The sequence below is a fragment of the Stegodyphus dumicola genome, chromosome 2 (assembly GCF_044657685.1).
Source record: "Stegodyphus dumicola isolate Sdum_Otavi_A_Nest chromosome 2, ASM4465768v1".
In the NCBI taxonomy this organism is placed as follows: domain Eukaryota; kingdom Metazoa; phylum Arthropoda; class Arachnida; order Araneae; family Eresidae; genus Stegodyphus; species Stegodyphus dumicola.
The window spans coordinates 253721583-253835970 of NC_140769.1; the positions used below are offsets into that span (position 1 = coordinate 253721583).

The 114388-nt window shown below is 31.5% G+C and overlaps 3 protein-coding genes and 1 long non-coding RNA gene across 6 annotated transcripts; 2 read left to right on the forward strand and 2 right to left on the reverse strand.

Annotated features, from left to right (window-relative positions):
* Positions 1-5854: 5854 nt before the first annotated feature.
* On the reverse strand, positions 5855-45916 carry Rad51D (Rad51 recombinase D). Of its 3 annotated transcripts, none has more exons than XM_035356294.2 (9): positions 45777-45916; positions 31656-31802; positions 28994-29112; positions 20592-20673; positions 19518-19646; positions 18570-18671; positions 14187-14348; positions 9755-9904; positions 5855-6218 (listed from the first exon to the last, which is right to left on the reverse strand). In XM_035356294.2, the coding sequence occupies exons 2-9, from the start codon at positions 31797-31799 to the stop codon at positions 6165-6167; spliced, it is 942 nt and encodes a 313-aa protein (XP_035212185.1). In that variant the 5' UTR covers positions 31800-31802; positions 45777-45916; the 3' UTR covers positions 5855-6164. The 3 variants fall into 3 exon arrangements, with proteins under 3 accessions (XP_035212185.1, XP_035212183.1, XP_035212186.1); XM_035356292.2 differs by having other exon boundaries at positions 45685-45824; XM_035356295.2 differs by lacking the exon at positions 31656-31802 and having other exon boundaries at positions 45685-45823.
* On the reverse strand, positions 42370-46440 carry LOC146998945 (golgin subfamily A member 7). Its single transcript, XM_085812048.1, has one exon. It carries the CDS (start codon positions 46359-46361, stop codon positions 45936-45938), a length of 426 nt encoding a protein of 141 aa, XP_085668174.1. The 5' UTR covers positions 46362-46440; the 3' UTR covers positions 42370-45935.
* Positions 46441-46792: 352 nt separating this feature from the next.
* Positions 46793-99516, forward strand: LOC118186219 (RUS family member 1). Its single transcript, XM_085810275.1, has 12 exons — positions 46793-47112; positions 60022-60099; positions 67305-67419; positions 70180-70225; positions 76106-76138; positions 76230-76335; positions 79477-79649; positions 80941-81204; positions 81298-81380; positions 96892-96995; positions 98830-99006; positions 99484-99516. The coding sequence occupies exons 1-12, from the start codon at positions 46945-46947 to the stop codon at positions 99514-99516; spliced, it is 1380 nt and encodes a 459-aa protein (XP_085666401.1). The 5' UTR covers positions 46793-46944.
* Positions 99517-107644: 8128 nt separating this feature from the next.
* LOC118186507 (uncharacterized) lies at positions 107645-114151 on the forward strand. Its single transcript, XR_004757784.2, has 2 exons — positions 107645-109061; positions 113914-114151. It is a non-coding gene; the product is annotated as an uncharacterized LOC118186507 (long non-coding RNA).
* The last annotated feature ends 237 nt before the right edge of the window (positions 114152-114388 follow it).

Sequence of the window (114388 nt, forward strand, 5' to 3'; positions counted from 1 at the left end):
GTGATAGGCTCACAACCCTTTCATACCTCTGCACGCAGTACAGGTATAAAGTCGCGATCACGGAGCAAGAGAGACCGGGAGGTCCCAATGAACAGAGATTATTGGCTCCAAAAACAGATAGGGATTTATTGTCAAAGAAGGAGCGCAAAAGACTGGATGGTCCTGATGTACTAAGCTCATCGACAGTTGCACACACAGATGAGGCTTCGGACAAAAGAAAAGAGCGAAAGAGACCGCAATGTCCCGATGAACAAAGATCATCGGCAGCTCAATGCACAGACGAGGACACTACACTCAGCGCACAAGAAAAGGAAGAGACAGCAGAGAGTTGTTATATTCAAAATGCACGAGTGTTTGATCAATTTAGATGGAATATTGTCAAGCAATGATATTCCTAAAAAGATCTCAAAAAGCATTAAAATAGAGTTTGTTAATCTGTTAACTATAATGATTAAAAGGAACTTAAAGATAGCAAACTTGGACAATTAGAAAATACCCAACAGATCGAAGATTACGTCAGAAGGGTAATTCAAGAAAAGCCAAACTACGCCAACGTAGCAAAGGAAAACAGAAATAGATAACAGTCAAGGAATAGGTCACAGACTCGTAACAAAGATCCGGAACACGTGACCTCATATATCCCAAAAAGGACTCGTCAGAAAAAGTGAGAGAAAAGTTAGTTAAATACATAGACCCAGGGAAACTTAAAGTTGGGATCAAGGCAGTAAAAAGAATAAATAAGGGTGGAGTTCTAATTGAAGTTACCAAAAAGAAAGAATTAGATATCCTAGAGGAGGTCATACGAGAAAATAAAAGACTCGCAGAAACCCTAGAAACGAAGCGACCAACACTAATTAACCCTAAGATCATAGTGCAGAACGTTGATGAGGACATAGAACCGGACGAATTAAAGGATATCATAAAGTCGCAAAATCAAGAAATAGAAAACTCAGAAATAGAAGTTCTCTTTCCAATGAAAGCAAAATACGCTCGACACTGGGTTATCTCAGCAGATCCCAAACACATTCAAAGCAATATTAAAGAAAAGAAAACTAAAAATAGACGAGGAACAATATATGTGAATTCCTATCAATAACCCAATGCCACAAATGTCCAGGGTTTAATCCCTCAGCTAAAAATTGTAAAGAGAATCAAAAATGCACAGGATGCGGCTCGGAGGAGCATAAAAAGGTTAACTGCAAAGAAAACCGGACAAAATGTTTAAATTGCCAAAAAGTAAATGAAAAATTTCACACAGGTTTAGATACCAATCACGACACCAGAGATAAGAACTGTGCTTGCTATGTAAGAGAATTATAAAAACTAAAAAGAAGAATAAATTATGGACAATCAGATCGCAATTCAAATAAATTTACAGCACTCCAGGAGTGCTACGATGAATCTAAGAGACAAAATAGAACAAGATAACACTATAAAAATAGCAAGTATTCAGGAGCCATATTTCAAAAACGGGAAATTGTATGGTTTTCCTACAGTTCATAGAACTGTAGTAAACAAAATGCCAAAATGGCAATAATCCTAACAGATAGAGCCATCCCGGGTTTAGCAATAAAAAGTGACGAGGACATAACAGCGATAAAGATTGGGGGTCCCAATCCCTTCATCATAGCATCGGTCTACTGCCCACCTTCGCAGGATATAACCACCACCCTAGTCCAAATAGAAGACATGTTAAAACTACACCAAGATATCCCCCATCATAATATCGGGAGATTTTAATCCGAAGCATCCAATATGGGGACCAATACGCCTATAAAATAGACCATCTTGATCATGTCGGGCATGCTAGCCCTTGTAAATATTGTATCGTGTTTATGTATTTTATATTAAGTGTTAAATAAAGGACAAATGTCCACAAGCTGTCGATTGCTGGCGCAACAACCAGAGTGATTCGAACAGACCTGTACCAAGGGTGAGACAGGTAAAAGATAATTGCTAATTACATCCACCTTTTATTTAATTAATTAATTTTAAATAAAAGCTTATTTTTTTTATAAAAACTCCTTTTGTTGTTGTTTAATAACAAATTTTAAGAAACATTCTTTTCAGACTCAATCTCACATTCCCTTTATGCATTAACTTTCAGAAGTACATATGAGTGAATAAATGAAAATGGAACAGTAGTCAAATTAAAAGGCATTATTTATTTTCAAATGTAATCACCATAATTACACAAGCACTTGTCTCACTATAGCACTAAGTGGTGAATACCTCATTTGTAGCAAGAGTTGGCCGAGATTGAAACCATTTTTGAACTGTGCCCATAACTTCACTGCCTCGGTGAAAACATCAATCTCAAGTGCCTTTTTTAGTGGACCAAAGACATGAAAGTCACATGAAAGATCAGGCTGCATGATAAGTATTCCAACACACTCCATTTGAGAAATTGTCCTTAGCACAATATAGAAGAATATGCTGCAAGATTCTGTGGCACCCACTGTGCACTCTTTCCTCTAATGCAGTTTCTCCATAATGATGGCACAAACAGAACCAAAACTCACACCTACCTCATCGTTGATGGTCCTTTATTGTGCGTCGTCTGCTTGCATGGATGATCTGGTCATCTTCATTCACTAAAGCATCAGTGAAGATGAGGTGACTTTTACCAGGTCACGAATTATCTTTCAAAGATTTTGGTCCCTCGCACAAAGGCTTGTGCCAGTCCTGCACATGAGTCAGTGACAGTGAATTGTTTTTCCTACACTGTTTCATTTACAGATGCACTACACGAACTCCAGCACCTCCTGCCACTAAAAAATGAATAACACCACACTGTTCTTTTTTGGTCACAAACATTATGCAGATGTGAATGAAATGACAAATAGTTACCTGCCAGATGACACTATAACCAATGCATATCATGTGATTCTGCATGATTACCTAGGGCAAAACCATTCTCAATAAAGGTTGTGTTTCTTCACTTCTTTTAAACACAGTTTTCCGGACAGTCACACAAAAATATCAAATTACGTCCACTGTTCCATTTTCGTTTGATCCACCCTTGCAATGTCATGGACACAGTTCAAAACTGACTCTTTCTATAAAGACAAACTCTCAGACAAACTCTTTCTATAAACGAGAATTCACGGCTTGGTGCAACAGTGGGACAAGTGCTTGACTCGCCAAAATTATTTTGTGATAACATTTGAAAACAAATAATATCTTTTCATTTTGTGGCTATTCCATTTTCATTTTATCCACCCTTATATTTTCTTACCACAGCTTTGCTTTTAGTTCAAAAAATATTTATTTAGTCTTATAGGTTATAAGTATTATTATCAGGTTTGAAGTTCTGAATTGGACAAACATTCGACACAGATTAACTAAATATGCATTCAAAACATTTCTGCAAATTCCTAACTTCATAATTCTTCATGAAAAATTAATTATCAGATGAGATTTAAAAGCTTCAATAAAACATCTAATGAAATTTAGCCACTTTAAAGAAAACTATTTCAATTTCTCCTTAATTTGCTGAATTTAGCAAAAACAATTTTTCCTTTTTTAATTATTTCAATTTTATATTTAATGAATATCTTTTCAATAAAAATAAATAAGTCGCCATACGGCAATAGATATGACCAACAGCTTAGTTTAGCAGTTTATAGTTTAAAAGTGTACTGATGACCCATAAAGAGACAATAAAATGCCTCTTTCCTTATCGCACTACCTAAAAGACTAAATTAACTAATTAACTCGGAGGTTTTATAACTAACTCTTTGGAATTTATTTAGCTGTTTACTCTTTTCAATGACAAACTGGAAATGCTTAAATCAATGTCAAAGAAGGTAAAATTCTGAATTACACAAGTTACAAAAATTAAAACAATTCATTATTTGCTAACATTACCTACTGTGATTAAATATTAAACAAAGAGGCTGTTCATAATTTTTTGAAACCATAATCTACAGGAAAAAAAAAAAAAGGGAATAATTCTGCAAAAGCTTTTTTCTTAAATACAATTTTTGAGTACTTATGTTTTGTTCAGTTTGAAAGTAGTCTGATGATTCATAAAGTGACAAAAAAATACCTCTTTCCTATTTAGCTACCAAAAACTATTTGTGATCAATACACCTGTCAATTACACTGAAGAAAAAAATCTCAACACCAAGGATGAGTTGTGCTAGATAAATAAAATTTGATAGTCATGTTTATACATATGAAAGGTTATGTCTATTCATATTTAAAGCTAGGCACATAAGTGTGGCACGAGTAGTGCCACTATGAAGATTGCAAACCAGGCTTGCTTTAAATACACACTGTAAAGTTTGTAAGCATTATTTATTACTGAGATTTGACATAGTGAGTTGATGTTAGTCGAATGCTTTTAAGGAAATGAAAAAGCAATTGTCAACAGCTCATTGAGTTTAAACAAGGTTGTGTGATAGGGTTAAGTTAAAAATTTACTTTATGTTATACTACAGAAAGACTTGGCAGGAATGCAGCCACTGTGCATGATTACCGACAGCAGTTGGTCAAGGGTAAGTACTGGGTTAAGAAGACCAGGTTCCAATAACCATGTAGCACTACTGAGAGGGAAGACCGCCCTGTTCGGAGTATGGCTGTGGCACATCATACTGAGTCTGCAGCAGAAATTCAAGCTGCATTTGGCATCACAGTGACACAACAAACTGTTACAAAATGATAGCTCTGAGCCAGATGCCCTGTAGCATGCATCCCACTGACTCCAAACCACTGCTGTTTGCGACGTCAGTGGTGTCAAGGTAGAACTAGCTCACTGGAGGATGGAGTCGAAATCTGTTGTTTTCTGATGAAAGCTGGTTCTGCCTTGGTGCCAGTGTTGGTCAGAAGGAGACCAGGTGAGCATCTGCAGCCCAGACACACTGGATTTATACCTGGAGTCATGGTCAAAGGAACATGGTGATTCATCCTGTTCTACTGCCGTTCATGAACAGCATTCAAGGAGGTGTTTTCCAACAGGGTAACGATTGGCTTTATATCACTGTTATAACAAAATCCTTCACAGAATATCGACATGTTGCCTTGCCCTGCTAGATCACCAGATCTTTCTAAAATCGAGTACGTATGGGACATCACCGGGAGAAAACTCCAGCAGCATTCACAATCAGCATTAACAATGCCTATAATGACCAAACAGTGTAACACGCATGGAACTCTATCCCACAAATTGACATCTGGCACATGAATGACACAATGCATTCATGTTTGCATTCAAAATCCTGGTGGTAACACCAGTTATTAATATACCAGCAATTCACATTTGAAATGGCTTTTCTTGTGCTTGCATTGACCTGTGATCTTGAAAATTTAATCAATTAAATAGATTACCTCGATAAATGTATTGCCAAAATTTCATTACTCTACAATAATTTTTTTCTTGGTGTTGGAATTTTTTTCGTCACTGTATTTATAAATATTCAAAATTGAGATTTTGCAATTATCTCACAGTTTTGATTAAAAATCCATGTTTCGGAACTTAGTTATGTACAAACTCTGTTAATGAATGCCTAAAAGAATGTCAAAATGTTAAAATTCAAAAGAGTACCAAATAGAGCAACAATGTATTTGTTGCTGTTAATCACAAAGTCATGTATTAAATATTAAGGGGAAAAGTATTTTAATTTTTTAAACTATAATCAAAAAGAAATAATGTTCCAAAAATTTTTCTGTTAAGAACAATTTTTGTTATTTTATAATTTTAAATATTTACTCTCAGCAGCAGAAGAATTGAACCACTGTTATAATTTGCAAAATACCTTTATTTAAAATCTTTATGAAGAAACATTTTCATCCATAAATGGTATTAATGGCAATTCACAATGTTTTTTTTTACAAATTAAATAAACAAAACTCTTCTATGAATGTTTACAATTTTTATTATATACATGAAGAGAACAAAAGAAATTTCAGTACATAAAAATGGCCAGCGTTATATCTGATTTTAACAAATAATCATAAAAAAATAATTAATATATACATGAATGAAATTAAAAACTATGTTACTATCATTACAAAATTAATCTCATACAGAGGCTGTGCCTTCACAAAAATTTTAATATTTAAAATGTTTCAAAATGCATCACAAAAATATTTAATTTGCATTAAAAAGCAATTAAAAGTGAATGAGAAGAATTCATTGAAAATTATCTTAATAAAGTGATTTAATCACATACTCCAGCTTCAGAAATATTGAACATAACTTCTTCCCCAAGATCCTACAATAAAATACTTTAATTTAGATTTACAAAAGCAAAGATTTAAAATTATTCATTACTTCTCATACAATCAATATCGTCATTAATATCTCATACAATTTTGAAATCTCAGAACATAATTAAAAATCTCCAAGCAGTGCAGATTTTTAGTATCTGTACAACATTAAGTAACTAAATTTATATAATTACTTGCTTTACATTTTGTTTTCATAACCTTTCATTAGGATCAGTGCTTTGCCCCCTGAGAGAATGCATGGTTACGTGTATCCCTAAACATTTTGTAAATTTAATAGGAGAGAGGAAAAATTTTAAAATATAATTCCCACCAAACCAATTCTAAAAATATTTATAAATATATTTCTTATTACTATACTGGTGCTACAGAATACACACCCTTCTTGATCAGGAATATAAGAAAACCCAAAAGGAAGTTCCCCTGGAGAGGAAGAGGAAAACAGCTACTGCAACCATTAAGGACTTTCTGAAGATGCATAAATGGCATCAGGCCACTTCTATGTATTGATATCGCAAGCAATATGACAATGTAACATATTACTTTAGGACAGTGCTGAAGGAAAGAGAGAAACTAACACCAAAGGATAACTTCTTAACCTTGTCCTCCTATCAAAACTCAAAGACATGCATGTAAGAAAACATGGATAACTCAGATATTACCTTCACTCCAATCAAAGACTAAGATGACTCATATTACAATTAACTGAAAAGCTGTGAGAAATATCAAAACCAGACCAACATCATAAAAAAGCAATTTTTTATGATATTGAACCAGGTTCAGAAATATTTCTCTTAATGAATGCTATCTGAAACAAATTGTGTAATATAGCAGAAAGTCTGAAATCCAAATCGCCAAGTAAACAGCAATTTTTTTAAGGACTTTTTTTGTGAAAAAGAACAAAGAATTATAGTCTGAGAGCAAGCATCATATGCTTAATTCTTCATGCATGAGAGTAGGTATTTATTCATAATAAAGTAACTGGAAGGTCTTGATTCTTAATTTCAGTTAAAAACATTTCCATGCTGATGAAACACAATCATTAGCATAAATCCGTCTGACCAATAATTTAGCTCTGTACCTGCCTTTTTGCTTGGCATTCATCTCAAATTGAAACATTCTACCAAAGTTAATCGCTGATTTTATGCATACCAAATAACATATAACCCTAATACCAACCTGGTAAATTTTATTATTATTTTTTGTTTTCATTACCAGATGACTACCAGCTGATGGCAGCTTGAGAAATGACTCACACAATAATATCTAAAATATTTTTTTAAACTTATTAGTAACTGAATACTAAATAGTGTGGTAACCTTCCACGTTGACATTACGTTTAGCAAAGATTACAAGTTTTAGCCAATTGCTTTGCTAAGAGATGAGCATGTTAATGAGAAGAAATTTATCAGAAACTTCTTTCCATATGCAAAAAATAGATTTTGTAAATGATATTCATAAAACCAAAAGATTATTAGTGGTGTATGAATTAAGAATAACTGATTTATTGTCCACATAAGCCTTAGGAATGTATAACAATGTATTTATTTTCAGGAATTTGTACACACATAAGCCAAAAGCTAGATGCAAGTACAGTAAATAACTAAGCTAGCTTCAGTATGTGACAGAAACAAGACAAAATTCAGCAGATCAACATGTCTCTAATCACCAATCTCATGATACATCGGGAATAATGTATAGCTAAGCTTTATGATGACAGCCACGAACATCGCAAACAAAAAGGAAAATTCTGGAATTTGTGGAGAAGTGATAATACACAAAGATGGTATAATAGATGATTTCCTTTGTAATGACAATGCTCTAATTATCATTCATCTAATGAATGGTGAAATCTGCAGTATGGTTCTAAATCCAGAAAATATTACTATCACTAACAGATTGCTGAAAACAAAAAAAATTTTGATTGACAATTTTGTGGGAATTCTCAACTTGGCAATTACAGAACTTGAACAATGGAACTTTGTAACTGAACTAGAAATGATGCCTTTTCTAAGATTAAAGAGAAAGTATTAGCACAGAAAATGAAGCAACTTAAACAACTTACACCGAGAGAAATTTTTTATAAGGCAAACAAAAAATACTGATAATTTTTTGGCAGATTTTGATTCCGTGAAGGTCATAAGCGTTTCATTATTTCATATTTTTACAATTTCTATACATCATCTTACTAGATTTAAATTCATTACCTAAAATTCAGAAACTGCAAAGTCCTGATGAGTCTGGAACTTAGACTCTGTACTGTATTAACTCACATAATACTATTTAGAACTTTTAAGCTTAGAAGAGAATAAAAAAAAAAAATAAAAATAAAAATAAAAAAAAACCCTGAAAGGTAAGGTTATAGATTTTAAATTACATCCAAAGGAGCATTTTTTTAACATCTTGTATGTTACCTTTATTTATTAAATATCATGTCCTTTGGACTTAAACCATAAAATTCAGTTCAACAGCAATGTCACAAAATAATTTTAAAATGAGCGTATCTTTAGAATTTCCGATACACAGTTTTTCGCCCTGGAGACAAAAAAATTCCCCCTCCCCGGGCAGAGTGTTGGCATTGCTCGCTTTTAAAATGCTTAGTTTTTTAATCAAAAATTCGTTAAAGTTTTACAAAATATGAAATCGATAACAAAACAAATTCCAAATTTAAAATTTGGGCTTTCAGATGCCTATATTCGCAGTAAGATTACATCATTCAAAATTGGATGGCTCTAGGTACCATTGTTTAACCCCTTAACTGCCGCGGGCGTATATATACGCCTTGCTCAGCCGATGCGTTAACTGCCCCAGGCGTATATATACGTCCTTCCAAACTGCTATCATTTGCTTTGTGCTGCTACACCTAAAATTATTCGCAAAGTTAACGCATCGGCTGCGCATCTGGGGGGCAGTTAACGCATCGGCTGAGCAAGGCGTATATATACGCCCGCGGCAGTTAAGGGGTTAATTACAATGCGAGAAACAGACAGATTTTTTATGCAAATTCATTATTCTATTTCTTCAAATATAATACAAGGTGATAGTATTTGGTGGCAATAATTTGAAAAGTGATACATTGTTTATAGGGTTCTGATGCAAAATCTCAAAATGAGAACAATAGTCCTTTAGGAACAAAGCCCCAGTGGACTAAAAAAAAAAAAAAAATTCTTAAAGTAATCTTATTTCGATGATGTTTAAAATTTACTTTATATATTATTGTATATGGAAGAACCATATCCTGTATTTATTCTGCAAAGGAATATACACTCCTATTATTGAACAGATCCTATTTCCCATCATGCAATTAGTCTCTGACAATAAGAAAAATACATCCTTGCATCAAAGCTAAAAAAGGATCATTTGCAGCATTGGCTGTTGGAAGAATTGCAACATGGTATAGGATATCTTATTCTACCTTAAGTTTCAGGCCAGTTTGCATTTTGTAATTTTTATTAAATTTATTAAATAATTATTTCATTAAATTAATTTTTTTATTCATTAAAAACACATTTGAAAAACTTACCCTTCGGCAACTTTTTACAGCGGTCATTCTTCTCAGATTGGTAGCATTCACTTTATGCAAACATAGTGACACTGATGGCACATATTTCCAATTTGGCCCTAAAGCAGGTTTTATACTACAGTTTTTATCCTTAACAGTATTATTGCAAACCTGAAATATACATATACCATTTTATCAAACACAATTTATGGTAGAACTGCAGTTCACAATTCCTCTCAATAAATATTTCATTATTTTTGTTTTAAACTGTGATACATAAAATAATTGCTATGCTAATAAAAACATAACTTTAGACATTTAATTTTCAGTATACTAATAATTCATAAAAATCTTAATCTCATAGAAATGTACATTCATACGAAACACCTGAATATTTAAAGACTGTGTCAGATAACAGATCTACATATTTCTACATCAGTGGTTCCCTTAGTTATTCTTACAAACCTTCAGGGTGCCTTATGACTGTTGAGGGGTCTGTGGCAAATTAAAATTAAATTTAGGCTGTGCAGACAATATTGGAGGGGGTTCGCAAATTGTTTAGTATAAAATAAGTGACTTTTTTCATTATTATGAAAGTTAAAATAAATAGCAATAAATAAAAATGAAGCAATTTTATATTCTGAGTAAAATAAAACAAATCATGTTCTTTTTTTATGCATGAGTCAGCTGAAGAAAAAACACAGACAATATAGTGCTGAATATTTAAAACATTGTTTTATTCTATTACCAGGATATAGTATTTTACCTAACCTATGTTCCTTATTCAACAAAACTTTGCCAAACGAATCAATGATGATTAAGCAACATTTGAAACAAGCCTAGTAACAAAAAGATTTAACTTCTTTCAAAAGATACTTTCTTTAAAGATTAAATTTTTTTACAAACAGTTAAAGAAAAACACTTGACAACAACATTAATTGCAACAACATTTAAGTGAGATGATGAAGGACCGTGTGGTTCTTATAACATTTCTTTATTGACTGCAAAACTGGAAAGTCACTTTTCTATTCAACAACCAATCAGCTATTAGCATTAAATCCCTGGTTGTCAATCATCATATATTGATTATGATGGAGAACTAGTATTCTCTTTACATGGTAACCCCCCAAGTAATATGCGGTGATTGGATGCATCTGGCAAAAAAGAAAAATTGTCCCACATTATTGTTTTTCCAAAATGTTTTGAATCTGTGATGACCTTAAAAATAACTCCACTAGATAATAGTACAAAGAAGGATTGATGAAATAGTTTGGTGTACAGAAAATTCTCTATGTGAATTCTTAAAAACATCCGAAATCAGCTTAATAAGCCAACTTTGCCAGGAAACAAATCTCACATAAATTAACTTATGCTAGATTTGTAAAAGGACAGATTTCCCAAGAATTGTTACTTGTCAAACGCTTGGAAACTGATATAAAAGGTGATGCAATATTTAATGAATTCAGAAGATTTTTGGGTGTGAAAGAAAATTTTTGGGTGCAAAACCCTTGAGAATATCCTCCCTCTTGTTACTGATGGTGCTTCAGCAATGAGAGAATGACAAAACAAGGCCACCTGCCATATTTAACACTTCACCGACCACTACCGGTTCAACAGCATACACACATCCGATTGGCTGCAGACTCTCGCTGCCAACACTTAACCTTCCTGAATAACTGTCAAATCACTCTGATAAATTGTCTTATAAAACTCTCCAGAACCATTTTCTCATCATGAACGGTAAATTTTTTAAAAACGGTGTGAAAACGTGGGAGTTTACGAAGTACCGCATTTAACGCAAGTGAGCAATGTACCTCAATACTAATAATGAAATGCAGCCAATATAGCAAATGGCAATTGTTTATTGCCATGTCTAGCAATTGATAGGCTATTTTTAGGTAGACCCCCCCAAAAAAAGCAATTAATAGGCTATCGGTCGGCAGGCGTTCGTGAAAAAAAGGCGATTAACAGGCTAAGTCATTCATCAACAACATTTAGTTCAAAGAAAGCTTAGCAAACCCTTGCATGGCTTACTAGATTATATCATTACAGCAGTTTACTAAATCGAAAGGAATGCCTTAAATGACAGATTATTTTTCAACTTTGGAAAATCATGAAGATTAGAAATGTTTATTACATAACATGGAAATTCATTGGGTATCTAAAAGTGCATATTTGGATTGATTTTATGCGCTCTTTGATTCAGTATTAGAATTCCCAAAAATTGAAGACAATGATTTGCGGGTCAATTTAATTAATTAAAAATTACTTAGATTATATAACTAACTTATTTTATTATATTAACTTATTTGCCAAATTTAGCAAAATCAGTTAGAAGCTATAAGTTGATCAATTAACTTTAATCAAAACTAAAATATCCGTGTTTATAGCAAAACTTCTTCTGTACAAATAGAACTTGCACAGAAGAGAATGCTAAGTTTCCAAATTTTTCAAAATTCAAAAATGAAATGAAGATTTCTTTGTTTATTGTCAATACTTAATGGCTGTAACATTCTGACCTCAGACAAAAATTTGAAGACATTCTTCACTTGGTTATTCCTGATTGGGTGCAAGTAGACCCACAAACTCAGATGAAACTATACAATCACAGGAACAATGTATTGAATTATGGATACATAAGGAGCTGAAGCCAATGTTGAACAAGGATACCACAAATTCCGTTTACAAAAACTGATACAAATTTTATCGTCTGTATTACAGATCACTGTAGTAAAGCTGTTGATTGCTTTTTTGTAACTTCCTGTAGAAAGTGGATTTAGTGCAGTTACGAGTCTTAACAAAAAGACTGGAAATTAGTGCTCATGGAGACATACGAATGTTACTTAAAAACACACATACTCTTATGTATAACAGACTTGACTCATATGTGAACACCCAAAAATGTAGTGAACAAACTTTTTGGTCTCATCTAAATCGGTATACATTTACTGTTATTTTATACAGCTATAATGATCCTCCAACTGTATAGTGCTCATGGAGACATACGAATGTTACTTAAAAACACACAGCTGAATATAAATAATATCCAAAGGGTATATAAATAATACCCAAAGGGTATAAATAATATCCAAACTTTTTGGTCTCATCTAAATCGGTATACATTTACTGTTATTTTATACAGCTATAATGATCCTCCAACTGTATAGTGCTCATGGAGACATACGAATGTTACTTAAAAACACACATACTCTTACGTATAACAGACTTGACTCATATATGAACACCCAAAAATGTAGTGAACAAACTTTTTGGTCTCATCTAAATCGGTATACATTTACTGTTATTTTATACAGCTATAATGATCCTCCAACTGTATACAAATCAGATATAAGCTTATCCATGTATTTCATGGAAGAATGGTTGGACTTCCACTTTCCACTCCAATTTTTAGGGAGATTACCCCGGGAGGGGGGGGAAGGTTTGAAGGTTTCCTACCCCTCTTCCCTACCTCCAAGCCACACAAAAAAACTTTTGGCTCGCCATATATTTAGGGTGCCCCCATGCTGCAAAGACACTATACATTTACAAACATCCATGATTTCTCCTGAACCTGGGCTTTTTGGTACTGCAGTAGGCTCCCCTAACCTCTATCACGTCTGAGGGGTATCAGATACAATGAACTTTAAGTATATCTTTGGCTTAAACTTTTTTTATATTTTTTCCACAATTTTTGCAAGTTATGATTTAAAAATTACTTATCCTTGATAATTTATGCTAGGAGATTGCTTTTACATACCACTCAGCAACATTCTACACCATTCCAATGCATTGTACCATTTTGGCCCATGCGTTCCATTACAAAATCTCTTTTTCATTCCCTCTATCTGCTTTTAAACTGTGACAGATACTTTTGAATCATCCTGTATCAATACAACTAAGAAAATGATAAAATAACATAAACAGAAGTCTCTGCTACTCCTTAAGCCTCAAATCATCTATAAATATTTAGAGAAGGTAAATATGTAACTGAGCAAAAATGTAAACTGAATGTCAATCTGTGTTTGCTTCACTGTGATCACAGTTCTTGTATTGGGCTGGCATAAAGTTGAACAGTCAGAAAGGAAATATTTGCCTCATTCTTGGAATGCATCGACAAAAAGGGATATTACTGGAATATTTTTAAAATTTTCAGAACATGGTATTAGAAAGGTAGGGATAAAAATATGTAAGGAAATATGCTAATATATAAACACATCAAAATAAATCAGACTACTCCATACACATAATCAATAAAAAAATCCAGCTTTTTAATATCAGAACAAAATAAATTCAATTCTTAGAAACTTTAAGCTGCTTTAAGAGCTCTAAACTGTTTTAGAAATGTTGAGATAATATATGTTATAAAAATATAACTCAAAATGTAAAATTTTCTCAAAATGGCTGTAAAAAAAATTAAAATATACAAGCAAAAAATAAATATGGATTATCTTACTATAATAGACAACATATGTTCACAACATAAAGTTCTAAATTGTTGGGCAACATTGTTCATCAATCCTGGACCATCTAAAATTTTCCCTCCAAAACAAGGAGCAAGTAATGGAGTTATGGAATCAATAATTAGTACTTTCAGATATTTATAGAAATGGTCTTCCTGCAACAGAAATCATTATTTAAATAAACTCCATTAAAAAATCATATAAGAAATAAACACACACATTACTAAGCTAAAATATAAACATTCTTTCAAACAGTTAATCAGCTTTATAATCAGGAAGCTTAAATCATATTTGAGGTATTAAAGTACTCAAAAGTGGAATAGTAAATTCAATAATCATATTGACAATCCAATATCATATTGGTCTTTTAAATGCATTATTATTATTTTATTATAAGTTTTTCATTAACCATACATTTACAATATTTTCTAAAAAAATGTTATAAATCTAAATTTGGAGTGCTTTAAAATTTCTTGATAACTGTATTTTTACACATGTAGATAATAATATTTCCACTCAACACAGGTTTGTAGCTATGTCTTATAAAAAGAATACTCCTACATTGAAAAAGTTCACAGAGAAGTCTTGCATGAAAACTGTAAAATCTTAATCGCACTGTCGGAAAACTTTAGTGTACTCTCTATATTGTATATGAAGTGACAGCATCTGGACCAACATAGTTTGGACTCTCATGCAATTGCTTTCAACAAATCAGAGTGATGTTGCAATTTGAACAAAGAGGTTTAGACTTCTTTGATCCGATTCTTTATTTGCCATATTTTTTACCTTCTAGTCTCAATGTTCTCTCTTATTAGGATGGTTCTGTAAAGTTAACTTTTAATTCAAGCTATCCAAAATGGTGAGAACACCAAGTGAATGATAATAAATAAAAGAGTCATTCTTCCACTGATTCTATGAATGACAAGTGAGTAAGTTCCAATGTATGCCAACAACAATTAAAGAATATTTTTTTTACACACACATACACACCAAAAAATAAATAAATAAATAAATAATAAAAATAAATAAATACATAAACTGCTATACTTGTCTTTCTTTTGAAATTTTTGAACATAGCAACATTACACAAATCTTATACATCAACATAGAATGTTTCCTAAAAAACATATACTAATGTGCTTGTAAAACAGAGTATTCTGTTTACGACTACCTTGTAGTCATATATTCCTTCAGAAGCAGTTTCTATTCTTGGCTATAAATTTATTTTTTAAGTAAAAAATTAACTACTTTTATTATCTGAAATTGAACATACTCTAGTATGATAAAAAATGTAAGTGCAATTGATTTTAATGTACATAAACAAATAAATTCCCATGAAAAAGTAGCTCCCAGTGGTTGAGTAGATCATCATTGCACATCAATATTTCATTCATCTTCAATTCTTGGTTTATAAGGTTCTTTCCAAGTGTAAAAATGAATCTGAACCAATTTCTCCAGAAAATCCTTCATAGAAGAACTTCTTTTATTAAAGCAATATTATGCAGTAACAGTTTAATGTATGTATTACTGTATGAAAATAAAAAAATCTGCATAGGTAAAATGTTGATACTTCATCATATATTCCCTAAATACTGTAAAGATTATTTTTGAATAATATATGGTGTTTGGCATTTTTAGGAATAAACTAGAATGCCTGCTTGATTATAATAACATAATTTTTCTAATTAATGAAACTACAGTCCAACTTCAACATAATAGCAAACTTTTCGGTCCTATCCAATTTTCTAAAAACTATATTCTAAAAACTATGCCATAACATACTCCAAAAGTATGAAAATCAGATATAATAAATTGCAAAAATATTTTCAACTGAATTTTTTAAAATATTTTTTTCAGAATTTTGGCAAGTTTTAACTCTCTAAGCGGCAAGGCCATATATATATGGCTTAGAATATTTTTTGTGATATCTGTAAGAACGTATATATACATGCATATTAAAATATTAATTAAAAATTAAGGCAATATATCAAAAGTACAGAAATCCAGGTATGAAATACCAGGAGAGTTTTTACATTAAAATCAAAAAAATAATTCGTTCTCATAGCAGTTTTGGGAAATTTGTGCTTTCTTAGCGAAAAACCTCGTCACTCAGAGGGTTAAAGAAAAAATTAGTAACCTTTAAAATCATCCATGTTTGGACATTAAGGAAAAACCTTTATAATACTTTATTTTATTTTCATCCCACTTTTCTCTGTGTTCTAAACAAAGCTCTAACAGAACATGTGAGTTTAATTCTATGAGAAAGAGGACATGATAAGCATATTTTAAGATATCATATAGTGTGTATGGCTACTGAACAATGGTATGTGAACAGATTCTCTGATTCACTCAAATGTTTTGATTGAATTCTCTGTTCAAGACTGATGCTATGATAAAAATTTTAAATTCTTATATTTAGGGGAAGAGGAAGAAGTGAATTTTGGAGCTTGGAGTATATACTTGATGTGCCTCTCAGAAATGAAATTTTGATCATTATTGTTTTGTCAGAGCACAAATGCTCTTTAAGTTTTGTCCTCTGAAAGGGTTTCACATTCTTTAGGTCTTCTGCAAGAAAAGCACATTCTTTATAAAGATAAACATGTCTTAGGGAAAATGATTGCTTTCTCATTGGATATTGGATAAGATACATGGAGTTTTCAAACTATACCATGATATCATCACATAAGAAGATATTTTGACAGAAATTAAAATGGAAAATGCTAACACCAAGGATGCTTCGTCTGATGATAATGAAAATGTTGAGGAAACGCAACACATGGAAAGCAAACTCTCTACCACATCAGATATGTTTCATTAATAAGCTTTTAATCACACAAATTGTTGGGCTTAAAAGTGATGGAATCTATTCAATTTTTGATGAAAATATGGATAAAATTTTCCTGCAACCTGCATAATGGGAGCAGAAAATTATATATTATTTTGGTATTCAGATTCAGTGAAAATTTAGGGTCAATTCATTAATATTTTTTACTATTTTTTAAAAATTTTCTACACTTTTATGCATAAAATAAGTATTTACAGTCATAAATGTGTAATTCGAGGGAATGATCAGAATCATGATAGTTATACTAAGTAATTTATCATGTAAAATTATTAATGTATAGTGAAAGTGGAAAAGAACAGCAGCAAATTTAATAACTGTAAGTAAATCTTAATGTTATTTTTAAAAATTTAGATTTATTATTTAATTCTTTACGTGGATGTAACAATGTTAATCAGTTTTTTTCTTTTTAAATTTTACCTATTTTTGTTAGATAATCTATTTTACTTATATCATTGGATAGAGTGAACCAAACTTCTGGTTCCCTGAAGACTGTTAAAGTCGATTTTGACTGTATATCAGTAATTGCTAATCATAAGCAATTCAGTAATTTGACTGTACATCAGTAATTACTAATCATACTTTTAAATGATTGTTACAAATTCTAAACCATACTCTTAGTAATAATTAAAATAACAAAACTTTTATGAATTAAATATATCTTTCCAGGAAGTATTCAGATACTTTGAATATCATGGAACCATTCATATGGTCTTGCAATTTGTCTCTGAAAAAGGAAAATTAGGAGCGATACACAGGAATGGTCATTTTAACACAGAATTACAGGCAATGACTGCGCCTGAGTAATCCACCTGCAACATATAATTGGTGTATACATTTTAAGAACTAGTAGATTAGTAAACTGATTTTTTTTAAACATTGATATTTATTTGCGGAAAACACTTGAAGGATTAAAAAGGAAGTAATGAGTAGGTCTATATAAAACTGTAGGTACCACTCAATTTGCAGTTCACTAATCTACTTGTTCAGTCATGCATTGGATATGACAATAATATAATACACGTGCTTATCCAACAAAGTCTTGTGCACAACCAAACCGAGGACATAAAAATGACTATTCACATGATATCACTAAATTATGGCATATCAAGTTACCAATATCAAGACTTTGAAAGTGGCGCATACTTTTAAAATCATATGATTACATATAAACTGAACTACAACTTTCAACTATTAACTTACACACCATATTTTTATGTTATATGATATTTTATTTAGTAAGGACTTTCATGGTATCATTATTATTTTTAGTCAAAAAATTAAGCAGCTGTGAAATAGAAAGCAAATCTATCTCTTATGATTGTAGGAATGAATATTTCTTTTATTCTTTCCTTTCTTTTAGATTGTAGGAATGAATATTTCTTCCTTTCTTTTAGAGAAACATTAAAAAAATTATACTTAATTGTGTAAAGAACTGATATTATTTGACAAGAAAATGAAATAAGTGTTTCATATTAAATTAGGATTTAAAAAAAAATCAAATGGCTAAATTACACAAAGATTTTAAAATTACCTTTTCAGATAATTTGCGCTTTATATCATCCAAGCAATCGAAAAGATTATAAATATCATAGACATTTACAATTCTCACATTTTTCAGCTTATCAGGAACAGTCTAATAAAGCAAAAATAACAATGAGTACAAATAAATGAATATAATACAATTGTACAATAATAGATTATTTTTGACATTCTACACAAAAGTTTTTAAAACACAGCCATGGTTTTACTACATATTATGATTTTTTTTCCGGGGGGGGGGGGAGAAGAACTAAAATATTTTACACATTTCATAATTTCAATAAAATTCAAGATAAATTGATGTATTCAATTAATTAATACTCAGCACACCCTAAAATAATGAACGAGATTGCAAAATAACAATGTGATAGTTTTCATATACTTGTATTTAAGCTTTATAACATGATTTAAGAATTTTAGAACGCATAACTATTATATATAATTTTTTGAAAAGTATGTCCCTATGTCATAGCCTCCATTTTTACCCTTTTAAGAAGTGACTGTCATTATCACCTAATTTTGTAACTCAAGACAGAAATCAGATTAACAAAGATGGGATAAATCAGCTCAGTATAAATAATAAATAATCAGCTGAGCATACTTAATTTAATATTCACAAAATTTGAAATTCTTCAGTTTGAAAAACTTATAATAAAATCAAAGCTTTATTTCCTAATACAAAATCTAAAAAAATTTGTGTAAACATAAAATAAAAAATCTTTGTTATTATTACCCTAATTTGTATTTTAAAAATAATTAACAGGATATACCTCATTATGATTTATCTCATATGGATTATTAGTTTATTTTAAATAAGATCAGATGCATAATACCCTAACAATTAATTAAAACTATAACTAAAATTTTTCTCTTTAAAAAGTAATATATTTTCCATAAGAAATTTTGATGCATTCCTTACTAGAAGATACAATACTTTTACCTCAGCTTCATTCAATTTCTTCATTAAAATCTGCTCAATCCGTTTAGCATTAAAATTAGAACCAGAATCCAAATACAGTACAGTATTTTTGGTCTTGCAAATCAAATTAGACAGAATACTGAAACAGAACTGAAAGATAAAAAACATATGTGAATACGAAGACACATACACATTTATATGTATACACATACATACTTCATATACATAGATTTATAGGCAGGGCAGTAAATTTATCACAGTGTAAATTTTTATGTATTTTAGATGATTTTTGTAAATTTTACAAAAACCAGTTTCCTATTATATTTAAATTTGTAATTGTTAGGTTTTTTTCCCCCATTAATTACATTCTATGCATTCTGAGATAAAAATGAATGAGCTGAAAGAAAAAAAAGTATTTTATTTCAGGCAACACACTGCTTTTAAATAGCTGAGTTTATAGATTAAAACTGAAAGATATTACATTTTGCCAAATGGGAACAGCCTGGTGTGCTGGAGATAAGAATGTTTTATTTTGAACAATGCTGCTGCTTATTTTTAAATCACCAAGATTTTTAATTAAAAAAATTATCAAATTTATACAAAATATGAAAAATAATAAACAAATTCAAAATTTGGTGCCTCTAGGTGATGGTGATTTCCCACAATGCAAGGAACATACATATAGATTTTTTATTATTTAATCATAAAGATTAATAAATTCAGTTTTTCCTTGAAAGAGATAATTCCTTTACAACAAAGTAATTTTTAAAACAAAATACATAAAAAAAGTCTCATGACTTTTTTTTTTTCCATCACCTCCCAAATTTTAGCCTTTCCTTTTTACAATAAAATTACTGCCCTATTTATGTACACAAACATACAATTAATTCCAAAAACAGACCATAATGACCAGATGTTCCTCTCATTTTCATTATAAGAATCATTTTATAAAAAAATGAAAATATAGTATGTAGCATTAGGTATGCAACTTCCTTAATTTTTGCTTTTTGCCAGAACCTTCAAATATATAAATAACATATGTATATTTTTATAAATATATAAGCACTTGTATAAAAAAAGTAATTTTTATAATACCTGAGATTTCCCAGAGCCTGGTGGGCCATGAGCTTCAGTAACTTCACCAGAATAAATTCCCCCCAACAAAAATTTATCTACTCTGTAATAAAAATTTCGGAAAACTTAAATATATCATTTTACAATTTAATATATAATTGCAAAATAGGCATACATTAAAACAATATAAATATGCAATGGCTAACTTACAGTTATTTTCAATACTTTACTATTCCAATGATACTAATTTTTTCATATGATTTTTAATAGGACTTTGGAAGAGCACAGAATATTGCATATATGTTACACTAGCAGTACACTTATTCTTCACACAAGAAAAAATACATTTTTTCATAGACATAAAAAGTAATAATACATATAAATACTTTTTATCTTCCACTGTTTTAAAAGAATGCACTAAAACAATGTATTGTCTGTCGATACAATTAAAATTATAGAGCTGCTAATAAAAATTAATATTAAATGAAGAACAGTCAGTTAGACATATAAGAAAAATTAATGTAGTAATCCTTCTTTGTGTGATTTCAGTGCTATAACTTCTGTTGTTCCTTGAAATTTGGTTAATGTTCTAATAAAATTCTTATATTTGGATTTCATTACTTTATATTTATTTTAAAATAAGAATATTGTGAAGTTTTTTTTAAATATTTTTAATTACTTTTTTATTTTTTAGTGCAATGTGTAACTTAAAAAGTTATATATGTTATTTTATGTATTTTAGTCCCTTGAATGGAATGAAGGGGATAACAAAAAATTTTTTTCTAGTTAGAGGGACAATGAAGTAATGTGACATGCCATTTCTTTCAAGGCTTATCACTCTCTCCAGTGGCACAAGATTACATTCAACAATTAATTTTCTGTTTAATTTCAAAATCTGATCTCTTAAGTTAAAATTACACAGCTGTTAAAAAAGAAAAAGATTACCATCTTTTGATTTAAAAATTCATCTTTGCTAACAGCCATATTATAGCTATAAACATGAAATATATTCTGAAATGCCAGATGTACATAAAATGGCAAAAATTGAATACATTCCAAAATATCACATAGAAAATTATTTTTCAATTTATCTAATATGCAAAGATTAAAATTCTGTGAGGAATAGTTTAAACATTATGAAAACAAAAATTCAACAGTAAATAAACACTTGCATGAGATTAATTTTTTTTTTTTTTTTTTTTTTTTTTTTGCAACATTCAATTTTTATTGCAAAAATGTATATGCACAAAATTTTAAGTACCTTGTTTCTATAGAAAGAGCAATCAAAAACGATTGCAAAATTTCACCCAACAAGCAAAAAAACTTAGCTAAATAAAACCGTGTTAAAAAAATTAAGCATAGAAACAAAATATACACTTTTGTATAGCATTGTGATTTAAAACATTAAATCTGAAAGAACTGACAAAAATACATTTCTTTGTCACTAAATTATATTTGCAGCTTCTCTTCTAATTTTTTAAAATCCTATTTTTACTGCAATTTAATGAAATATACGTACTATAACAGGAAAAAATAATAAATCAAATTCTGTAATTAATTCTTTATGAAAATTTATGTATTTTCTAATAAGAGTCTACCGGATATATCCACTAAACTTAAGGTAAAAAGGGTACTTTAAAGTAATCCACAAACCTCCTTATAAAAACATTGGCAACCATGGGGACTAATTTTTCAATAAGCTAATAGAAGAAAGATAACAGCTATTTTCAAAATGGTGCCACACTAAGAATTCTATGAAAAAGAAAGAAATCAATCAATAAAATTAAAAGAAAAAAAAAAAAAAAAAAAAAAAGAGAAGCACCTGTAATAATGCAGTTATTTTCTGCAAGAAATTCTCATTTAATTTTTTTTTTTTTTTTTTTTTTTTTTTTTTTTTTTTTAACTATAGTTCTCTCCATATATACAGTGAGCTGTTTCTACTTAAGAAAATATCATAGAACTTCACAAATGTGGCATCGCAGATACTGTTGTTCTCCCATATGCATGGCAATACGTTTCCTTAAAAAACAAATTTGCTTCCTGTATAAACTTGGTAATGCATACAATCACCCAAGAATTGCTGATATACTCTCGAGTTGCAAGGTTACCATAACGCATAATTCCAGTTTTTATTCACAAAATTTCACTGGGGTATATTCTTTTGACCAATAATAAATGAAACCAATAGCTATTATAAACAAGATATGGCTATCTTCAAACTAATTTCCAGCCTATAATCTAACACACTGCTTGCAATTTTTCACACTACTTTTCTATAAAGTTTGATCATTTACGAAGTACAACCTCATGGAATGCGAATTTCTACATTTTCTACTGTTGGCTAAAAAAACCACATTTCTAAAGAAATGCAATACTTTCTTTTTCATCAGCTAGCAAACTCTACGATATCATTAAAATTTCTTGTAAGAAGGAATTGCAAAGATTAATACTAATCAGAAAAAGTAACATCAAACTTGGAAAGCAGTTTTATTTCATTAATATGATGAATATTTAGGTTGGCATATAAACACATTTTGGCAACAGGGGGTGTAGACAATCAGAATGAACTGTAAAAAGTAGTGTGGAAAAATGAGATTGGGGCGAGGGGATAAACACTAAACGCAGGAGAAAAAAGGCATATTCTGTTTTATGTAATAAAAAAAACAAAGAATTATCTAATTTCTAAATTACTCGAATTACCTTAAATAAATGCCTTTCTAAAATTTAACATTTTTCAGTCAATACATTTGAATTGCAAAGCATAATAGAAATTTTTTTCTTTAGACTTCAGATTGAAAATAAATATGAATCTGAATTTTATTGTTTATGCTATGTTTTGACAAATAAAAAGTAGTCTGGCCTATCAGTTGCCTTTAGACTGAGCATTCGGTTTGTATAAAATCTGAATTTCAGATCGCTAAACTATGCAGTACATACATGTACAAACAAACTCTGTCTTAGGATAACATTTAAAGTTTGAGTGCCCATTATATTTTTTAAACGCTAATATGATATAAATGAGGTGAAACATAAAATACTTTTAAGAAGTGCATGCAATTTTTTAAATGGCTCCACTTTCCCAGTGATAAGTTGCGTACTGTTACAGTTTTGAAGAAGTAAGATCTTATAGAGCATGGATTTGCGAAATCCTGGTGATGATGAATTATCGCCCACCATCTTTTAGTTTGAGTGCCACTTGCTGATTCTTTTAGAATTTTTCAGTCACGGAATTGAAGAAATCTGCATTACTTTTGATGGGTTTTGAATTCTGGACCTCCCGAATACTCTTTGAAGGCATGCAAAAAAAAAAAAAAAAAGGGAGAAAATACCTTATACAGTAATGCAGGTATGTTAAAAAAAAAAGACACAGATCCTATCAAATCTTCCTTTAACACAAAATAGATGGAAGTTAATAAATCTTTTTATTTCTCATTTGTACAATATGATATTCTTCACAAATTTCTTTGTATGTGGGGAAAGGAGAGTCACTAACGAAACAAAAAAGCAGTACCGCTTTACTTTTCAGAGATGACTAGCAAAATCACCTATAATATTTACACCATTACTGAATGCTTCCACTGACTGATTTCCAGAGAAATTCACTCTATAATAAGCTAGTCTTCTCTGTGGTAATACTATATTTGTCCTACATAAAGCAAATATATGAATCAATAGCAACTATTGAAAATGACTGTTTCAGATGTATTTTTTATGAAAGTTAGAACATTTGGTATGGTTAGTTGTTTCTCTGTAAGGGCTGCTCAAAATTCCTATGTTCTTTTATTATTAGTAATTTCTTACAGCTTCTGATCCTTGATCTCTTAGCTGCAGTTTGCTCATTAATATATTGAGTTAATAAATAATATCTTGAACATTTAGAGTAAGTCAGTGAATTCTTCAATACAACTCGTTACACAATGCAGATGTTTCAAATATATTAACGATTCTCTCTGTCTAATATTCCAATAATAAGTATCTTTGGCAGCTGTCTATACAGGCTAAAGGTTTTCAACTAAGCATCACTATTTTGTTTGAGAAGATGTGGAGCTTCTGCAGTATTTAATATCTAGAAAGTATTTTCTTTCCCCTTTATGTATGTCTTTGTGGTGTAACTGGCAGGGCTTAATTTCTAAGATGAGAAGTGCCGGAGCCCTATGGAAGACCGTCAGCAAAGAGGAACAAGAGTAAATAAATAAAATGACTATTAAACTCATCAATAATTTAAAAATTAAATAGTTAATTATGAGAGTAACTAATGTTTATAAATTATTATTTAATCAATAATTATAATTTAATTTATAATTATTAGCTAATGAAATAATTAAAGATTGAAGTAATTAAATAATTAAAATTGAATAAAATGTAAAGAGATAAATTTAAATTTAATACACAATTTTTAATATAATTTTACTGTTAAAATAAAATTTTCGAGATAAAATTTCCACTGAAATTATTATTCAATTACATAAGAGAAGTGCCACAGCCTTCTTATTCAGGGCTCCGGTGCGTTCCGGCTAGAATTATGATTTATTACAAAAATTAAGAAGCATCGGAGCCGAAATCCGGTGGGCTCCGGCCCAATTTAAGCTCTGATCGTAGGCGGGGGAGTTGTTTTATCATCACAAAAATTAAATATACTTAAAATATAATAAAATTTCCACTGAAATTATTATTCAATTACATAAGAGAAGTGCCACAGCCTTCTTATTCAGGGCTCCGGTGCGTTCCGGCTAGAATTATGACTTATTACAAAAATTAAGAAGCATCGGAGCCAAAATCCGGCCCAATTTAAGCTCTGATCGTAGGCGGGGGAGTTGTTTCATCATCACAAAAATTAAATATACTTAAAGTATAGCTGATGAAAATTTCGGGGCAAAACAGAATGAGGATATGAGTGGGTGGACACAAATTCGTGAGAGTGAACGTTCTCTTTGACCGCGGCTCTCTGCTGATATAATTATAGCGGTATGTCAGGGGTAAAATGAGTCCTGAATTTGACTCCTAAGGATGAATGTAAAGTTGCTGGTTACGCCTCCCCCCATTAGTGGATACTGTGGGAAGACGATGTATAGGACACGCTTGAGCAGTTTATCTCAGTATTTCACTCTTATTGTACTCGCTGTCACTTAACGCACATTTACGAACACAAATTTTCCTTCCTGCGTGGATAAATAACTGTAAGCATCAATAACAATATACTAGATACGATGGCATGGTGAGAAATTTACGCATTCCAAAGCAAATTCCCCGAATTTATTGCCCTTCTTAAAGGGAAAGTTTTCCCGCATGTGAGTGAGGGGACTTTAATTGAACGTCTCATGTTCATGAGTCTTGTATTTCTAGGGAAATAGAGTATTGGAAGGTCTGCTTATTGTTAAACTAAAATGTTTCTAAATTTTTTCCCCCTTTAAATTGTGGTTCAGTTTTATAAAAAGAAGTACCGGAGCTCATCTTATTTAGGGCTCCGGTGCGCTCTGGCTAAAATTGTAATTTATCTTAAAAATCGAGAAGCACCGGAGCCGGGCTCCGGCGCAATTTAAGCACTGGTAACTGGAAGTATACTTGATGCATAACTGGTGAGGTCCGGTGTTCAAAGCCGGAAAGGGTAGTGCATATTTTTCACGTTCCAGCATTGATATAACCTAATTATAATGATATATTTAATTGCAGAATGCACAGCACTGCATTATAAGAGTACATAATTTTGATATACTGAATAATAAAATAATATTATTAATGAGTGTATGCTTTGTTATAAAGGCGAAATAGCAGGCAGTCTGATGGTTTTCTGTTAGAAAAATAAAGTTATGAAGTTTAAAAGACAAAAGAAAGCTTAAACACTGAAAAATTTATTTTGACCAAGGATGGAATATTTTATTATATTCTACTGGACAACTGGAGATTTTGATCTAATTTTTCTTTGTGGGTGAGTCATTAATTCTTAAAGGTAAAACTTCCAGATAAGTTAGAATTTAGCCAAATTTGCAATTAAATGCTAGTTCTTTCATTTAGCATTCAAAATTTCTATTTCCATTAATGTACAATGAAAATGTCATATATAGAGACAACAAATTATATAAACTATTCATTTATAAAAAATTGAAATTCTAGTTTCTACTCACTGCTTACTGACTACATGTACGATTTTTAGAACCTTAGATGCAATTAATGTATGGGAAAAGTCTTGCTTCATGAGAATTCTTTATGCACAATAATCAACCAGCCTGACAGAGCGAAGTAATACTATTTCCAACCTGAATAATTATTTATTCTTCCCTTAACATTATGCAAAATTTTCTGTTGCTACTGTCAATAATAACTTTGTTTTAAATTATGAATTACTGATAAGAAATTAATATTCATGATATACAAAGAGTGATTTTTCAATAAAAGATTAACATATTATTCATCTTGAATGACAGATTAATTTTAGGTATTAATATGTTTCTTTAGTAAAATCTGTTAGATGTTTATATCAAAATGACAAATTCTCCCATTCCTCTTTATTTTCCACAAATTTCAATAAAAATGGAAAAAAAAAAAAAAAAGCATGAATTATAAAAATGAAAATAAATACACAGAAAGAAAACACAGCATCTATTCTAAAAAAACTACTTTCAAGTTCACTTTTTGATTTAATTTCAAATCAAATTAAATTACAGACTAAGATATTAATAGCAAAAGACATTAAACTAAATTTCACTATGCTAAGGAAATTTTGATGCTGATGTGAGGCTTAAGCCAGGGCCGTTCCCAGCTGTGGTGCAGCGGGTAAAAGTATGCGGGCAGCAAAAATCAGGGGTGGCTGGACTCTCGCAATACGGTGACTAAATATTTTAATTCATTATAAGTTGTAAGGATTATGTTAATTTTATTACCAATTAAATTTTAAGTTAAAGTTGCTTTCCTGTCAAATTCTTAACTTCAACTTACTACTTCCGGCAGAACGTAGTTTTGGAATTTGCTGAATATTTAATGAGAAGGAGTGGTATTTAAACCACGAAGTTACTTACTGAGTCAGAGAGAATCAGAGTTTCTGATTTACGCGCGTCTGCTTTTTTGGCCACTCTCTCTCTCTCAAAGCTGTTATTACGCTCGGTCGTACTCAGGCCCTTGCTAAGCTTCGTAGTAAAATAAGTTAAGGGGCCAACTCAAATTGAACCTTGATAGCTTCGGCTATACTTCTTTAGTTAATCTTAGTTTTAGTTTAATTCTTAGTCTTTTTAGTTCAAGTCCAAGTGTGGGCTTTGCTTGTACACTCCCAGGCGGAGTTTTGTTAAATCTTATTGGATTAATAAAGGGTTAGTTACCCTTCTATCTTGTTGTTTCTTGTCACCGAACGCAAGCGATTTGAACTTATCAGTTCTTAGATTCCTCACTTCCAACATTAACTTAGAATTCCAAAGTGAGGTACTCTACAAAGTACTTGTCATATTACTTTTATACAATATGACAAGTACTTTTTATATAATTTGTACAATTTTATACAATTTGTACATTTTATACAATTTGTCATACGTAAATACTTAGTTAGTATATGAAATAAAAAAATTTGGGTTAATCTTCGGATTATGGTAACTTGGCGACTTTTTGGCGAAAATTTGGTGACCAACCCTGCTACAGCAACCTGCTAGATTTTTTTTTTTTTGGATGCCATTTTGTTTTTATGAAGTAAAGGATTTTTTTTTTTTTTTTTTTAACTATACATTTTTTTCCAACAATCTGCTAGCCGAATTACGCTTATGCTAGAACTTTTATGGAACAAAAGTGCTTAAACATGACGAAGATTAGGTGTGAAATTGGGAGAAAGGGCAGAATCGCCCACTGCTTGCCTCATTTTTAAGAATTGCACATACATGGTATCCATGTACACATCAACATATTTTCACTTAAAAAAACATCTCAGAATTGCACAAAAATGGCATTGCACACACTCTTAACTTTATGCATGTACACTGCTAAAGTCCTAGCTAGTAACCTTTATCGCCTTACCGAAATGTCGCCAAACTACCTGTTACCATATTCCAAAGATTAGCCAAAATTTGATTAATCATTGAAATTTTTTTTTTTAATTTGATGGCAGCAATCCTAGGAAAGTACATGGCCAGCCAATCCTTAAGAACAGCCCTGGCTTAAGTTGGCCAAAATTATAAATTAGATGACAAGATGAAAAATCCAGATATATTAAATCTTTATTTAATATTGTAACAAAGTAACCTCCAAAAATGTTTAAATATTAAATTTAATTTTTATTAACATTAAATGCTTTACAGCCTACATTAGCTTATAACTTCCCCCTTTAAATTTACATACACCAATAGATTAATAGTAATAGTTTTATTGTTAATTATACTTGATTAACATAATTTCATTCAGAGCACATTAATCATATTGAATGATATTTTCTTGTGTGGAATAGTTACCTTTTTGATCCAGTACTGAGAAGTGACATAGTTTCAATATATTCATTATACAGACTATCAGCACTTTGTGGAAACGAAGCATAATCAATCATTAAAAGACGCTGAATGCCTATGATATCCTATTGAAATAGAAAATATATATATATATATATATGGGTATTTCAAAACAGTTCGAATATCAATCAAGATTGCTGTTAAAGTTCACAAACATATTAACAATATCACAAAATGTACATTTTTCGCAAAAATAAATTTAAAGATTTTGAGTTCAAGATATTTGCAAAAATAATTATACTCGCATAACCTTTCATTCACTTTCTTTAAATATTTTAATGATGAATACAAATATGCATATTTTAATATCTTTTTTTAAATATTGTTTTGTATATAAATATATACATAGAGCAGTAGTCTCCAAAGTGGCGGTATGCGAAGTAATACTTGGAGGTACGCCAAAACATAGGCTCACAATCACCTGCAAGTGTACGATTGTGTATCATGTTAAGGCAAGGTTCTCTCATTGATTGCTATGTCTGGTTTCATTGGCATCTGGGAGCTCAACATCATAAATGCACTGCTTTAAAACACATGCACACAGAAATACAGGAAGAAAAGCACCCTGCCTTATGGAGGGAAGCTACTTCTGAATGTTCAAGAAGAAATTCCTCTCTTTGTCTGTGATATAACATAATTTCACATTATGTATATACATTATGTTATCTTATATGGAGTACAACTTATAACTATTTTCATCTTAAGGGTACACAATCAAAAAAGTTAAGAGATCTCTGACATAGGGAATGGACAAAATTAGAGGGAACTTTCATAAAAAATGTTCGTATACATACGTGGATACACTTCCCCCTCCCCCAAAAGAACACATAACAAATATCAGTCAGTAAATAGTTTTTTCTGTGTGATATATCATTCACTGGAGATAGGAATGTTACTTGTCAGAAAATATCAGTTTTTATTCAGTTTGAGAAAAAATAAAAGATTAAATCATTTACTGTGGAAGACTATTAACTTTAGAAGAAACCCCAGAACTGCTAACCTGTCAAATGCAAACAACAGCATTTTTTCAGCAATAAAATATATAAGAATGAATTTTTAAATAACAAACCATTAATGCTATATAATTAATATTGATGTGCAATAATTAACTTTTAAATGCAATTTGCACATAAACAGAAAAAAGTACTTTTAATATTTGAAACATCAAAGATTCAAAAGCTAAAAAATATATAATTTCTTATACAGATTTATTCATATATGAAACAGTACTAGTCCAAAAGATTTATTTCATAAACTGTGTTTTATATATGAAAGAGAACATGATCAATCAAAATATACCTTGTTAAAAGTTATTATTACTTTTTAAAAATAAATATTATGGAATGGATGTAGCTTCCGTATAAGTAAAACTTAAAACCTGTCATATAGATTAAATTCTTTGGAAGAACAAACCTATGAAAAGATGATAAATTCTAAAATTTTGGTACCTTTGCCAAATAAATATAAATATTTCATTAATGATTGTGAATTAATGCCAAATTCTAACAAAACATTAACAAATTTAACTGCCAGATTAATCGCAAAAGAAGCTAGAATTCAGGCAGCTGATGTCAAAACAAATTCAGTTTCATTTAATGTTTAATTGTAAAAAGCTGGCTATATTACCGATTTTTGTTATTAAAAAAAAGTCAATTGAGAAGAGGTGTTTCAAATATAATAAGACTGGAAATTTAGTTAATTCATACAGAAAAGGGTACTTTTCTGTTTCACCAGCACAGATCTTACCAAGCAGACTTTCTTGGCGACAACATATAGCATACACATAAAAAATTTTAACAAATGTTAATTCTAAGAATTTTTTTATTTTGAAAGCATAAACATTTTAATATGGTTTAAATTTTTGCAAAAAGACAATAAATTTATAAAAGATACTAATTTAAGAATTTACTATGCTTTTATAGTTCAACATCCTGATTTGCCGGTTCGTATCACGTGACCCCAAGTGATCTCATCTCACGTAAACAACGCTACAAAAATCTAATTCTCTCAGTAATTATCTACATTAATTTCAAGTTAAATCTTAATTTGGAAAACAAGTTTAAATGCAAGAATTATTTCAATTCGTACGAATAGCTTACTCAGAAATTATGTAAAACCGCAGTGCTTTACTTCGCTAGTGCATTCTCATTCGAATTGATGAATTTAACCCTTGATTTTGCCTTTTCTATATTTTTGCCTTTGGGTAAGCGGTGTAATTGCATTCTAATTGACTTAATTACCACGAATGGTCTTAGGGCATAAAATTTAACTATCTTGTAAAAATTCTATGCAATTGTATGCCAGTATTGAAAGAAACAATCAATCTGATAAGAAATGGTTGTGACTACTTTTGAAAATGAGGTGTAAAAAGTTACCAGCAAAGATAATCCGTTTGGCATCAGTTGTACCATTATTGGCGACTTTATCGTTTGCGCCGGCAAAACGGAAAAGTACCCAGAAAAGAATTCCCTCAAAACAAACAGTTTTGCAAAATATTTAAGAAAAATAATCACAATAAAAGGATTTTTTTTATTAACAATTTACTTTCAGCAAATATAAGTTTTTACTTCACAAAAAGAATTTTAAAAATTACATTTAAAAGATTTACTTTATAAGGGACTTTAATTTTCATTGCCAAGTCTTCTGGGTCATTTAAAACAAAATCTGCAACAGTACGAATTCCAATAGCTTTACATTGCTCAAGCATAGAATAGGTAAACTGAGGACATATGCCTTCAGCTAACAGTGGCATAATCTGTAATGGAAAGTAATATAATCAGTGAGAAAAGTGATAAAAATATTAAACTTTTAATGGAATTACTGTTAGAAATCTATTTAAAATTTAAATCACTTATATTAATTAATTACATTATTTGTTGTTTCATTTAAGTCACTAATATTTAATATAAACAACGGATCTATATGTTAACTAGAAAACTGTTGAATTTTGGAGTTTGTGACATTAAAAAATGTAATGATTAAAAGCCTGAAAAGCAGAATGCCAATTAGCGTCTAAAGTCACCAAGCAGCTGACTCATATTGATCTCTCAGATCTATCTCATATGGTGAAAAATTCCTTATGGAACTTACATACGTGAAGCACCTCATGGGATACTTTGAAAGAACTACAGTCAAAAGTCTTTAATCCGGACATCAAAACTACAAACTTTCTGTGCATGCGTAAATGCATAATGCGTTTACGTTTAATGTATAATGGACAGTATAAGCTAAGCTAAAATTATCTAATTATCTATTTCAGTTAATGTTGCAGATTGCGTTGTTCCTTGATCTTCTAATTGGATCTGCTTTATTATTTTTTGCAGAATGTTAGAGCAATTTTATAAAAGTAAGCTTGAACTTTCGATTATGTCAAAAGGAATTTTCGATTCTGGAGCTGCTAAAGGATCTACAAAGCGAAAGCATGTTTCAACGTCCCCCAAACAAAAAGTGGAATTGCTGCAAAAAATGGATAAAGGCATATCCTTTGTTTCTCTAACCATTCCAAAATCTGTTTATCAATTTCACGCTGCTCTGCAGGGGGGGGGGGAAAGACGTTGCGGCGGACAATGAACTAGAAGTTGATCTATCAGCACTATCCTCATCTTCAGGGCAGATATTTTCATTTTATTTGGCTTATAATTCCTTACTAAATGTAGTATTTCATCTCTATGCACTCTGTCTTTAATATGATTTAAATCAAATTCCTTATCGTTATAAATATCACGAATACACATTAAATAGTTTTCTGGTTGCAATTTTCTAATTTCGACTATGCGTAATGTATGCTTTACCCATGCGCGTGTTGAAAGAAATGTTTAATAAAGTAAACAAATAAATATTAAGCTTTTTTTTGTAAATTTTGATACCCTTTAGATCATAATTGCTCCTGATTTCATAAATTACAGTTTCATATTTTTAATTTTAGATTTCATGCATGCCATCTAACCAGATTTAAACTGATGATTTATAATCCAGAAAAACCAATAATCCGGAATCGCCCGACAAGTCCGGATTAAAGACTTTTGACTGTAGTAGGAGGAAGGAATATACAGTCAAAAGTCGTTAATCCGGACTTCGGCGATTCCGGATTATAGATTATCAGTTTAAATCTGGTAAGATGGCATGCAGAAATTATAAAATTAAAAATATGAAACCGTAATTTATGAAATAAAGAAAAATTATGATATAAAGGGTATCAAAATTTACAAAAAAAAAAAAAAAAAAAAAAAAAAAGCTTAATATTTGTTTACTTTATTAAACATTTCTTTCAATGTAAGTTGTTTAAGTTGCTTCGTTTGATGTGATAATACTTTCTCTTTAATTCTATAAACAGACAACTTTCTTATTCGGTTACAAAGTTCCGCTGTTCAAGTCCTGTAATTGCTGTGTCGAGAATGAATTTTTTCATTTTCAATAACCTCTGTGTCACTTTCTTCACTATTGGAAGCAAATTATAATGACGAGGAATTTGATTTAAATCATATCAAAGACGGAGTACATTGAGATGAAATACATTTAGTAAGGAATTATAAGCCAAATAAAATAAAAACATCTGCCCTGAAGATAAGGATAGTGCTGAGAGATCAACTTCCAATTTATTGCGCGCCACAGCGTCAACACGACGCATGCGCAGAAAGTTTGTAGCTTTGATGTCCGGATTATGGGTGTCCGAATTAACGACTTTTGACTGTATCTTCTGTTGAAGGTCAGTATACCAACAAAGTATCAAAGTTATATACATTGGAAAACATGGCTTCCAAAAATTACATGTGTTCTGAGATAATCTTTTTAAGGTGAGGTGGAAGAAGTTTTTGAACTCTTACATCAACAATATTAATAAAATATTGATTTATAATTTCCTGTTACCAACACTATTTTGTCAACAAATAAAGCAAATGTTGCCAAATAAATTATTAATCAAATTAAACATAGGTGAAAGAGGTTTGTTTTCTGCAGAAGTATTTAATTACTTCTGAAAAATTTAGCAGCCTTTATAAAATTAGTAAAACAACAATTTTGTTTTTGGTGTAGATTTAGTCAAAAACTCTATCAATTTCGAGGGCAAACAGGTACAGGTTCCTCTTTATCAGCAGCAAAGGGAAAGTCGTGGTTGTATTTATGCCCTACAAGAGTAAAGAGAATGAGAAGAAAGTAGTGCCATCTTTTGGCAGAAATAGCAAATAAAATTGAAAAATTAAATTCATAGATTTTTAAAAGCATTAGACAGGACTGGATTAAAATTTAAGCCATTATCTAAACAAGATAAACATTGTGAATGTGAAAAGCTTCAAGAAAATCCAATTTACCAACAGTAAAAGCTTTTTAGATAAATTAGCTTTCATTTTTTTATAAAACTAAAACCAGTGGCGCAACAGAGTTTGAGCCATGGCCTGCAGTGCCCTGATATCTGCTTTCCTGACCCTAGGCTCCGGGGTGCATAAGCATACACCCTGGACAAGTGGTCAGTTCCCCTGTGTTTAGTCCCCAAGTGAAGTTGGTCCTCATTTTGTTGACCCATTCAAAGGATAAAAGGGTGATTCAACCTTGCCCAGCATGGAGATTACACCCTGGACCTGAGGTGCCACTGCACCAATGTGATAGTCACTACGCATCTTTATTTTTTATATCTGCTTATAAATATTTTATAACAAACTTAACTGATTCATGTAAAATCACTATTAAAGTTATTTTACTAGCTCTTCTTTTAATACGCCACACATTTCTTAGTTAAATCATCATTATCTGATATTTATTAGGAAGCAAAATATGAGATAGCACCACACTAAAAAAAAATTTAACCTATAAGGGGAAAAAATATTGTTTAGTACTCCCCTACTATAACGGCCTCCCTTTTCTAAATGCCCCATTGACACCAGGATTATCACCTAGTTAATTACTACTTCATGCATATGCTTTGTGGCTGCCATGTTTTAGCAATTACTTTTAATATCACGAGACTCATTTTCTCACACTAAGGAATTTTGCTCCTTATCCAAGGGCCACTCTTACAACATTTTGAGTGACAGCAACTGTTGTTGTATCAACAAAATGAAATTTCTGGTTCATACTAAAATGTCTCTAACTGCTTTTGCCAATTCCTCTATTTATTTGCTCCCTAACAGTTTGAGGTAAATCATCGATACTTCTTGTATACAGCTGATGATTTTTGTCTCGTGTCTCTTTCCTTCTCTATTAGAAAGAATTCATTTACTAATTTCTTGATATACTCAGCAAATACCCAGTATTGTGGAAGAGATATCTCGGCTTTTTTTTTTTTTTTTTTCTTCCCATATGAACAGATTTTTATACAGTCTACAATTTTTACATGACCATCTAATGGTACTTGAGCATTAACACAACCACTGTAGAAGAAGCTGTCAAATTTTCAAATGTGTCAACTATTGCAACCATGCACATGACAGTTCTTTGGTTTTAACAAGCAATTATGCATTCTAAATTCTAACTGTTTTTATAAACAAATAATGTTATTTTTTACTTTAAACTCAATTTTAAAGTATACACTTGTGGGATTAGCCACCAATGGGAGAATTTCAGTAGGGATATAGTATTTTATCATAAATTTGCTAAAATAGCTTAGAATACATTCTAAAAACACTCTCCACAAAATTTCTACCAGGACAAAAGAAACAAAATTTGCTTGTAAGTAGATTTTTTTAATCAATTTTCAGGATAAAAACCTAATTAAAATGCATAATATGCAACCATATAATATCTTTTTTTATATATAAAAAAACTGTGAAACTGCACTAATATGCAAGTAGCCATCTATTTCCTTATTTGGTTGCCAAATTCGATACAGAGAATACATTTTCTCATAAAACTGTATAAGTTAATAGTTGTAATTTTGCAAAAGCTGTTGTTTCTCCAACTGATTAATATACACCAGTTCCCCAAAATAAATTGTTGTGCTGTTGCAAATAACATTCTGAAACCACTGTGCCAGTTGTAAAAGCTAGTGGCTTTCTTTCACTAGCAACTTTTCAAGTTGCACTTCCAAATACTTTCACTGATATGCATTTTTATTTAATGGCCATTTTTGAATATTTAAATGTGAAGTAAAATTAGTCCGAGGTGAAAGATGTAGTATTTAGTTCTTTTAAATTAAATATTTTAACATTTTCTGAAAAAAGAAAATATATTAATGTGAAACACTCAGATGTCTTTTTGTGACAAGAGAATTATAAGCATTTACAAATTGTTAGGATTTATTTCCAAATGAGGAAAGCGATAACATATGGTTTACTTGAATCACTTCTCACAAACAAGGTATAAATGATCGTCTTCAGAACTGATGGCCAATTGAAGAAGGTTAACGTTGGTAATCTTGGCCCCATTTACAAAACAAGAGCCTTAATAATAAGGAAATAACTTTTATTTAATTTAGAGCTAAACATAAATTAAAATAACAAATAAAGTAGAACATGCAGATATCACACGAGTACTTTGGCTGGTTATAAACACATGCATGGTTATACCCTTCGATTCATGAAAATGCACACTTTACTAAAATTAAACTGTCTAAAACACATCGAGTTTAGATTGTTAGATCTACTATATTTTTAAATCGCTACATTTTCTCCCTGTTGAACATAATGAAAGTATTATATCTGATCCAAATCAAGATTCACTCACTGGCTACCTGTTACATGGTAAGTCAAATTAATTTGCGTTGCAGGAAAGTCTCAGAAAGACATTACATGACTGTATTTTTGCTGAAAAATATTAAAATAGCATATGTATCATAAGCATAATTTTGAAACAGTTTTGATAAATTTGAATTTTTTCAATAAATCTAGCTTCCTGACAAATTAGTATGAAATGCCATTATAATTATGGGGTAATCTATAATTTGGAGTACCCCTTGGATTATCACCAAGTTGTTTAATTTATGGTAAACTGAATATTTTATGGTGTATGTTTTGGTAACTCTATCAAGACGTGATTGGTTGTAATGCATGATCGTGGAGATTTTGACTTCTCAGGGCTTATTTGGGTATTGCATGTAACTTGGAAAATTCGTTGGCTGCCCACGATAAGATTAATCTGAAAGTTTTGTACGATCTGGAACAAACAGGAAAAAAAACATTAATTGACTGGTGTGTAAATGAAGGTTTGCTCAGTAATCATTATAAGAGGGTTTGTACACATTTCAAAACACAGAAATTAAGTACTTTTAAGACCTTTAATGAAAATAAGTAAGGGCCTATGAGCAAATGGAAACTGAATAAATTCAATTAAAAATATTATCTATACCTGAACTTCACGTTTGTAATAACATATTAAAAATAAAATAGATCCATACATAGGATGCACTGTTATTGAACATAAATTAATTCACATAATTATTAAGTTTGAGAATAAAATCAACATTATAAAATGTATTAAGCAGCATCAAATATTTTACACTTATTATTATTATACTTGGACATATTTGAAGTGTAAGCAACATTTTATTTACATGTTACTAACACTTAGCTATTTTTTTTTTTTTTTTTAATGTTTTATTTTGTCACATACTTGCTCAGTCTAGAGCTTTAGTAAATAGCAAGTAGATTTTATGTCAAGTAGATTTTATGTGGCACAAATTAAAATGAAGAACAAGATAACAAAAGACTGGATGTTGTCACCACTACCGCTTGCCTAGAGAAAGACCTGCTGAAAAGCCTAATGTAGGCACAGTTGGCAAATTTTGAAAGGTAGTTGGGCTCTGTCTGACGCGTTTAGTGTTATAGCTTTGTGTAGAGTTCCAGGGGATGTAACCCAGTTAATATACTTTAAGGTTCCAATAAGCCACTAAAGCACCAGAGGTGATAAGTTGTTTTGTATTATTTAAATCTCATTAGATGCAAAGAATAAGTTTTACATTTTTGTTTTACTTGTGTACATGGCCACTATTAAATTTTATTTCTAACAAAGCCCTATTAAAACTGCAATAAATTTCACAGTTTAAAATACATGTAATTTATGACATTGATTCTCAAACGATATTAGGATAATTACACATTAAAAGCTACAAAACATTTATGCTTTGTAACAAGAACACTCAACAAAATATTTATGCATCTTTTTAATTTGAAGCCTTCCCAGACATTTTGGCCAATTTATAGATTTCTCTTTAAATCTTTTTTAACAATTAGAAATTTGTCTCAATATGCAGTGTGCATTATTCTCACTAGTTTCTGTGTACTTTATCTCCTAACTTGTCAACCTCTCCACTCTTCACAATGTACCGATAAGGGTAAAAAATAGTCCAACCCCCCCCCCTCTCCTGATAGACATGAAGCAAATTATCACTATGTCTGAATGTATGGTACTACAATGTCAGATAAAGGTTTAAATAAGCCTCTTATTTAAAAAAAAAATTAAAACAAAGACATGGTCTGATGCAAACAAAATCAATTACAGTTCACGGTGATGTAAGTAAACAAGAACAGTCAAACTAAAAATTTGGACTAGTAGTCAAGCGCTATAGAATTTAATTTTAATTTAAGCTGGCTCAGTAACTATCATATGAAGAAATAGAAATTGGTAATTATAGCAAAAGCTGAAATTATAAACAATTGGGTAATTTACATAATAATAAATGAACATATCTTTGAAGAACAATTTTTTTTATGTATTCACGTTCTTTCTTCAACATGTTTCCTTTACCTTTTAGAATTTAATTAAGTTATTCTAAAGAAACTAAATGCATTTAGACATTATATCAAACACTGCTAATTTTGGTACAACTTTGATATACGCCCTAATTTCACCAAATGTGGTGATATGTGTTCTGCGCTGGTTTTTGGTGCGATTACATGTTGTATGGTAACTCTGTTGACGTTGAAAAATCTTTCGCTGGAGCTCGTTGGTTCGCGTCATGCTCTGTGTCTGAGAAGATAGGGGGGAAACATAAATTAGTAGAAGTTGTTGAACTGAAGTTCAGCAAAAAGGAAATATCATCGTGGCCATCCTGTTAAAGGGGCAGTGAGTATTTGGAGGTGTGGAAAGAGGGTCTGGGAGATTATTTTTAGTGGCTGTGCATGGTAGAAGTAGGGATTTGTAATTTTATTTATTTGTGAACCATAGTACAGTCAAAAGTCGTTAATTCGGACACCCATAATCCGGACCTCAAAGCTACAAACTTTCTGCGCATGCGTTGCATTGACGCATGCGCATAAGACCTTAACCGCTGCGAATTTGCGTGTGCGCAAAATACGTTTACAAATGTGCGTTTAATGTATAACGGACGGGATAAGCTAAGCTAAAATTATCTAATAATCTATTTCCATTAATGTTGCAGATTGTGTTGTTCCTTAATCTTCGAATTGGATCCGGATTATTATTTTTTGCAGACTGTTAGAGCAATTTTATAAAAGTAAGCTTGAACTTTCGATTATGTCAAATAGAATTTCCGATATATATTTGCTAATAAGTAAAGGATATACAAAGCAAAAGTATCTTTCGGAGTCCATTAAACAAAAAGTGGAATTGCTGCAAAAAATGGATAAAAGCATATCCTTTGTTTATCTAAACTTTAACGTTTGTTTATCTTTAACACCGCTGCGGGGTGAAATGAATTGGAAGTTGATCTGTTAGCACTATCCCTATCTTAAGGGCAGATGTTTTTATTTTATTTGGCTTATAATTGCTTACTCAATGTAGTATTTCATCTCGTCTTTGATATGATTTAAATCAAATGCCTCGTCATTATAATTCGCTTCCCATAGCGAAGAAAGTGTCAGAGGTTATTGAAAACGAAAAAATTTCGATTGACAAATTAGTCGGTATTCTCGACACAGCAATTATAGGACTTGAACAGTGGAACTTTGTAACTGAACAAGAAATTATGTCTGTTTATAGAATTAAAGAGAATGTATTATAACATAAAAAACGAAGCAACTTAAACAACTTACATTGAAAGAAATGTTTAATAAAGTAAACAAATAAATATTAAGCTTTTTTTTTTGTAAATTTTGATACCCTTTAGATCATAATTGTTCTTTATTTCATAAATTACGGTTTCATATTTTTAATTTTATAATTTCTGCATGCCATTTTACCAGATTTAAACTGATGATCTATAATCCGGAATCGCCGAAGTCCCGACGAGTCCGGATTAACGACTTTTGACTGTATGAATTTTCTGGATAGTGTGTCTGGCTGTTATATAAATACGATAGTGATTACGTGGCAGCATGTTAAAGGCAGTATGAAATTGGTATTTCTGCTGTTTGAAAAAGCATTCATTCATGGTAAGTGCATTTTATTTTATTCTTGTTTTGTAGAATATTCTGTTCGTTGTTTTTTAGAATGAATTTCTGTCGTTATTGTTTTTTTTTTTTTTTTTTTTTTTTTTTGAATTGTTTCAAATTTATTTTAGTTTATTTTGTTGATTAGTGCAAAGCGTCTAGATTGTGCAATTCATAGATGATTTTTAAAATTGAAACAGAACGCTGTGTACATAGTATTCTTTGAAATTTATTGTTGTTATGTTAATTTATTAAAGTGAGGTATGCGCAGATTCCTAGATTTGTTCATTGCCTAGATTGTGCCATTCGTAGATTTTTTTTAAGTTAAAACATATCGCTGTGTACATGGATTCTTATCAATTGTTTTTGCTATCTAATTTTTTTGTTTTTGTTTCGGATTTTCAGCTTAAATTGTGTGTTCAAAACGTGGTTTTTGCACATTTTTGGAGCCATTTTAGGCTTAAAGTTCGAAATGTAGACAAAAAACTTAGAGAGTAATATGGCAGCGTGAAGTTTCTCGCCAAAAATGGTGACTTGAAGCACATATCAGAGTAGTTCCCTTATTTTATTTATTTATTTATTTAGTAATATGAACACTCAGAAGAAATATTAAATATATATTGTAAGGGCCAGTCACAGAACTGGTGTGGCAGAATTTTTACTATTTACTGACACATAGAGCAACAAAATCTAGAAATGACAAAACTTTTAGAATTTAGAGCAGGCATTGGGAACAGAATTTAAGATCCTCAGAGATTGCATCAGATGGGAAAATGCCTAGCGCCAGCTCTCTGTATGATGGATTAAGACATATTAGATGGATCTTTTAAATTACCAGTTTTCAATTTCTTTATTAATAAATAATTTCTTTCTATAACGCTTGTTCATGTGATAAGAATAGAAGCATTTTTAATATTTTTAATGCTTGTGTCTAGTGAAAAGTAGAGAAAATAAAGGGAAGATAAATATGTTAAGAAAAAGATTCTAGTATCAAAAGTAAAACATTCAAATATGTCTTCATTTTTCATGTCGCCCAGTTCATTGTTTGAATATGCATTTATCATACTACTTAGAGAAATGGATTGCAAATGATGACTTCCAGCAGTATCACTGTTCACTCAACCTTCTGTTCTGCATCATATACCACAAGACTACTGGAAGGAATCTTCCAGAATGTAAGTAATTCCATGCAGCACCAATGTCAGGCCTGCCTAACGACTTCTGGTCATAATTTCGAACACACGTTGCAGTACATTCTTTCAATAAAATGTTTTTTTATCCCATTAATGTGTTGCTGTTTCTGTTCTTTTTCTCTGCTTTTTGCACCATAGCTCACAACTACAGCATTTGCAACTCTGCATTCCTCTTAAGTGATGAAGTCACACAGGCAGGTTCCTGGGTATACTTCCCTACCCTGTGTATAGCAACGTAAGGAGATGTGCATAACTTTTTCTTTCGCATAGCATAATTTTAAAGTCCAAAATACAGTGAAAGTTTGTAATAAAATGTTGCAGATTGAAGTAGTAGTAATTATAGCATGAGTTCGTGAAGCAATTACAGAACTGCTTAAAAGTACGTGAAGAAGCAATTTAGCACTCAATAATTTGTAGAATTAGCAATTTAGGTAACTTGGTCTTAGATCAGTAGAGGTGTAGCTGCCCCTGCATTCCTTTGTGATTCTGAGTCGTCTCTGTACCGCCTACACACCTTGGAAGTTTGTTGGTCTTGTAGCGAATATATGTATACACAGATACACATATGTACATACATATATTAACACATCCATCCATCCAGAGCTGGATTTATATATAAGCTGTACAAGCTGTAGCTTAGGAACCCCACTTTCTTGAGGCCCACCCCCAAAAATTGTACCATATTCCATATTTAAAAAATTACTCATATCCCTTATTAAGGGCCCCATACCTCAAATAGCTTAGGATCTCGTCAAATCTAAATCCGGTCCTGCATGCATTCATACATACCTATATTTCTAATTCCAGTCCTGATAAATGAAGAATATGAATTTGATTTGCAGATTTTAAACAATCATTAAACAAACCAAGAAAATCAGGCTAAAAGAAGCATATATTGAGATAAATAAACAGAAGATACAGAAATGATGAAACACAATAAATGATATGAATTCTACAATTTTTAAAAAATTTAACTTGCCAAGCACAAAAGAGCTTTCTTGTTAAATCTCAAGGTTTCATATTTCTACCACCACTATCTCAAAAAGAATATCAAAATAATTCATTTTAAGTACCCCCACTTAACGAAATTATTACACTTAGAAACATATGCCTTGTCCAGGATTTGAACCAAAGTCTACAAGCAACTGCAGTTGGCTTTGACCAATCACAATATTATACGAGACAACGAGTTCTTTATACATTTAATATAGATTTAAAGTCACTGTTAAGACAAATGAGTATAAATAGATTTATCATATGGTTTTGCCACTCTTGCTGTGCATGATTTTTATAATAATTTTGTAACATTTATTCATGAATTTTTTAAAAATCTTTTTACAAAACCTCAAATTTATTCAACATCTTTTTATTTACTTCTTACACCTAAGCATTCCTAAATTAAACCCAAGGCACTCAATTACATGAAATAAGCAACCAAAATCGGCGATTATGCTTGATGACACCGGGAATGAATTTTAATGCGGCTATTCAATGCTTTTACTTGGTAACATACATATATAGTAGCTGGTAAAACATTTAGGAAGAAATAAGCAATATACCATATTTTAATTAACAAGTTGGTAAAAGTTTACAATTAGGTGCCCCTTGTTTCTTGGCAATTCTTTTTTTACGCCAAGATCGGCGCCAGGAAGGCACAATTTCAAGATGGCCGCTACTCGAAACCAAAATAAGAAATGTACAAATTCTGTGTCCATGCACACATCGATCTGTTTTCACTTAAAAAAACATCCTAGAATTGCACAAACTAGGCATTGCACACTGCCTTAAATTTGTCCATGTACACATCAATCTTTTTTCGGTACTTTTCCACTTTTCCGTTTCACCGGTGCAAATCTCACCAAGCAGACTTTCTTGGTGACAACATACCATATACCAAGTTTCTAAGAATTTTTAATTTTGAAGGCATAAGCATTTTAATATGGTTTAAAATTTTGTAAAAAGCCAATAAATTTATAAAAAGATTTTAATTTAAGAATTTATTATGCTTTCATGATTCAACACCCTAATTTGGCAGTTCATATCACATGACCCCCAAGTGATCTCACCTCACGTAAACTATGCTACAAAAATCTAATTCTCTCAGTAATTATTTACATTAATTTCAAGTTAAATCTTAATCTGGAATACAAGTTTAAATGCAGGAATTATTTCAATTTGTACGAATAGCTTACTCAGAAATTATGTAAAACTACAGTGCTGTATTTCGCTAGTGCATTCTCATTAGAATTGATGAATTTAACCCTCGACTTTGCCTTTTCTATATTTTCACCTTTGTGTGAGCAGTGTGATTGCATCCTAATTGACTTAATTACTGCTAATGGCATTAGGGTATAAAATTTAACTATTTTTGTAAGCATTCTATGTAATTATATGCCAGTATTGAAAGAAACAACCAATTTGATAAGAAATGTGCAGAATCGCCCACTTATTCAATTGGTGTTTGAAACTTTTTACAAAAGTAAGAAGAATTGGACTTTTGTAAATTTTCTTGGACTTTTTAAGTGAAAATAGGTCAATGTGTACATGGATAAAGTCAAGGGAGTGCGCAATGCCATTTTTGTGCAATTCTGGGATGTTTTTTTTCAGTGAAATTAGGTCAATTGAATATAGTGAAAATAGGAGGATACAATTCTTAAAAACGTGCCAAGCAGTGGGCGATTCTGCACTTTCCCCAAAATGGCTACGACTTGTTTCAAAGATGAAGTGTAAAAGGTTACCAGCAAAGATATTCCATTTGGCATCAGTTGTGCCATTATTTGCAACTTTATCGCATGCGCCGGCAAAATGAAAAAGTACCCTTTTTTCATTTAAATAAAATAAGGAAACTAAAAGTTCAAACTATCATGGTAACCAGAAGTGAAATCTCACCGCCAAAATTTTAAAAAAAAATGTCACTAATCAAAGGGACACCCAATTCTTATACTAGAACCAACTAGGGTTAAACAGTTTGCTAAAAGTTTACAATTCGATGCCCCCTTGTTTCTTGGTGATTCTTTTTAGACACGAAGATCGGCGCCAGGAGGCCACAATTTCAAAATGGTCGCTAAACAAAAACCAATTTAAGAAGTCAAAGAATTGCACAAACTCTGTGTCCATGCATACATCTATCTGTTTTCACTTAAAAAAACATCCTAGAATTGCACAAACTAGGCATTGCGTACTGCCTTTTGTCCATGTACGTATCAATCTATTTTCATTTAAATAAAATCAGGACGCTAAAACAAAGTTAAAACTATCATGGTAACCAGAAGTGAAATTTCATCGCCAAAATTCAAGAAAAAAGTTGTCGCTAATCAAAGGGGCACCTAATTCTGGAGTCAACAGTTTTTGTAACATATAATTAAACAGATGTTTTATTTACTTTGGAATTTTCTCTTGCAATCATGTCATTTAAAGTACATAAATTAAACTGCAGAAAATTTATTTAAACATAATAAAGTAAATTAAAATTTTCAAAATAACTTAAAGTTGAAATACATAGCCGACATTAAATTATGTATCTATCAGCTCTTAATGATTTTATAGACAAAGGTAGTTTTTAATAATTTAATCAAAATGTACATTTCAAATGTAACATCTTAAATGCAGTGTTTATTTATACTGTACATACAATTATTAAAAAAAATGGGGAGAAAGTGCAGAATCGCCCACTGCTTGGCACATTTTTAAGAATTGCACATACTGGGTATCCATGTGCACATCGACTTAAAAAAGAATCACAGAATTGCACCAAAATGGCATTGCGCACTTCCTTGACTTTATCCACATCGACCAATTTTCACTTAGAAAGTCAAAGAAAATTGACAAAAATCCAATTCTTCTTACTCTTGTAAAAAGCGCCAATCAAATAAGTGGGCGATTCTGCACTTTAGCCAAAAATGGTAATTTTTCTTTCAATGCATTAAATTAAATGACAATACGTTTGGAAGAAAAATATCTGTTATATTTATAGATATATTTACATGAGTTTGAAGAAGGCAATATAAACAATAACCTCTTTTATTTACTTTAGAATTTCGAAAAATTCTAATAAAAATTAAAGCTTTTTAATCCACAGACATGAAAGTGAAATTCACGTAATTTTACCGTACATATACAGCACTGAATGGATAACATATTTCAATCAGTGCAAAATTAATAGCTCAATAAAAGTGTGAAATTCGCTTACTTCTTATTTCAACGTTACAGTACTTTCGATGGAAAGATGAAGCTAATATAAGTATTAATATACAATAAATATAATCTTAAAAACAGAATTACCGGCGTTCCCACAACACAATTTGTTTAATCACACAAAAATTAAACACAACACTTCTTATGACTTTATTATGAGGCCTGTGAGGCCGTATGCACTTCTTGAAAGAAATTCATTAACAGGTTTTCACTCGATAGTAAATGATGTCTATATGTAAAGGCTTATCACGCTCGGTTAGATGGATCTACCAGTATCGCTATTTCAATTACTCGAAGTCCACGTTCGATAGGGTCAGTGATAAGAAGCCCTCGAGGAAGCCAGACAGTCTCATTTTGGTCATCCAGGTAAGCAGAAATTCTTTTTAAACATTTCTGATAATGAGTTTCTATGCACAGATATATAATGTACGACGTCAAACAAGCTAAGCATCCCTCGCAGAATGTCGTAGTGCTAGTTTTCTCTGCTTCTGCATAGATCCTATTCAGAGTGTTGATCGTTTGCTCGAACAAATGCCTGTCAATCAAACCTTCAAGTTCAGGTGGAAATTTCGTTTGAAATTTGACATTCGTTCCCTCCGAATAATCTCGTTGAATAAAAACTTTCTGAACTTTTTCCCTGTGATTATTATCGGATCTGTTAGCAGCAGCCATTTAAAAAACTTAACACCGCCACATGTCACTCACTCACAATCCAAAACTGCGTCGACCTTCAGAAAAACAAGTTGGCCGATCTGAAGAGACTGCGCATGACAGTCCTCTAACGTTCTTCTTTGCAGGCTTTCATAATCTATTTTATGTACATGAGTAAATTTTGCTAAGAAACTAATACAAATTTTTAAGAGAGAATGAGAATAGTATTAAGGAATAAACAATACTTATTTATATCAAAAAGCATACAAATTATAGTGTCTCAATTATTTATTATCGTCCTATTATTTTTCCGCTAGTAATTATTGCTAAACATCTAAAAAATGATTAATTATTTAAGTTAATATTTGAAGGATGTTTCATACAATATTAACATTATTTCATACAATATTAATATTAATCAATATTTATAATTTTCCACCGGGCAATAAGGTTTATAGGTAGTAAAATTTAAATCGGTTTTTATTTTGACACGTAATTTTGAAAGATAATTTTGTTATTTTGTGTCGTAATTTATTATAATAATTTTTTTTAATTGAATTATTTATTACATTTTATACCATAGAAAAGTCCATTTACTATTACTATGTCTGGTGATGGAGAACTATTAAATACATTGTTAATACGAGAAACTTGTGGTGTTGATTTTCGTAGATCTTACCATGTAGAACCATCGCAAAGTAACTGGAAACCACCTAAAATAATTGTTAAAGAAGAAGCTAAATCATGGCAGTCATTGACCACATTTTTTACGGTAGGTTGTTCATACCAGCAATCTTCAGGCTTTATTTATTAACTGTCATTTGCAAGGATTCGCATACATGATGCTCCTTTAGAGCTAAAATTCAGATTGCGTGAGAGTCGCAGCTTAAATTGCACTGGTACTTCTTAGTTCGCGGGGAGTCATAATTCCAGCCGGAGAGTACCGGAGCTTTAAATAAGAAGACTCCTGCACTTCTTTAATGTAATGGAACATCTGTCTAGAAAATTTTATTTTTAATAATAAAATTATATTCAAAATCCATTCTATTTTCTGAATGCATGCTTCTCTTTCCTTGAGAAACAAACCCTGGGATGGAGGTGGAGACTTTGAAGGAAAGAAAAGCTGCCAGGGTGCGTGCGCAATGAATTGGAAGTTGATCTGTCAGCACTATCCTTATCTTGAGGGCAGATGTTTTCATTTTATTTGGCTTATAATTCCTTTCTAAATGTAGTATTTCGTCTCAATGTATTCTGTCTTTGATATGATTTAAATCAAATTCCTCGTCATAATAATTTGCTTCCGATAGTGAAGAAAGAGACACAGAGGTTATTGAAAACGAAAAATTTCGATTAACAAATTAGTCGGTATTCTCGACACAGCAATTATAGGACTTGAACAGCAGAACTTTGTAACTGAACAAGAAATTATGTCTGTTTATAGAATTAAAGAGAAAGTACAGTCAAAAGTCATTAATTAGGACACCCAGAATCCGGAATGATCTATAATCCGGACCTCAAAGCTAAAAACTTTAGCATGCGCATAGGCGTTTATGCGTGCACATAAGACCTTTACGGCTGCGAATATACATGTGTGCATGCGCATAATACATTTACGCATGCGCGTTTAATGTATAACGGACGGTATAAGCTAAAACTATCTAATTATTTATTTCAGTTAATGTTGCAGATTGTGTTGTTCCTTAATCTTCGAATTGGATCCGGTTTATTATTTTTTGCAGACTGTTAGAGCAATTTTATAAAAGTAAACTTGAACTTCCGATTATGTCAAATAGAATTTCCGATATATATTGACTAATATGTAAAGGATCTACAAAGCGAAAGTATGTTTCGAAGTCCATTAAACAGAAAGTGGAATTGCTGCAGAAAATGGATAAAGGCACACATGTATATCCTTTGATTATCTAATCATTCCGAAATATGTTTATCAATTTCACACTGCTCTGTGGGGGGGGGGAGGGAAACAACACGGCACGCAATGAATTGGAAGTTGATCTGTCAGCACTATCCTTATCTTCAGGACGGATGTTTTTATTTTATTTGGCTTATAATTCTTTACTAAATGTAGTATTTCATCTCGATGTACTCCGTCTTTGATATGATTTAAATCAAATTCCTCGTCATTATAATTCGCTTCCGATAGCGAAGAAAGTGACACAGAGGTTATTGAAAACGAAAAAATTCAATTCACAAATTAGTCGGTATTCTCGACACAGCAATTATAGGACTTGAACAGCGGAACTTTGTAGTCGAACAAGAAAGTTGTCTGTTTATAGAATTAAAGAGAAAGTATTATCACATGAAACGAAGCAAATTAAACAACTTACATTGAAAGAAATGTTTAATAAAGTAAACAAATAAATATTTAGCTTTTTCTTTTTGTAAATTTTGATACCCTTTAGATCATAATTGCTCTTTATTTCATAAATTATGGTTTCATATTTTTAATTTTATAATTTCTACATGCCATCTTACCAGATTTAAACTGATGATCTATAATCCGGAATCGCCGAAGTCCCGACGAGTCCGGATTAACGACTTTTGACTGTATTATCACATAAAACGAAGCAACTTAAACAACTTACATTGAAAGAAATATTTAATAAAATAAACAAATAAATATTAAGCTTTTTTTTTGTTGTTGTTGTTGTAAATTTTGATACCCTTTAGATCATAATTGTTCTTTATTTCATAAATTACGGTTTCATATTTTTATATTTATAATTTCTGCATGCCATCTTACCAGATTTAAACTGATGATCTATAATCCGGAATCGCCGAAGTCCCGACGAGCCCGGATTAACGACTTTTGACTGTATTCACTTATCTTATTTAGAAATTTGGGTACAACTCTAATATACGTCCTAATTTCACCAAATGTGGTGATATGTGTTCTGCGCTGGTTTTTGGCACGTTTGCGTGTTCTATGGCAACCCTGTTGACGTTGAAAAATCTTTCGCTGGAGCTCATTGATTCGTCTCTGTGTCTGAGAAGATGGGAGGGAAAGATAAAATGGTAGTTGTTGAATTGAAGTTCGGCAAAAGGAAATATCATTGTGGCTATCCTGTTGAGTGGTAGTAGGTATTTGGAAGTGTGGAAAGAGGGTCTGGGAGATTATTTTTAATGGCAGTGCATGATAGAAGTAGGGATTTGTGATTTTATTTATTTGTGAACTATAGTATAAATTTTCTGGATAGTGTGTCTGGCTGTCATGTAAATACGATACTGATTACGTGGCGGCATGTTAAAAGCGGTATAAAATTTATATTTCTGCTATTCGAAAACGCATTAATTCATGGTAAGTGCATTTTATTTTATCCTTGTTCTTATTTTGTAGAATGTTATGTTCATTGGTTCTTTAGTATGAATTTCTGTCGTTATTGTTGTTTTTTTTAATTGTTTGAAATTTATTTTAGTTTATTTTGTTGTTTAGTGTCTAGATTGTGCAATTCGTAGATGTTTTTTAAAGTTGAAACAGAATGCTGTGTACATGGTATTATTTGAAATTTATTGTTGTTACGTTATTTTATTAAAGCGAGGAGTGCGTAGATCGTAGATTCCTTCCTTGCCTAAATTGTGCAATTCGTAGAATTTTTTTTTAAGTTTAAACAGGATGCTGTGTACATGGTATTCTTGGAAATTTATTGTTGTTATGTTAATTTATTAAAGCGAGGTGTGCGTAGTTTGTAGATTCGTTCGTTGCCTACATTGTGCCATTTGTAGATTTTTTTTTAAGTTAAAACATGTCGCTGTGTACATGGATTCTTGTCAAATATTTTTGGTTAGAAACGTTACGTTTTTGCTATCTAAATTTTTTGTTTTTGTTTCGGATTTTTAGCTAAATTGTGTGTTCAAAACGTAGTTTTTGCATGTGTGAAAACCGCGTTTTTGGAGACATTTTAGGCTAAAAGTTTGAAATGTAGACAAAAAATTTAGATAGTAATATCGCAGTGTAAAGTTTCTCGCCAAAAAAAATTGGCGACTTGAGGGCGCATATCAGAGTAGTTCCGAAATTTGTTTGTCTTCAGTCTGTGGCACACAAAATTCCTTAACAACATCCAAAAACTTCCTAAAGTTATCTGAACTAGAATCCGTATATCGGCATTACCACATAAATTCACAAAAATAAGAGTAAAAAATATACTGTGAAGGTCCGGACTGTCCGGAAAATGGTTATAAGTAAATCTTCATTTACTTACCAGTCAATTAATGCACTTTTCCTCTTTCGTTCAAATCATACAGAAACTTCAAATTAACCTTACTACATTCAGCCAACGTATCATTTAAACAATGAAATAAATAATGCACTTCCTAAGCAACACACACCACAAAAGCCCTTGCAAAATATCCCACGATTCAAAATTTCCCGAAATAATGCAAACCATTACATCAAAATAGGGTTTCCATAACATTCAACTACTCAGGTTACCATAAATGATACAACAACTTCGCGATAATACAAGAGGTACCTCTAACCAATATTATTATTATATATAAGTTATTATATATATATATAATATTGTATTTATATAAATATTTGTAGAAGGTTAAGCTGTTGTTGTTGTGTAGAGAATGTTGGATTTCAGATGACATGAAGTTTATAATTTATGATTGTTTTCATTTAATTTTATTAATTATTATTATTATTTTTTAGCTTTGTTTCTTGCTTTGGTAATCTAATGATGTGGAAAATTTAAAGTTATGAACGAAAGTCGTTTAGTGTGTTGAATTCTACAACGTTGTTTTATCATTTATTCATTTCCATTTACTGTTCTGTTTCCACATAATAATCGCTGTTCAACACTGTAAACAAAAATTTGTTATTCTGTTTACATTTAAAACTCGCTTCGCAGTACTCTGATCTGATAAGTGTATATATTTATTTACTTAATAATTATTCACAAGAATTGTTAATTCTACTATTTTATGATGAATTACATAGAGAGGACTATGTTTTTACTTGCAAAGGTGTTGGACTCTGTTTTACTCATCTAGTATTTTATCATTTCATTTTACTATTCTGTTTATATAAAATAACGGTGTTTCACTAAGTCGTTAATCCAGACTCGTCGGGACTTCGGCGATTCCGGATAATCGATTTTTCTGAATTATAGATCATCAGTTTAGTTGTGGTAAGATGGCATGTAGAAATTATAAAATTAAAAATATGAAATCGTAATTTAGGAAATAAAGCCCAATTATGATCTAAAGGGTATCAAAATTTACAAAAAGAAAAAGCTAAATATTTATTTGTTTACTTTATTAAACATTTCTTAAATTTTTTCAATGTAAGTTGTTTAATTTGCTTCGTTTTATATGATAATACTTTCTCTTTAATTCTATAAACAGACATAATTTCTTGTTCAATTACAGAGTTCTGCTGTTCAAGTCCTATAATTGCTGTGTCGAGAATACCGACTAATTTGTCAAACGAAATTTTTTCATTTTCAATAACCTCTGTGTCACTTTCTTCACTATCGGAAGCGAATTATAATGACGAGGAATATGATTTAAATCATATCAAAGACGGAGTACATCGAGATGAAATACTACATTTAGTAAGGAATTATAAGCCAAATAAAATAAAAACATCTGCCCTGCTGAAGATAAGGATAGTGCTGACGGATCAACTTCCAATTCATTGCGCGCCACGGCGTTTCCCCCCCTCTCCCAGCCACAGAGCAGCGTGAAATTGATAAACAGATTTCGGAATGGTTAGAGAAACAAAGGATATGCCTTTATCCATTTTTTTGCAGCAATTCCACTTTTTGTTTGATGGACAACGAAACATACTTTCGCTTTGTGATTGGAAAATTGGAAGCATCAGAAATTCTGTTTGACATAATTGAAAGTTCAAGCTTACTTTTATAAAATTTCTCTAACAGTCTGCAAAAAATAATAAGCTGGATCCAATTCGAAGATTAAGGAAGAACTCAATCTTCAATATTAATTGAAATAGATAATTAGATAATTTTAGCTTAGCTTATACTGTCTAAGTTTGTAGCTTTGAGGTCCAGATTATGGGTGTCCGAGTTAACAATTTTTGACTGTACTTTCATATTAGCACAACCATCTTGGTTTAGTTTGCTAGTTTTTACAGAAGAAACAGGTGATTTGGTGAATTTTCGTATTTGCAACTTATAATGGATGTGGTTACCTAAACATAGGCTTGCCAGACATTCCAGTTTTCAGACAAAATCGCAGTGTCCCAACCAGTTTACTTCTCATCTCAGTAAAAATTAAATTTGATTTTATAGGTGACTAAAAAAGTATAAAAATTATTAACTGTTAAGTATTATTTAGAATTATTACTTTGTCAGTTATCTCTGTACTGTATGAAAGGTGAAAACTATAGAAGAGTTATGATCTGCTAATAAATAATATTGTGTTGTCTTGCCAATCGTGACCATGCGATGCGAGAGACTTTCCGGACTGGATGCTAGCCGCTTGCGATAGAGATAAGATTAGTCAGTCGGTTGTCAGTCCCTTTCAGTGGTGTCTGTTGTGTTAGTGAGTTAGCACTGTTTTATCTATGCTTTAAGTTAAAATTTATGTGTTCTCTGTTAAAATGATAAAACGGTCGTGTAAATTCACCGGGGATTTACAGAATGAATTCCCTTTTTTGAAGAAGGTATGTACTGGCAATCAAAATCAAGACGATAGAGTTAAATGTTCACATTGTAACTCTGAGTTTTATGTTGCTCATGGTGGTCGATCTGATATAAAAGATCATTTGCAATCGAGTAAACACAAAAAGAGTTTAGCAGGGGCTGCCAGCTCACAAAACTGACAATTTTTTTTTTTTTTTTTTTTTTTTTTTTTTTTTTTTTTTAAGACTGCAAATTCTAATGATAACAAATTAGACTTAGCAGCGAAAAAGGCGACCTTTGCTTACCACTCAGAAAACCATAGCCTAAGTTTCAATTCAAAGTCTTGTTCATCAAAGCTAATTTCTAAGTTTTTTTAACCTAAATTCTCACTCAGAAAACTAAGTGTGAGGCAATAGTTTTAAATGCCATAGCTCTTTTAGCTCAAAAAGAGCTTAAAGAAGACTTGACCAAGTCAAACTACGTATCTGTAAGTATGGATGCATCAAACAGAAAGGATATAAAACTTGTGCCAGTTGTTGTGCACTACTTTAATCCTAATTCAGGTGTGCAAGTAAAGCTGTTAGATTTCAAATCTGTGGCAGGTTACAAATTACTTATGCTCTGTTCTGTTGCAAAACAATTTGATCAATAAAGTAGTGGGCTTTTGGGGAGATAACTGCAAGACTAACTTCGGTGGTGTGAAAAGAGCAGGGCAAAACAATGTTTTCTATCGACTCAAGAATAGCCTTGGACGGGAAATCAGGGGAATCTGATTTGGAGCACACATTGTGCACAACTGTGTGCAAACTGCATTAGATAGTCTTCCATTCAATATTGAGGCCTTACTGGTGAACATTTATAAATACTTTTACATATATCATATTTGACGGCATATAAGACGCACCCTTATTTAGAAGGCCACACACATGTAGATGTAAAAAACATTATGTGTGTCTATACCTTTATCCGGGCTAAAAATAGCATTCAGTATTGAAAGTTAACCCGTGTCCTTCATGTATAAGATGCAGGTAACATTTTTTAGACCAAATTTAGGGAAAAAAGTGCATCTTATATGCCGTCAAATACGGTACACAGTTCGTATAACTTGTAGAGACATTAGGTATTTTTCTGGAAGCAGGGCAATCGCCTTCTTCGGGAATCGAACCACGAACCTCTGGAATACCGGCCCAACGTGCAGAACCACTACACCACGAAGGCGTGCCAAGAAGGTGGGAGAAATACCTTATATACTCCCCCTTTTAAAATGTGACTGGAGTTTTTTGGGGACTCAGTCGCCAAATCCTGGGTGAGGAGAATCATCATCCAACAACCTTTTAGTTCGGGCACCACTGTAGGGACATTAGGTATTTTTTTGGAAACAAGAGAGATGAAAAATTAGCAATGCCTTCACCAGGAATCGAACCAAGGACCTCTGGAAAACCACAGCAGCGTGCAGAACCACGAAGACACACTAGGAAGGCGAGAGAAATATCTTATAAACTAAACTAAAAGAATTTTGTGATTATACCAAGATACAGTACTGTAAACTCATTCAACACGGGAACACCCGGTTTTTGTCAATAATGCCCTAACTGGAAAGTATTTTACAGATTTTTGAAGATCTGAAAGCGCTTTTTTTTTTTTTTTTTTTAAAGACCAAGAAATGTGTCCATCACCAATGAAAAACTTGTTTACTGATTTAATGGGAGAGCTGTACTGTTGGTTTGTCCACGGTCAGCTTGTACTCTTTAATAAGGCCATCCTGGTAATGGGAAAAGATAACACTACAGCTTTTAAGGTTGCTGAAGCTCATAAAGCTCTCAAAAGAAACCTCACAGAAAGAAAGGCTTCAAACTTTATCTCTATGGTCACAAAGAACATCTACAGAAATCTAAACGAGCAAGTCCATAACAGCGTGAAAGAAGAATTTGATGGCTTTTATGAAAGATGCATTGCATGCTTGGACCTCTGGAAGAATAGAATACAGTACAAAGTCCGTAATCTAGACTCGTTGGGACTTCGGCAATTCTGGATTATAGATCATCAATTTAAATCTGGTAAGATGGCATGCAGAAATTATACAATTAAAAATATGAAACCGTAATTTATGAAATAAAGAGCAATTATGTCTAAAGGGTATCAAAATTTACAAAAACAAAACAAAAAAAAGGCTTAATATTTATTTGTTTACTTTATTAAACATTTTCAATGTAAGTTGTTTAAGTTGCTTCATTTTTTTGTGCTAAACGCACATGCATAAAGCATACAAAAAAAAAAAAAGTTTGTGGCTTTGATGTCCGGATTATAGATCATTCCGGATAGTGGACGTTCGGATTACACACTTTGGACTGTAGTTTTGGAATGGCTGAACAGTTTTCTTGTTTCAATCTGAGCAAAACAAATGCTGTTAATTGGGGAAATGGCCGAAACTTCTGCTGAAATGAATAACAGTAGTTTTCTTGATGTACCCAATATGCAAATAAATAGTGATCATCTGTTTGATGAAGTTGTGCTTGCTAAGGAGTATTTGCAGTCAAATTGGGAATAGTGAAAGCAAGAAGAGTCTACCAGAGATGTGATTACTTCAAGTGAAGAAAAATGGCTCAGGCTGTTTGATTTCTTCAAGGAGAATCATAACAGTCCCCAATCTGATCAAGTATGTCTTCTGCTTACCTGGGACATCAGCACCAGTTGAGAGAGTATTTTCTTTGATTAAACCCCTATCATGGACTGATTATAGGAGTTTGATGAAGGAATCTATGGTTAAAGACTTGATGACATGTAAAATTAATATCAGATTAGCTTGTGAATATTTTTACAACAAGATTAAAACCAAAAAAAGACTTTCTAAAAAAGGTCCTCGGGAATAAAAAGTGCTTATAAATATTGTTCAAATTTTTATTCCTCATTTAAAGTGTTTTTTCTTACTTAAGTAACTTATAAATATTAGCATGTAAGAAATAAAATATGCTTGTGTCATTTACCCATGGTTTAGGTTCCTATTAAGTAACCATTTATTCATAACATTGAGAATAAACGACTTTCTAAAGCACTCCAAAAACCCCCCAAGGGTGTGTACCCTTGAATACCCGCGATGCTGGGGGGCAATCCGGTCTCCCGGTTGAACATTTCTGAATTCTGGCAAGCCTACCTAAAGAACTGTTTTGCACATGGTTGCCATGGTTTGGCGACTTCTGAAATATTTGGCGATTCCTACTAAGGTGAATGTGATAATACATGTACACTGTGCAGAAAAAAAGGGGGTGGGCAGTTTTATATCTCTCGTTCTACTAGGCTGATTGACAAAATTCAACTCGTGTTTTTCATGTCTCGAAACTGTGACTTTGGGTATGTATTAGATATATAGCATTGTTTGAATATAGTTATTTTGGCACAAAATCAAACTTTTTCTGAAATGACATACCAATTTTCTTCTATATTTCAATTCTTCATTTCTAAATACACCTGTAAAAAATTAGAGTTTTTTATTCAAAATCTTCCAAGATATACATGAATTTACATATTGGCACATGCTCAAACACATTATGCATTTGCGCACGTGCATAAAGTTTGTAGCTTTGAAGTCTGGATTATAGATCATTCCGGATTATGGACGTCCGGATTACAGACTTTGTACTGTACATGAATTTACATACTGACACATTTTGAAATTTGGCATCTTTTTTTTTTTTTTTTTGAGTGATCCAAGTATGGTTTATGCACTTTGTTAAAATTATTCCAAAGTATAAACAATGACTTTTTTCCTATCTTTCTATAATGAAAAAAAGGAAAGGACAATAGGTTGCTATAAATTAAGAAGTTTGCCAAGTAAATTATTCTTGGCACAAACTGAAAAAAAATGTGGCAAGGTATATTTTTGAATTTCTCCATAAATTTCGCACCAAATTTTACAAAATTAAGTATTTAGGCATAATTTGAGTCGTTGAATTGAAATGGAAAAAAAAAATGGCATGCCATTTCAGAAAAAGACCGATTTTGTGTTAAAATACCTATGTTAGAATAATGCTATATATAAATCTAATATATAGCTTAAGTTGCACTTTTGAAACATGAAAAACGCAATTTGAATTTTGTCAATCGGCTCAGTATTACGGGAGATATAGAACTTTCCTTTTTTTTTTTTTTTTTTTTTTGTGCATTGTACCATTTTATTTTCCTAATAGAATAAGCCTTAATGTGTATAAACAGATTCACAGGTCATTTAGGGTGCAAGATGCGCCTCACAATTTTGTACAGATTACATCTTCTGTACAAACGATAAAATGGAAAGCAAACTATGCTTGGCTAGCAGCAAGGTGAAGGAGGGAGAAAAGAAAAGGCTGCACTTTTTCAAACATTAAACTAGTTGTTTAGGCTAGCATACAAGTATAATAAGTAGCTTTTACTAGCTCCTCAGAGAATCTCAGATGGCCATGGTGAAAGTAAAAATTCCTTAGATAAATTTCGTGGAGAAAATGAGGAGGAAGCGAAGCCACATTTTCCTTTGTGAAGCAGAAAAACATCAGCACAGTCTGGAAGCAGGTGTCATAAGTGGCTGCATTTGCTGATCAAGGGAGTGATGAAAAACTGCAATGCAGGAGAGAGAAGACAGGTGAAGTGTAGAGATCATTAGCTGAAGATGAGAAATTGGGAGATCATGTTGCAAGTGTTGGCCAATCATATGTCCATGGAAAGATTGTGCAATAGTGGCAGAAGTATTGAAAGATTTGGTTCCTTTGTTTAAATTTTGAGCTCTTCAGTTGGATTAGAGCCATCTACACAATGCAGGAGAATTACATAAGCAAAACTGAGTAAATTAATTTGGAAAAATGCAGTCTAGAAACATTATTATAAACAATTTAGAACAGAAAGGGTAGAAAGCCAAATTAAAATGAGGAATTAAAAGGACCGTTGCCAGACTAAAGTTAATCATTTTGAGTTACATATTTTGTTTCTTATGCACACACACATGTATATATGCATTCATGTCCAAATTTATTTATATACTTAAACCATATTCCATGAAATATCCAATCAGTGTAATCTATTTTTGCAGGGAATATGAAAAAGACAAGTCTATTAACTTTATCTAATCAAAAATAAGCAAACTATTTCGGATATGCAAATCAAGGCATTGCATCATCTGGCATTTACTCAAGTCCTTTGTGCAAAGTGAAGATTTGAGTGAATCTAGTATTTAACTTCAGTGTGTAAGAACTTGGAATAGTTTCTTATGGCTTTGAAGGAGAATTTGGACAAATCTGTGAAGTGGTGAATTATTGGCCATTTAGGAGCAGGGCAGTCAAGCATGGAAGCAGTGAAATGTAAGAGTTATTTCAAAACGGCTGGTCAGTATGCTAGAGAAAAAAATTAGAGCTCTGAAGTGGTTGTAAGGAGGCCTGGCTAAGATTGTAAACAAATAACAATTGCTTCTCAAGATCGATATCTGGCAGTAATTGTCCATCATAACATAAAGTCTACTACTCAGCAATTAAGTTCAGATCCACTGGAAATGTTGTTCATTGCTAACTGTATGCCGACGTCTTAATGAAATAGGCCTTTAAGTCAGAAAGCTCGAGGTTATGTGGTCCACTGTCTTTACAATAAAAGAGGGATTGCTTTAGATGGGACAAGGGGCATGAGAACTGGAGTGAACACCAATCACCCTATGTTCTCTTTACTGATGAGTCAAGGTTTAGTTTAGTATCTGATTCTAAATGTGATTAGATCGAGGGAGTCGGGAATGAGATATTTTTCTTCAAACATTATGAAATATGCTTCAGTGATGACACAGGAAAGAATAATGATCGATGGATGTTTGCCCCTACACATCATCGACAGCAGATCTCTGACCACCAAGAGATAACAGTATGAGGTCTTAGAATCTTATGTAAGACTCTACATAGATGCAGACAGATCTGACTTTTTATTTATAAATGATAATGCAGGTTTTCACATCGAGCAAATCTTGTTAATGGTTTCCTTGATAAAATTCCTTGAATGTGAAGACATTGAATGAGTACTGTGGCCATCAAAATCTCCTGGTCTTAACCCAATAGAGAATTTATGGCTCTAACCTTAGGAAAGCAATTGTATGGAAGCACCCTTCTCGTGATGATGCAAATGCCCTGTGTTGCTGGAGGAGTGGAATTTAATTCCCCAATTTGTGGTGAACTACATTATTGTCAGTGTGAAAACTTTTTGTGAAATGTGTGTACAAGTCACAGGAGATCACATTCTATATTAACCTTTTGAAGTCAGGGATTTGACTCCTGCAAGATCCTTAAACAGAAGGGGGTTTTCGTACCTTATGCTTTTTCCTTTTAAGAAGTCCCTTGCTGTTGTCAACAATGGCATTTTTAGATAGTTTGATTCATCCTGAAAGAAAGGCTTTCCTTTACAAAAGGAAGGGAAAAGTAGGGATTAATGTCTAAACTGTTTAGATGGTTTTCCTTATGAAGGGAAAATTAAAAGATGCAATTTATTGCAAATCAGACTATTCAGTGATACATAGAAGGGAATGCAGTGAATCAGCATCTATTTTTTAATCTTGTTTTTTGTTGGGATTATTATTTCTTCTCCTCTATCATCAAATTGAAAATAGTTATATTTTTAATGTTAAAGTGTCAAAGAAGAAATAAGTAGTATATAAAAATAATTTAAAAGAATATGGGGACATATTTTAAGAAAATAATAATGAAATGCATGAGGAATAATAAAATGCACTCAATAATACCATATATTAAAATAATTATATTTAAAGTCTGATGTCTTTTCAGGCTCTCGTTCATTATACAGCAGATGTTCAATAGCAAGTGATATTGCCAGCATACACTCTTACAGGTGTCTTTATTTGCTATTAATTGTTGAATGGTTAATTGTGTAGACAAATATGCACTTGTGATAATTTCTTTCATAATTCTATCACTTTTTAAGATTGTAAACTTAATATCTTCACCCTGTTATAGGTCTTGTTAATTTACTGAATATGCCAATTTTAATGGTTTGAATATTTATAATTTGGTACTTTTCCATTTTTATATTTATTTATCATATAATTCTAAATTTTCCAGGTTGTTTTTTTACCACATGGGTTCCCAGATAGTGTTAGCAAAGATTACATTCCTTATCAGATTTGGGACAGCATACAGGTAAGCTGTTCTGTATCTTCAATAATTACAAATACCCCTCTTTTCAAAGTTTACTTTACAGCTCAGTGTTTATTTGTTTGCTAAACATTTCTTTCAATGTAAGTTGTTTAGATGCTTCGCTTTTGTTCTAATACTTTTTCTTTAGCATTATAGATAGACATAATTCTCTATTTTAATATAGTATGTATTACACTGTTCTGTATTCACCATGTCAAGAATTCCCAATAAATTGTCAATCAAAACTTTTTCATCCTCAGCCACTTCTCTGTCACTTTCTTTATCATTGGTATTGAAATTTTATAGATTTGGAACCATTCTGATTTCACTGTCCTTTAGTTGATTGATTATTTGAACGTTGTCATCACAATATCTCAATAACCAATCAACTAATGGAATACTTCTGTTATATCATCTTTATTTATTACCCCTTTTCTTAAAGTGACTACATATTCATTGACACAAAGCAGGACAAATGGAATGAATTGAGAATTATAATTTAGTTATGAAAGCAGGCCAATAATTCAAAAAAATATATTTTATTATATACATTCATAGACTTGTCTATAAATATACAAAAATATATTTATTATTAACAATTGGTAACTATTTGTATTATATTTGTAAAAAAACAATAATTACTCGATAATCGAGTAATGGGATTTGGCGATTGGGTCTCCTAATCTCCAGTCACCCTTTAAAAGAGGGAGTATATAAGGTATTTCTCCCGCTTTCTTGGCATTCCTACGTGGTATAGTGGGCAGCACACTCGGCGCATATTTGAGAGGTCCCTGGTTCGAGTCCTGCCGAGGGCATCTCTCATTTGTCATCTCTCCTGCTTTCAAAAAATACCTAATGTCTCTACATCATATTCTTCCAATAATTTGGCATCAGGTAAAAAATTAGCTATGTATGTAATCATTGTTACTTTTTACTAAAGTTATCTGGATTTAATCTCCCTAAAACTAACTGAAATTGATTTCATCTTTTACAGATTTTTCCCATATTTGATCAAAACAGTCATTTGCTTCCCAATTTTTCTGTTCAATACAGCTTGCGATATGATGAGAGAACTTCTCTCGCGCTTTTTTTTTTTTTTTTTTTTTTCATATGGGTAACGTTTGCCAGTGCTGCATTCTTGTTGACCACATCTGTCTTTATTTGAAATTAACCAACCATGGTTCACAATAGTCTTTTGTTAAGTTCAAGTGTATAACAAAGCAAAATCTGTCTCTGAAACAGAGTTATTAATCACTGTATGATGAACAGAAGAAAATGATCTGCTGTCATTATTTCAGGGAAAATCGGTATCTTTTGGTCTACAAAGACCAAAATTTAAAACAAATCCTTTCTTATCCCTTGTAAGAATTTCTGGATAATGACCAAAATCGGATGTAAAAAATGAATCAAATGAATTTAGTCAAAAAATTAATATCTTTCATTTTTTACATTTCCAAGAGAGATTCCCATCTCAGGTATTCGAAACCGGGCCCTTCAGCACAGCAGTCAGGGACGCTAATCACTATACCAATTGGGTGGAGAAAGCTCTTCTCTGGAAGAGAATCAAAATAAAAACATATAGCTTTTCTGCTTTGTATTCAGTTGAAGTTTAGGTGTATGTAACACTGAATTCAGCTTTTTTTGTATGCTTCCAAGAGCCCCTAACTACTGTGTCATATGACGCAGAGGGCCCCTGGAAATTTAAAAGAAGATGGATTCTATTCTATATATGTAGTATTTATAAAAAAATCCATTCTCTTTTAAGTTTAAACATATAAAGGTAGTTCAGCAGGACATTCAACCTTCAGCAGGACCTTATGCGATGGCATTTTTCCCTTATTTATGCCATTGCATATAATAGAAATAACAGATAACAGAAAAAATATGCTAAGGCTTACTGTTGAAACAACAAATCTGTTATTTTTAATTCAAGCAGCTCTAAATGGCATATGGATGTCATTTATAAACTCTGTTTTTTAGAAATTTCTGTTAAATTTTTCCTTGTCCACTTTTCACTCTATAGCTCAAATGGCTTAAGATCATAATCATCGACAAGCATAATATCAGCATCAAAGTTTACCATGCTGTTCGGTATTCAGTTAGTCATATTAAAAAAAAAAGTTGCATGAGTCAAAAAAAAAGAAAAAGAGTTGCCTGTGTTGACATCGCTGCATGAGTGATTTCTGAAGCTGCTGCAAAATGATAATCATCTAGTTGTAAAATCAATAATAAACTATGATGGAATGCTTTGGTTTGAGATGTCTACTGAGCAAGAAGGTAGCTGTGGAACTAAATTATTGGTCATACATATTATTGGTCATATATAGATTTATACTAGTAAATAATTGTGTTTCATCAATATGGGAATGTTTTATTTAGTCCTGAAGTGGAATTAAAAATCAGGGCCAACACATGCATTATTATGACAAAATATTTACTGCACATATGTGAAGTATTGAGCATATGCTTCTTTTAGAATTTAATTTTTTCTTCCTTTCTGGAAAAAATTTCTAAAAAAAAAAAAAAAAAAAAAAAATTGCTTGCGGTTTGGAGATTTGAATATTGGACACTTGGATTTCATACTCTATATTGTATATGTATGTAGTGAAGCAGATTTGGATGTAATCATAGAGAAATATTAATTGCCCAATTGTTGATCCATAAGAGCAGCAAACTTGGCAGCCAAGCCAAGGCAGATTAAATATTCATTTTTATTTCAATTGACATTTATGTCTACAATTCACTTGTCTCTAATCATGCCTGATACAATGCAGTTACACTTTTGATGCTATTGTAAAAAGAGAGCAGTATAGCAGCATCGTAGTGGCAACAGAAGTAGGAGCAAAGTGAGTAGTTATTATCCAGTGTGGCAGCTTATTAAGAGAAAGGTTTTGATTCTAGAAATTTTAAGTTCCAAATGAGCTACATCATCAGTCATATGTTGTAGATTAATCTAGAAATGACACAGTCTAGGAAAATTTATTGTTGAATAAATGTGTGTTTGTCTGTAAGTCCAAAAGTTCTAACGTCCTGTGAAATGAAACGTGGAATTACTACTGCAGTTCATAGCTAATTCAGTTTCAAATTTATTTTGGTCACTACCTTAATATTTAGAAATGAGAAAAGGGGCTATCTAAATAATCAGTGATTTATTATTTTAAGAGATCAAGCATAGCATCGATTTCAAGGTCTTCAAATCTCAGCATTTACATGAAAGTGCTTTCAACCGCCTGTTCAAAGCAATATTCATTCACTTTATACTTGTATTTCCATGCTTTGATTTACAGTTAAAAGACAATGTTTATTTATAATACGGCTCGATAATTATTTTCTTTCAATATAAGTATATGAAATTACAATTACTTTAGTGATAAAGAATTGAGAAATGTGCTACCTACATTAATCGTTGATGGAATAAAAGCTTAATAATTCAGTATTTCCTTTAAAAGGTTTTGCACTCATAAATGAATTTTAAAAATGTTGTTCTGTTTTAAGAATGTATCAGATTAATAATTTGATTTCATAAAGAAAGTAAAGAATTTTAAGATTTTAAAACTATTTTATTTAGAAAAGATTATTAAAAATTACTATAATAATAATAAGAAATTTGGATTATTGTTAAAAAAATGTTAAATTATTTACGTTTTAAAAAGCCTTCCTTGAGCAAATGCGATTAGGATGATTCTAAATTTAACTGTAACAAATTACTCTCAAATTTCATTTTCTCGCTATCTGGCTAAAATTTTGTAATGGCTAAAATTTTTTGTATATAACCGCGAGCCAGGATTGCTGCTCAGGGTATTCTACACCCAAGAGCTCTGAAGTGGTGACATCCTGTTGACTTTTAAATGTAATAATTTAGAGATTCACAGTTGTGGTACGTATATAGAAGTTAGTGGAGAGTTGATTAGAGAAGATGAAACCAGTCAACTTATTGATGATGGTTGAAGTGGTAACTGGTGTAACATACATGCACATAGCATAGTAGATGTCTTGAACTATTAGGCGAGCCATAAAATTCTTGGATAATCACAACATATCTTTATTACTCGATGATTATGCTGTTAAAACATCATACTGAATAGCACAGCAAAATGGGGGGGGGGAGACTCTGCATCACAGAATTTTTAAATACACACTCACATTTTTTTAAATGATAAAAAGAAAAGAGATGAAGCAAGAAAAATGGTTTATTCATCAAACAAGCAAGAAAAGGGGACACATAATAACTATAGTCATATATACATAATGACTAGTCATTATGTATATATGACTATACTATAATATATTAAGCCAGAAAACCAGAAAGTCTTTGTTTATAAGCCAGAAATTATAAGCCAGAATTTTTTATATATTTAATTTTATATATTTTTTATATATTTTTTTATATCCAGAATTTTTATATATTTTTTTATATTATAAGCCAGAATTTTTTCTAGGTTTATAAGCCAGAATTTCTTTATAATTTATATCCAGAATTTTTATATATTTTTTTATATTATAAGCCAGAATTTTTTCTAGGTTTATAAGCCAGAATTTCTTTATAAGCCAGAAAGTCTTTGTTTAAATCCTGAGCAGCAATATATGACTCATTCCCTGCAATTTCTCTGCACCATGAAATCTTTAGTCCAATTGCTGCTCAGGATTAAAACAAAGATGTTCTAGCTCATACATATGACCGCGATTAGTAAGCATCAACGTTTTTCACCTGCTGCTGCTTGAATAAACCACATCTCTAACTCTTCTGTATTGTTTAAAGAAAATGTGAATGCATATTTAAAAATTTTGGGGAGCAGATTGCTACCATTATGCTGTGCTACTCCATATTATGTTTAAACAATGTAATTGTCAAGTAATAAAGATATATTGTAATTATCCAAGGAGTTTATGGTTATCTAAGAGTTCAAGATGTCTACTATAAAATCTGCTTGAGTGTCGCATCTATTAGCACTTCAACCATGATCACTAAATCGATTGCTTTCATCTTCCACAAAAACTACAACATCACATATATACAGATACTGTGTCCACATAAATCCTAAACTCACCTTTATTTTTTTAACTGTTGGTAATAAATGTCTACTTTCAATTTAAAATGTTTTAAATAACACGAATACTCATATTTTGATATTTAATTTCAGGAATCACTTTTGTAAAAAATACAAAATCTTAACTTTTTACATATTCCGTTGGTTCAGATAATTATATTTAATGAAAATCTATACATATTCTAAAAAATAGAGGACAGAAAGTTTGGTTTTCACGCAAAGAAAGATTGACGAAGATATTTAATTTTAAATTTTGAAATTTATATGAATTTTGCGGTGAAAAATTCATATAAATGGCTGAGTGGAACTAATCGGCTCATTGGTGTGTTGTGTTATGGTCAAGTTAGTGCTGAGAGAAATGCATGCCTCAAAAAGTTTCATATAGCATTGTAATACCTGACCCCATAAATGTATAATGTCTTTGTAATGTAATAGCTTTTAAAATGCCATTGAGTCAAAAATGTCCTCTTGAAATGCTACGCTTCTTAAAATATTAGTAGTATGGGAAGAGAGATCTATTTCCCAGAGAGCTTGTCAAAATTAGGCTGGCCACTATCCAATGGTGGGCTTCAACAGCTAGCTCATCAGTGCAAAAGTCGTTCTGAAAGACTTTTAATGACCTACATTCTGTTATACTCTGTTTAATAAATGGGCATTTTTAACTACATTATTTATAATCATTTAAATTTTTAGTTCAGAAATTTATTTCTTTTTGTTAATAGTTATTTACAATTAATCTCATACTTACATACTTTCATTTATATGTGTTATACTTCTGGTGCCTCATAACTTTGATGAAAATGAATGCTGTATTCTGCTTATTAGTATAAGTGCAGCATTTTCCTTATTAGTATACAGACTACATAACAAATATACAAAAAATTACAGGTTTTGCAAGTTCTTCTGTTAATGAATATAAACCATTATCTTTAAAGTTATTGAAAACTCTAAATAATATTATCTAATAGTATAGGCTTTATACATGTTTTCACATTCTGTGTTATCCATGTGTAATGGATATAAAGTGCATTGAACATAAAGCTTATGAGTTCCAAATCGTGCCAATTTATTATATAATGATGATTTGCCATGGTTTGTTATTATTATACAGTCAAAAGTCGTTAATTCGGACACCCATAATCCAGAATGATCTATAATCCGGACCTCAAAGTTGCAAACTTTCTGCGCATGCGTCGCATTTACGCATGCGCGTAAGACCTTTCGGCTGTGAATATGCATGTGCGCATGCACATAATACGTTTACGCATGTGCGTTTAATGTATAACAGACGGTATAAGCTAAGCTAAAATTATCTAATTCAGTTAATGTTGCAGATTGCGTTGTTCCTTAATCTTCGAATTGGATCAGGCTTATTATTTTTTGCAGACTGTTAGAGCAATTTTATAAAAGTAAGCATGAACTTTCGATTATGTCAAATAGAATTTCCAATATATATTTACTAATATGTAAAGGATCTACAAAGCGAAAGTATATTTTGAAATCCGAAATCTGTTTATCAATTTCACGCTGCTCTGTGGCCGGGGAGGGGGGAACGCCACAGCGCACAATGAATTGGAAGTTGATCTGTCAGCACTATGCTTATCTTCAGGGCAGATGTTTTTATTTTATTTGGCTTATAATTCCTTACTAAATGTAGTATTTAATCTTGATGTACTCTGTCTTTGATATGATTTAAATCAAATTCCTCATCATTATAGATATCATAAATACATATCAAGTAGTTTTCTGGTTGCAATTTTCTAATTTCGACTATGGGCGCGTTGAAAGAAATGTTTAATAAAGTAAACAAATAAATATTAAGCTTTTTCTTTTTGTAAATTTTGATACCCTTTAGATTATAATTGTTCTTTATTTCATAAATTACGGTTTCATATTTTTAATTTTGTAATTTCTGCATGCCATCTTACCAGATTTAAACTGACGATCTATAATCCAGAAAAATCGATAATCCGGAATCGCCGAAGTCCTAACGAGTCCGGATTAACGACTTTTGACTGTATTAGTAAAAAAAATTCAACATTTATTTGCGACCCTAATGTAAATATTAATCTTATAACTGTTTAGTGTTCTTTTTTATTCATTGTGTATATATATATATATATATATATATATTAATTACACACACACATGCCTTTTTAGGCTTTTGCCAGCAGTATCACCGGAAGTATTTGCACTCATGCAATTTTGAAAGGAGCTGGAGTTGGTGATGAAACTGCTTCTCCCCTTGCTGCTACTATCACATGGCTAATTAAAGGTTTCCGGTATTTTAATTTCTAACATTATTATGCTAATGTTTTACTTTATTTCACAAATGAAATATGTTATTAGTTATTTATATTCAGTTACAGAATTTTTGTTTCCGTGTTTGATTTAAATATCAGTGAATCAAGAAATTGCATTATGTATTAATATGATCATTTTTGTTTTCTAGGTAGCCTCTCCGTAAACAACATTTTGTTTTCTCCAATTTTTAGTCCAAAAGGGCAATTTGCCCAGAAGGACTATTAGTTTCATTTTGGCATTTTGCATTGATTCACTATAAATGTCAGTTCACTTTTCAAATTGTTACCACCAAATATTAGAGCCCTGTATTATATTTAAAGAAATTAAATAATAAAGAGTCTGCATTAATGTATGTATGTTTCTCGCATTGTGAAAAAATAACGGTACCTAGAGTCATCAAATTTTGAATAAAGTACATTTCCACCTGAATATGGGCATCTGGAAGCCTGAATTTGGAATTTATTTTATTATCTATTTCATATTTTGTAAAACTTTAATGAATTTTTTATTAACAAACTTAATGATTTAAAAGCGAGCAATGGCAACATTGTACGGGAGGGAAAAAAATTTTATCTTCAGCGTGCAAGACTGTGTATTGGAAATTCTAAAGATATGCTCATTTTAAAATTATTTTGCGATATTGCTATTGAACTAAATTTTATGGTTAAAGTGTGAAGAACATGATATTTAATAAATAAAGTTAATACACAAACTGTTAAAAAAGTGCCCATTTGAGTGTAATATAAAATCTGAAGGCTTTCAGATTTACATATGTATATTTTTTTCCCAGGAATTGCAGCTTGTTAAATTATATTACTCTATAACTATAAGGTATTTCTCCCACCTTCTTAGCATGCCTATGTGATGTAGTAGTCAGCATGCTTGGTACATATTTGAGACGTCCGTGGTTCGAATCCCGATGAGGGCATTGCACATTTTTCATGTCTTCCTGCTTAAATATAATCCTAATGTCTCTACATAACAAGGTGAAGTTAAAGAAAGTATTTCGATTTTGATAAACTTATTATTCTTTTCTATAATGCTTATTATAACACAATGAATGCAATAGTTATTATGAGTATTATTGAAACTAACATCCTTCCCATGTTATAGTGGATTAAACTAGACTTCATAATGAATTTTATTCTTAATGACGTATAAATTTATTACAAATTACGAAATTATAATAATATTACCATACCAAGTAATTTCACTTATTAAAATGAGGAGAGAAACACAATAGTTAAAACTTAAAATTAGGTAGAACAAGAATATTATTATCTTAAATATTTTATTTTGGCAACCTTACTTTCACTTAAATGGAAAGTAGGTTTAATGTTTGTTTTAAGTTTCTTTTCTAAACACTTTATAACAACCAATCATGATTGTGTACATGATTTGCTTTTCTAATGTGTAATGGACCTGACTCGTTTTGAAATATGGTAACTTTATTATTATTAGAATTTTGCTATTAAATCATAATATCTCTCTCTTATCAGGAATCGCAATAGCTTAGTAGCGGTAGAAATATTTAATGAAAGACAAATCTTTAGCTCAAACCAGCTATAAAATTATTTTTTAATTATTGCAAAATAAATATCCTTATTTAAATTATCAAAGACTTAATTTCTCAGGAATATTTGAGAATATATTTTAATTAAATATTTCCATTCATGGTAATTCTGGTTTTAAAATTCCTTAAACATTTCTTGGAAAAAAGTATAGAATATTTTCATTTCTTGAAGAAAATAGTTTATGTTGTTAGGCTCTCTCATAATGATAGAGATTTTCTATAAAATTTAACGTCAATTTAAGAATGAATTTTGTTTGATTTTTAAAATTCAGGTAGATATATTTCTTTTCCATCTACAACCATGTATTCTTTTTCTAGCTTAAACTAGGTGTCGTAAGAAAAGTGCATTAATCATATTGAGCAATATTTATTCATAATATATTAAATTTATTCTTCATATAATTATGGCTTGCAGAAAAATTTTTAATAACCATGTTGCTTGTAGTGACAAAAGGATTCCCATCTATGGTTTTGATGCATGGTTTCCAACCTTTTTCTTGGCTCAATACTCCCTACTTTGTAACAGTGATATACTGTATTCCCTTTGAGTGTAATTTGAGTCCTATTTATTGGAAATGCATTGAAATTCCTTGTTATGTATATATTGCACTTATCCTAAAAAGCAAACCCTAACATGCATACAGTTTTCACCAATATGTATTTAGGGTCCTTTGACATTATTTGCCACAACTTTTGTTAAAGATAAATAACTGTGGTAGCCATATAATCAAATAAATGCTTTACATTTGTTAAAAAAAAGTGTTCAGACACCCAAATTTTGTAAGCTTGTTATTGCTTGATTTATCTTTTCTACCCCTAAGACCAGCAAAATTCTTTTACAAATCCCATTAGCACCCACTTTGGCCCATTTTTAGCATCCACCAGCCAGAATTTTGTTTAAATGCAGTATTTTCAGTTATGATTGAACTATTTATATGTTCAAAAATGCAATATGCATTAAATGTTCTACAGAAAGACATGATAAATTAATTTATTCTATTGCATTTTTTTATAATTTCTTAACATTATTAAATTCTTGATATTGTGATTCCTATTTTAAAGAAAAGCTTTTAATTTAAAAGAATAAAAGAAATTTATGTAAATAAATAAATGACATGAATTTAGGTATGACTATCATAGTTATATTACTTTTTCTAGATGGAACATCAATGATTGGAAGGATATGTTTTGCTTGGCTCCAAGGGTAATTGTCTGAAATTCTTTTATGTCACAGCACAAAGTCCGAGATCCGGACTCATCAGGACTTTGGCGATTCCAGATTTGGGATTTTTCTGGATATTAGATCATCAGTTTAAACCTAGTAAAATGGCATGTAGAAATTATAAAATTAAAAAATAAGAAGTCATGATTTATGAAATAATGAAGCATTTATGATTTAAAGGGTATCAAAATTTACAAAAAAAAGGTTAATATTTATTTTTTTATTAAACTTTTCTTTAAATGTAAATTATTTAAGTTGCTCCATTTTTTTGTTCTAATAGTTTCTCTTCAATTCTGTAGACAGACATAATCTCTTATTCAGTTACAAAGTTCCACAGTTCAAGTTCTGTAATTGCTGTGTCAAGATTCCAACTAACTTGTCAATCAAATATTTTCATTTTTAATAACTTGTCTTTCACTTTCTTCACTGTCAAAAGTGGTATTTTTTGGATCTAGATCCATACTACAGATTCTGCCGTCTATCTCTTGATTGATGATTGGGGCATTGCCATCTCAATGAGAAACTTCTATTATATAATTTTCATGCATTGCCACTTCTCCACATTTCTTTATAAAATCCATTAGTTTGTTTGTCCTTTGTTTTGCAATATCTGAAAACCTTCGAATTCACGACTATCATCTTTATCATCCTTACTATGAAATATGACTGGCCATAAATTATGCCAAGCATTTTTGAAAGATTCTGGAAACATCCTCCCACGATCTGTGATGCTTCAGAGAGCAGATTTTATGCTAAAATATTAAAAAAATTCTTGAATAGTTTTGCCATTATTCAAGAAATTTAACATGGATTTTGAAAAGCTACTTTATATTTGCATTTCACTGTGCTCACTATTCCGATATTCATAGGCTGAATGATGGACGTACATTTTGGAAGAAAATATAATATGGATACATTATCTTTAAATGAAGTATGAGCTAAACAGTAGTCTACAATTAAGACAATTTTTATGTCATCATTTAAACCAACCAAATTAAAATGTTGCTGAACCTCGGGTATGAAATGATTTTCAAACCAATCATTCATTAATGCTTGTGTTATGCATGTTCTTTTATTTGCACGATATATAACGGGGGAAATCTTTACTCCTTTTAAATGCTTGAGGTTGTGTATTTTTTCTGATTAAGAAGAGTTTACACTTGTGCGTTCCTGCAGCATTTGTGCATGCTAAACTTATTAGTCTCGCTTTTGATGCTAGTTGGAGCCTTTACTGTAGAGGTTGCCATTTCCTGGTACATATTGCCAGAAAAGATCAATTTCATCAGCATTATAAATTTGTATTGGAGAATAACTTTTCACTATAAATGAGTTCATTAAATTCATCTGCAAATATTTAAGCACCTTCAGTATCAGCTGAAGCTTTTTCACCTGAAATTTTTAATTGCCTTAAACCATGGCAATTTTTAAATTTCGTTAACCAACCTGTTGAATATGTGCAATCAGTTCTTAAGTTCATTTCTTCATGAAATATTATGAATTGAGCCATTAGCATTGGACCCGTCTATGGCATAGCCTTGCTGCGACACTGTTTGAACCATTCAGTCATCAGTATGTCATGATCATCAGTTTTAGCATAGCGAATAATTTTTCTGTTATTCATTCTGCTTGGAATGTGGAAATCCACAAAAAATTCAAAGTTCCTTTTCCTGTTTTCTTATATCATATACAATTTCTTAGGTCATATTATTTCCTCACCAGCATTGACTTTCCAATGCCATACTCCTCAAGTAATCTTGAGACGGATATACTTTTATCCATTTTTTGTGGCAATTCTACTTTTTGTTTAATGGACATCGAAACAGGCTTTTACTTTGTAGATCCTGTTGCAGCTTAAGATTTAGAAATTCTTTTCAACATAATCGAAAGTTCAAACCTTAATTTTCATAAAATGTTTTTAATAATAACAGCCTGCAAAAAATAATAAGCTGGATCAAATCAGAAATTTAAGGAACAGGGCAATCAGCTATATTAACTGAAATTCCTTTTAATCAGTATAGTATAATTTTAGCCTAGCTTAACAGTGTCCACTATACATTATTGGCTACATATCAGATTGTCGATGAAAGACAAGTTGTTCCGCTAAATTTTGTGTTGCTTCTATCACATACTTAGACAATTAGTCTCAATTGTATTATTTTAGTTATTTAGTCCACTAACATCTGTTTCTTGTACATGCTTAAGGCTTATATGACTCCTGAATAAATAAATTCCCACATTTAGTTAAGGCTTATCGAGGGCCGGCAGTAGATATCTTACCGCCTGATGCAATCTCAGCGGTCCTAAATTCTGCTACCAAACACCTCTCTAAGTTCTAAATTTTAGGTCATAGTGCATTTCCTAAATTTTAAAAAATTTGTCATGCCTTAATTTTGTTGCTTCTCTGAATTCCAAAAATTTTGTCTTTCTAAATTCTGTTGCCTTGTGCAGCTATATGAGCTCTGCCGCCGATTCTGGGTATATGTGAATAACAAATCAGTTATTCTTAATTCAAATAACACTAAATGTAATCTTTTGGTCTCTGAGTATCATTAACAAAATCTATTTTTAACATACGGAAAGAAATTTTTCTAAGTTAACAGAAGTTATTTCATAAGTTATGCTTGGTGATGACATTATGCTTGGCGATTTATGTTGGTGCCTTTGAGGTTCAGATTTTAGATCATTCCAGATATTGGACTTCTGAATCTAGGATTTTGTACTGTATTATATATTTTTGAAAGAGCACATAATAACATTTAAATTTATTAGTTAATCTTTATTCTGAACTACTATTTTTACAGTAAATATTTAGAACTTTTTGTATATCTAATGTCACAGAATGAAAAGATTTTTAATACTTTTGAATATTATAATACTTACAAAGTATGCATCCCTAAATTATTAATGCTTTTTATATTGTTGTATGCTTACAGTTTCATAATAGATTGAATGCACACAGAATTGATGATAGCTTGATAAAATTCATTTTACCAAAAAGAACAGTTCACATTTCTGGAACTTTCCACAAAAATACTCATACAACTATTAATTTAGGAATCAAAAAACAAAAACCATCGTTATATTTTCAAATTTTCACAGGACTAGTTTCGATGGTTTTATCGAACCATCATCCTCAGCTCAAAAGTCCAAATGAACGAGATAAGATATATGGGCTTTCATTCATTTCATTTGGGCTTTTGCAGCTGAGGATGATGGTTCAGTAAAACCATCGAAACTAGTCGTGAAAATATAATGCTGATTTTGTTGTTTGACTCCTAAATTAATATTAGTTCGGTGTGTTATTGTATGTTACTCATACAACTCTTCACAGTATCACAGAGTACATTCAACAATTACACTTCAAACTACTAAGAACATTAAGCACAACACAATGCAAAGCGCATCTAAGAAGGGAAGTTCCCACAGAGATATCTCAATATTCCAAACTCACGCTGAACTAAACAACAACTAACTAATTGAAAACTGATGCTCTTCGCAGTTTATGTAGTTTTCTTCCAGCCACCGAGAGATTTCTAGTACCTTCCGCTTCTTCAAATTACTGGAAGGCATATGAGGGCCATATGTGGTTACAGCTACATATAGCATCAATTACTGTTATACAGGAACCAGACCAAAATGTCATCTTGCCAATTTATCAAGATAACCATTTTCCCTAATGATAAATATACTTGCCCCTGTATTCTTACTTTTCTGGCAAATCTTCCCCTTTTTAGATTTTTCATGTTACATTATATATATATATATATATATATATATAAATATATATATATATATATATATATATATATATATAAAGCTACACTTTCACATATCAGTAAAATTATTTACAAACGAAAAAATTCATAACAATAATGATGCACATTCATGCATCAATATTAATGTCATGCATTCATGCATCAGTATTAATCTTGTAATCATTATGTATTCATCAGTAGTCTTAAAATTTGTACAGTACAAAGTCCGACATCCGGACATTCATTATCCGGCTCAAAGCCACAAACATTTTTTTTATTATTATTATTATTAATGCTTTACACATGCGCATTTGATTTTTTCTTCCATGATAAAACGTGCAGATTTTCACTTATTAATTTTACGTAGGCACTAAATAAAATACCTTGTTATGGAAAAACAATCATGTAAGCATAAATTTGTGAGATTAATAATTTGTCTCCGTAGCTGAGTATCTACTTGGCATACATCTCAAACTGAAACATTCACCTATTTTATACCCCTGACCCCAACCTGGCGAGTCATTATTTATTATATTTTGCTTTTATCACTGCATCTTTATCAATATATGGCAGCTTCAGTAATAACTCATGCTGTGATGTCTAAACTTTTTTTATATTAGTAATTGAATAAAAAGAGTATGGCAACCTTTTATGCTAACATTATGCTTGGCGATGATTATAGATTTTTAAATGCCCTAGGAAATGTTGACGAGGAAAAATTCAACAAAAATTTTTTTTCATGTGCTAAAAATAGATTTTGTTGATGAGACTCATAGGCCAAAAGATTACATTTAGTACTATTTTACTTAAGAATAACTGATATGTTATTCACCATAAACCCAGAAGCTGCGGCAGAAAACGTCGGCACTGGACGGCAGAATTTTTAGGGAAGACGAAATTTTTGGAATTTGGGGAAGCACCTAGCGGTAAAATTAAGAGATGAGAAAGTTTTATGATTTAAGGAAAGTACTGGGATTCAAAGTTTAGGCACAGTGAAAATTTAGAATGTAGGAAAGTGCTTTGTAGCAGAATTTAGGACCCATAGAGACTGCACTAGGCGGTATCGAGCGCCGGCCCTAGATAAAGCCTTAAGTATATGTGGAAGTTTATTAATTCAGGACTCTGATTAGTTTGAAGCTTGTGCAAGAAATAAACATAGGTACAGTAAATAACTAAACTAATACAATTCAGGCTAAATTCAGTATGCAATAGGAGCAAGACAAAATTTAGCGAAATAACTTGGCTTTCGTCACCAATCTTGTGATACATGTATAACGGATGCTATTAAGCTAGGCAAAATTATCTATACTGATTCTAAGGCATTTCAATTAATGTAGCAGACAGCACTGCTCCCTGATCTTCTAATTTGATCCAGCTTATTATTTTTCACAGAATGTTATTATTACAGCAATTTTATAAAAACTAAGCTTCAACTTTTGATTATGTCGAAAAGAATTTCCAATTCTGGAGTTGCCAAAGGATCTACAAAGTGAAACCATGTTTTGATGTCCATTAAACAAAAAGTAGAATAGCTGCAAAAAATGGATAAAGGCATATCCGTCTCAAAATTATGCGAAGAGTATGGCATTAGAAAGTCCACTGTATATGACACAGAAAAAAAAAAGAAAAAGGAACTTTTTGAATTTTTTGTGGAAGCATCTTAAACAACTTACATTGAAAGAAATGTTTAATAAAGTAAACAAATAAATATTATGCTTCTTTTTTTTTTTTTTTTTTTTTTTTTTTTTTTGTAAATTTTTATACCCTTTAGATCATAATTGTTCTTTATTTCATAAATTACGATTTCATATTTTTAATTGTATAATTTCTGCATGCCACCTTACCAGATTTAAATTGATGATCTATTATCCGGAAAAATCCCAAAACCGGAATCGTCGAACTCCTGACCAGTCCGGATTTTGGACTTTGTACTGTATATATTTATGATTAATAATATGGCATTAACTGTAATGTGATTTTAAATGCTTTTTTTCCTGCATGTATTTGGCTAAAAATTTATGCATATTGCAATTTATGCAATTGCATTTATGTAATTTATTTCATTTTTAATTGCATGTTAAATATGTTATTTCATTTTTCTTTTTAGCACTAAGCTTGACAGTGATTGCAAAAAGTGGAGGTATGAATTACCTATTGTTAATGATGTATGTTTTATATTCATGAAATAATATGACTTAATAATCTAGTAATATGCTCATAACTTTTTTCAGATTATTTGCAGATGTTTTAAATGACATAGCAATGTTTTTGGACTTGGTATCAGCCTATTTTCAAAATCATTTTACACTTATAGTCTGCATATCAGGATTATGCAAGGTAACATTTTTTCCCCTCCTGTAGTGTTTTAAATTTATAAATGAGTAGTCAGCCCAGCTACATTTATAATACGTCTTTTTATCATTATTGACTATTATTAAATTATCATTATTGATAGTTTTACTACTTCTAGTGCCACTAAAAGCAAAATTCTAAAAATAATTATGTTAATTGTGGCTTAAAATTTAATAAAGACTTTAAGGGCTTTTGATGTATCCAGTAGGGTATGTCAAAATATTTGAGAACTGCATAGTAACCCATGACTGGAAGCATCATAGGTGACTGGTAGAGGTATAAGAAATGAAGGATTACAAGACAGAGATTACTATCTCACCCAGTCCACTGTTAATCAAACAACATGCTCAGATGTCTTCAAACGCATCTTCCATAATGGGGAGGTTCTTCATTATGTTGAAACCACATGTTGCATCTCAAATTTTGTGGCACATGGTGAAATAAGACAGATAGAACATGTTCCAAAATGATGAGATAATTTGATGATGTCAAAGATAATGGCAACAGGTAAGGCCTGACAAAGCAGTCCACTGACCAAGCCAGCCCAGACATTGTAAACAGCCCTCGTGAATAGCACCACCTAGCGGCATACAGTGACATTTGTGGTCATAGGTTGTTATGCAATTTTCAATCCTTTTTACCTGCCCTTAAAGTTTGTACCAATATTTATAGGATTGTAGTGGTTGCTACGTCATAAACATTATTTTTTCTTGCTTATATTTAAGAGAAAACAATTTATTATTCACTTTTTAAAGACATTCTTTTTTAAACAACATTGTCTTATGACTATTTTCGTTTCTATTGTTGCCACTCATAGTCTACATAAAGTTATACAAAAGAAAAGATTATATATGATTTGTAGAGGTTACAGGACGTACTGTATAAGCTGTGAAGTCTCATAAGATATTTAAAACTTCTTTAGATGTATTTTTTTGTTGTAGACATATATGTTTCAACATGGGTGTTTTTAAATTGGTATCATAGAAAAACTATGATAAAAATGCCTAGGATATTCATGTAGTTAAAAGAAATAAAATTAAGATCGTTTCTGTGCACCACTTTGTTTAGAAGATGTACAACTTCAAATTCTTATGAGATCACTTCTGGCCAGGTGATTGAAGGGACATGGGAATGTAGTAGAAGGATTTCAATGTCTTATAGTGTCATTAAGCTATTTTGCAGCCCAAGACATGAAAAATGAGCAGTGCCCTTGCCGAGACTCAAAACTGAACCTCTCAAATACATACCAAGTGTACTAACCGTTACACCACAAAGGCATGCAGAAAGGAGTGAGAAAATGCTTTATATCCTCTCCCATTTAAAGGGTGACTGGAGATTAGGGGACCTAGTTGCCAAATCCTGGTGATGAAAAATCATCATCCACCACCTTTTTTAGTTCGGGTGCCACTGTAGAGTCATTAGGTTTTTTTAATGCTGGAAACATGAAAATTTAGCAATGTCCTCACCAGGATTCAAACCTGGACCTTTCGAATGTACGCTGAGTGTGCCAACCATTACACCACAAAGGCATGCAGAAAGGAGGGAGAAAATACCTTATAATGTATAGATATTGACTTGAATATATGAGTGAAACTGCACAATATATGGAATAAATGGAAACAGACAAGCAAGAATAAAGAGCCTCTAGGAAACAGTTCTTCCTTATCAGTAATTGCAGCTGAGCTCCAAAAGCAGTGCCAGATGATGACCAAGCAGAAAAACTCCTTCAAGTGTAAAGCAAGATGCCTACATATGTTCCAACCAATTACCAGTATCTTCTTTATTAGTCATATTGAATGATGCAATACATAACATGTTATTATGAAACATATTATTTTACATATGAATAATTTAAATGACAGTTACATACTTACAGGTGTTCTGTTATGTATTCAACATGATATACCTCAAAGTAAATACTGGAACTGCTGATTCTTAATATCAGTGCAAGCATCTATGTGTCTGTCTGATTCGTTCAGAGATGGGTAGCATGATTGAAATGTTGTCAAAGGCTAAATGAATGTGTGTATTATACTCCTCTGTAGTATTCAAGAATTTCTGTTGCACAAATGAGTGAAACTGCACAATATATGAAGTTATATGTTGCTTGTTTTGTGGTTATGTGTTTTATATAACCACAAAACAAGCAACCAATTTTTTTCATATCTGAGTACCTACAGCCAAAGATAGAATTTCCATCCATCTAGCCAGAAATGTCATATAGGGACTCTGAAGTTAAATGCCTTCTAAATGAAATGGTGTGCTGAGAGCATATGAACAGCATTTTGTTTCTTCTATACACCTGAATATGCCATGTAACATTGTTGCACTTTTTTTAACCATCCTGTATACACACATATGCATAATTATGATACTGCATTGTCACTAGTTTAATGATCAGAATGGGTAGCTTGATCAAAGGAAAAATTAGTATTATAATTATTAGGAAAGGCATTATTAGTATTGGAAAAGAATTAATATTTTATGTAGACAATTTATTTTATGACATTTGGAAATAAATAAAAAGCAAACAGATTTCATACATAAATATGCAGATTTCTATTAATATACTTGAAACTTAATTTTGTTGAACTGTGTTCTTAACTGTTATTAGTATGCATAATTAGCATTTTATTTTATTTTATAATACCCTCTAAAGAGAAAAATCATTATTTGAGTGTAACATTTTTATTAGATTTTTTTAGGTTAGATTTATCTGGATTCTGTTCCTTATGTAGGTATCTTCATTTAATGCCGAATTTGTAGTGGAATTTCATATTATTTGGAAAGTAAAACTGAAATATTATTCAAAATTAAGAAAGTTAATAATGCAAATATGTTTTTTATGGAACTTAGTTCATTTTTGTGGAAGAAATTTAAAGTATTTCAAAAACTACTTTTATTCTGAATCTCTCATCACTAAGACACTTTATTTCAAAGGATGAAAGTATGATTTTCAAAACTTGAATTTCCTTATCATTAAAACAGAAATTCCTCCTTGAACATTTGATATGCTTCTCATTTCTTTTGAAAACTTGAATTATTCTTTTTAATAGTTGTTTACTGCATCTGTTTTCACCATACTTTTTTAAGTTTCTCATTTATTCTTTTCTTTCACGTGTAAAGTCTTTGGTTGGAGTAGCTGGTGGATCAACGAGAGCAGCATTGACACAACATCAAGCAAGAAAAAATAATATGGCTGATGTGTCTGCTAAAGATGGAAGTCAGGAAACTTTAGTAAACCTTCTAGCTTTGATATGCAGTTTATTTATTGTACCTATAGTTGCAGAGAGTTTTCTGTAAGTTCTATTTCCAGGTTATGTTTTCTTTGTTTAGGAATATAATGTGTTTAATAAAAGTAATTCTTTATTAAAACATAGTTTTAAGAAGCTTTTAAATTATTTAGATTAGTATGCACAACATGCAGATTGGCCAAAAATATATAGCTGATAAGTATTTATAGAAAAGCAATATATAGGGTTATGATTCATATTTTACTTATCAAGTCATGTTTTAGAAGTAATAGTTATTTGTTTCTTAAAAGTAAACAAATATGATGTCATTACTCTCTCCAAGTAAGAAATTTTTGTCTTGCAATATATAAGACAAAATTTCTTATACCTAGATTAAATGATACAATGAACATGGTGCAACTCAGTTTTTTCAAAACAAAGCTATGTGAATTGCTGCTAAAAATATCTGGTTGTAATAGAAGTCCAAAAAACATTCTTAAGTTAGAAAAAAAAATGAAAGCAGTACCTATAGTATGGGTAGTAATCATCACCCCAATCTATGATTTTCTGCCAATGTTTTAGTAGTTTTTCAAGGCCTTCGGCCTAGAAACTTGATGGCTGCGACTCCAAAATCAGGTCAACCTCATTTCAGACATCCTATGCAGAATGGAATATAACACGGGAAGAAACACTGCAGGTGTGAAAAAAACGTAGAAGTCTGAAGGAGCAATGTCAGGGCATTTCTGTACAACATATAGAATTTTACAGATCACAAAATGTGAATGACAAAAGATTTTCATCAACCATTACTAGCATAACCTTTAGGTTTCATTATGCCTTATTATTTTGTTCTTTAGCTCTCTTATAACAAAATTATGCTTAAAAAGGAAAAATTACTAATGATACGACAAGTATAATATTATACAGTATGTAAAATAAAATAACCCAACTTAACTGTTTTAAAATTTCTTCTGTCATCATATCGTAAAACTGTTCATCTTGAAAATCCTTGCTTGAATATTGTTATATAATTTTTACAGTCTTCAAATTGTAATTTTTTTTATATTTGTCATATTCAATATAAAATATAAAAAATTATTTCACTTATTCACCAAATTATGTTATTTCTTTTTCATTTTCAATTTTTTTCATCATTCTCCAATTTAATATCCAGTGTGACGCTAAGAGAAATGATACAGAATGCATTAATTATATAGTTCTTAATATTACAAAATAAAAAATCAAATTTTTAAATAATATTTAATCCTCAATTTACCAATTATTTCTCAAACCCATTTAATACTTTAAACCCATTTAATTATTTATTTAATACTTATTTTGTTTCCATTTTTTACAGATTAACTTGGATACTGTATATTAGTATGACTATCGTTCATTTAACTGCAAACTATTTTGCAGTAAAATCTGTAGTTATGGAAATATTTAACATTTCAAGATTTAAAATATATACTAGACATTATTTAAGTGAAGGATCTGCTTCCCAGGACTTTCTCTCAGTAGCTGAAGTGAATCAGAAAGAAAGTTTATGTCCTTCTTTTAGGCCAAAAAGAGTAACTGTGATATTAGGCTCATCATTTAAAGATGCAATTCAAAGGAAAAGGTAATTTTAATACATATTTGTTTAAAGTTTTTAGCTTTTTAACTTTATCATTTATGATTTTTAAACTTCACTTTTTATGTCTTTCATTTATAGGTGGAAAGATATCAAAGAACTTTTAGAGATCTATAAGACCACTGACTACATACTTTGTGTCTCCAAAACAAGTATTTCTAAATGTTAGTTACTGAAGTATTATCAGAATGCTATAATTTATATTTTTATGCAAAATTTAAAGTTATTGATTACTGTAAATTCGAAGCAGATATTAAAAATAATTACTAGATTATATAAAAATTTAAGGAAGGTAACAAATATGTCCATATTGTTGAGTTATATTGTTGTCATATGTATATGTCATATTGTTGTCATATGTATGTACTGTATTTTTAATCGTTGAAGGATGATGTGATGAGTTGCAGAACTGTGCTTCAAATAGAGGACTGCATTTCAGAAAGTTTTTTTTTTTTTTTTTTTTTAAATACTCGTATATCATGAAAGGTGAAGGGAATAATATAACTAAATCGTAAATGTAGACATCTGTTATTGACGTTTAGACAAACTTGAGAACTGACAGCTAATAACATTTAAAAACACTTATCAATGGCAGAAATATTTTCTTTCATTTTGATAATGCCAGACCTTATGCTTAGAGACATTAGTGATTTTTTTTTCTGGAAGGAGGAAAGATGAAAAATGAGCGAACGCCTTTCCCGGGAATCAAACCACGGATCTCTGGAATATGCGCCCAGCGTGCAGACCACCAACACTACAAAGGCATGTCAAAAAGGCAGGAGAAGTACCTTATATACTCCCCCTTTTAAAGGGCGACTGGGGTTTTGGAGGGGAACCAATCACCAAATCCTGGGTAGGGAGAATCATCATCCACCACCCTTTTAGTTATGGAGCCATTGTAGAGACATTAAGAATTTTTTGGGGGAAGCAGGAATGATGAAAAATGAGCAAACGCTTTCACCGGGAATTGAACCACGGACCACTGGAATACACGCCCAGCGTGCAGACCACCACACTATGAAGGCATGACAAGAAGGCAGGAGACAGGGTTGCCACGCTACCTGGAAAACCGGGAGAACCGTGAAAAGTCAGGGAATTCGAAAATTGACCAAAATATTCAGGGAAAAGTCAGGGAATTTAAGTAAATCTGGAAAAGTCAGGGAAGTTCATACAACGATGCCGCCAAAAAAAGCGATTTTTGCGCCGACGTCGGAAGAGATAACTTTTTTGGCGAATTACGTATCACGTGAGTGTCATTCGGGTAGCTGGCATAGAGCCAATTTTCGCAGCTCCAATTTGATTGTCTTTTAGAAAGGCAAATCAACTTTCCCGCAACTTTTGGTTTCCAGTATTCTCAAGAATCGCATGTGCAGTGCATGAACTAAAGAAAGTACCTGTTCTTGTATAAAACAAAATGGGTTTAATCCTAGTATACGGTACCATGGAGGTTAGAATCAAAGAATATGTATTGTAAAGAAGGAAAACCTCTCTGCAACAGACGTGGCTCCGTTCCATCATAGAGGGAAACAGCTGTGCATGTCTGATATATTCGTCGAAGTTCGAAGGTCACGTTATCAAGAGTTCATAAAATGAATATCGTTTAAAATTTCTTGAACGACTTGCGCTAAAAAGACGTGCCACGCACGTCGAGATGCTTTTGTCTCAAACCATGAGCGAGACGTGAACATCACGTCGATAAGCATTTATCGCAAAAATGAAAATAACGTGGTGCACACGTCACCTAACAACGAGATTGTTTATTTCTCGAGTTACAGCTCTGGATTGCACTCGCAGATGCGGAGCGGCGTAAATGAGACACTTTACCGCTTGTTATATTGTAGCGCACGGCACCGCAACCGTGAAGTTTAGTCTTAGCGCAAGTGGTTAAACTCTAAAGGAAAAGAAAATATTTTTTGGCGCAAGTAAATTAATTCATGGATTAGTTATTTTCAGGGGAAAAAAAAACTACGAAAATCCGTTTTTAAAATTATTGCGTGGATTTTTCGCAATAATTTTAAAAACAGATTTTCGTAGTTTTCTTTTTGTCAAAGAGAGTTTCTTCTTAACACGTGTTTCTCAGTTTCCTGTACACATCGCGAAGAGAGAAATTCTGGCCGCCAGGTTCCATCGCCAAATCCCTTGGCAAATTTTCCCTCCGCATTCTAACGGTGTAATAGCATTTTACTTGTATGGAACCTTTTCTTCTTTACATAGACGTTCTTTGTTTAGAATAATAATGGGATTTGGCGACATCATGATGCGCAGTAAACAGGTCATTTTGGTCTTGGCGACAATTTTCAAAATCGTGCCAAAGCCTTACCGTATACAAGAATTTTACCGCAAAATCTTTTTAAACCTTTTTTTTTTTCTTTTTAATAAATACCTTGCCATTTTGCAGTAAAATAAAAAAATAGTAATCAGTCATCTAGGCTAGCCATGTAATATAACTATATTCGCTAAAATATCGTTGATTATTCTAATTCAATTTTTAAGTAATTATTTTTATGTTATTCGTATAATTTAATGTTGCTTCTTCCCTCTAAATTTATTTATTATTAGTAAATAATATTTCCAAATTTCAGGAAATTTTCTCTGGCATAATCCTAAAATTAATTATAGCAGTATGATGACATACCACCACGAAATTTAATGCACATATTTTTTCCTTATGTATGCTGCAAAATAAATATAAAATACCTCAATTTATTAAAATAGATTTCTTTCTTTCGTTTAGCTGCAGAATGTCTGCAAAAAAAGCCTTATTTAATTCCAGATTGGGAAGATTCTAATCTCAATCTTCAATGGAGAAAACAACAACTATTATAATTATATTTGTGCTTTCAAGTGTTAAGGTGCTTTTTAAGAACATACCTCACGCAAATTAAATTTACCTAAAATCTAACCTAACTATTTAGCATTGCGTTGTGATTTATAAGGACCGGATTAGCGTCGTGTTGAACTGGTGATGATCATGAGTAATAATTAAATAAAAGATACATTTGTTATCCAATGTATATATCTTAAATTTTATTAAGTTTCTTAAGTGGAAAACTAAACAAAATTATCAAACAAAGTATACCAAGAATAATTAAGAATAAATGTCCTCTGGGATTTATTGAATAATTAAGTGAATTTGCTACACAATACAAGTAATACCATAATTAATTTACCTCTTAGCACAGCCAACGTACATTACGCGGATGGACTGGAATTTTCTTGAAACACACCTGGAAAACCTGGAAAAGTCAGGGAATTTCATTCTCCTGTTTGAGTGGCAACCCTGAGGAGAAAAACCTTATAATGCTATTTTAGTTACTCAGAAAAAATTGCTGGACTAGGTTGGAGAGTATTACTACATAGGATATTCTCTTAGCTTTGTCCTGATGAAGTACTATCTCATGCAAGCATTACAGGACACTTTCTCTCCCCGAGCGTTTCATAGTAATATAAGGATGCAAAAACAGCATTAAAAGATATTTTTTACTCTAAAATTCAGGTATTTTATCAGTGTATGCTAAACTATTGCCATACAGATGATAAAAAATTAAACTCAGAACGCTGACAATTATAGAATTTTAGATATTTTAATTTTGTGTTATCTGCCTTTCTTTTCAACTAAAAAACTAATAAAGCATTTGTACATACCTAGTAGAAAGTTTGAAATAGAAATTAGGATATTTATTATGCATATAATCTATTAAAAGATAACTTTATTGTTAAAAATAATTTGCTTATGAGCAGTTTCCACTTTTTTTTAAATGAAAACCTATTCATAGATTCTACCTTCCCCCTAAGAAAGGACAGTCAGAAATAGCTCCACTCTAGTTACTTCAGATAAATAGGTTCTGTTTTATTTTTAAATCTATGCATAGTTAGATGTATGCCTATAATCTATCACTGTTAAAATATTACAATTTTTTTAAATAATTTTTCTATATCTCCTGAAATGCACTTATTTTAAGCAAGTCGTACTTACTATTATATTTTAACTGTGTTCTAAAAAATAGTTCCCTCTTATCCTCCAAAGCATGTTATTGATTACAATTACTAAGAAACTTTGTTAGTTCAACATTTGTAGTATTCAGTTAGTGTGAGGAATTGATACTGATTAATGGGCATTGATGTATTAATGAGTTATTAATACCATATAATGTGATTTTGTTTGAAATTTTTTATCAGTAATCTCCAGCAATAAATTTGTTTTAAATTTCAGAATATCATTAACACAGATTGGGGAAAGGGAGTAACTGCTTTATTAAAATACTTTGAAAATAACTCTCAAAAACATTTTTTGGTTTCCATTGTATAGTTTGTCTAGTCTGTCTAATGTATTATGATCTGTTATATCTTTAAGCTCATTTAATTGATATTGAATAAAAATGATAGAAGCTGAAAACTGTGTGAAACTTTTTTTATGATTTTTTTTAAATACTTTATAAGAATTTATATCATGTTCAAAATAACTAGCTGAAGAAATTAAGCAATTTACTAAACTTGATATATAGCATATTGCTTAAATGTAATAATGGAAATTGGAATACCATAATGCAGCACTTTTTATATCATATTCAGCATCAAGGGGGGATTACCTTTGACAAAGCAAAAAATGCCTTTTGGAAGCAACTTCCTGGAATGTTGTTCAGTCTTTGTCATGAAATGTTCAAGAGCGAATATTCAACTCAATATGTACACTGCTCAACATTGAAAATGCAACACCAAGAAGGAGTGGTCAGAAAGTGATGAAATTTGGAAAAAAGACAGAGACAGCAAGCAGCAATAAGTGATCTGTATTTCAAAATGATAGTCAGAATACTAGAGAACGGCGTCGACTCAGTAGGATGTAGGACCACCGCGGGCAGCGATGCATGAAGAAACACGTCAATAAGAGTGTAGATGGTGTCCTGAGGGATGGCTCTCCATTTCCTTTCAACCATTTGCCGCAGTTAGTCTTCTGAACGAGGCAGGGGCAGAGTCTGCAAACGGCATCCAATCACATCCCACACGTGTTCGATTGGTGACAGGTCAGGAGAGTACAGTGGCCAGGGAAGCAACTTCATACCTTGCAGAGCATATTGGCAGATGCGAGCACTGCGTGGTCGGGCGTTATCCTGCTGAAAAATTTCATTAAGCAGCCCCTGAAGGTAAGGGATTGCCACCGACCGCAGTACATTACCCAAGTATCGTTGGGCCATCATAGTGCCCTGAATACGAACTAGAGGTGACGTGGAATTGTAGGCAATAATGCCCCAAACCATTATGCCACGTTGTTGCCCAGTGGAGTGTTCCACAGTTACTGCCGGATTAGATCTGCCTCCACGTCGATGCCACACACGTATGCGACGACTGTCACTGGATAAACAGAAGCAAGACTCATCTGAGAACACAACGTTTTGCCATTCTGTCATCCACATTGCTCCAGTCTGGCACCATTCTAAACATTGGCATCTATGCTGTGGGGTCAATGGCAGTCTTCTTAATAGGCACCCTGAGTGCAGGCCACGTTCAACCAATCGACGGGAAATGGTTCTGTTTGACACGGGAATATCCAAGGTATCTTGCACATGCTGCAGAATTGTGGTGCAAGTGACTTGCGTGACTGCCACAGCTTGTCGGAGGCTGCGTTGATCCACACGTGCTGACATCACTCTGGCTGCACCTGCACCCCTCCTTCTTCCCACATTTCCTTGTTTCAACCATATTCGCCATAGCCAATGCTCTGTGCTCGCATCCACTAGGGCTCGTAAGGACCAACCCGCCCTTCTCAGTCCGATCACCGTATCCCTTGTAAAATCGTCTATCTGCTGGAAGTGCCTTCGTTGATGGCGGCCTGGCATTCTCTCCCTATTCCACGTATCCTCCGGGACAAAAACTAACTTTCTTCGATAATTCGTCTGGCAGAAATAACAACACGAATATTTCTCACTCTGCACCTTCTTTCCTTTATACAGTCAAAAGTCGTTAATTCGAACACCCATAATCCGGAATGATCTATAATCTGGACCTCAAAGCTAAAAACTTTCTGCGAATGCGCCGCGTTGGCACATGCGCACAGGCGTTACATGCACAGGCGTTACATGCGCACATGTGCGCGTAAGACCTTGACTACTGCGCATATGCGTGTGCACAAGTGTAGAATACGTTTTCGCCTGCGCGTTTAATGTATAACGGACGGTATAAGCTAAAATTATCTATTTCAGTTAATGATTGCATTGTTCCTTAATCTTCAAATTGGATCCCGCTTATTATTTTTTGCAGACTGTAAGAGCAATTTTATAAAAGTAAACTTGAACTTTCGATTATGTCAAATAGAATTTCCGATGCTGGAACTTCCATAGGATCTACAAAACGAAAGTATGTTTCGATGTCCAACAAACAAAAAGTGGAATTGCTGCAAAAAATGGATAAAGACATGAAGAATGTGACAGAGAGGTTAGTGAAAACGAAAAAATTTCGTTTGACAAGTTAGTCGGTATTCTCGGCACAGCAATTAACGGGACTTGAACAGCGGAACTTTGTAACTGAACAAGAAATTATGTTTGTTTATAGAATTAAAGAGAAAATATTATCACATAAAACGAAGCAACTTAAACAACTTATATTGAAAGAAATGTTTAATAAAGTAAACAAATAAATATTAAGCTTTTTTTTTTTTTTTTTTTTTTTTTTGTAAATTTTGATACTCTTTAGATCATAATTGTTCTTTATTTCATAAATTACAGTTTCATATTTTTAATTTTAGAATTTCTTCATGCCATCTTACGAGATTTAAACTCATGATCTATAATCCGGAATCGCCGAAGTCCCGACGAGTCTGGATTAACGACTTTTGACTGTATCTTACTTCACGTGCATCGGAGAGCTGCATGTTTTACATCATTTGCATAACTCAGTGACGTCCGTCTACTCTAAAATTTGCATACATTTCTGAGCACTCCTTCTTGGTGTTGCATTTTCAATGTCGAGCAGTGTATGTATGTATGTGATACTATATTTGTATATATGCAATAATTTAGGAATCGAAGAGAAGACACAAATAATTATAACAGGGTTACCACACTACCTGGAAAACCGGAAAAAGTCAAGGAATTCGGAAATTGACCAAAAAATTCAGAGAATTTAAGTGTTGTAGTCAAAATCTGGAAAAGTCAGGGAATTTCATACAATGATCCCGCCAAAAACGGTGAGTTTTGCGCCAACGTCGGAAGAGATCACTTTTTTGGTGAATTGTGTATCACGCGAGTGTCATTCGGGCAGCTGGCCTAGAGCCAATTTTCTCAACTCCAATTTGATTGGCTTTTAGAAAGGCAAAGCAAGTTTCCCGCAACTTTTGGTTTCCAATAACCTCGAGAATCGCATGTTCAGTGCATGAACTAAAGAAAATACCTATTCTCGTATAGAACAAAATGGGTTTAATCGTAGTATACGGTACCATGAAGGTTAGAATCAAAAAATATGTATTGTAAAGAAGGAAAACCTCTCTGCAACAGACGTGGCTCCGTTCCATCATAGAGGGAAACAGCTGTGCATGCGCGATATATCTAACTGCCCAAGTTCGAAACCGGTGTCGAAGTTCGAAGGTCACGTTATCAAGAGTTAATAAAATGAATATCGTTTAAAATTTCTTTAAACTCTAAAGGAAAAGAAAATATTTTTTGGCGCAAGTAAATTAATTCATGGATTAGTTATTTTGAGGGGGGGGAACTACGAAAATCCGTTTTTAAAATTATTGCGAAAAATCCAAGAAAAAAAGTTCTTTGATAAAACGTTTCTTCTTGAATTTTTCTCAATAATCTAGAAACGGATTTTCGAAGTTTTCTTTTTTGTCAAAGAACGTTTCTTCTTAACACGTGTTTCTCAATTTCCTGTACACATCGTGGAGAGGGAAATTCTGGCCGCCAGGTTCCGTCGTCAAATCCCTTGGCAAATTTTCCCTCCGCTTTCGAGCAGCATAATAGCATTTACGCGTATGGAACATTTTCTTCTTTACATAGACGTTCTTTGGTTAAAATAATCTCCATGTATGGTACAGCAGGATTTGGCGACATGGTGATGAGCAGTGAACGGGTCATTTTATTCTTGGCAACAATTTTCAAAATCATGCAAAAGCCGTACCGTGTACTAGGATTTTACCGCAAAATCTTTTTTTGTTTCTTTTCTTTTTAATAAATACCTTGTCATTTTGCAGTAAAATAAAAAAATAGTAATCGGTCATCTAGGCTAACTATATTCGCTAAAATATCGTTGATTATTCTAATTCAATTTTTAAGTACTAATTATCTTTATTTTTATGTTATTCATATCATTTAATGTTGCTTCTTCCCTCTAAATTTATTTATCATTAGTAAATAATATTTCCAAATTTCAGGAAATTTTCTCTGGCATAATCCTGAAATTAATTCTGGCACTATGATGACATCACGAAATTTAATGCACATATTTTTTCCTTATGTATGCTGTGTAATAAATATAAAATACCTCAATTTAGTAAAAAAATATCATTAAATAGATTTCTTTCTTTCATTTCGCTGCAGAATGTCTGCAAAAAAAGCCTTATTTTATTCCAGATTGGGCAGATTCTAATCTCAATCTTCAGTGGAGAAAACAACTCCTATTATAATTATATTTGTGTTTTCAAGTGTTAAGGTGCCTTTTAAGAATACACCTCACACAAATTAAATTTACCTAAAATCTAACCTAACTTTTAGCATTGCGTTGTGATTTATAAGAACCGGATTAGCCTCATGTTGAACTGGTGATGATAATGAGTAATAATTAAATAAAACGTACAATTGTTATTCAATGTATATATCTTAAATTTTACTAAGTTTCTTAAGTGGAAAAGTAAACAAAATTATCAAACAAAGTGTACCAAAAATAATTAAGAATAAATGTCCTCTGGGATTTATTGAATAATTAAGTGAATTTGCTACACAATACAAGTAATACCATAATTAATTTACCTCTTAGCACAGCCAACGTACATTACACGAATAGACTGGAATTTTCTCGAAACATACCTGGAAAAGTAAGGGAATTTCATTCTCCTGTTTGAATGGCAACCCTGTTATAATCATAGCCAAGGGTATAGATGGTGCTGGCATATAGAATGTGTAATTTCATAAGTAAAAGGATGAAATCTGCAGACAAACATAGCCCTAGATACAATATGATTTATTTCTGGGTAAAGTAATTCTTGAAATGTATATTCTGATTCACATATCATCATAGGTGCAATTTGTACCTAATTTTGAGTGTGCTACATTTTATGGAGGATGCAGAGAAGTGAGCCATTACATGTTAGTTAAAAGCAACAAGCTAGAAAGTGTGATGAATTTAGAAGAAAGCTGGGAGATTGTCCAAAGGTTTTGGTTCTTAAAAAAAGTTTGGATTTCAATAAAAATCTTAAATTGTGTATCACGCGAGTGTCATTACAGTGACTTTAGCCTGAATGACACTCAGTATCATTCAGGCTAAAGTATACCTGCTATGCAGCATTACGTAAGATCATATGATATGGATTAATTTGAAATGACACAGTTTGAAGTGGTATAAGCAGTTACTATTTTAAGACAGTAAGGGGAAATACCCAAATTAAAATGGAGAATATAAGGGGATAATACTGATTAAAATCAAAAGTTTGCTGTACATATTTTTTACCTTATATGTGTGATACAATACATATCAGGTTATATACTTTCTGAGTTTGTTTAGTTTTTCTGAGTTTGTTTCTGGGTTAAAATTTCTCATTTGTAACTGACCTACCAGGTCAATTACAAATGAGAAATTTTAACCCAATAAAGGTAGAAGTCAGGATAAAATTTTCTGTTAGCTAAGCTTATTTGTTAACTAAAAGCAAGTAAATTATTAATTACATTTGAGGGGAAAAATTTAAAGGAACAACTATAAAAATTTATATAACTTGAATGATTTTGCAGCTAAAAACATGCAACTCATATAAAGAGACTCATACAACCATCTTTATTTGTAATGCCTGATGTATCTTCAGAATACATAATTGCTTCAATTCAATTACATTACTCATTATATTGTCCATAAAAGATAAATTCAATAAAAACACTGTAAATGGGATATAAAGTTGAGAAGTTGGTGTTACAAATTTTTACAGATAAAAAGTTAAAGAATGCATGTCATTCCTATTTATTAAATTGGTTCCATGGATTCCTAAGGTGTATTCATTATGAACAGCAATTTGAAGCTCCTAGAGAATGCTAGGTGGACAATGCAGTGATAATGCTTTTCATGTTAATGTATTCCAAGCATGTTGTATTAGATTTAAATCTGGAGAACATTTGAATTAGTGCAGCATAATGGGAATGAGCATTGTCATTAGCAATTGCACACCTAAATAATTTGACATGAGGATCGAGAACTTGATATCTGTATATTTCACTATTTGCAGCTGCACTAATGAAAACAGTCAGTGCGGCCATTCAAATTGATGTTGCCCATTACATAATTCAGCACCTTTGTACCAGTGCCTTTCATGGATATTTGAGATTTATTAGACTCTCACCACATTGTACTATGCCTGGAATCATTTTTTAAATAAAAACGAGACTCCTCAGTAAAGAGAATTCAGCTCCAGTCCATGTTACTCCAATCACAATAATCTCTAAGCTACTGCAACTGGGTGCATTTTGTAGCCCATGTTAGTAGGACACTAATCATGTTTCACTGCATACAACCATCTTTTATACAACCCATCACTGGTGGTATGTCTGAGTAGTCAAGTTCCTGTAGGTGTGGCAAAGAAACTGCCTTGCAATTTGTGCTGATGTCCATTTCTTTTAGTGCCCACTAGTGGCTGAACGGTAAAGTCGCTGAACACTGGTAGTTCAGTCCTAGGAATCCCTCGAATCCCACGAACAGGCTCTCTGCATGGGTGTTTTCGTGGTTTTCCTCATGTGTAATGTGTATTTGACACAGTTTCCCTTAGAAAGTCCTCCACAAAGGCATCCCTCCCCTTAGGCAGATAGCCCTAGTGTGCTTTGCCGTAATTAAATAAACCAAACCATTTCTTTTAGCATTGTTTCTAAATAATGGTCCTGAGAATCTGTTATGGTTTGATTTTGAACATGACCCGATTGTTCGTGTACATCACTAGCGTCTTCAAACAATTTCCAGATTCTTAATGTAAGGCTTTTCTTATTTTTAAACCCTGACAGACCTTTGTCGGTGTCTGTCACCATTTCTCCCAATTCATCATATGCCTTCTCAACAAAATATTCCACCTTCATATATAAAAAATTTTATCTATACTTACAAACTTGGCTATTAGAATTTGAAGCACTGCTTTCTATATGTACCAAAAGAACAGGATCAAAATTTTCATATTTATGTGTAGCAAAGGTAAATCCCATTGGATTGTGTAATAACACTGACCTTGAGCTACCAGTCAATGATCTTTTATTGGATCTTTTATAAAGCACCTTTTATAGTTGTTCCTTTATGCTTTGATTAAGTATTATTGTTCAGTTATTTTACCAGCACCCTTATGACCCTTTTGTACAAATGTATTACTCTTATATTTTATTAATTCACAATATTTTTAATATAATTTCTGTCATTTATGGTCAAAATTAAAAATACTGTGTTTTGATCTATTTTTAATAAAAAAAATTTCATTATTTTATTATTTACTATAAAATTATCTAAAAAAATTGCACAAAGTCTACCATATGTAAAGTAATTTTTTCCCCTTTTTTATTGCATGTAACAGCTCATTTACATTGCTAAAAGCATTTTTCTAAAATAATTTTATCATTATTATTGCAAGTCTTTATACAGAGTAACAATGATTTTCTTTGTATGTTGCACATAACAATTCATTATGCTACCCTGTGTGTAGAAATTTTGTATTATCTTGTATGAATCTGTAATTACTTAACCTTTTTTAGACTGGTATTCAGATATCTTTAAGGTACTTAAAAAGATGGGGTTTCACATACTTAGTGCTAATTTTCTTTCAAAAAACCACTTAATGTTTGTAACAGTAGTCTGTTTGCAATCAGACCATTTTCTAAAGGATTGCATTTGTTTCACAAAGGGAAAGGAAATTTTGGAAATAATTATCTGAACTTGCCATTTGAAAGTGATAAACAATTACACTATCAAGGGCATCAGTTTAATAATTCACCTTGTCTATTTCAGCTAAAAAATGAGGATGGGGGAAGTTGTGCTCGTTATACTGAATGTATGAAATGCAGTATATGATTTTAACCCTTCCCGGCACGCTACCTTTTAAAGTCGGAATTTTGATTAAAAAAAAAAGGGGGTAGGCAGTCTAATTAGGCCTAGAGGAGTACACAAGTAAAATTTTGTGAAGATAGCAATTATTGTTTATTTCTCTGGGTGTGCCCGAAGAGGGCACACTGATTGAATAGAGCTTCGAAAAGAGTGCTGAAATGAGCATTGTTATCAATGAACTGACCGATGAGATGCGGAGAAACAAAGAATACAGACTCTCAGTTGTCCTAGATTATCAGTGAGCCTGGTCTGGGCACACCTAGGTTCGCCATTTGATTTTAGGCAAGATTTCAAGGTAAAAATTTAAAACTAATATAGAATAAGGAGATTAGCGTACAGCCAAAAAAAAAAAAAAAAAATAACATAGAAATTTCTTTTCAAACAATTCCTTTTATACCCTAAACAAAATCTGGAAGATTTCTTTGAAAAATGAGCATTTTAAAAAAACTAAACATGGCTAAAATATATGAACTGGTTTGTGTTGAGCTGCCATATACTATAAATAAAGAAGGTTCTGAGTAACTTATACATAGTAACCTATAAATCCTTTTTCATTCAATTTTTCTGTGCGTACAGAAGGAAATTTTTAGGTGTATCCAGACCGGGCACACTGTGCCGCGAAGGGTTAAAGCTATAAACACCATGTTCTATTATATTGGTCAACTTGGTCCCAAAGGAGTTAATAAGCAGATTTCAGTATTTTATAAGTCATTAAGTATAATGTGTACAAAAGGCTCAAAACTGTGGGCCATGGGCAGATTATGAATCTGCCTGCCAAAGTTTTTTTTTTCTTTAATAATTTAATAAAATTTAAAATAAGGAAAGTAACATATGCATTAACTATTTTATTATAACAACCGTTCTAATATATTGCCTATCATACATATCCTTTATAAAGTGTATTATAAAAATTATATAACTAAGTGAAGTATTATTTATTAGTATATGAGTGAAAGATAGTATTATTTGATTAAAAAATTTATCATTATATTTTTTATTAGAATAAAGGTTTCATGTGTTATCTTTACCTACTTTCAGAATAGATATGGAGAGTATTGTTACGTAATAATAATAGTACATAACAATACTATCTATATCTATTATGAAGGTAAATATTTGAAGGTAATAAAGATGATTTAAATAAAGTTCTTTCAACAATAAATTTCATTGATCCTGCTATTCAGTTCATTTTTTAACTTGAGACTTGCAGTTATCTTCCGTTTCTTGACATTCTAGTCATACATAACACATCCAATTTCAATACTACGGTTTACCATAAACCTTCATCGGTTTGCCTTCCACCAAACTTCAAATCATGTCATCTGACTAAACAAAAGTTAGCTTCATTTTATTCCTATGTTTTCCATGCTCTTCAAGTTTGCTCCTCCAAACTATCCCTTGATGAAGAACTAAATTATTTAAAAGCAATAGCTATTGACAGGGGTTTTTCACCCAACATTATTAATCAAGCAGTTAAAAAAATTCTCATCTCAACACACCAAAAGGCACACTCTTGTTTTAGGAGATTATAAAAATTCTGCTGTCATTCCCTTCTTTCCATCAATTAGCTACAAAGTAGCACATATTTTACAGAAATTTAACTTTCGAGTCATTTATTCTCCCATCAATAAAATTCTGAGTTCCATACTCAAGGACCCCATTCTGGATATAAATTCCTGGGGTATTTACAGGATTCCTTGCCAGTGTGGTTTAATTTACATTGGCCAAACTAAGAGAGCCTTAACATTTTGCGTTAAGGAACATGAGGCATATGTTAGAAAAGAGGAAGCACAGAAGTCTTCTGTTGCCCAACATTGTTGGTCCGAAAATCACACTTTCAATTTTTCTGCTGCCAAAATTATTCAAAAAACATCTTCCATTGGTGAACTGGATTTTCTAGAAGCATTTCACATTCAAAAAAAATTTTCTGTTCTAGTTAACGAAACTAATTCCAATTCATCTTTGCCTTCAGCCTTTAAAGAAATTATGTTTTAGTTCTGGTTTCATCAACAGATGGTGCCAGTAGCTTATCTCCTGTCCAGGCTTTCTTATCTTATCTTAGCTAATCATTATATCTTATCTCGTTCATTTGCACTTTTGCAGCTGAGGATGATGGTTCGGTAAAACCATTGAAACTAGTCCTGTGAAAATTTGAAAATATAACGCTGATTTTTGTTGTTTGCGTTCTAAATTAATAATAGTATTGTTACGAAATGCTCTGCTGCAGTAATATAGCTTCTCCATAGTAGTTTTAGGGTTACCAGAAAGTGGCAAGGAAAAGCAGCTTTGCCAGATTTGTCAAGAAATTGCCCATTTGGCGGCAAAATTAGCAACATGCCATAGATAGAATAGGAACTTTCTAGAACAAATTCTTACTGGTTTTCTCCACAATGTTTTCAAAGACAGGTAAAAAAATATATATACTCTATCTGTATGTGGAGTGGGGGAGTAGTGAGAGTATCGAGAGTATGTTGAGTTCAGTAATAGTGTCTTGAGTTCAGAGATTAGCTCAAGAGCAATTGATCAAGTCTCGAGTCGGATGCTGTTTTTTTAGTTCTTTTCTTTGAAGCTATCTTCACTGCAATAGCCTGAGCCTGAAGGCTGTGTTTCCGATTAAAACAGAGTATTTATGATAATTTTTCAACAATTGTAATGCGTCTTTGCAACTATCCTGTGTAATACTGACAAATAAATTGCATTTGATTCTTCATCAAGTGTTGTCATCAATCACTCCGAATACATGAACCCGTAGAATGCTACAGTATTCTAGATTTGTTCATAGAAATTTTCAGTAGCAGTTTTGTTTAAATCTTAAATTTTGTTCTGTAATATTTTGTGTTTTGTTAGTTTGTTGTTAGTTGCTAATTTTGGAGATCCCCCCCCCCCGCCACACACACACACACACAAAACTTGCCCAAAATATAGAATACCAAATACCTATGAATGAAATACCTAAGAATACCTATGAGCAAAAGCTTTGCGCCTGATCGGAATGTAAACAGAATGCACTGATAAATTGTTACAGCTGGGAAGTAAATCTACTTAAAGTTGCATTGCAAACTAAAATCTCTGATATTGTGGGATAAGAATATTTTTGCAAATGTTTAAACAATTTTATGAAATTTAATTTAGTTGAAACTGCATGTAAATCTAAAAAACAAGTCTCTTCATGTTATCTTAGTGGTACAGATTCAGTTACAAAAATCTCGCTGCCTTGTTTAAAAACATGTACTATGTTATTCATCATAATTACAACACCATGGTATGATAAACTAACTAGGCCATGATCCACTGATTAAGTATAATTCTGTATAAATTCTATAGTATAATAGTATTCTGTATAAAATTTACATTATATATCTGTATGTATTTATTTAAAATTTATTAATCTTTGATTAAATGTTACAGTTGTAATTTACATAGCATTTTCCCGAAAAGCAACAGCCATAACACATATGGAAGCATTATATCAAGCTTGTTATGTGGAGCAATTACTTGAAAAATCTCATGTGGTAAGTATGCATTAGTGATCTTCATAATGAGTAATGTGTTTTAAAATTCTAAATTTTAAAAAAAATGCTATTACAATAGAAAAACCAGAAATATGCACAGCTTGGGATCAGAGGTTATGCAGATTTTAGAATTCTGCAAATTTCAGGTCATGAAAGAATCATTAGATTTAAACGGAAAAAAGCAGAGCAAATGGTATCAAATTAAATAAAGCATTCAAGAGCAATAACTTTTTTGGATATTTTCATAGAGCAAAATGAAAGGTGTGTAAAATAAAATTTAAAAAAAAACTTTTTGCGTTTTTCAAATATCTCTTTTATAGTAGTTTTATTTAAAAGTTTTGATTGTTTTAGTGAGTCCCTCCCCCCCCTTGCAAATTATATACTTCCTGATCCGTTCCATATTCTTATTTTTCTAAAATTTTCAAATATTTTTCTCCTAAGTTCAATTTTTCATCAATAACTAAATAGTGTCTTTTTAGTTTTTTCTGTATCATCATCATGATCAAAAAAATTTTGTGTTCAATTTAAAGCACTGTAAATGATTTCATCATTACCCATTTGACGGGCTTTAAGTTAATTCAGATTTGTCATCCAGTCCATAATGCAGTTTTCTTAAACAACGTATGTCTTCATTTTATGTTATGTCTTTGCATAAAGAAGCAATTTTTTATCTGTAGTTTTTATCAAATCCTAGTTTCAATAAAAAGTGAATATGGTCATAAATTGTGCCATATATTTATAAAGGTAGACTTGGAAATCTAAATTAGTAATTGAAAAGTCTTGTGATTTCATGATTTTTTTAACTGCAAATTTTGTTATTTATATCTGAAAGGTTTTGGGGATTTTAGGTTGATGGATTTTTGGTTTTCTACTGTATATACTTGTATATTTTTATAACTCTATCTATAAATCTTATTTTAGAAACAATTAATTTTTTTTTATAGTATGCACTAATTTCAGCATACTTATGTTGTAAAGCAGTTTAGTTTTCTAATTCTAATTTCGTCATGTTGCAATCTCAATCTTACCAATAAGGTTAATAATGTTTTGTTTTTTATCATATAGGGGAAAATAAATAAATATCATATTTCTTGCAGTGTAAGATGATCTCAAATGTAGAACAATTATAAACGTTTGAAGATATTTTGTAAGAAGAAGAAAAAAATTTTAAGTCAGCCTTGCAAATATGAGTTTGATATTTTGGAGCTCTGTAAGAAAAATAATTAAATTATTTAAATGCCAGATTTTCTCTAGTGTAATAAGTAAAATAAATAATAAAATATCTTAATATATATTTTAAATGTTAGGCTACTTGTGTAGGTCAGTTTTTTTTCTTTTAAAATCAAATTATCATCAAACATGAAATGGTATCCTTGATTTTTCTACATCATTATCTTGACTCTGTAAAAATTTTCATGCTGGATTTATAACACTGTCAATGATTTCATCATTATTCATTTTATGAAGGATGTTTCAAGGAAAAAATTGTGGTCTTGTATTTGGGCCAATGAGATTACTATAATGCTGCATTATCAAACTGAATTGAAAGCTAAAAAAAGAACTATGAAAGCTAAAAAAGAACATAAGAAAGCTAAAAAAAGAACTATATTATTTTAATGTATTTCGAAACAAATATTCAATATTAGTTTTCAATTATTTCTTTTTATTCCATATTGAAAAGAGAAGGATTTCTTCTGTTACATTCATATAATGTCTAAGTTTATAAAGAAATAATTGTCTTAAAGAAGAGGCTTCTGATTATTCTTTGTTTCAAAGATTTTCAAAAGATATTTTTTTTTTTCCTTTTAAACCAGTGGCTAATATTCATTGTTAGGAAAATGAAGTTATTGGTTATTTAACCCGTCTCATCACTGATAATACTATTTGGGCTGCTGTACGAGGAGCAGTTGATATTGCATCTATAAGATATGAAGAACAGAACATTCTAACAGGGATGGGTTTAGCCTTTGGACCACACTATGCCAAAGTAAAATATTGTGCCACTACTACAGTATGTGTATTCTTAAAAAAAAAAAAAAAAAAAAAAAAAAAAAAAGATATATATATATATTTTAACGTTTTTTAGAAACAAGTGGGGAGGGAGAAAAACCAACAACAGTGTACCTCAGTAATTGACACAAATACTTATAATAACTTTTCATTTAAAATTCAGTTATCAGGAGTATAATTCAGACAAATTTTTTAACACACCAGTGTACTGCACACAATTGAAATTTTTATGTTGGGTAAAATAAATGGAAATAGTTAAGAGAATGCATATACACAAAATTGCATTCTGCAAGTCTGACAAGTGTTTACTATATAAATATATTATTATGTATTTAAAGACATCATAGTCTGAAAAATAATTGAAAAAGTAGAAGTCAAACTTCTTTGGCTTATTTTCCTATAAATACTAACCTTAGTTTTCAAACTACTATGAATGTTTCGTATTTTGTAACCATTATATTTCAGCTTTTGTTTCCAGATGCATTTATCTAATACTGGAGTAGTGCTTTGAACATTTTGTGGTTATTAGTAGATAAAATTAGATTGTTTTATTCTTTTTTAGAATTTTTTCAAGGAATTTTTCAATTAATTTAGAAATTCCATTGCGATTTTTTTTCTCATTTTGTTCTAGCAATTTTGCACCTCTCAATTGTTTACTCTGGGCACTGACAGCATGTTTCTTTGGCCGTGCTAATAAGTTAGTAGCACTCGATTTTTGCATGTCTGTCAGCCTGTGCTTTTTATCATACCAGTCAAGGTGGTTGTGGTAGAAATTGAATGGTTTATTTCAAATTTAAAAATACAAAATGAGATTTCATCAAGTTGAATCTAGTTTCACATAGAATGGAATAAAAAATAAAAATCAAATCTTAGTCAGTTTTTATATATAATTTGGCAACATATAGTACCATTGTACAGAGCTGATAACAGGATTCGAGGCCCGGTTGCGCAGTGGCTAGTGCATCGGCACCACATGTCTGGGGTTTAATTCCCGGACTAGGCAAGGTCGACTCAGCCTTCCATCCCTTGATGTCCATCACTTGGGTCGATAAAATGTGTACCAAGTTCGCTTGGGGACTAAATAAATACTGGAGGTCCTGCGACCCAAGCTGACCACTTGTTCAGGGCATATGCTTATGCATCCCGGAGCACGTAATGGCAGACCGCACATTGAGTTGATAGTGTTAAGCGAATTTCGCTTACTGCGCATGCTTGATGGTGTACATTCGGCGCAGGGAGAAATATTGGCGCGTAAGCAACCTTACATTAGCTTATTCATGATGTCCGTTGCTGTCCAGTCTGGTTCAGTGATGTTTACAATTGCAATATTATGGAACTTTGTTTACTCGTTATTTTAACGTCCTTACTGATTGAATTTGCTTTTTTTATTAATATATGTTTCATTTTAATTTAGGCTAATTTGCTGATAACGGTGCATTTAACATATGTTCATAATAATTCGTTATTTAGATTTAATTTGTTTACATGTTTCAATTCAGTAATGTAAACTGGATTTTCTCTCCTAGTTTGGTAATGTATGTTGGCGGTTTTTTTTTTTTTTTTTTTTTTTTTTTTTTTTTCTTTTCCTTTTTTCAAAGAATTAAGTAAACAGCATTAAGTAACTGTAAAACTCTTGAGTGTTATTTACAAACACTTGCTATATTCCTCTGAAGGAAACAAATCATTCCTTAAAACTTTTTTCTTAATGTTACAATATATAGAAATTTAGGAAATGTAAAAAAAAAAAAAAAAAAACTAATGAACTGTATGTGTATTTAGAAAGATGGTACTGTGACATAGTACATAAACATACTTGCATTTATAACATATCAAATTTACTGAAATGGGAAAATACATACCTGAAAGCAATCTTGCAATAGCATTTGGTTTGCAGTTCTTGCGCTGGGCATTTGTATTTACGCTGATTTCCTTTACCCATTTTTTGCACTCTTCAATCGACTTCATACTTGATCGTATCATTCAGCTTTCCAGTTGTTCAAGCAGTACAGGAAAAAATCGTATTTTAACACAGTAATTACTTTACATTTACATTATACTCTGCGAAGATTTAAACGCTAGATTTGTTTACAATCAGATGGCGGTACATTTACCATATACCGTCTTTTCAAATCGCGCCAACATAATAATTACGCCAACTTTTTTCTGGGCATGCGCAGTATGCGACATTCGTTTAACACTATTCAACTCAATGTGCAGTCTGCCATTATGCTCCCGGGGTCCACAGTTAAGAAAGCAGATTTTGGGCACTGCAGGCCTTGGCCCATTAGGGCTGTTACGCCACTGAGTTTAGTTTTAGTTTAGATGACAGGATTCAAATAGGAGATCTATATATGTTTTACATTATACTTTATAGATACAGTGAGCCCTATCCAAGATGGCCACCCTTGATTCTGAATGATTTTGGTCTTCTATACAGGCTAAGAAAGTAGACAATCAGTGATGGTTATTGATTTGCATAATAAATTTGTTCTGTTCAAAGTTTTCGAGTCTTAAAAAAAGATACTGAAGTAGAAGGGAAATATACACTGCTCGATATTGAAAATGCAACACCAAGAAGGAGTGGTCAGAAATTTATTCAAATTTTAGAGTAGACACACGTCACTGAGTTATGCGAATGATGTGAAATGCACAGCTCTCTGACACACATGAAGTAAGATATAAGGGAAGGAACATGCAGAATGGGCAATATTTGCGTCATTATTTCTGCCAGACGAATTATCGAAGAAAGTTGTTTTTGTCCCAGAGGATATGTGTAATAGGAGAGAATGACAGGCCACCGTCAATGAAGGTACCTCAGCAGATAGACGATTTTACGAGTTGTATGGTGATCGGACTGAGAAGAGCGGGTTGGTCCTTACATCAAATCGCAGCTGATACCCACATGGATGCGAGAACGGTGCATCGGCTGTGGCAAAGAAGGAGGGGTGCAGGTGCAGCCAAAGTGATGTCAGCACGTGTGGATCAACGCATCCGCCGACAAGCTGTGGCAGTCACGCAAATCACTTGCACCACAATTCTGCAGCATGTACAAGATACCTTGGATATTCCCGTATCAAACAGAACAATTTCCCATCGATTGGTTGAACGTGGCCTGCACTCACGGTGCTCGTTAAGAAGACTGCCATTGACCCCACAGCATAGATGCCAATGTTTAGAATGGTGCCAGACTGGAGCAATGTGGATGACAGAATGGCAAAACGTTGTGTTCTCAGATGAGTCATGCTTCTATTTATCCAGTGACAGTTGTCGCATACATGTGTGGCATCGACGTGGAGGCAGATCTAATCCAGCAGTAACTGTGGAACACTCCACTGGGCAACAACGTGGCATAATGGTTTGGGGCATTGTTGCCTACAATTCCAGGTCACCTCTAGTTCGTATTCAGGGCACTATGATGGCCCAACGATACTTGGATAATGTACTGCATTCGGTGGCAATCCCTTACCTTCAGGGGCTGCTTAATGAAATTTTTCAGCAGGATAACGCCCGACCGCACAGTGCTCGCATCTGCCAATATGCTCTGCAAGGTATGCAGTTGCTTCCCTGGCCACTGTACTCTCCTGACCTGTCACCAATCGAACACGTGTGGGATGTGATTGGACGCCGTTTGCAGACTCTGCCCCTGCCTTGTTCAGAAGATGAACTGTGGCAAATGGTTGAAAGGTAATGGAGAGCCATCCCTCAGGACACTATCCACACTCTTATTGATTCTATGCCTAGACGTGTTTCTTCATGCATCGCTGTCCGCGGTGGTCCTACATCCTACTGAGTCGACGCCGTTCTCGTTCTGTATTCTGACTATCATTTTTAAATAAAGATCACTTACTGCTGCTTGCTGTCTCTTTTTTCCAAATTTCATCACTTTCTGACCAGTCCTTCTTGGTGTTGCATTTTCAATGTCGAGTAGTGTATCAGTTGATAATATCTTTATATTGGTAATATTACAAATTAATTATATAGTGAATACTTCAGAAAAAATAATAAATGTATAAACAGGTACTATTGTATACCCATTTTTCGAAGTTATATTTGGTAAATAATATTTTAAAATATGGAAGAGAGATCTTTAAAGTAAAATAAAAACAAATTTAAACAAACTTTACACATAAATTTCTTTAGAAATTTCAAAAACATTTAATACTAATTAAATTATTCATTTACTGAGATCTGTCAATCTCCCTTGAGACAAACCACCAGCTCAAATAACAGTAATGTTTCTAAATCATTTTAAGAAAACTGTTCCGTAATTCAAAGCTGATGTGTGTACTTCACAATACTATTTGTTTAAACAAACAACTAATAGTTTATTCCATAAATATAATTTTGATGTTACAATAAGAATCAGAAATATACTCTTTAATTTGTGTAACATTTAAGGTCCATTAGTTGGTAACAAAATTAGATATGATCTCAGTCAAGTTAGAGAGAAGTTGTAGAGATGTTGGTTTTTTTTTTTTTTTTTTTTTTTTAAAGCAGGAGAAATGAAAAATGAGCAATGCTTCACGGTGACTCGAAACCACGGGCCTCTCAAATTCGCGTTAAGCATTCTGACCGCTACACTACATGCTAAGAAGGCAGGAGAACTACCTTATATGCTCCCCCTTTTAAAGGGTGACTGGAGATCGGGACCCAGTCGCCAAATTCTGGTGGTGAAGAATCATCATTCACCACCTTTTTTAGTTTGGGCGTCACTGTAGAGACATCAGGTTATTTCGGAATCAGGAGAGATGAAAAATGAGCAATGCCTTCGCCAGGACTCGAACCACGGGCCTCTCAAATTAATGTCGAGCGTGCTGACCACCACCCTAAGGCGGGAGAACTATCTTATATAGTCATCATAGAAAATGCTATCGACATTATGTTTGTATATGTTCTCAGAAGTGCTGGTCATTTTCAAAGATTGTTATTTGTAGGAGAGAGTTACCGGGAGAGGGTTCATTGTGTTTGAGAAAGTTTAACAATATAATTAACTATTGAATTAAGGTAGAATGTAATATTTTTTTTCACTTAAGCAAATAAATGTAATATTTCATAATAAAATTAGCCAGTAATTTTGCTAACCACTTTTTGTTAGTGATTATCATTTGAACTGTTCAAATAAAAGAAGGTGTGAAATTTTCTAGAAAAATTAATAGTTGTAAATTTAATTTTTATGTCTATTTGATATTATACAAATATATAATCCATACAGCATTTTTGTAAAATAATTTAAAAGCTATGAATTTTCAATACAATAGAATTCCTTTAATCTGCATGTTTAAACAGCAAGAAATGTGATAATTAGTGACTTTTGTAGATTATATGTCTGAGTTTTATATACGTTTCTCTTTTTAATTTTTACACTATATTTGATTATTGTTAATAAATAACTTAAAACAAACTCATGTATCATGAATTTAGTATAAAACATTTTCTTTTTAAATATATTACAATACATATATTAATATTATAAATAATTACTTTTATGCCTTTGGAATATCATTTGTATTATTACTTGTTTTAACACTTTAAGTTTCTCTTTCATTATTTTTCATTTAAGTCTATATTATCTCCTTATTTTCTGTTGCCTTTCTGGTGTTTTTTCTAGAAAGTTTAGATACTGTTGGGCTAATACTAGACTCTTATTGAAAAAAATTTCTACTTCACTCATTTTCAGACTCAGTATCCAAATTTTCATCTACTCGATTTAATATCATTTAAATAATTTCATCATCAGCCAGTCATGATATAAAAGGAGTCTCATCTTCAGAATCCATCCAGACTAAAATATTTTCTCCTCAAAGTTCAGGTAAATCTGAAGATTAATTTTTTAACAAAAAAAAAAAAAAAAAAAAAAAAAAAAAAGCTATTTTGAAGTCCACAAGTCATTTTCAGTTTTACCAAAGAGAATCAGTGAGTACAAAGTCAATGACTGTTTACAAGCTGTTTTTTTTAACAATCACATAAATAGAATGTTTTCTTTTTAACAAATTTGAGACACTTAAAAAAAAGTATTTATTTTTTCCTATATGAAGCTCTAACGTAATTCAAATCAAAAACAAGTACAAGAAGAAAGTATAATAGTCAGAAACAGATAAGCAATAGGAAATTTTCTGAAGAATGTAAGAATGCCTTTATAAAAAACATTTAATTTCAACAAAACTATATATCCAGCAATGAAATGATTTATAAAATAATTTTTATGCTCTTTAATTAAAAGCAAAAATAATATACACTATTTTCAAGTACCCGATCAATAAGGTTTTCCCTAAAGCGAATCCCAATGCTAATTCTGTCATTATGTTCTGTGCATATATGCTATTATCACTTATAAGTGCTAGAATTGAACCAACTTTTTTTTGTTGTTGTTGTCTTATAGGCAGAAAATATCAATAAATGCTTTTCTTAAGCATCTATTCCTATTTACTTTGGGCATGTTGTAAACAAACCAGTAATGGTGAGGCTTTGCAACGCATTTAAACTCAGGATCTGAGGAAAAGGGGATAAATCAATTCTTTATATATATTCAAAATTAATTTTAAAAGACAGCAGAATATATACCTAAAAGTTCAGTTTTATCTAAAATGAAAATTTTCAAGGGATTGATGATGTGATTAGCTTGTAATAATAATAACAACAACAATAATAATAAACACTACTAAATTCTGAGTTAAAAATTATGAATAAATTAATGGCTTTCTTTTTCTGAAACTTGGCAGATCCATTTATTTATAAATCTAAATCTTTAATGAACTATTTATGTTTAATCGTTGTTTGTATGTTACAAATAGTTACAAATTCTATGGTATGTAAACGTTAGTCTCTTCAGAATGATTTTTTAACAAAATAAACATGAAATTATGTATTGTGTTTTAATATTAAAGCATTAATTTAAAAATTTTCTTGGCCAAATGTTTAACATCTTTGACATTCTTTTTATAATTTTCTTATGTTTATATATTTAATAATATTTTTTCTCTCCTCTCTCTTTTTACTTGAATTGTCTGAAAGAATGTGGGTAAGTACCTTTTTCTTTATAATCTTATATATTTGTTTCTTGGGGCGGGGGGAACTGCTATTTATGAATCATAGTTTGTGATATTTAAATTGTATAATTTCATTACATCCAGTATTCAAAATATTTGATTTTCTGTGAAATTTTGTGGTTTGCTATTCTTCATATCTGAGTATATAAGCCTCATATAAATATATGTGAATGCACAGAATTAGAAAACCATATGTAAAAACCTTTGAAAAATAATAAGCAGACAGTACATATGATGCTATAATGACGAAATGACTTTACTTCAGTTTTATACAAATTCTGATCAAAAATATGCCAGAGAAAGAAATATAAGGGGTCCACACTCCAAAACTGAATAGTATTATGATTTTTTTCACCATATGTTTTCATAGTTAATCTAGTATAAAAGATAGTGGTATTCCCATATTGTTATACCTCCCATTTTTTTAATGCCAAATTGGCATCAGGATTATTGCTAAATTGTTTACTTCTGATAATACTTTGTGGCTGCCATCCTTCTGCAGTTGCTTTTAATATGGCATCAGAAGCACTTTCTCATCTGTTGGACTGTGGTCATATAAACTCCACAAGGTAAAACTTGTGATGATGGCAAACTGCACCTCATTTATTTTTAATTCCTCCATGAGTAAAGCACCATAGTCTTTCAATATTCTGTATATGAGCAACTGTTGTTGGTTGAACAGAATGAAATATATGGTTTATCATGAAAGTCTGCATTTTTGAGTTTCTTTGTGATTAATATATTTGTTGGATTAGATGTAGAGAGCAAATCTCTGTCATAAAACTGTTGTAGTCAAGATATGTATTTTTAGTCGCATATCCCACCACATAATTAACAACAGAGCATCCACTCAGTGGTAAATAAATTGCTGTACTTTTACAAACAGTGTTTTTAAGTTATCGAAACATATGCTTTTTCTTCACTTGCAGCTTTTCATGTTTCACCTCCATATGCTTTTCACTGATATGTAGTTTTATCTAATGGGCATTTTTACATACCCAAATGCAATTTACATACTAAAATGCATTTTTCTTGGAAGAATGATGTATAATTTTTCTCACTTCTTGGTAAATCAAGTATTGTTAACATTTTCTTTTCTCTTTTTGAAAAAAGGAAATGCATTAACATGCAAAATACTCAAAGTTCTCATGATGAGAGAACTGTAAATGATCATGAAATGTTAACATTTATAAGAAAAAATAATAAAAAGACACGATTTACTCAGAGCTCTTCTGTAACAATCTTTAAATTGTTGTCATTAGGACTTCCAGCCATTTGAAGATAGCTTGCATTCACAATTTATTGATAATCTTGGTGCCATTTACAAAAATGGCTGCTGCTATAATTATAAAGTACTAATATGATAATAAATAATATAGAATTTACAAATGAATATGATATTTGAATAAAAGTAATTTCAAAAGAATAATGCAATTTTTAACTGTTTATCATGTGGTGCAAGTAATCTTTTCACTGAAGTTTCAGTATAATCTTGAGAGCTGTTTCATTATCAATATTGGAAATTTATTTTATTTTTATATTAATTAAACTTACTTAAGACATAATTATTAAGTAATTTATATAAGCATAAATTCTAGAGAAGTATCAAATAATTAAATGATCACATTATTTTTTTATATAATTTGAAATTGATAGGTTTCATAAAATAGATGCTGTATGAAGAGAATTTTCTGAATTGGGAATTTTTAAAATGGACTTTTTCATAGAGTTGCTAGCTCTCTTGTATATATAAGAACTCATATTCTGCTGAATTTTTAAGCGATAACTCATTTTTTATTCATACAGGGAGTTCATAACTCCTACAGTTCAAAAAATAACAACATACTGCCTTTTATGTGCTATATATTTTAGAGAAATTTAATTTTTTAGTGATCTTTGTACAACTAACATAACACTAATAGCATAATTTCATCAATACTGAGTGGTAAGATTACAAACTCTACTTTCAGTTTGTGTTTTATAATTTGTACTTTTCATCATTTGCTCTTTGGGGAAGGGGTTCTGTAATGTTGAAATTATTCATTTTTTCTTCTTAATAACACTAGCATATAATATAGGCGAACCCAAAACCCTACCTTTTAAAAAAAAGTAAAATGTTAAGCATTTATCAGAAAAAGTGTAAAGAAAGTTGTACGTAGATTATTGTCATTAAAAATAACAAGCATATAATTAATTACTTTGTAAACATGAATTCAGTACATCTGCTACTGATAACATTGATTGTTTTAGTACACTAATACTTCACAACACAAAAGCAGAATTAGAGGAATAAACAGGCCTGTTAGATCTCAAGTTGTTTTCAGTGTCCAAGCATGAGTAATGAAGCTGATAGAACTGCAGAAGGAAAGTTAGTAGTGTATACTATGAGAACTATTCTAAGTTTACAGCAGCATAGAGATGCAAATAAATTTTGCAAAAGATATAATTATGTCTGAGATGCTAAAGAAATGCACCGGTAGGAAAAGTTAAAGGACAACATTAAAAATGTATGTTAATTCTATTACTAGAAAGCCAATGAAAGGTAATTGGTTGGTAGCTCAAAGCTAACACTATCCATATAGTTCAATGGGATTCATCTTTGCTGTAAAGAAACATGCAGATATTTGCACCTGTTCTTTTGGCAGGCACAGAAAGGAGTGGAATGCAAGGGGGTACAAATTCTAATTTCAATTATTTTATAAGTAATTAGGTAAAATTTTTGCATCTGGAAGGTCAAATATATTGTTGAAAAGGCATTTGAGGGTTGTAAGAAATGGCGTGCAATTGAAAGAATTGAAACAGGGTAGACAGTGTCATGTCAAGAACGTGAAAATATTTTAAAAACATTCATGATTTTTGCGGGCAACCAGATCAAAGTGTAAAACGTGCCACCATGGACTGTCGAAACCATTATTTTGTAATGATTGTCTAAAGAAATACACAAGTTATGTCAGCTGTGATTGTAAGGGAATTTGCTCCAGCTACAAGAGTTCAACTATCCAGATATACTGTAAGTAACAGGTCGTATAAAACAGAGCATGATTTGTGTATTATTAACTTAGGTTGTGAGTTTAACTTCATCACATTTCTGCAGAGATGATTGTAATTAGAGTACTACAGCCTGTTTCTAAGTTTTCTTTACTGATAAATCTCAATTTTTGTGAGAGTGATTCCAGATGTGTGACAATCTGGAGGGGGTAAACACATATAATAAGAATGAAAGTATCCCTAAAAGGCATCAATATAAAGTTATAGAATCACGGTATAGGTAAGCATCACTTTGAATGGCTATACTGACCTACACATTTTTACTAGTGCAACTATGAATCCTGAAATATACAGAGATAATGTTCTTACTCGCGAGTCAAGTTGTTTAGAAGTACAATTGGTAATATCATTTTCCTAATGGATGATAATACTTGTCTCCATTGCATTGCACAATGATCTTGTCTATGAAGGAATCCAAACTGATTATGTAGTCTCCATATTTTCCAAATCTAAATGCAATAGAAGACACGTGGAACACAAGAAGGACAGCATTACTGGCTGCCACTTCTAGGAGCTTCAAGATGTTATTCATCATGAATACACTTTGTTACGTCTAGAATTCTTGGACAGTCTAATACAAAGTGCAGAAAATTGCTGTAAAACTTGCATTTCAGTCATATGTGTCCATGCACCTTCTTAATCTTTTCTGTATATCTCTGAAAACTTAGCACTATCTTTTCCTTATCCTATTCTAGTATCACATTTCAAATGTTCTTACTCACATTTATTTTTTGTAGACATGGAGTTCTACATTTTGAAGATATGTCAGGCATAACTAAATAAAGATTTAATAAAAGTTCAAAGTTCTTAGCTGCAAAGTAATACTTATATGAGGTTTATAGTTATTCCTTTAGTTTTTCCCACCAATGTACATGGTAGTATATTGGAGGCAGAGTCAATTGCATAAAATTTTTAGTACCGAGAAATGTATGTGACATATTAGATGCACTTAAAAAGTGTAGTAGTATCCGAATTTTTCTGTCCAATAATGCTGCACTGCAAATTATAACATACAAATGCTTCTAGTAATTAGATATTTTTGTCCCCATCAAAAATTAGATTTTGTGGGACAAGCTCATAAGATGGTGGTGTTCATGTTTTGATTCTTTTCTAAAGCTTTGAGTTTCACTCTTCAAATGTAAACATTTCATCTTATTGCATAGTTAATGTAAATTAGGGAAGAACAAAACTGTAATGAATTTGTTATATAATGGAAAGAGCATTGAAAGTAAACTGCACCAACCGTATAATCCATACTGGCAATAAATGTGTTTGTGATATGTTAGATATGGACAAGGTATCTGTGAAGATTTATGGACACTTATCTGCATTTGTTCAAAGAAGAGACATAAAAATATATTTTATGGATGAAGCTGATGAGATACCTAGTAATATTCAGATTTTGATATTGAAAGCAGCTCACTAAATATACCTAAGGTGCATGTGGAGATTAACAGAAATGAAAAGAAGACAAAAGAAGCTTGTTTCCTGCCAAAAGAATACTTTTTTTTTTTTTTTTTTTTTTGATTGGCTTTTAAGTATTGAATGTAATGAAATACTAAAACATAAACTTTATTTGTTAACTTGTTATTATAGGAATTACAAACGAATTACAAGTTATGCTCAAAGTACAAGTGAAATGTATAAAGTTTTGAAGACCTATTTAAATGATTAGAACCACATAAAATGTTTGCAGCATATCATAAATTTTCTAATATTGTTAATTTTTTTATTGAAATGTCAAAAACACTGAGTTTTCAGACTTTTAGATTGAATCATATAATACATTTAAAGAACCTATGATTAAAATTTTGCAAAGAAAGAAGGATACATTAAAAAAAATAGTATATAATGTTTTAAACAAGTTACAACCTATCGTTCAGAAAAAAATCCAATATAACTCAATTTCTGTGAGCTTCTTTACTGCTGCATTAAAACCATATCAATATTTCAGACTATTTGTCTGTCTAGTCTTGCTCTTACTTTGCTTGAAAAAATAATAATTTAAATAAATTCAAAATGTTCTTACTCATCTTCAAATTTGCATAAATGTAAAAAATGATGATGAATTTTGTTCTTTGAATGATAAAAAACACAAAAATTTTCACTGTGGAAAAGTGAATATCTGAGGAATGAAGCAAAAACCAAATTCATTGAAATACAGATAATAGCTTAAGAAAGAATTAATACATGTTTAATAAAAAAAAAAAACTTTTGATTTATTCTTAGTATATCAAGCATTCAGCACTGAGTAAAAATTTATATATATATATGTGTGTGTGTGTGTGTCTGTAAAGAACTGATGATTAGAATCTTTGTAATTTAGATCATGAGTTAAACAGGGGTGTAGCTAGAGGGGGGCAAGGGGGGACATCTGTCCCCAGGCACAGAATCCAAGGGGCGCCAAATTGATGTTACGACGTTTTAGAATTAAATGTTTTCCATCTTTGGCAAGCAGTAGGGGGCATGAAATCTTCAGTTGCCCTGGGCGCTGTAAATACTAGCTACGACTCTGGTTATAAATTAGTAATAATTTCGATTACATGTGCAATTGTTTATTAGCTTGATGCATAATAAAATTGTTTGCAAAATTTTTATAAATTCATTCTTAGTTATCATAATGCTCATCAAAAGTGCTCTGATTCTAGTGGAGGCAAAAAAAGTTGACAACTCTACCTCATAACTATCATAATGTTTCTTGATACTATGTCTAAAGGCAATAAAAATTCCTCTGATACATAGTACTTTCAGTTACTTAGAGAGCTTCAGAATAGTGTCACGAAAAGGCCAAAAATTTTATTTTTCAAGTATAACAGTTTTATTTCATTCTCCTTATTTCTTATTCATCATTTATTATTAGAGTTTAATTTGGCAGTGTCGTGTAGTAAATTAATTTAAGGCGGTGATCTGTTTTATATAATTTACATAGTTGGAATTCTTGTTTTTCAAACCTTCTAGTCTATTTAATTTTTTTTTAAAGCTCAAGGAGCGTTAGCTCAAAAGAGCTATTACTCTCAATACATGAATTTGTGTTGATTCACTGTAAAAGGCTGAATCACTTTTTAAATTGTTGCCACCAAATATTATTGCCCTGTATTATTTTAGATCATGAGATTAAATAAAGAAGAATGTGCATGAATGTAGGTATGTTTCTCACGTTGTGAAAAAAGACAGTATTTAGAGCCATCAAATTTTGAATAACGTAATCCTCCACATGAACATGGCCTGGAAGCCTGAATTTTGAATTTGTTTTATTATCTGTTTCACATTTTGTAAAGTTTTAACAAATTTCTGATTAACAAACTCGATTTTAAAGCAAGCAATGACAACACTGTCCAGAAAAAAAAAAAAAAAAAACATTTTTATCTCCAGTGTGCAAGACTGTCTATTGAAAACTCTAAAGATATGCTGTTTTTAAATATTTCATAATATTACTGTTGAATTTAATTTTATGTGGTTTTAATTGTGAATAACATGATATTTAATGAATAAAAGTAACACACAAATTGTTTTTAAAAAAATGCTCCTTTGGGTGCAGTGTAAAATCTGAAAGCTTTCAGATTTATATATCTTTTTTTTTAATCCAATGGGAGGCACTTGCCTATTCATTATTGGCCACTCCTAAGAAGGCAGCAGAGGTAGCCACCATTACCTCCTATGAAAGGACAGATAGTTATAACCATGATTCCTCCAGGATTCAAACCCGAGCCCTTCGGTACCACAGTAGGTTCCCCTAACCACTATACCGTCAAACTGGTATTTCTTTAAATGTATATATGCCATATCTGAAAATTCATAATATTTTTATTCAGAATAACTATATAATAAAAATTAGGGTAAGCTGTCATGAATTAATAATCTTTTCATATGATTGGTAAAACTAAATATGATTTAGAACAACAAAAAAAGTTTTTAATAAGTAAGATAACAAAATATAACTAATCGGTTCAAAATAAATTCCAAATTAATAATAGAAATCTGTATCTAAATAAAAGCGTCTATGTTAATGTTTTATGTATTTAAAAGCTGTATTATTATAGCTTTTATATATTTCACAAATTTTCAATAATGAAAATATTTATTCTCTTAAATTTATACTATTTATAGTTAAGTAAGAAAAAGATTTAAGTAAGAAAAATAATTTAAATTTGAAAACATAGATTTTTATTATTAAATTAATGTTTAATGAATGAGCAGAATTTCAAAACTGTAGTTTATATCTATCGAGTCTAGTTTTTATAAAACTGATTATTAGCTAAGAGCTACATATCCTTACAATTTGATTAGGCAAAAAAGAAGAAACAAACAGTTGTGTAAAATTTGAATTAAATTTTCAGGGTGATCAGACACAGGTTTCTTTTCTTCAGAACGGGAGAAGAACGACAAAAAATTTGCTATGCTCAGCAGTTAACAGTGATATCATAATAAAACTAGACAGCTTATTTTCAGCATATATCTTTAAAAATGTGTAAATAAAATTGTTCTAACAGATTTCATTCACACCAAAAATGTTACATGTTTTGATAAAATAAAAACAAAATGAGGGGAAAAAATTCCACTACAGAGATAATATGTAGTTTTGAGGTAAATAAGTTTTCCAGTAATTATAATAAAAATCTTCAATATTTTAATTGTAAATTAATGGAATTAAATTGAAGTTGACATGTTTTAAATTCATTCTATTACATAAATTTGATAATGTATGATTACTACATTTTGCATTAAATAAGAATAGTAGTAAACTGCTATTCAGATTTCAACTTTTATTAGCAAATTTTTTAATCACATACATTATTTATATTTTTTAACCCTAGAAGATGAAGGAACTACACATTTAGAATCTGTATCAAGGCAACACACAAGGAAAACATTTTCTTATTTCCTAAGCAGCTTAAAGGCAATGGGATTCAACACAAATACAGTTGCTTTTGATATTGGTTTGTGGGTTGTAGATTGGTAATGGTTGGATTATGTGTAATTAAAAAAAGTATCACTTTTGTAATATTTTTTATCTATTCAGAAATGAGAAAATAAATGACCTTTTTAATTCTTTTTGTTATCTCAGTAATTTTTATTTGAAATTCTCTCTCTATTCACAAATACATTTATTTGATGTATCTATGTATTTTATAAAATTTAAAATGTACATTTTCATAATTTATGAATAATTAGATTTAAGTACAGTGTCTGCCAGTGATGTAGGAAATTTTAAAAGTATCCCTCCCCCAATAAATTTTTTTTTTTTTTTTTTTTTTTTCAGATTTTAGTTGAGTAATGTATGTCATTTTA

What these genes read in the sequence shown, in the direction of transcription:
- Rad51D (XM_035356294.2), bottom strand. Translation starts at nt 31,799, where the DNA reads ATGCCACTGTTAGCTGAAGGCATATGTCCTCAGTTTACCTATTCTATG. An exon ending in AGCGCAAATTATCTGAAAAG is followed by an intron (nt 14,349 to 18,569) that starts GTAATTTTAAAA and finishes TTTCTGTTGCAG; the next exon opens with GAAGACCATTTCTATAAATA. An exon ending in AACATATGTTGTCTATTATA is followed by an intron (nt 9,905 to 14,186) that starts GTAAGATAATCC and finishes TGTATATTTCAG; the next exon opens with GTTTGCAATAATACTGTTAA.
- LOC146998945 (XM_085812048.1), bottom strand. Translation starts at nt 46,361, where the DNA reads ATGGCTGCTGCTAACAGATCCGATAATAATCACAGGGAAAAAGTTCAG.
- LOC118186219 (XM_085810275.1), top strand. Translation starts at nt 46,945, where the DNA reads ATGTCTGGTGATGGAGAACTATTAAATACATTGTTAATACGAGAAACT. An exon ending in TATCACATGGCTAATTAAAG is followed by an intron (nt 67,420 to 70,179) that starts GTTTCCGGTATT and finishes TACTTTTTCTAG; the next exon opens with ATGGAACATCAATGATTGGA. An exon ending in TGTTTTGCTTGGCTCCAAGG is followed by an intron (nt 70,226 to 76,105) that starts GTAATTGTCTGA and finishes TTTTCTTTTTAG; the next exon opens with CACTAAGCTTGACAGTGATT.